Genomic DNA, 123,558 nt, shown 5'->3' with positions numbered 1-123,558 from the left:
ATCATCATTAGTTCCAACTGTTATAAACGTGAATAGAATTCTATATCTCTGAATATTAGGAAGCTTGATTCAAGACCTTTACTAATGCTTTCACTTGTGACGATATTTTAAACGCAAAAAACCCTTCTGACCACCACTGATATTTTTTTGGGAGGCAGCTAGTATTCAAAATATTATTCACACTAAACTACGCCATAATTGCATACTAAAGGCAATCAATTACAAATTCTAATATTTTCCTTTTAATAGTAAACTAAACTATGGAGACAGATAATAGCTTTAGTTAAATTCTTCAATTCAAGACCCATGAAATTGAGGAAGGAAATAGTCCAAAACATATGCCTCATTGTCAACTCGCCCCACAGAGCCGATTTTATTTTTGTTCAACCCAAGCGTGTCCAATCGCCTCCGCCGTTTGGAGATTTACTCCCATTGTGTTGTGGCTAGTGAACATGGTGAAACCTAAGTATTCATGGTATGGTATGGTTTTTCCGTCATTTACTTTGATTAATAATGCTTATAAAAGATTGCTGGTGTAAATAAATTGGATTGTATCAAAAAATGTTTTTGCTTCTTCACTGCAAGAAATTCGTAAAAACCCCAAAATTTTATGTATACGGAAATTTAAGTGCCTATAATTTAGCCCCCCCCCCCCCACTTTTTCTCGCCGGAAATGTTACTTATAATTTACCTTGAAAGTTTGAGAAGTTGGAGTAATATGCGTACTAGCCCCCCCCCCCCCCCGGATTAGGAATTTCATGATTTGGGGAAAAAAAAGTAGGGTAGGTAAATTTATTTTTTGAAGTATAGGTATACTCCCCCCCCCCCCCCCCCCCTACGGATTAGGATTTTCATGATTTTGGGAATTAGTTTTTTTCCCTCAATATTTCTGAAGATTAGTATAGCCCCCCCCCCCCCCCCCACACACACACACACTTTCAATTTGCTTCCGACGCCAGTGCACGAAATCCGTTTTCCGTCGGGGTGCTTCGCCCCCTGAACCCCTCATCAGGACTCTCGCCTTATTTGGTGCCTATACTTCATTTTATATAGTTCACTGAGCAATGCCACTGTTCACAAATGGTAAAACTACATATACACACGTATTTATCAGACAAACTATGATTGCTTTCAGCGTTAATTATAGTGACTAATAATAAGTTTGATTATAAACTTCTGAAACATACATGTTGATTATTGCGTTAAATATGGTTTACAGATATGAAATATAGATTAACGTCGTTAACTATAGAACTTCTAGAAATTACGATCTGTTTTAACTACAGTTTACAACCAATAAACCTGGTTTGTCGACTGTACAAAAACTATGCCACATGCATGTCTAGACCATTTTTGTTAATTTGACACGATATATATATATACCGGTATACATGTGTGTATATATATATATATATATATATATATATATATATATATATATATATATATATATATATATATATATATATATATATATATATATATATATATATATATATATATATATATCTGCTCTATTGATAATCAATATGTAACAGTCTCATATTTTATGATTTACATGTACATGTATATTACATATACATCATTTTATTTTGATATTTTCATCATTTTTTTAATGCATATAATTATATTGAATTATATACTTATTTAATTGATCTTAGAATACATTAGTGTGCATTCATTTTCATGACAACTTAATTTGTAGAAAGGTCCAGAGTTGCCTTTAAGGCAGTAATCATATTTTGGTCAAAGTAAGTTGTGTCTTTTAATTTCATTGGTGTTTTAGTTTGTTTCTTGTTTGTTTATTTATTGGTTGGTCGATTTCCCTCCACAAGTTCTTTGGGTTTTAGTTTAACTCTTTGTCAAGAGTTTGAAGAGACCTCGAGCATACTGTAATAAAAGTGTACAGACGTTTTTGACAAATTACATCTCTTCTTGGTAAGTTAATTCAATATCACTAATATTAATATCATTTATAATATTTCTACTAAATGTCAGATCAGTATTTAATCATATTTACAATTCTGTTGCACTTTCTCTGATTGAATGAAAAGTGAGAGAGAGACTTTTGAAGTAATAAGTTAAAGTTTAAATAGTTATAACCGAAGTCTTATGCCCATTCATATGCCTATAATATCATATTAATGTAATTATATTAACTTAAATGTAAACGCATGTAAATTGATATGAAGGAGATACTATGTAAAGTGTGGTTTACTTATATGAGTTATCTCCCTTTATAAAGTTAAATTACTTCAATATATTGATTCATTAATACTTGAAGTTTATGTGTTTTATGCCGTATATTCATATTTACGGGGTCAAACCTTTTTATATAACTGGTGACAATAAAAGCCCGTTAATCGAACCCTAACAGGAGTGTTGATTTCTTCTTTACATCAAAGGATAAACCTGTTACAATTGCAAAAGATTATTAATTACTAAATATGTAAATATCAATTACATGTATCTATCTGTTACACATCTTCGCTAGCCAAAGGGTTTTCGGTCCCCTCTGTTACCAGAGTGGACCAAAAACCCTTGGCTAGCGAAGATGTATGTTACAATGAATTATCAAATTTGTTAAAACAATTAATGATTCAAGTTATTGTAACATATTATATGTAGTGTAACATGATTGTTATCTTTTCAAAATTACCGTTTATTTCAAATTATTATTTTACCCATCTGCTCTATCAGATTTTAAATAATTTGTTATAAAATGAATTGATAACAATATAGGTATAATTGGTATACATTCGTAACTATATCGAATTTAATATTAATCATTGGAAATCGTTGGAATTCTCACGGTCGGTCTCGCTTCTCTTAGAAGCGAGACCGACCGTGGGTTTCCGACGATGTTAAAAAGCGTACATGGTGTAAAAAACCGAAAAAGGGTTTTCTATAACAATCTCATCGGGATCGACATTTGTTTAATATACACTCTACCAAGTAATGGCTCCCAGAAAGCATGGAACGCGAGGAAATCTAAAGCGAAAGTCCAAATCCATTAAACACCCACAATTATCAAAAAGAGAAAAGAAAGAAATTAAAGAATTTGGTGAACTTGATCCTCTTAGTAGTGGGTAAGTTTAATTAAAAAATAAAAGTAATCGGAAACGAAAGTGCCTGTGTGATATGAAACTTAAGGTAAAGATGTAGTAAATGATTTCAGAGTGTCTTTTTGGTGCTAGAACCATTATGATGTCATAATTGATTTGAAGAATCTTTTTCCCGTACTTTACGGCTTTAAAGGAATTATGTAGAAAATTGAACAATTTCTTGACATTTTATGTTAAATCATGGGAAAAGTAATCCCGGTGCCTATATTCAATTTGACATCATTTTAAAGAGGAGGCCAAGAGCTTGTTTAATTCCATTTTTGGAGAGACTAGGCATTCTAGATATATTTCATTTGTCCAAAATGGACAAAACTCCGGAATTTCCTCCTCATTTCCTTCATATTTCATCAAAAATGACAGTTTAAAACATGATTTTTCATTGTGTTCACCAAACATTATAGCACCGGTACACCCTGTCAAACAAAGCTATTGTTATGAAGCATCATCGAAAGAATTTATATCTTAAATCTTATGAACCTGTAGGCACCTTTCATTTACTAGATCTTGACCTTAAGTTAAAGAACGTCCTTTTTTAAGAATACCTCAATTCAAGACCCATGAAATTGAGGAAGGAAATAATCCAAAACATATGCCTCATTGTCAACTCGCCCCACAGAGCCGATTTTATTTTTGTTCAACCCAAGCGTGTCCAATCGCCTCCGCCGTTTGGAGATTTACTCCCATTGGGTTGTGGCTAGTGAACATGGTGAAACCTAAGTATTCATGGTATGGTATCCCTATTGTAACAGAGACAAATATTACCTCTACTGTGGTTTGAACCCGGGTCCTCTGGCATGCAAATCCAGCACTCTACCAATCAAGCTTAAGTTTTAACTCCTATTGGGTTGTGGGTAGTGAAACATAAGTATACATGGTACCCCTATTGTAACAGAAAAAAATACTACGCCTGCTGTGGTTTAAACTTTGAACCTGGGCATGCAAAATATACAGAATTTCAAGCAAGGTTGAGGTTTAAATTAGGAAGGGTAAGTATTATATTAGTCTGGTTTTGTTTGTAACTGGGTTGCAGAATTGCTGCACTGGGAAACTGTACTGTATTCTTGCCGATATATGAAGAAGATTGGAAAACTGAAAATCCTTGAAAAATATTTGATTTTACAGTGTCAGTGATGGCATATTCTTAACTAATTGCATCTATGTACAATATATATATCTGGGTAGTGGGTATATAGGCAAAATTTGGTGCTTGAAATATTTTTTGACAGGTTGCTTGGTAGGCATCCTTAGTTTTGAACTGTTATCTAGTGGACAGAGCAATTTACATATAATTATATTGTTATTTTTACTGGTACTTATTAGTAGAAATCACTGCAATCTTGTCCCTTTCTGTGTAAATTTTTAGGGGAAATTTGCAGTTAAAAAATTAATCAAAGTACTGTTCCAATCAAAAACAAATTATTGTAGGATTTAAGCACCAGCAATCATTGAGAAATTCAACAGTATTGTTTATATTTCTAAGAATTCATGCAATACAATATTTTTATCCAGAGTAAACCCAAAGACTCGATATACAAAAGTAGCAGACCATATTGAAAATGAAAAAGTGTTGGTAAGATTGATTTCAATGCTCTCAATTGTGAATCAGAATCAATTACTCGCTACTTTATAATGATCAGTATAGCAGCAACATATGTATCATTCTTCTATAAAGATACTATCAAAATTATTGAGTATGTACATGTACACATGTAATTAATGATGTTTTTTTTTTTTTAAATTCCCAGGAATCAGAATCATCTGATTCTTCAGAGGAGGAAGTGGATGCTTATCAGCAGCTGGTGGCGTCTGTGAATGGGAACCAGCACAACAATATAATAGGTCAGGGTTAAATCATATTGGTCTTTTTGTGGTTGTTTACTACATGTATATATTATAGTATTATGTTTAAAATTGGATAAGGAGCCAAAGTTTAGTAAGTCAAGATACTGTGGAATCCTTATTTACGCAATTACTTAATTCATATTCAATTCAACCGTTCTGCATCAAATCGCAATAATATACAATTGAAAATACCAAATTTTCATCATAATTTCATTTAGTTTACATCTACCCTAAAATTAAAAGTGAGATTATAAAATCTGCAAGATGTGCCCGATATTGATTCCTCGCATTTATTTAGTAATCAACAGTAGTACACATAATGGACTAAAATTACATATCTGGTATGAAGTAGATGCCCTTTGAGGGTGTACATACATTTAAAATATCCATATGTAAGTACTTGCCATTATAAGTTAACAGAAAAAAAGAATAATTTTATAATACGAATCATTCTAATGTTACAGAATCCGATGAAGAATCAGAGGAAGATGAGAAAACCAATGGAACACAAGACATGACAGCAAGTGAGGGCGAGGAGGATGAAATGAAAGACGAGGAAGAAGTAGTCACATCTGGTAAAGCAGATGATGAAGGAAGTGAGGAAGGTGATGATATTGATGAAGAGGATGAAACTGATGAGGAAGAGGAAGAAGAAATTTTAGAGAAAGAAGATGTTAAAGAAGATTACTTCATTAAAGAGTGTGGTATGTTGGTTTTATTTGGGTTGTTTGTAGCGGAAAAAAGGAAGTTTATATTTTTTTAACATGTATTTGCCTAATTGGGTTTTTTAAAAATTAATTCCATGTGATATTCTTTTGTAGATCCCTTTGTTGTACATTTTGAGACAGAACTCTCGGAGGACTTTGTGGAAGGTCTAAGTAAAAAAGAAAAATGGAAACGAGAAGAAATCAAGGTATCTGTCTCTTGATAGTCCAGACCATGAATTGCATTTGTCATGAGAATGAGTTTTGCGAGAACAATTATGCTACTGAACTAATTTTTGGTTTGTTTACAAGATTATGTTGGTGTGAATATTTGAATAAAATTTAATTTGTGTTGTAGGTAAAGAATGTTGGCCATGGAGTGTTAACTTGCCCAAAGGAAAAATGTCATCTAGAAAATGTTAGAGATGTTGAGGAAGAAGATGATCTGAAAAATCTATATGTAAGCAAAAATGAAGCTTAGTCAAATTGTTCTGAGAATAATAAATTAATTAACCTGCTTTAATAAGTTTCTTGATCTTTTTTAAAAGGTCATCACTTTGTTCTTTTATAGGTAAAACATAAGCTTGCTGAAGGTGTAGAAAATGCGAATCGAAAACTGTGCAAAGTTCAAAATTTGAAGAGAGGAGGTATGTATTTTCCAAAACTAAAATAATGAGTAGAAAGCCTTTGTCACATTACGATATGATTGTAACTGAATAACTGACTTTTTTTTAGCTTCCTTAACCCCGTTCCAAGCCTCACTTTTTAGAGTCCTCAATAAGTATCAGGTACGTGGAAATAAAATAGGTCAAGGACTTCCATAATGAGATTACTGTAGATTACTAATTCAATGAGAGGAATTGATATCTGCATAAAATCACTAGAAACACACCTCATGGATTTAAAAATCTCACTTTTATTTTTCGGACAGATGTAAACTAAATGAAATTATATTTTTGTGATCTGATGCAAAATGGTGGAATTGCGAAGTATGTACTCGCGTAAAATAAAGCATCAGCAGTAGTTCACATTGTGAAATTGTTCATGTTATTTGAAATCATGTGTTACAAATATTGATGTTGCTTCTGTTTTTGAATTATTGTAGGATGTGTACTATCCAGAGAGAAGTCATTTAAATGGAGAAGAAATTCGGCTTGTCTACTGTCTGCATGCATTGAATCATGTTCTAAAGTGAGTGAAATAGAAAGGTTTCAATGGCTAAATAAGTCACGGTGCAAATTTTAAATTTTTTTTTACATGTTTATGTTATTTGTTTCAAATGTTTCTAAATGAAATTGCCATACTATTTAATCATTCAAGGTAATATTTGCAATATGGCTTTGTTGGCAGATAAATGAATTTTTAAGTATCAAAACATTTTTCAAATGGTGATTTTATAAAACCATTCAACACCACACATATTCCCACTGCCAGAATAATTTGGTATAAGCATAAGGTACACCTTAATGTTCTTCTAAATGATTTTCAGGACCAGAAGTCGAGTCATCACTCACAACACCAAGATGAAGCTGAAGCAACAGAATGCAGACACAGAGTAAGAACTTTTGTAACTTCTCTCTTTTATGAAAGTTCTTTTTCTGATAAGGAGTCAATGAACCCTGGGATTTTTTAAATGGATGAAAGCACATTAGTGCATTTTAATTTTTCAACAGTTATGATATTTAAGTATATTAAATACAGTTCATAAATTCTTATAGAAGTAAAACATGTAAAAGCTCTAAAAACACCAGAAAACTCGTGGATTGTATATCTTTATTAGAGACACTCTAACAGACATTGCAAATGCAGATTATAAAAATATTGTTTTAATATTAAATTATTATTGACTCTCTTTTTTAAATTCAAAAGAAAGTATACATCAACATGGAGATGTCCCATTCCTCCTAAAATGTTGTCAATGCACATATTTTCAACTTTATTTTTGGACCATGCAATGGTGTTTCAGTGATTGAAATGCGTTTTTTAAAGGGGGCATAGTGACGATTTTGGTAAAAAAATATATTTACGTTTTTAATACCGTATTTTTCGGGGCATAGGCCGGTATTTTTTTTCTCCGATGAGCGAGCCCCAGCCTATCCCCCGGGATTGGCTATTCTTAGACTCAAAGTTAAAAAAAATTTAACAGTAAAATATAAAATCCACTGTTTTTATCCGTAGCAGTTTATTATGAGGGTTGGGTTTTTTTTCATCCGTTTGAACTATTGTTCGATAGTTGTCCCGTTGATAATTTTTGTAATGACATCGCGAGTAATAAAATGTACAGTACTGTACGAGGTATTTCTTTAAAATCCCAATCAAAAGAATTTTTTTCCCACGTTTGTGTATGAACCCTGGAAACTATTATTGCGTAGTAAAAAAGAAAACGAAACCGGGTACAATGTAATATGACGGAATTTTTGTGAATTCTTCATGTCTGCTTTCGTGGGAATCACTGGTCTTGGCCAATGGGTGTAGAATAAATCAAATGCTTTGTGTTTTTACAATTAATTTTCTGTTGGATGAAATAACGGTATTCTGGTGTCGTGTGTATATACAAAGGTGTGAAACCCGTGACTAAAACACAGCCTGGGGGCACGTAGCCTAGTGTACACCGTTACACTTCATTGCATTAACTGTGTTTTTAACATTACAACTTCTCTGCATAACGGCAAGTCGCTATTAAATTAATTAATGGAAAGAACACAAATTAAATATTTTATGTTTGGTATTTCGTTTTCTCATTCATAGCGATTACGGGGGATAACTCTATTTGAATATGAAACCATGTGTTGAGCTAATGGACGCCATACCCCGTATTTACAAGTAGCTTTCAAAGTATAACTTGATTAAATGAGATTTAGCAATAAGGTATTAATAAAATATAAAAGGTTTGGTAAAATATTATACATTGTACTTAGTTCTACCAGACAGAACCACAGAGGTTGGTGCTGCAATTAAATTTACACTATGTAAAATTACGATACATAACGATACACCGACGAATACGGAAGAGACCAAACAGCCACAAAACACAGATTTATTTTTTAAAATTGCTTAAAATATATATGTTAAGCAAATTAGATAACTTTAAATACTCTTTTGACTTCCTACATCGATATTCTGAAAGTACATACTTAATACGATGACTTCCTTATTCAGCAGTCATACTTTCACTATAGTAATCATCGATTAAAAATCGGCTTATCCCCCAATTCGGCTAGTCTAAGAATTTTTCTTGAATTTTGTCTAAAAAATAGCAATTCGGCCTATGCCCCACATCGACATATGCCCCGAAAAATACGGTACATGTATTTACAATGCTTCAGTAAGACATTTCTAATTGTCAAAGGAAATTTGAGTGTCATTCGTCATGTTATAAGCAAGATACAGAGCTCACAATTTTCTGTTATGCAATCAAAGCTTTTGTTTATGTTTTGGAGGTTGAAGTAAAAAAATACCAGTTTTAGACTTAAACTGAATGTGATAAGCTAAAAACTTTTTATGAATTCAATATTTATTTGTTTTATACGATATAAAATGGTTTGGGGCAGTTTACGCTTTATAAACCGCGAAACCGTTTATAAAAAAGCAATAACTGTTTCAAACCATTTTATATCGTATAAAACTAATAAATATTGAATTCATTGCTTATGATTTAATTTTTTTACTCTTCATTGTAGATAAAAATGATCATTTGACCTTTAAAATGACGTAGATTTGTACAAAATTCAAAAGTAACGTCAGGCATATTGATGCATTTTTGACGTTAGTCTTACTATGACGTAGGCAACATTCATTATACGATATTAAATAATTTTTTAGCCAATCAGAAAGCGCGTTACAACTAGAATTAAATTATTTATATTTAAAACGAATTAGAAGAGAGAGAAATCAGCTTGAAAAAGAACTTTTACTCGTTTATTAAACCAATGTAAACAAAAATAGGATACAAGCCTTGTTTACATGAAAAAGAATTGTGAGCTCTGTTGCTTGATTATAACTCTATGACTGATACTTAATTTTTCTTTGATTATTAGAAATGCATATCCAAAGCATTCTAAACAATAAAAATAAAAAAAAATAAAATTTGATCAAAATCGTGACCATGCCTGTTTTAGTTTCAAGTAAAGAATTCTGAACTTTGATGTTAACTAATACTTTACTACAGGGAGTACAGAGACCAAGGCTTGACTCGGCCCAAAGTTTTAATCGTTCTCCCATTCCGCGACTCCGCCCTTAAAGTTGTCAACATTATGATGCAGCTTCTGATGTCATCGGACCAGGTATATTCTTGTTGATTGATCTTTAAATGTTTAGCTTCATGTATCTGTCTAAGTGTCTTTAGACAAGAGAAGAAATCCTTTCCATTTTGAATGGAATTGGTAGGTGTTTGTTCCTATTGGTCTCAAATGAGCAGTATTTTAAAGTTTGATATGCAGTTAAGACTTATTATTAGTGTGCAGATTTTTATTTACCTTTTTTTTACCTGATCAAAATTTAGAATAATATTACAACTCTTTAACTGTGTACTTTCAACATCTTAGAGCATGGTTAGCAACAAGAAGAGATTTCAAACTGAATACGGTGACGAAGATCCTCCAAACAGAGGTGTTAACAAACCAGGTATGTGGAGAGACCTGTGGAGAAAGGTCACACATACATACACATGTTCACATATCATGTACATTTATAACCAAACCTGTAAAAACAAATTGTTATACTTCCAGTCCTGTGCTCCATGTACATGACTTTTTGTACTTACTTCAGGCAATCCATTGCCTTAATAAATATATCTTTTATTTTTATATGCTTTAAATTGAGTCTGTCTATTTGTAGAGGATTTTGAAGCCATATTTGCAGGAAACATAGATGACCATTTCAGAGTAGGTTTAGGTGTGGCCAAGAAAACTCTGAAGCTTTACACCAAATTTTATGCCTCGGACATTATTCTGACTTCACCCCTGGGACTAAGGACCATCATTGGGGTGGAGGGGTAAGTCGCTTCTTATACTAGTAATCCAGTTTAATGAAAGTTTTTCATAATTTACCTGTGTTATTCATTGATGAAACAGAACTGATGCAAATGCATGGCATTTTTTTTTTAGTTTTAAGCTTGTACCATTCAACAGTTCAAAAGTATTCTAATAGCATATATTTTTCAATTGCAGAGAGAAAGAGAGAGACTATGACTTTTTAAGTTCAATAGAACTTCTGATTTTTGACCAAGCAGACATCTTTTTGATGCAGAACTGGGAGCACATAACTGTGAGTTCTCAAGTTACATTATATTCATAACAGCTTGTTTATTACATTGTACCTTCATCATTATATTCATTGCAGCATGTTAATTACATTGTACTATCACCAATATATTCATTACAGTGTGATTATTACATTGTATTATCACAATTTTCAAATAAGGTCACTAGCAGTAAAATTGGATAATCCTTGAATGTAACCCAATACTTTAGATTAATTTGACAAACGTATGTGTATGTGTATGGTATGTGAGGTGACATGTTTAACACATAGTGTGACAATAACCTTGATTTCAGACACTGATGGCCCACCTTCACCTTCAGCCGCGGGAAGCCCACGGCACAGATTTCTCTCGGGTCAGAATGTGGACGCTGAATGGATGGTGAGGACAAAACCTTTATTCCATTATTTGTATAGGACGTCTATGGGTATAGTTATGTGAGAATATTTTGGTTGTTACAGGTCTATTACATGTAGCTAAGCTTGTTTTATTTCTCTTTTAGGTCCAAGTATTACAGACAAACGCTGATTTTCAGCTCCCTGGCTACTCCTGAACTAAACGCCCTTCATAACCGACACTGCTGCAGTATCCTTTACTGAAGACATTTGTATGCACTCTGTCTGTAATGGAGTTTACACATGATGAAGCTTTTTGTAGAAATTTTGAAAGCTTCAGAGATTAGGATCTATGAACATTCAAAACAGACCCACCTTATTTAAACTGTAGCTGCTGTTTGTTTTATTTATACAGCTTTATATTGTTTAAGTGTGTTTATATAGAGTACAATGAAACCTGCCTATTACAGTTCTGTAGTACACTGTCTATTCTGACTTAAATGTGGCTCACTACACATTGAAACATTTTCTCAAATCAGCAGAAAATTACTTGATTATGATTAATATCATAATGGATAAGAAGTATTTGAGTCAAATAGGCAAAAAATGTGCAATATTGGATGAAAAATTACATTGTTGAAAATTTAATTCAGTAAACATGAACAAAAGCTCCAGGCAGATTCGAACATATGCTTTTCGGTTCAAAAGCCCAATACTTTAACCTCTTCGCTACGACGATATACAACTGAATTGAACGATATAAACAATTCAGCAAAACATTTAAATCGCCATCTTGTGATGTAGTGTCTTAAAAAGTATAAGTCTAGATGTAGTGAGGTACCTTTATATAAGTAACACATTTAAATCTCACATTCTGGTTTAGTTCTTTACTCCCTTCCGAAGTTTGGTGTTATATATGCATGTAGATTGTACATGTACATGGTGGGATAAAAATTCCGTCTCACTTATCCTGTTAAACTGAAGGAATCTCCTTGACTTTCTAAGATTATGCCGGAAAGGTTGCTGTCAACAGGAAGGACACTAGAGGAACGATTTGTCACATAGTCACTCAACTACCTCAGGTCAGTTCATCTACAGACACACATTGAAAACAATGTCTTATGTCAGATTAGTTTTCAACTGGTATCAATATCCAAGAAATTTTTACATTGCAGTACACAAACGCATGACAAATTGTGAGAGCTTTCAAATGAAATGGATATATGCATGTTTACCATCTCACTAGTTTTCTTGAATTATGGAAATATTTATGAGCTTGAACTTATTATAAAGAGACAAATATGACTTGCAAGCATCTGTCAAAAGATTTAATTGTATTTTTCAGACATGTTAGAGAAATAAATGGATTTCCACCATAATTGTTCTGGGGATGTTTAAAAAAAGCCATTTGGTTTCTTTTTGTAGGTCTTTCATAAGCTACCAGCTTCCTCTTATGCAGAACTTGCAGATGTCAGATTTGATTTCTTCCTTAAAAAGGTATAACACATTTTGTCCACATATTAAAGCAAGGCAAGTGTCATAAGGGGCCATGTTTTGACTATGATACAGTAGATGTCCATGCCCTTTACCAAGTTCAAATAGCAGCAAGTGCATTTTCTTATGTTAATACAATTTTATTTGATAAGATTTACTTTAAAATTACAGATTCTACCAAATCATAAAGATCCTGTGATGTCACAAACACTTGTCTTCATATCTTCTTACTTTGATTATGTTCGAATTAGGAACTATTTTGTGAGGGAGGATTTAGAGTTTGCTCAGATAAATGAGTAAGTATATGATTGTTCTCTCTTCAACACTGAATTGAAGTTTTTCTTTGTTTCAGAGCTTAATTGTCAGTTATTTGCTTGTAAAGTTTTATTTAGATAAAAAGTCAATGTAATTAAAAGTTGGTTTATAGTACAATCAAAATAGGATAACTTTTATTTATTTATCTTGTTAGTAAAGAAGATAAAGTTGTTACAAGTTGAAGGTTTACATTGCATTTTCTGAATTCTGCTGTGTAGAGACAGATAAGGTAAATCAGGAATGTGAAAGCACTGATTTTAGATAGTTCATGTGGAGGTATTTGATTTATTCTAGGTATTCAAGTGACAAGACTATATCTAGATCTAGAGGGGAATTCTATCATGGAAGAGTTCACTTTTTGTTGTACACAGAGAGAATTCATTTCTACAGAAGGTAAATCAGGGTTACCATGTACTTCAACCTGCAATCAAAGCAATTTTTTTGGCAGGTTCTTTAGAATTATTTACAAGGCAAAAAATAAATTGACATGCTTTTTTTGCAAATTATAAAATTTCTTAAACATGTATTGCAAATTGCATGAATAATTTGGAAAAAAAAGATATTGATATTGTTGATTCTAGTGAAACACTTGTAAAATAAAGATTTATTTGTAAGTTACCATATCAAATTGTGTGTTTTAAAATGAAGATTTAATGAGGGGTTTTGTTTGGTTACAGATTCAAGCTGCGGGGAATACATCACATAGTGTTTTATGAACTGCCAAGGTATCCCCAATTTTACAGTGAGATCTGCAACATGCTACAGGACAATCGGAAACAGACCGACAAAGAAAACCTCACGTGTACTGTGATGTATTCAAGTTTTGATGCTCAGAGATTAGCGGACATTGTAGGCACTGACAGAGCAGCTCGCATGATAATCTCTTCAAAGAAAGTTCACATGTTTGTCACAGGGGAAAACTCCTGATATTGGTGAATGGGAACTTCTTCTTGAAGTTGGTGGATGGAAAATTATTCAAAGTCAAAACTGATATTTATGTTACGAAGTAAGGTAGGAGTGTTTGTTTAAAGGCATTAGATTGACCTGTTTTGCTTTTTGAAAGCTTCTGGGTTGCTTAGAATTGCTTTATCTCTTTGGGTTCTGAAGGTGGTTAAGTCAATGGTCAATTTTGATAACTTTATAGAACATCTGGTTTGTAATTTTGAGAATGATGACAAAAAATGTTTTAAAGCCAGATAATACAAATTTGATAATAACTCCAACATTTCTGTAGAGCTAATTTTATGTTAATTTTTTTTAAAGTGAATTATGATTAAATTACTCATTAAATATTGGCTATCTTCTGTATTTTCTAGTATGCTTAGATTGTAACAGTTTAACAAATTTCAAATTGTTTTATTCTGTAAATCCTATTTTGGTAATTTGATTGATATACAGCAAAACTCGGTTATAACGAAGTCACTGGGACTTAAGAAATTACTTCGTTTTATCCGTAATTTGTTATAACCGTATAAGAAATTCATTAAATTTACATAGCTGGGGATCCAAGATGACTTCACTATATCTGTGAATTCGCAATATCCGTGTTGGTTCTTAACGAGTTTTACTGTAGTATGTAATTTAATTCTGGTTGTAACACACTGTTTTATTGGCTAAAAAGTAATTTATTTTTTACTGGATTAGGCCTAAAAAAAAAGTTGTGATTTAGGGTAACCCGACCTAACCTACAAAAATGCCCCTATCCTACCATTTTTAGATGTCTGTTTTTATCCGATTGTGAATTTTATATTATTTCTATTAAAAAATCTGTTTTTAAATATGACACAAACAAACATACGATAAAATAAAAAAAAATCCCGACCTACCCAACCTAATTTTTTCATCAGTGTTACCCTAAACACACAATTTTTTTTTATAGGCCTTAGAAATTTGAACCTTTATTCTCCTTTTTTTAAAATGTTTTTTTTAATGGAAGATAAACCTAAAGAAGTTGAATCTGATTGCAAAGGCTTAACCGAAATTAACAGGAGAAATTAATTAAGTTGTATGATATAAATATTTTATTGTGGATAACAAATTAATAAATTCTGAGCAATAAGCAATTCAGCTGGTCAAAATGAGTAATGTTGATTGGCAGAAAAAATAAAAATTAATGATATTTGGTCTTGGTTGTTCAAACACAGACAAATATTTGATTTAATTAACCAAGGGCAACTTCAGTTTGGTTGATTCAAAGATTGGTGGAGAATCCTTGAACACAATTGTGCTCAGGTTTTCATTTAAAGACAATCTCATCCCATATAGCTACAAAACGGTCTTCATCCCTGACAATTTTTAAGTCTTTGTCCCTTGCTGTCGGTCTGAAAAAATGCCAAGGAAGTTGACAGTATGTCTGCCTTGCATTTTTTGTTACAAAAACTTTGTAAACTGTAAACTAACATCATCGGCTGTAAGAAAATGATAAAATGATAAATGATGGAATGTGCTGATCCGTGAAGTTATTGTTATGCATTTCTGATTAACTGACTTTGATTTGATATACATGTACAAAGATCTTCAATTTGGAGTTGTTTTTGTAAGAACAGCTTTTAATGTGCCCAACAACCTTTAATAAAAAATTGATTTGAAACTGCCCCTCCTTTTCTAACATCTGTACTGTGTAAATCAGTTACGGGTTCTTGTAAAGTGGGCTAAAAACTGTTCCTCCTTATCTAACATCTGTGCTGTGTAAATCAATTTATTGGCTCTTTTATTGTATTATTGTAAGAAGGACTAGAAACAGTTGCTCCCTGTCTAACATCTGTACTATGTAAATCACTTACAGGTTTGTTGGCTGTCTTATAATTAAGGTGGACTACAAACTGTCCCTCCTCATTTAACATCTACACTGTGTAAACCAGTTACAGGCTTGTGGACTATCTTCTTGTATGGTGGGCTTGAAACTGCCTCCCCCCTTTTCCAACATCTGTACTGTGTAAATAGTTACAGAATGTAGATTGTCTAATTGTAAGGTTGACTAGAAACTGCCTCTCCCTGTCTAACATCTGTACTGTTTAAATCAGTTACAGGTATTTTTGGCTGTGTAATTGTAAGGTTGACTAGAAACTGTCCCTCTTTATTTAACATCTATAGTGTGTAAACCAGTTAAAGGCTTGTGGACTATCGTCTTGTAAGGTGGGCTTGAAACTGCCCCCCCCCCCCCCTTTTCCAACATCTGTACTGTGTAACTAGTCACAGGATGCAAATTGTCTAATTGTAAGATTGACTAGAAACTGCCTCTCCCTGTCTAACATCTGTACTGTTTAAATCAGTTACAGGTATTTTTGGCTGTGTTATTGTAAGTTTGACTAGAAACTGTCCCTCCTTATTTATCATCTATAGTGTGTAAACCAGTTACAGGCTTATGGACTATCTTCTTGTAAGGTGAGCTTGAAACTGTCCCTCCTTATTTAACATCTGTACTGTGTAAATAGTTACAGAATGTAGATTGTCTAACTGTAAGGTTGACCAGAAACTGCCTCTCCCTGTCTAACATCTGTACTGTTTAAATCAGTTACAGGTATTTTTGGCTGTGTAATTGTAAGGTTGACTAGAAACTGCCTCTCCCTGTCTAACATCTGTACTGTTTAAATCAGTTACAGGTATTTTTGGCTGTGTAATTGTAAGGTTGACTACAAACTGTCCCTCCTTATTTAACATCTATACTGTGTAAATCAGTTACAGGTTTACTTGCTGTCTTATTCTAAGGTAGACTAGGAACTGTTCCTCCCTGTCATTCATCTGTACTGTGTAAATCAGTTACGGGTATTTTTGGCTGTGTAATTGTAAGGTTGACTAGAAACTGCCTCTCCCTGTCTAACATCTGTACTGTTTAAATCAGTTACAGGTATTTTTGGCTGTGTACTAGAAACTGTCCCTCTTTATTTTACATCTATAGTGTGTAAACCAGTTAAAGGCTTGTGGACTATCTTCTTGTAAGGTGGGCTTGAAACTGCCCCCCCCCCCCCCTTTTCCAACATCTGTACTGTGTAACTAGTTACAGGATGCAAATTGTCTAATTGTAAGATTGACTAGAAACTGCCTCTCCCTGTCTAACATCTGTACTGTTTAAATCAGTTACAGGTATTTTTGGCTGTGTTATTGTAAGTTTGACTAGAAACTGTCCCTCCTTATTTATCATCTGTACTGTGTAAACCAGTTACAGGCTTATGGACTATCTTCTTGTAAGGTGAGCTTGAAACTGTCCCTCCTTATTTAACATCTGTACTGTGTAAATAGTTACAGAATGTAGATTGTCTAACTGTAAGGTTGACCAGAAACTGCCTCTCCCTGTCTAACATCTGTACTGTTAAAATCAGTTACGGGTATTTTTGGCTGTGTAATTGTAAGGTTGACTAGAAACTGCCTCTCCCTGTCTAACATCTGTACTGTTTAAATCAGTTACAGGTATTTTTGGCTGTGTTATTGTAAGTTTGACTAGAAACTATCCCTCCTTATTTAACATCTATACTGTGTAAATTAGTTACAGGTTTACTTGCTGTCTTATTCTAAGGTAGACTAGGAACTGTTCCTCCCTGTCTATCATCTGTACTGTGTAAATCAGTTACGGGTATTTTTGGCTGTGTAATTGTAAGGTTGACTAGAAACTGCCTCTCCCTGTCTAACATCTGTACTGTTTAAATCAGTTACAGGTATTTTTTAGCTCACCGAGACGAAGTCAAGGAGAGCTTATGCTATACCATCGGCGTCGGCGTCGGCGGTGGCGTCCGGACCTGGTTAAAGTTTTTGTTGCAGGTCCTGTATCTAAGCTATTATTTGTCCTATCTTCACCAAACTTGCATGGATGATGCATCTGGACCTACTTATGGACTTGAAAGACTTGGATGCTGAATCTGGGTCTTAAATTTCAGATGCTGGAGGAGGTTAAGGTTGTTGGACCAGGTTAAAGTTTTTGTTGCAGGTGCCCTTTGATAGCAATATCTTAGTTACTGCTGGTCCGTACTTCACCAAACTTGTATGGATGATGCGTCTTATGATACTGATGCACCTGACAAGCTTGAATGCTGAATCTGAGCAATAGGTTTCGGATGCTGGAAGAGGTTAAGGTTTTTAGAGCTGGTTAAAGTTTTTGTTGCAGGTGCCCTCTGATGATTATATCTTAGTTACTACTGGTCCTAACTTCACCAGACTTCCATGGATGGTGTGTCTTATGATACTGATGCACCTGACAGGCTTGAATGCTGAGTCTGATTTCGGATGCTGGATAAAGTTAAGTTTTTAGGAACAGGTCACATGTTTAATAGATGATAGTACTATTTCAAACTTGCATAGTTGATTTAACTGTAATATGAATGAATCACAGAGGTAGCTTCAGATGCAGAGCTTGATCTCCATCATCAAGGATGCTAAAAAATAAATCTTAGTTATTACAGGTCCTAACTTCACCAAACTTTAATGGATGGTGTGTCTTATGATACAGATGCACCTGACAGGCATGGATGCTGAATCTGAGCCATAGGTTGCGGATGCTGGAGGAAGTTAAGGTTTTAATTGCTAGTGCCCTCTGATGATGATATCTTAGTTATTACTGGTCCAAACTTCACCAAACTTGCATGGATGATGCGTCTTATGATACCAATGCACCTGATGGGCTTGAATGCTGAATCTGAGCCATAGGTTTCGGATGCTGGATGAGGTTTAGTTTTTTGGAACAGGTCACATGTTTTATAGATGATAGCTTGCATAGTTGATTTAACTTTATTATAAATTAAATGCAGAGGTTGCTTCAGATGCAGAGCCTGATCTCCATTATCAATGATGGTAAAGAAATCTCCTACCTCACTCAAACTAGCTCGATAGATAGATGTGTTTGTTGATAAATGATATAACATGATTCCTATGATATAGTATTGTATGATATGAAACAATATTGTTTGATATGATACAATATGATATCTTATGTTATATTATAAAAAGTTATACGATAAGATATGATATTGTATCAATTTTTTTGATATTTTATATGATATTGTATCATGATATTATTATGTATAGTATTGTATATTATGAAACAATATTGTATAATATTATATTGTATTTTTAATTTATTATTTTATCACATGATACAATTACATAAAATATTGCAAAATATTATATTGTATCCTATGATACAATATTGTATATTCTATAATATTGTATAATATGATATTGGTTTCAGTAATATAGAATTATATCACATGAAATTGTATAATATGATATTGTAATATTATATTATAATAATATTGTATCATACGATATTGTATGATATGATATTGGTTTATATGATATATTATCATATCACATGAACTTGTATTATATGATATTGGAATATATATTATTGTGTCATATGATACAATATGTATAATGTAATAATGTATTTTATAATATTTTACTTTATCACATAATATTGTATCATTTGATAAGATACAATGTTGGAACCAAATTATATTGTATTATATGATATAATATCATATAATGTATCAAATATGTTTCAGTGTCATTCAATACAAATAATACTATATTATACAATATAATATCATGTTTCAATGTTATGTTGTATTATGTAATATGATATTGTAATATAATACTATATTGTATTATATTTTATGATATTGTATTATGTGATCAAATACAATAAGGTATAACACAATACAATGTCATATCATACGTTACAATATCATATCTCATTATTGTTTATTACGGTATTTTATTGTATTATATGATATATATTATAAATATGACATGATGCAATATTTCATTTTATATCATTGTATTGATTAACATATGATTATCATAAAAAAATTATCAGATGATATACGATATTTTGTCAAAACAGAATCCATGAATATCCAAGATCATAAAGTATGATTTTCGTATAAAATGATAAAGGTGGTCTTATGAAGGTGATGTCTCATAAGGGTGATGCTCCGTCTCGGTGAGCTTAGTAATCTATGATTACCTATGTTTGGCTGTGTACTAGAAACTGTCCCGCTTTATTTTACATCTATAGTGTGTAAAGCAGTTAAAGGCTTGTGGACTATCTTCTTGTAAGGTGGGCTTGAAACTGCCCCCCCCCCCCCCTTTCCCAACATCTGTACTGTGTAACTAGTTACAGGATGCAAATTGTCTAATTGTAAGATTGACTAGAAACTGCCTCTCCCTGTCTAACATCTGTACTGTTTAAATCAGTTACAGGTATTTTTGGCTGTGTTATTGTAAGTTTGACTAGAAACTGTCCCTCCTTATTTATCATCTATACTGTGTAAACCAGTTACAGGCTTATGGACTATCTTCTTGTAAGGTGAGCTTGAAACTGTCCCTCCTTATTGAACATCTGTACTGTGTAAATAGTTACAGAATGTAGATTGTCTAACTGTAAGGTTGACCAGAAACTGCCTCTCCATGTCTAACATCTGTACTGTTTAAATCAGTTACAGGTATTTTTGGTTGTGTAATTGTAAGGTTGACTACAAACTGTCCCTCCTTATTTAATATCTATACTGTGTAAATCAGTTACAGGCTTGTGGACTATCTTCTTGTAAGGTGGGATTGAAACTGCCCCTCTTTTTCCAACATCTGTACTGTGTAAATAGTTACAGGATGTAGATTGTCTAATTGTAAGGTTGACTAGAAACTGCCTCTCCCTGTCTAACATCTGTACTGTGTAAATCAGTTACAGGTATTTTTGGCTGTGTATGTACCTTGTTGTCCTCAACTAACTGTTGTCCTTCTGGTGCCCCGGTTTCATTGGCCAGCAGGATTGTGTAATGGAGGAGTGATTTCAAATTGATTGTAGACAACTCCTTTCCGGACATTTCTAAAATCTCTTCCGCCGACTCGTTAGTTAATTCTATGAATTTGGGTGCATTGGACACGAACACGGCATTGGACAATTCCTCTAATGCCGTGTTCGATTTCAATCTACACCAGTTCAATCGCTGGCCTGCGTATGTCCTCATTTTTTTTTTACTACAGGAAGGATATTTTTCCCAACTAAGGAGTGCCTCCTTTTTAATATAGCCGATGGTAGCATTCTTGGTTTATCGTTTCTAAAATTAAAATGAATAATTCTTAATAAACACGTCCACACCAGCAAACTTGATGAAATGACCGCACATAATTAATATTATAAAATAAATAATTTAACAACGTAGAACCCTTATAAAACCACTCTTTTTTTAAGCGTGGGGGGGGGGGGGTGGTTGGTTAAAGTCTGCTGCCGCTAACCTATTACTCAAGCATCAAACATGCATTTATATCTGTATCATTAACCGAGCTGATAGTAATAGTGTCAAGGCGCTGAAAGTTGACTAGAAACTGCCCATCCTTATTTAACATCTATACTGTGTAAATTAGTTACAGGTTTACTGGCTGTCTTATTCTAAGGTGAACTAGGTACTGTTCCCCCTGTCTATCATCTGTACTGTGTAAACCAGTTATGGAAATTTTTTTGGCTGCGTTATTGGAAGGTTGACTAGAAAACTGTTCCTCATTTAATACCAGTACTGTGTAAATCAGTTTCTGGTATTTTGGCTTAGAATTGAATAATAATAAATTATAGAAATGGTATGGATGTAAATAAAGATTTTTTAAGAAAGATGATATATTTAAATTAAAGCAGGATATTTAGATATTACTTGTTAATTTCTGAATTAAAAAAAAAAGGAGTTATAGATTGCTTATTGTAAGATGGACTAGAAATTGTCCCTCCCTGTCTATCATCTGTACTGTTTAAATCAGTTACAGGGTTTTTGGCTGTCTTATTGTAAGGTGGACAAGAATCTGCCCCGCCTTGTCTAAAATCTGTACTGTGTAAATCAGTTACAGGTTTTTTGGCTTTTTTATTGTAAGGTGGACTAGAAACCGTAAGATTGACTAGGAACTGTTCCTCCTTATTTATCATCTGTACTGTGTAAATCAGTTTCAGGTATTTTGGCTATCCTGTTGTAAGGTGGACCTGAAATTGTCTCTTCCTGTCTTTCATCTGTACTGTGTAAATCAGTTACGGGTGTTTTAGCTGTGTAATTGTTGAGGTTGATTAGAAACTGTTCCTCCTTAATTAACATCTGTACTGTATACATTAGTAACAGGTGTATTGGCTGTGTTATTGTAAGGTGGGCTTGAAACTGCCTCTCCATGTCTAACATTTGTACTGTGTAAATCAGTTACAGGTTTGTGTGTTTGTATATAGTAAAGTATAGCGGTTAATTAATTACCTGTAACCTGTGGTGAACATATTATGGTGTACTGTATTACTTTCCATATCGTGATGATGAAGCCTCAATACCTGTGACTCATGTCAAATGAAGATGGGATGAAGTACACAAATATGCTTCGTACAGGTCCTATGGGTTGTCTTGCAACTTACAAAATAAGGGTCAGCAGTACACCGAGTCAGGTGACAATGCCTCTATTTTTTGGTGACCGGACGCATACCAGTGAGGTCATGTCAAAAATTAGAATTAAATAAATATAAATAATAGAAAGGATATGGATGTAAATACAGATTTTTAAAAAAAGATGATGATATATTTAAATTAAAGCAGGATATTTAGATATTACTTGTTAATTTCTGAATTAAAAAAAAAAAGGAGTTATAGATTGCTTATTGTAAGATGGACTAGAAATTGTCCCTCCCTGTCTATCATCTGTACTGTTTAAATCAGTTACAGGGTTTTTGGCTGTCTTATTGTAAGGTGGACAAGAATCTGCCCCGCCTTGTCTAAAATCTGTACTGTGTAAATCAGTTACAGGTTTTTTGGCTTTTTTATTGTAAGGTGGACTAGAAACCGTAAGATTGACTAGGAACTGTTCCTCCTTATTTATCATCTGTACTGTGTAAATCAGTTTCAGGTATTTTGGCTATCCTGTTGTAAATCAGTTACAGGGTGTTTGGCTGTCTTATTGTAAGGTGGACAAGAATCTGCCCCGCCTTGTCTAAAATCTGTACTGTGTAAATCAGTTACAGGTTTTTTGGCTTTTTTATTGTAAGGTGGACTAGAAACCGTAAGATTGACTAGGAACTGTTCCTCCTTATTTATCATCTGTACTGTTTAAATCAGTTACAGGGTTTTTGGCTGTCTTATTGTAAGGTGGACAAGAATCTGCCCCGCCTTGTCTAAAATCTGTACTGTGTAAATCAGTTACAGGTTTTTTGGCTTTTTTATTGTAAGGTGGACTAGAAACCGTAAGATTGACTAGGAACTGTTCCTCCTTATTTATCATCTGTACTGTGTAAATCAGTTTCAGGTATTTTGGCTATCCTGTTGTAAATCAGTTACAGGGTTTTTGGCTGTCTTATTGTAAGGTGGACAAGAATCTGCCCCGCCTTGTCTAAAATATGTACTGTGTAAATCAGTTACAGGTTTTTTGGCTTTTTTATTGTAAGGTGGACTAGAAACCGTAAGATTGACTAGGAACTGTTCCTCCTTATTTATCATCTGTACTGTTTAAATCAGTTACAGGGTTTTTGGCTGTCTTATTGTAAGGTGGACAAGAATCTGCCCCGCCTTGTCTAAAATCTGTACTGTGTAAATCAGTTACAGGTTATTTGGCTTTTTTATTGTAAGGTGGACTAGAAACCGTAAGATTGACTAGGAACTGTTCCTCCTTATTTATCATCTGTACTGTGTAAATCAGTTTCAGGTATTTTGGCTATCCTGTTGTAAGGTGGACCTGAAATTGTCTCTTCCTGTCTTTCATCTGTACTGTGTAAATCAGTTACGGGTGTTTTAGCTGTGTAATTGTTGAGGTTGATTAGAAACTGTTCCTCCTTATTCAACATCTGTACTGTATACATTAGTAACAGGTGTATTGGCTGTGTTATTGTAAGGTGGGCTTGAAACTGCCTCTCCATGTCTAACATTTGTACTGTGTAAATCAGTTACAGGTTTGTGTGTTTGTATATAGTAAAGTATAGCGGTTAATTAATTACCTGTAACCTGTGGTGAACATATTATGGTGTACTGTATTACTTTCCATATCGTGATGATGAAGCCTCAATACCTGTGACTCATGTCAAATGAAGATGGGATGAAGTACACAAATATGCTTCGTACAGGTCCTATGGGTTGTCTTGCAACTTACAAAATAAGGGTCAGCAGTACACCGAGTCAGGTGACAATGCCTCTATTTTTTGGTGACCGGACGCATACCAGTGAGGTCATGTCAAAAATTAGAATTAAATAAATATAAATAATAGAAAGGATATGGATGTAAATACAGATTTTTAAAAAAAGATGATGATATATTTAAATTAAAGCAAGATATTTAGATATAACTTGTTAAATTCTAAATTTAAAAAATGGAGCTGTAGATTGTCTTATTGTAAGGTGGACTAGAAAATTTCCCTCCTTATTCAACATCTGTACTGTGTAAATCACGTACAAGTTTATTGGTTGTCTGATTGTAAGGTTGACTAGAAAGTGTCCCTCCATGTCTCACATCTGTACTGTGTTAATTAGTTACATGTTGTAGATTGTTTAATTGTAAGATGGGTTAGAAATTGTCCCTCTGGACTGTGTAAACCAGGTACTTCTTAATGTAATGTCTTATTGCAAGTTTGTCTATAGAAACTGTTCTTCCCGGTCTACCATCTGCATTCTGTAAATCAGTGACAAGTTCTTGTAATGTGGGCTAAAATCTGTCCCTCCCTGTCTAACATCTGTAGTCTATTATAGTCCCAACAATTATACTTTTTTGCGATTGACAAAAACAGTGCTTACTGGTCAAATCTTTCCCAAGATAATGATCAAACTCCCTCTTTCATATAATATAACTTGAATGTGAACATCGTTGGGCTACAACAATTGATATCAACCCATGTACTTTCGAGCATGGTAAATTCTACCACCTCACTCCCCCTTTCCTAAGACCTAATGTTTTTCGTACATTAGTCTTAATTATATTGATTTAAGAAGTCAACCGCCACACATTTTAAAACTGTAACTAAAATGACTTTTCTGAATATGAAAAAACCTTATATTTACACTTTTCATAATTGTCAAACGATCTAATAAAAATGATTTGCCAAAAATTCTATAAACTGGTGAAAAAAAGTAGAAAGTTAAAGTACTAATACCGATGTCTTTAAATATTGCGCTACTACTTTAATTATAGTTACCTATATTGGTCAACACCATACTCATAATCCAATTAGAGCACAATATGAATTCGGTTTCAGAAATTTTATAAAATACACAGTTAAAGTAATAATACCGGTGTTTCATAATATTGCGCTACTACATGTATATTTACTTACCTATATTGGTCAACATCATAATTATAATCCAATTAGAGCACAATATGAATTCCTTAAGAATTATAAATTACTGAAAGTTATGCATGTTAACTAATCCTATTCTGCATATCAAAAACATGTGCACCATGTGAAACCCATCTATATGACCAAAAGAGCTCGGTAAAACAAGTACCCGCTAATGCAGAATCTAAATTTTGAAATTAATATCAAATTTCATAAAAAATTATAAAATGATTATATAAAATTTAAAAATAAAATGTATTTTAAGTTAAATCTGAATATCTTTAAATAGTTTATTCATATTTGATAAAAACAAAAGGTTTGTAGTTGTAGACTTCTTATTAGAAGGTTGACTAGAAAATATCCTTACCTGTCTACCTGTCTTACCTGTCTGTGCTCTGTTAATCAGTTAATTGACCCTCCCTGTCTATCATCTTTACTGTGTAAATCAGCTACAGGTTTATTGACCGTTTTAGTGTAAGGTGAACTAGAAATTGACCCTCCCTGTCTAACATCTGTACTGTGTAAATCACTTACAGGTTTATTTACCGTTTTATTGTAAGATGAACTAGAAATTGACCCTCCCTGTCTAACATCTGTACTGTGTAAATCACTTACAGGTTTGTTGGCTGTCTTATTGTAAGGTGAACTAGAAATTGACCCTCCCTGTCTAACATCTGTACTGTGTAAATCAGTTACAGGTTTGTTTGCTGTCTTATTGTAAGGTGAACTAGAAGTTGCCCCCCCCCCCCTGTTTATCATCTTTACTGTGTAAATCAGTTACAGGTTTGTTGACCGTTTTATTGTAAGTTGAACTAGAAATTGACCCTCCCTGTCTAACATCTGTACTGTGTAAATCACTTACAGGTTTATTTACCGTTTTATTGTAAGGTGAACTAGAAATTGACCCTCCCTGTCTAACATCTTTACTGTGTAAATAATTTACAGGTTTGTTGACCGTTTAATTGTAAGTTGAACTAGAAATTGACCCTCCCTGTCTAACATCTGTACTGTGTAAATCACTTACAGGTTTATTTACCGTTTTATTGTAAGGTGAACTAGACATTGACCCTCCCTGTCTAACATCTGCACTGTGTAAATCACTTACAGGTTTGTTGGCTGTCTTATTGTAAGGTGAACTAGAAGTTGTCGTTCCCTGTGTATCATCTGTACTGTGTAAATCAGTTACAGGTATATTGACCGTTTTATTGTAAGGTGAACTAGAAATTGTCCCTCATGTCTAACATCTGTACTGTGTAAATCACTTACAGGTTTGTTGGCTGTCTTATTGTAAGATGAACTAGAAATTGACCCTCCCTGTCTAACATCTGTACTGTGTAAATCAGTTACGGGTTCTTTTGGCTGTCTTATTCTAAGCAGGACTAGAAACTACACTGCCGTCCACTATTTAGAAATTGTCCCTCCCTGTGTAACATCTGTACTGTGTAAATCACTTACAGGTTTGTTGGCTGTTTTATTGTAAGGTGAACTAGAAATTGACCCTCCTTGTCTAACATCTGTACTGTGTAAATCACTTACAGGTTTGTTGGCTGTGAACTAGAAATTGACCCTCCCTGTCTATCATCTGTATTGTGTAAATCAGCTACAGGTTAATTGACCGTTTTATTGTAAGATGAACTAGAAATTGACCCTCCCTGTCTAACATCTGTACTGTGTAAATCACAAACAGGTTTGGTGGCTGTCTTATTGTAAAGTGAACAAGAAACTGTCCCCCTGTCTATCATCTTTACTGTGTAAATAATTTACAGGTTTGTTGGCTGTCTAATTGTAAGTTGAACTAGAAATTGACCCTCCCTGTCTAACATCTGTACTGTGTAAATCACTTACAGGTTTGTTTGCTGTCTTATTGTAAGATGAACTAGAAATTGACCATCCCTGTCTAACATCTGTACTGTGTAAATCAGTTACGGGTTCTTTTGGCTGTCTTATTCTAAGCAGGACTAGAAACTACACCGCCGTCCACTATTTAACATCTGTACCGTGTAAATCAGCTACAGGTTTATTTGGGTTTTTTGCTGTCTTATTGTTAGGTTAAAAGGTATTATATGTATCCGTATTACTGGCATAAAGAACATCTACATGCTTTTATATTTCACCTATATATCATTTGAATTTTTAAATATGTTTTTCTTGAAATCAGCTTTGCACTTTAAAACTTGAAGAGATCATCTCGTAACTGTTAATATTGTTGATGATGTCTACATCAAAATCCTGTAAACATAGAATCCTACCATTACTCTTAACTACAGTAAAGACCAATTCCACAGGGCTCGATGGTCGTGGCCATTTTGAGATTGATCTCCTTTTAAAAAGAAGAATTATGAATAAAAATATAGAATAAGAACATTCTGTTATTTCTATGGATTTTGGTTATAGTTGAATATTTTGTGATTGTGATCCTGGTGTATTAGGGTAGTTCCATGGTCCTGAATGACATCTTGTGAATTGTCGAAACGGTAAAGATAGTTCCAAATGACTGTTGTTGGCCCTGAATCGTTGCTTCTTTCATAGGGCTTCTTATCTTTACTTTCTTTTCTGTGCTTACACTGTAAAAAAGATATTTATTCATTCGAGAACAGTTTTCAATACAAATTTGTGAAAAATAGTTTTTACACATTTCGCCTAAAAAAGTTCTTCATGCTTAGACATGTTTACTGAAGCATTCTTTATCTAAAACATAATAAGCCATTATGTTTAGGAGGTAAACACATAATCCCTTCCATTTTGATTTGTCTCCAACATGTTTAAAATCTCAACATCTGAAACTAATCCTTCGACTCCATTTCATTCAATGAAAATTTAAATTCTAAAGGTTACGCTTGATGTTGCTGACATGATTCTTCTGCCTATTTCCAAACTGAGATCTTGTACCACCATCAGAAATAAATGGAATTGTATGCAACAATATAAGAAAATGCAAAGATATCGAATTATTAACTGCGAGAAACTATAACAATTCACTGTAAGAATTATGTTTAGGTCCTAAACGTTTTTTTAAACGCCACAGATGTAATAAATTTTAAACGTGTTTAGAATTGTAACATGTTTTCTAGCTAAACGTATTTAGAAATGTGTTCATTTCCTAAACATGTATCAAGATGGCGTGTTTAGATTTTAAACATGCCAATCTAAATGTGTTTAGAATCTAAACACATCTTTAAACGCATTTATGGCATTGAGGACTAAATTCTCAGCAATGTGGTTTTTAAAAAATTACAAAAAGCACAGAACATTTGTGCATTCATGCCTCTCACCAGTCCTGTCATAAATTACATATCGTTGTTTACACTCTACAATTTAAAAAACAAACACATTGATTGAAATTGAAAGTAAACACTTTAATGAGTGTTTCCACTAAATGTCAATACTTGTAAAAAAAAATAATAATAAATGTTATACAGATTCACACATGCATACTAGTTATGTTTTCAAATTGTATAAACCATAATTGTAATTTAGATAAAAGATAAAAATTCCTGATTGAAAGTTCATTTAAATTGTAGGGTTATGTGTTTTGTCAATTTTACGACAAGATTTTCTTTGAAATTTAATTTTGTGCAATTGCATTGATACACATGATTAACAAAAAGTACTTCAGTAAAATCTCATAAAATTAGACCTATAAATCAGGTCCATAAACAACAGGACAAATATACAACGCAAGTAGGATCCGAAAAAGAGTTTCTATGCTGTTAAAGCTGAAAACAACTCTTGGAATGTTATCATCCTCTATAATTCTTGGTGTGTCATCTTTTTATCCAGTGTCTTTGTGAACTTTAGATAATTAGAACACATGAAGAAATCGTTGGATCGATCATTTAATATGTAGTGTTGAAGGAATCCAAGAAGCTGGTACTGCTTTGGATAAGTAAGATCCAATGTGTAGTAAGTGAACAGAAGTAGATTCAGAGCCTCTCTGGCATTCTGCCCTACTTCCATCGAAATGCCCTCTGCCTCTTAAAAGCTGTGAACTCTAATGTTTGGTTTTCATCAAATCTAACACTTTCACTCATTTAAAGGATGTCCGTATAGGTTGTACAACACATAAATGTATAGATTATTCAATCAAGTCAATAATTCTTGTGTTTTCTAAAGGAATTTTTTAAGTACGTAAAATAAATATTTTTATCTAATTTTTCTAATTTTGAAATATATACGAGCTAAACAAAAAGAAAAAATTCTCGAATTACAGAAAGAAAAATTCTCTAATTCCTACATGCATATAGGTTGACATATAATGGACGAATTTGCATGTTGGTTCTAATACTCTGTTTTGAATATATTGCACTGTCTCCTTGCGAAAAAAGTTTCAAATGCATATGAATACACAGCCTTTGGGTATAAATGTATCCACACGAAACAATATTGGTAATGGTGTCAAAGATGAATTGCATTTAACTTACCAACTTGTCCATATTACATGGACTCGAAACGTTTTCAAAACTTTAGATAATTGTCTGAAGTAATGAACTCTGTTTTTTGTCCCCCAAGACATGATGCTGAATAAATCCTAAAAGATAAAAAAAAATGGGGGTATGGCATCCCAGGCGTAATACGCACATAGCAGTTTTAAGAATCTATCTTGCAAAAGAAAAGTTTGTGTCTCAAGTTTCTGACCAGCTGCAACAACGTATATGTTTTGTAGTGCTCCTTGTGAGCTGAGCACGGCAATTAGTCTGGGAGGATCGTCTTTCTTGCTCTTCATTCCCTTCCATTCACTTGCCCATAATAAATATACAATCATTATGTGCAACACAGCTAATAACTTTAAGGTTGTTTTCATTTTTCACACTGATAAAATGTCTGTCAAAAACATACCTGCATGTAGTCTGATATTATTTATCTTAATGTTTAATAATTAAAATTATTAAGAATCATTTCTTTTTTAACTACCCAGTACTTACAAATAAACACTTCCACAAGAATGGAAATATTTTAATGACGTCATCGACTGATCCCTGGTATTTTTCTACAAATAATCTCTGCTCAAGGGTCTCTCTTTGTGCTCTTGCAATGACTGCCAAGTCCATCATTTTTGTTTGTTTTTAAACTCTTTTTCCAATACCTTTTCAGCATCCCCTATGTTTATTTTCTCTTTTAAAAAGTATAATTTTTATTGCCGATGATATTGTCAACAAAGCATTCCTTTAGAACATTTTTTGTTGTTTACATTTTGAAAAGTAATGATATTGAAATATAACATACATCTTACAAAACTTTCAAAAACATCTTTACCGTTTAAATCAGTAACAAGTTTGTGGATCATCTTACTCTTAGGTAATTGAGATAACTTAAGGTCAGACGACACGTTCCTCAAAAATCTTTTTTGTATCTCCTCGTAATAAAGAGTTCCAATAAAAAATATTAATTTTATAATTACGTTAAAAATGATCAAAATTTACTTGGTTTAGGTTATATGTCTAGATGGTCGAGTGGTGAGAACCGTGGCCGCTCACTGCCAAAAGCGTATAGGTTCTAGAGGTCGTGAGTTCAAAGCCCCGCCCCGGCGGAGATATTGAATTTCTCTGTGCTGTAGATGTATTTATTTTTATATCAGCAATTCAAGCGTATTTTCAAGAAGATTATATAGGATATTGCATACTCTAGTATTTTGCAGAAATGCCTGGTAAGGTACCCTAATTTTTTGCAAGAAAGCTTGTCAAAGTAGTAGTAAACCATTAACAAATTCCTGGAAAAAGTTATCTAAAATTGAGGAACGTGTCGTCTGACCTTAGGCTGTTTAATCAGAATATCGGTTAATAAAAAACGCGTAAACAGTACCATTTTCCATTGAATAACATAAGTAAAATTTGGGTTCATTCTTGTTGATATACTTTTCTACAAGTAAACTCAAACAGTAAGACGCATTAATTTGAATAATATTAAATCAGATTTACAAGTTTTGGACGTATTGTAAACTTTGTGTTCTTCTTAGCAAGTTATTAATGACAATTTTGATGAATATATTTTGCCAATCAAATAAAGTGTTATAACCAGAATTAGAGACTAGTATATAAATATTTAGATATAAATTTTATGTTTTACAGTATGGATTATAAAGTCTTAACTGTATGTAAACTGCCTGACACAAAAATATTTTGGTTTGTCCTCCAACTTTTGTATTAGATATTTTTGGCGTTTATCTATGGGATATTATTTAACGTTGCAAACGCAAACTTGAGAAAAGTAGCTTTTGGTGCATATAATTCCGATTTCTTTCTTTTCATAGCTGTGTATAGATATTCCTGGTATTCATATTCCCTGTTCGGCATACAATGCAACAAAGAATGCAACATTTAAAATTTTGTTGCCAAGTTCATATCAAATATATTTGTTTCATTGGAATACTTGAATTCTATACATTAGTCCAATTATAGCTTTGTTGACAGAAACTTTGTCTTACAATAATACAAATACAAGGTTTTCTTTGTCTTAACCGGTCGTAATCAGATATACATTTTCACTTTTCAACGTAACTATTTCACCATGGACATATTGCTCACACTGAAGTATTGATAGTGATGGGAAAGTATCAGTGGGATAATTGTATAATATGAAACTAAGTCATTGTAGTTATATAAGCCTATACACTATGTGATTTTCATGATGTGGATACTTTTGTTACATGTTACTTTTGCGTTCAACAGAACTTAATGTTACTTGATTTGAATTAAACCATTTTTACATGATAATTGTTCCGTGTTTTCATTTTAGTTTCGGAATAGAATAATTGCACGTTTTGTATTTTAATTATCATTAACCTATTGTTAATATTATCTTTCTCTCTTTATTTGCTAAAAACGGACATATTATGACATTATAAACAACATGTGTAAATAGATTTATACAAATGTTATAGTACAATGCAAGGTATGTAACAGAAAAGTATGTTTCAATGCACAGAACAGTTATGCAAATTGTCTATAACTGCAACAATTCCTTAAAATGAAAACTATTGAAAATACATATTACACATAATACCAAAATATAGACGTGGGATATACCGGTACATGAATGAATGTAACCATGCATCAAAATCAGTTGCTGAATATGAGAAACGAATTCAATCTGAACCTGTCATAATGTAAGGATGTCCTTTGGTATGAATGAGAGTTTCTGGATATAAAACACAGAAAATTTACCAAACGATTGCTCTACCGTTAATTTTGGTTTTTGGTTGTTCGGCAACCACTTCCAGCAAATATTCTAAGACAAAAAAACCCCACTTGATGCTGCATGAACGTAAAATAATTGACATATACTCGGTAAAGACACATGGATATTTTATTCTGTCGTGCTTGCATATGTATAACCGTGTTTTATTTAACTTATAAACATATCCAATATCTGTTTACAATGATAGCAATTTAATCAAAAGTAAATAATTATTTTTAATTTCTATCATCACCATCTGTAATAGCAATATATTATGTATTGGAAGCTATCTAGGATAACCTTTATAAATATAAAATTCAAATTTAATTGCAATTCAGGAATAATTTTTACCCGTAGAATCGTGCTTCAAAGATAGTATCTTCCCCGTGTTTGCTAACGCTGAATAAACTAAAGACCATTGCCCTTGATTCAGGGGTGACTGGTCATGTTATGGAACCAAAGATCATAGACTTGTAGGTATCTTAGTGAGATATTGCATTTGAACACAGAGTTTAGAGGATTATATTTTAATCGGTATAGACAAAAATTATTTATTTTCATTTCACATAGAATCGTCAATATGTTTTTTGAATTAGTTATTAACTTTAGTGAAGTTCAGCTTTTGTGTTTGTAAAATTTGCAAGATCATATACAAAAGATGCATAATAACCTTGACAGAGTAAGTATTGAAGCTGTTATTTTTAAATTGCAAGAAATATTAAAATTATTCAATAGCCATGTCCCTTGTTTTTTCATTGTGACATTCGTTGATTTTTAATATCTCTATGTTTATAATCAATCAACAATTGAATTCATACCTAAGGTTGTTATTTAGTCAGACGATATTTGTTAACTTATGCTGAAGAACTAAGGATATGAAATCAGCGAAAGTTATATATTGGTCGGATTGATTGATGATAATATGTCCAATTCAGGCTAATGCTTAAATGTATTTTAATTTTTTTTTTCAAAACGTACCTTAAAAATGTATATTTACTCATTACTAATATATGAACAGCAGTAATATCCATCAAGGGCACACGGCCAGCGTTTTGGTCCTCTGCTCCAAAGCACAGGCTAGGTATGGCTTAGACATGCACATCCAGCGGACCTGGAAAAGTAGAAGTGACCAGAGTAAGGATTCTGTCAGCCCACTGGAACAGGGACTCTCTGCTGTGCTAAGTTGCAGACTGGATGTTTAGCGGGTGAATCAGAAAAAAATCCGAACAATCTTAACTGCCTGCCGAACACAAGATGTCCCTAAGGCTGATTTTCTGGTTTGTTTTAGTAGTGACTCGCTGATCCTTTAAGGGATAAGCAGAACTGGTCATGCTGCTCTACTTCAGATTGTTGCTGATTATGGAATAATCGCTCAAACTTAAACAGAAATGACTTCCAGTGTTCTGTCATACGTCAGGTCCCTGTAGGTTTGCTTCTTGGCTGTTCACTCTGTATATCCCCGGGCTCGCGTGTACAGCTGTGCGAGTCATCAGGGTTGAGCAACTAGGAAACACCAATCGTGTAGGTTGGCTGCATATACTCCATCTTCCCTTCTTTCTTTTTTAAAATGGCTGACAGGAGTGCAGGCGTAGGGCAGATTTGAGGTTGTTGAACCATCGTCTTCTGTTAAAGGATACAGTTTGCACCGCTATCTGAGTACTTGCAATCGACAGGCAAGGATTTGGAGGCCAGGACATCAAGATGCCACTAACAGGGCAATGGCAACAGTACCTAACACCATACATCCATGAAAAGTGTAGACCCTTGGTAAGCCCTCAGAAACAACCATATTACTACCTTCAGGATTGCATGAAGGCCCGCCAGGCATAGAGGTCTGGAAGAGGACATCAAGAGCTTGAGGTAGGTTGATAAACAGATGCAGTCTTTATTCACGTTACCTTGGGCACCTCCCATATACACTGAATGTCCTTTATTTGTAAAAGGGGTACTACTAAAAGTCTGCACCTGCCCTAGCACAGAGCAAAAAAGTTACATGGGCTCTTGCATGACTGCTAGGTGAAACAAATTCTGACACACTGACTTGCAAGTTTTTAAAAGGGGAAAGAAATTTAGTCAAGCACATATTCAATTTATATTAATAAAGTAGTTTAATTTATTACATGTAGTCATGCTGCTTTGAAAATAAACTACATAATTAAACTTTAATGCATGTTTTAAGTTAAAGAAATTGTATTTACTGGAGGCTGATATGATGTAGAACTCTTTAAATTTAATTTAAAAAATTTTTTTGACGACATACCGTATATTCCGGTTTGGTTTCAATTACATACACAATGTACACAGTGCGCTGAATAAAACGCTAAGTTGTGCCTTTCTGTTACTCGAGTAATCGACTGAAGAAAATTAATAATGTTAAGGTTCACACGTCAATCTAAAGAATAAATACATGCATGCATAAATATTTGCATTTTATTGAAATAAATGACAGTTATTAATCTACTACTAAGTTGAAAACAGCTTCGAGTAAATCTGCTATCATTCAAAGTTGAAAACAGCCTCGAGTAAATTTTTTTTCCAAGTCAAATTCTTCGCGTACAAAATAAGTATGTTATAATTTGTAATCGGGATGATTCTCTAAGGTCAGAATTATCATGTCGAAATAACGACGGCAGACGTGGCATCTACGCTGAGATTCCTCCGTCCCCGACACTATTCTCCGTTTTTTGATTTCAACGAACATACTCCGTTTGAGGTTGGTTTGTATTTTAGTGGAAAGTTAAAGGTAAAAAAGCGGTCTCAAGTCGATATCGTTTCAATTTTTCAATTAGAACGAATATCATGATTTGATTATATACTGATGCTTTGTTGATAAAACAAACCGGAATCGATGGCGTGACGTCATATATTGAGGTTCAATGGCAGCTCCCATAGCGGCGGGAAATTCTAAATTAAGCGATCAATTTTCTTGATTTATGCATTGTTCCGAGGTTTTTTTTATGAAAATAAATACGATTTACAATTATAGTAGATAATAATTAATTTATGTACAACATATTTTTAGTTTCCTTCCCCTTTAAGCGATTTAACATTATAATTGATCATATCCTCGCTACTTGAAGTACAACTGAACGAAGCAAACTTCTTACAAAAACATCCCTCTTTCACAACGGGAACAAAAGGCACACTCCCTGCACACTCTGGGTGTGCCCTGACATAACAGTGGTAGATGACACTACAAGCGGCCCGTTCCTATCCATATGCCCGCTGGAATTGATAAGATTGTGGCCTGTAGTCGTACAACCCTCACCCAAAGTGACTGTGCTGGTACTAACTGACAATATAACTGACCAAGCAATATCTTCCGACATTGTAAACTTATGCTCATAAAAATAGCTAACAAACTACATTTTTCTGGCCAACAATAAAGGCGTCAAAACTAGCAAACCAATGCAAGTCAAAAACGAGTAAAACTGACGACTACCAACCCAGCCGTGAATCTCGTGACCCACGTTGGGTGCCAATATACTATAGTGTTTATTGCCAACCTATATACATAAACATGGGTCCATTCAGGTGGGTTCATGTTGCCTTTGTCATGCACCAAGATACATCCATACTCGACTAGGGAACCTGAGAGATGTAGTCCGTGCACTATTCGCACCTTTTGACGTCAAATCATAGTTAATTCATACATGAATAAGTTCACAAATGCCACACGTGGGTTATGTAATTTTTTTCTCTCCAATATCCAATATATGTCTTCATAATCAAATGAAATTATCAAATAAAGCATTTAATAATTGAATCTTTATGTTTTGTTTAATAAATTATTCAATTAATGTTAAAAAGTAAGTAGAATTTATTCAATTAATTTTGATGTATATCAGTTTGCTAAATAGGAGAAAAAGCAAGTTTTTCTATTTATGGAATTTGAGTCTAGCCGTTGTGTCGAGGAGTTTGTGCATTTTTAGGTTGATAATAGCTTCAATCGATCGTTAAAACTGGATCATGCAGCTTTCGGTCATGTAAGTTTCTACTGAACTCTGAATCATAATTGGTTTCCTTGAGAAACAAAGGAGAAAGTTGAGTTGATATTAATATTTAGACAATAAAGATTAATTCTCTGACTATTATTGGGCGATCATTACAGTCAAGCTGGTGATCAAATCCACATGTCCGATTTGATGACGTAATATAGATTTATGTATACCTACTTTGAATTTTCTTAAAAATTTTAACTGCTTTTGAATCCGATAATCAAAATGTTTCTACGTATATGAAGCCTGTTCTGTACTTTAAACATAAAGATTGGATAGGTAAGGGCAAATTAATACGTAGATATGTATGGCACGCCAAATTCACAAAAATGAGCTAAACATAGTTTCACTGTCGATAAACTAGGTTTATCGGCTGTTAACTATAGTTTACGGATCCTAAACTATATAGTAACCGACGTTAATCTATATTTCACATCTGTAAACTATAGTTTACAAATGCAAATCTATGTTTTTCTGTCTGGAAATACAATACACGTTAACAATAGATTTTGCTGATAAATATAGAGTCACAATTTGTGAAACTATAATTAACAACTCTTAACTATAGTGTACGATTGTAAATTATAAATAAAAAATGTGAATCTATATTTATCAGCAAAATCTATTGTATTAAATTATATTAGTCGGACAAACTCAGTTAGCATTCGATAAAGTCAATTCATGGCTAAAATAATTATCTAAAAAAAAATTTTTGTCTTAATTAGATAATTATTTGTAAACATTTTTAATTACATTGCTACCAGAAAGCACTGGATATTGACAGTCATCATAAAGTATTTATCTAATAATATTGTAGCATGCAAATACTGGCTACTGACATTCACCTTTAAACATTTTTTAACATTTTTTTATTGATAACAATGCTTTAGAAAAGATTTCTAGAGATATACTAGTACTAGAATTTGAGTGTCAGTCGTAGAATTATCAGCGAAATACAGAGCTCACAATTCTTTACTTGTCAACAAGGCGCATGCCATGTTTTAGTTTACATTGGTTTAATATGCCGGTTTTTCAAGCTGATCTCTCTCTCTCTCTCTCTCTCTCTCTCTCTCTCTCTCTCTCTCTCTCTCTCTCTCTCTCTCTCTCTCTCTCTCTCTCATGATTTGTTTTAAGCATAAAACAATTGTTCATAGCGATCAAACTGTCATTTTTATAAAAATGAGCCCACTCTTCATGAAGAAAATTGACCCCTGTAGGATAATGACCCCCTTATAGATTAGTGTTTTTCAGTACAATTTTTTTTAATATTTGTGAAATAGTCTTTACAATATTGTAATCTGTATTGCAGTTTACAGAAAGTACCGGAGAGAAGGGGGTATATCTTAGAAAAAAAATCCTTCCTTATAACAAGACACTGACGTATTGTATCGGGGTACCGGTGTGGTTGTCATCTTAACGAGAAACACATTAGAATTATTTCGAGATACAAGACACTATAAAACAAAATTCTGTTTATCGGGGATGAAAGAGTAGACTCGATATTGTTCATGAATTATACTTGCATTGACGATTTTTCCCTACTACAAACTATTTAATATGAAATAACATCACCCAGAATAAATGATGAAACCAAAATTATGAAAAGTTTACTCCATTGTTAGGCATTACAACCATCCTGACGTAGTCATCATCGTTGTTGTCGTCGTTGTTAACTGTTCGAATTTACTTCTTCTCCTACAGAATCACTAGGTCTAATTCAATCAAATTGGCACAGATCACCTTTGGGCAAGGAAATTCAAGTGTGTACGAAAGAAGGATTACACCCTATTTCAAGTGAGATAAATAGGAATTGATGAAACTTTATATGCATTGTTGTATTAACATTACGTTATATCACGACCCTTGGGGTAGGTTGGGGTCACAGAGATGGGGGAGGTGGTCAAACTGTTACATAGTAGTATATCGTGAAAATCGTTTAAAATATTTTTACCAAGAACCGGTTGAAACTTATGTGTAAAGATCTCTATGTAGTTTTGATTCTAGTGTGTTCAAATCTTGACAACCCAGAGGTAGGATGGGGCCACAACGTGGGAACAATATTTTACATATTTGTAAAGTGTTGCTCCGCTGAGCGATGTGACCCCTGTGCCTCTTATTTCATGATCTTGGTGGTGTTTGAAAAACGGTCAAAGCTGTTGAAAAGGGTTGGTTTCTAATATAAAATGTTTTTGATAAATCAATTTTGTGCCGGAAAAATTTCTTTATCAGTTGGTCAAAAAAAAACCACGCATAAATAAATAAAAATTATGAAGATTAAATAAAACAGACTATATCTTTATCATGCATAGATTCATTCTAAAAGTTCATCAAACCCCCTGACATTGATTAAGAAAATAAAAACAAGATACGCGTGGACCACATCGCATACCTAAGTTCATAAAGCACTGGCAAGTTTCATTTTTGCAAAGAAATTGGTATTAAATGTAAACAGTTTATATATTCCTATCCATAATGATGATTTCTACCAAATTTAAGGATATGCAAGACACTGATCACGTGGATATCATTGTTTTGCTGCTTTGATTTGCTAATTCTGTTTTACATAACTGCATATTTTTACATAATTACATAACTGATTTGATTTCATGATGCTTTGATGTATTTTATCTATGACATCAAACATTTTTATTTGTTAGACCCCCCCCCCCCCGTACTTTACGGCTCTTAAGAAGTCATTGTCATAAATACTGCTTAAAAGTGACTGCAGGAATCTGGATTTATTTTATTTTTTGTAACAGAGAGACATTTAAAAAATAATTCTAAAAAGAGGATAGTTGCACTGCTTATTACAGTATCCCCAATTAAATGATAAGAAAGAGGTCGTGAAGCTAAAGAACACACCCTCGCAGTAAAAAACAAGAGGCCCATGGGCCACATCGCTCACCTGAACAGCAGTTCCTTGTAACATTACATTTCGTAGCATATGTTTTTTCTATTTTAAACATTGAACCCCTTTCTGGGGACCCAGTAATGGTCCGAGGTTTATGGTTGGCTTGAACAACATAAATAGTAACATAGGAATGAAAATGTGTAGCACTGCGGTGGGACCGCACGTACACAACCTGAAAAACTGAACGAAGAAGAGTTCCACTTCAAGAGGAATAACTCTCAGACTGTACAGAACATTAAGAAAGATAACTCTTGGTCACTACATTAGAGTTTACACAATTTGAGGATCCTTGCATAGTAATCTCACAAACTGTAGCATTATAGTTCTCGAGAAGAACTTTTTAAAAACATTTTCAATATATCTTTCTATGTTAAACTTTGAACCCCTTTTGGGGCCACAGTATTAGTCCAGTGCTAAAGTTTTAATTATTTGGAATCTACATTATTTAAGGATGCTTGCATAGTTATCTCACAAGCTGAAGCATTATAGTTCCCTAGAAAAAGATTTTTCAACATTTTCCCTCTATATTTCTATGCTAAACTTTGAACACCTCTTGGGGCCCCAGTATTAGATTGAGGTCACGGCTTTTATAATTTCGAATCTACACTATTTGAGGGTGCTTACGTAGTTATCTGACAAATTGATGCATTGTAGTTCTCGAAAAGAAGATTTTTAAACATTTTCCATATATACCGGTACTTCTACATTTAACTTTAAACCCATCTTGGGTCCCTAGTATTAGTCCAGGGGTCACTATTTTAAAACTGTCGAACCTTTATTATCCAAGGTTGTATGCATGATAGTAATCTCACAAATTGAAGCATTGTAGTTCTCGAGAAGAAGATTTTTTAACCTGTTACCTTTATATTTCTATAATAAACTTTGACCCCATCTTGGGGCCCCATTATTGGTCGGGGGGTCACGATTTTACGAATTAGGAATCTACATAAGCGAAGGATGCATGCATAGATATTCCACTAACTAAAACATTGTAGTTCTTGAGAAAAAATTTTTAAACTTTTCCTTTGTTTTTTAAAATGTTTAGATTTTGAACCCCTCTTGGTGCCCATCAATTGTCCGGGAGTTACAATTTTTTGAATCTACATTATTTAAGGATGTACATGTATGCATAGTAATATCCCAAACAGTTGCACGATGGTTCTTGAGAAGATTTTAAAACATTTTCCTATATATGTTAAAATTTAAACCCCTCCTGGGGCCCCACTTTTGTTCGGGGGTCACGATTTTTACAATCTTCACTATATATACAACCTTTTGTGTATGTATTGGCATTTTTGGTGAAGTGGTTCTTGAGAAGAAAATTTTTAAACATTTTTCATATGTAGTTCTATGTTAAATTTTGATCCCCGCCTGGGGCCCCAGTTTTGGTCCGAGGGTCACGATTTTTACAATTTAGAATCTTCATTATACATACAAGCTTTTGTGTAAATATTGGCATTTCTGGTGCAGTGGTTCTTGAGAAGAAGATTTTTTAAACATTTTCCTATGTATTTCTATGTTAAACTTTGAACCCCGCCTGGGGCCCCAGTTTTGGTCCGAGGGTCACGATTTTTACAATTTAGAATCTTCACTATATATACAAGCTTTTGTGTAAATATTGGCATTTCTGGTGCAGTGGTTCTTGAGAAGAAGATTTTTTAAACATTTTCCTATGTATTTCTATATATGTTAAACTTTGAACCCCGCCTGGGGCCCCAGTTTTGGTCCGAGGGTCACGATTTTTACAATTTAGAATCTTCACTATATATACAAGCTTTTGTGTAAATATTGGCATTTCTGGTGCAGTGGTTCTTGAGAAAAAGATTTTTTAAACATTTTCCTATGTATTTCTATGTTAAACTTTGAACCCCGCCTGGGGCCCCAGTTTTGGTCCGAGGGTCACGATTTTTACAATTTAGAATCTTCACTATATATACAAGCTTTTGTGTAAATATTGGCATTTCTGGTGCAGTGGTTCTTGAGAAGAAGATTTTTAAAGACATGCACCCTATACTCACTGTTTCGCAATTATCTCCCTTTTGAAAAGGGCTGTGCCCTTTATTTTAACAATTTATAATCCCCTTTCCATAAGGATGCTTTGTACCAAATTTGGTTAAATTTGGCCCAGTGGTTTTTGAGAAGAAGTTGAAAATGTGAAAAGTTTACAGACGGACGGACAGACGGACGGACGGACGGACGACGGACAACGGGTGATCAGAAAAGCTCACTTGAACCTTCGGTTCAGGTGAGCTAAAAATAGTTATTGTTTTTATTTTGCATTTTTATGATTTTAAGAGTCTAAAGCGGTAATTTTGAAGAATGTGTTTTAATGAATTTTTTGGATAGGCATGATACGAAACGCGGACCTTCAAATAGATAGAGATAGGATCAGATGCCTAGGAGGAGTAAGCATCCTCTGCTGAATGATCACGCCCGCCGTGTGCTCTTTGTCGTAATCGGGGGGAAAAACGGAAAAGTCCAGAGACAAATAGGTGATTAATTATGGTCTAACAATTAGTATGAAAAACGTCAGTCAGCATGCGACCCACTGGAAGATTGTATTTGCTGACAAGGGCGTTGTATCCACCATAGAACGTACGAAAAGATGACTGCAAACGAGACTCTTAATAGTCCTGTTTTATACCGATTACGACAAAGAGCGCACGGCGGGTATGGCCGGTCAGCAGAGGATGCTCACTCCTCCTAGGCACCTGATCCTACCTCCAGTGTAATGGAGGTCCGTGTTGTCTCAAGGTTTGTATTTTGATTATCACAAACAAACCAAATCATCAACGTTTCGTTTTTTCCCTATTATGATATTTTCCCAATTTTGACATTTACCTCGATTACGACATGCCCAATTGTGACAAGGAGCACGCGACGAGTGTAACCGGTCAGCAGAGGATGCTCAATCCTACTAGGCACCTGATCCTACCTTTATCTATTTGGAGGTCCGTGTTGCTCTGCTTTGAATTTGTATTTCGTTTAATGGATTTTTGAGACGGTTCACGGTTTGTTATTGTCATTTTTTGACTAAAGGGTTTTAGGTATATTAGATGGATAATTTGTTGACTATCCAGCCTCCTAAAACTATTATAAGAATACAAAATCCAAAATTATGTCAGCAAACGCAAAGGTAAATAAATTTTATACCATTTATTCAATTTCCAGACAGTTTCTCTGAATTGCACAATTCAGATTGGGTCAGGACAAACTGAAACAGAAAACAATTATTGAAAAATTGATCCTAATTGCATTTTTGTAAAAACCATTTGTGCATTGAATATAAGTTTAATTATTTTTACAAGACAAAAGCAAATTGTATAAGACGAAAAATGGAGAACAATATAATAAGTATTAATTCAAATTGTCCTTTAACCTGAAAGGTCTGTCAGTTTGAGTCCGTGTATGCCAAGATTTTTCAGACCATCCGATATCTTCTGTTGATCTTCCTCTGATGGGTTCCGAGTCTGGGTCAACACTACGTGAAAGGAACCGGATGCGGAAATACATTCGTTTGATGTTGGATTGAAGGTGTTTAGGACAGTCACATTGTCGATTTTATAAGGTTCCTCGTTAGTTTCATTATGTAATATGACTATGCGTAGTTGTTTACCTACATATTCAAAAGTGATGTAATTGGTAAAACATTTCTAAATAGCATAGCTTTAGTTCGCTCTATCTAAAACACGTTAAAGCATAAATACAGCATATTTAATTATAATGAATCTTAAAATGTTACATAATCTACAAAATAAATTGAGTGTGAATGGGTGAAAAATGCACAAATAAGACCTGAAAGAATAATTTCATTAAGAAGTTTTAGTTATTAATTTCTTTTATCAAATTTTCGCTTTACCCACTATTGCACATAATGACAATCACAAAATTAGACAAACGACAAACCCAAAAATGTTTCAATTGCTGCATAAACATACACTGTAGATTCTGATATTATATGACACAAGGAGAATTCGAAACGTGGGTAGTATTTTGCAAACTAAAAGTGTTTATTGGAATGATATATGATGTTTTAATCATATGTAATTCATACCAACTCTAGTTTATCTCCAAAGTTTCAAGAAAATCGACAGTCTGGTTCTCTTAAGGGGCATCTCAAAATACAGGTACATTTAAATTGGAATATATAGGAAATTGTCATTTTCCGCAATAGAATGCAGATTTAAAAAATACTACAATAGCTTTTTTTCTTCTTCTCAAATTGAATTGTGATTAGTTATATCATTTTATCTACCTTGCATGTAAACAAATATTAAATCCTACGCTCGGTTTTCAGTGTGACCATCTTAAAATATTAAAATGCACCAATTTGTACTCTACGTTTCGATTATAACAAATTTAGATTAGAATACATGTAATGGATTCATTCAAAAATGAGAAAAATATCCCCGAGGATAGCAATATTCTGTGGATAGATTTTCATCAGCTTACGATTTTTAAATTTTTTTTTATGTAAGTTCTTACAAAGTTTCATAGTTCATAACGTTATAAAAGCACACTAGCGACGCTCACCTATTGTGCAAAAGAAAAATCGTTAAAAAAAAAAAATTCCTCAAAATATCATTTTTTTATCTGTATTTTATTAATAATATCGTAAAAAAAAATGATAAGAAGTATACTTGCACTGTATTTTCTTAGAATGCAGAAAAACACGCACAATGTAAAATAAAACTGGTCCTTAAATCAATTCGAAAAGATTTTAAAATGTGCAAAAAAAACCCTCACAGTTATTCATCGATTTCTCCAAAGTAAAATTTGGTTCTCCGTCTACCACTTTCATAGAATATTTATCATCTGTGTAACACTGCGACCTGTCAAAAAACGACTAACATTAAGTGATGAATATGTCTATTGACATTTATTTGTTTAAATCATATTTTGGTCCTAAAATCGAATATTTATGCCAGAAAATAAAACGAAAAAGTTATATTTTAATTGCAACTTGAAATTTGATAACAATTCAAATAATCAACTACATGTAATTAAGGTTTGTGTTCTTACAGCGACATTTCTATCCTTTTGCATATATATATATATATATATATATATATATATATATATATATATATATATATATATATATATATATATATATATATATATATATATATAGTTTTACCCGTTATATAATTTTTCAAACATGCTAATTCCTTCATCTTCAACTTTGAAGTAATGGAAGATAACATGATCTTGGTGTAATGGTTGACTAGTCATGTAATGGTACCAGATGAAAGAAGCGCAGGAAATCTGCAAACAACAATGGTCGTTTTGAAAAAACTTTATCAGGTCGGTACAATAGTAATCAATAGCGAGGAAGCAATATATGGATTTGCGAGAGGCTTGTTTTTATTTTCGTATGTCCCTCACCCCATAAGTACAAAAAGTATATTCTAATGAAAGTAAAGTCATACTGTTCGTGGCCTCAGTTCACACATCAAAAAACAACAGAATGAAATAAGTTGTAAAAGATGTATGATTAATCAATATATAACTTTAGCTTTAAACTAAAATCGGCTTAATTTCTAAGATAAAAAAATTATTTGAAAATTTTATATAAGAAGAGATCCTTGAAGGAGAACAAAAGCAAAGCGAAAAAGGCTTTGTCATCGCTGAACAGTAAGGAGTAGGTTTTCTTATTTCGGAAAGTCTGATATTAGCAATGGTCAGAAGAGGCATATATTTTACAAAATGGTCTTACATTGAAAGTTTTTTTGTATCGATGTTATCTGAATTATAAAAAGAAAACGTTTTGTGCAAAAGTTATGTGAATTCCGGGAAGTATGATTTGTAAAACAACATAAAACCCAACAAACATATTAGTTAAATCTTACTTGTTTGAACGCTCCGAGGAAAGTAATCAAAGGTAGAACAACTTTTAAGACGACCATTTCGGTTAGATAACTATAATGATTTAAGATTTTATCCTGATCCACATTTATATTTATAGGCAACACATGTCACATCTTTAAATATTAATTTGTCAGAGAACGTATTTAACCAATGAAAATCCATTTCCGTTTTAGCTTTGCTTATCAAAAGGCCCGAATACCCTTTCCTTATCCAATTGGTTTTGTCGTTTTTGCTGTCGTCATCAATTGCGTTGTCCTTCAAATTTTGTTTACTCTGTAACCGCTGAACTAAATCCAAACAACTTCATTTTCATTTACTTCTAAGAGTTTTCCGAGTTATAGGGACATTGTTTAAAACTTTCACATCTGCTCTCTGAATAATATAATATTACATCATAGTAAAGATGGTAAATAAAAAAGTATTTTATGAATAGATTGATTTTGATGTAAATAGCCTTCTGCAAGAAAAATAAAAATATAGAAGAAACAAAACAAACTAAAGAAATACGTGTAAAAAGGAAGTTTTAATAGATGTTTTATTATTTTTACCCCCTGAAAAATTATAATATGTGAAATTTTTCGCACAAGATAAAACAACTAATAACAGAATTTAATAAGTAAGGTTATGCTGTACATTTGTATATTTAATATTTTTTATATTTAAATGAAAAATATGTTAAAATATAAATACTCATAATATAATACTAATTATGTACCTGTATGGGTGTAAGTCGTGAAATTTCAATATTTCAATACCTTAAAAAATTATAAGGCCGTTTGATATTTTTAAAAAGGCGATCACCGAAATCTTTGGACAACTTTTACGGCACGAACATATTCAGTTGCAATTTAATCATAAGTTTACCAACCGGCGTTGAAAAATTGTTTGTGTTAAAGCTTGAAATTCCACATCTTTGAAAAGAAACAGCGTATTACTCAAATTGTACTTATGTTTGATGTGTCTACACCACAAAATACCTCAAATACGGATATTTGATTTTTAAAACATACTTCTTTTTCGTAAAAATAAACATAGTAAACCACAGTTTTTAACAATTACCTTTAGTAAAGTAGCATCACTGATGGTTTTCAAATGTATAGCTACACCAATTTAATCTACTTTAAAATTACAAATGTTTTATTGATTTTTAAAGCTGTATATTAGATGTAAAAACACAAACCCAAGCAATAAAAGTCCAGCTGAGACCATAGCCTTATAGTATTACTTTCTTTAAATAGTTCTAATAGGTTTTTATGAGTCATATATTAATAAATTTTGAATAAACGTCGTGGTTTACGTACAAAATTAGAAACTTTGAGCACATATGTTAAATATTCATATCATAAGTAAATTAATAAAAAGAAACCACAAGCAATAAGAGTCCAGCTGTGATCAAAGTTTTTATTCTCTCATTTTAGACGGAGTCACGTGACCCCGTCTATTAGTCTACTGTCAGCCGAAGTCTCAATCCGGAAGGCACGCGTAAAACACATGAATTGAGTCTACGCGTAAGAAAATAATGCAGGAACTTTTCATGCACTTCTGTAAATATGTATTATAAAAACATGCATTAAATCGTTTAAGTCCTCTATGTATAAACCAAATTCTATAAAGAAAATAAACAAATAGCTTTATTGATCAAAATATTCTTGCTCGGGTTCAATAGTTGTAGTGTTTTGTGGAATGAGTTACGTAACTGAATGCACAACACCGTCGACGATTCAGTTGGTGGACGAGCTCATTAATCAATAGAAGAGGTTGAAGGTTAAATCGAAAGTAAAGTTCCCAAACGCAATGTGCCATTTTTGAAAAGTTGTGAATTTTATTTTAACAATTTATCACCGGAAAAATACCAAACTTCATGCGCGAGCCGAGGTTAAAATCTGGCCGGGTTATACACAGATGTCCTACATATTAAATAAGTGTTCCATTGGCTTCCAGTCTATTTGCGGTATGACTGCTGTTCATCTATAAAGGAATTCTGTACATAGAAAATAAAAACAAGTCTGAATTTGCCTTCTCGTTCATTGACTCTTTAGTTAATTAAACTGAATTTAAATTTTGAACAATGCATTGTAACGAAAATCTAAATAGATTATACATTTTGGGTGACCAATAGATCAATTAATATATACAATCTTATCGATTGAAAAACCTAGTTAGATGTTAATGTTCATGTTGTCTGGCTTAGTTGAAATATACAATCATGTAATATTTTTTAAATGTTATGAGACATAAGTTTACACTTTTTTTCTATGCTTTATAACGGACAAAACCAGCCATATTCATGATTTAAAGAATTCTTCATCAATATCTTAGTGTCTCTCATCAGAAACTCGGCTGATCTTTCTCCCATCGATAAATATCTTGCACCAATATTAGACCTATGAATTCAGAGATAATGCATGCTTGTTATGTTTTTAATTTTTAATTTACCGTGTGGTAGTACATGTAAATAAATAGGACTTATCTCAATTTAAAGAAGATAACTACAAGTTTTTATCGTAGTTTTAAAATCTGATTTACAAATCCTTTATTGTAGCTCTTCGAAAAAATTGAAATTAAATCGCTTTCGAAATTAAGTTTATTTTTCCAAGACACACATGAAATTGTGCGCTTAATAAACGAGAGTGTATTGAAAGGACACAGATCCCTGAAATGACAATGTCCTACAACATTTGTTAAATTTTGCTGTTAACTTTGCATATTTCAGAAATTTTAAAATCAAATAATTCTGAATTTATAGCTAAAATCAACAATTTACAATTATCATATTTAACAACTAATCAGGAAAGGTCTACCTCAAAAAATGACGTGATTCATTCACTTTTGGTCTCCATTTTCTAGTTTTATCGATTTGAAAAGCAGTTGACTGAATCCTGAGAATGGTTTTTTCATGAAATTTCAGAAGGGCTGTATCGTAATTCGTGTAGATGATGCATGAGTTTACACAAAAAAGTAGTAAATGGCGAACGAATTTATTTTTACCTAGTAATTTTATATTAATCGCTGCAAGAAAATCGTGACAGGTAAGACGGTCTAAAAATCAAAATGGCTGCTGCGACGAACTTTTTTAACTCACCTGAAGTGAGCTTTTCTGATCGCTTTTTGTCCAGCGTCCGTCTGTCTGTAAACTTTTTACATTTTCGACTTTTTCTCCTGAACCACTTGGCCAATTTCAACCAAACTTGGCACAAAGCATCATTAGGTAAAGGGGATTCAAGTTTATGAAAATAAAGGGACATGCCCTATTTTAAGGAAAAATAATTACGATTTATTGAAAATTTGGTGATATTTTTTAAAAAATCTTCTTCTCAAAATCCATTTGGCCAGAAAAGCTGATACCTGTGTGAAAGCATCCTCAGAGAGTGTAGATTGAGGTTTGTTCAAATCATGGTCCTAGGGGGTAAGGTGGGGCCACAATGGGGGTCAAACTTTTACAATGGAATATAAAGAGAAATTTTATTTTTAAATCTTCTCCTCAGAACACGACTTGCCAGAAAAGCTGTAACTTATGTGAAGTATCATCATGTAGGGTAGATTCAAGTTTGGTCAAATTATGATCTTCGGGGGTAGGGTAGGGGACCAATGGGGACCGGTTAAATCTTTACAAAGGAATATATTGAAAAAAATCTTTTTCTTAAACCCCCCCCCCCCCCCCCCCACATTTTCTTAGAAAAGGTGCAACATTAGTGAAAGCAACCTTAGATAGTGTAGATTTAAATTTGTCAAAATCATATTATTCAGGAGTAGGATGGAGCCCCATGGGGTGGGGGGTCCAATTTTACTTAAGAAAACAGTTTAAATTCACCAAAATTAAAATGTTATAATATATGGTTTAACTTATATGCCAGCATTTTGACATATTTTTGATTCTTTAAAATTGTTTAGACTTTGGCCTCTGGACAATTCTTAGGCAGAAACTAGTTTGATGTAGGTTTACATGTGTATCCCATTTGATTTTGATCTTCTTGAGAACTGTAATGCTCAATATGTGAAATGACTATACTGTGACAAAAAGGGATCAATGATAAACAGAATATCCTGGGAAAAATTGAATTTTTGATATACAGGATCTGTTAGATTTCATCGTCCATATTTTTTCTTTGGTATATTACTCCGTAAAGCTGATTTTATAATATCTATTGTTGCTCAGGTGAGCAATGTGGCCCTTGGGCCTCTTGCTTATTGTTAAAGTACTTGGAATAATCTTATTGTAAAAAGAATTATTTCTAACGTCAGGTGCCTGTGTTTGTTATCGGTATACAAATGTTAACTTTGCTCGGTAATTCAGCAGTTTGAGAGTTTTCGGAGTTTTCATAAACCTTGTATAACAGATACCGTCCGACTTGTAGATTTTCCATTGGATCACAAAATTAATAAATCTAATGATTTAAATTATCTACATAAATATAGTTGTTTTGGTTTTCGCGGTTGTAGTTTTTAAAAAAATTTCTTGGGTTCTTATTTACTTAAAATACCGTTGTGTCAATTTTCTACAATTATGAAGAACAGTCCCGGCCGGGATTTCGAAAAATTATGACAAAGTATCAGGTAATTGCACAAAGCCGAATTTTAACATACTAGATTGAAACAACTAATTCAAACTCATAATTTTTGGAACATAATCGAGGAAAACGTGGACAATTACAAAATCAAACTTTCAAGACCCCGTCTTTCAGTACTCTCAGTACTTTGATTTGAATAGTACTTAATAGTCTTTTTATCATGAGCCATATATTTATAAGAATTTCAATAAATGATGTGGTTGACATACAGAATTAGAAACTTTCAGCACCTATATTAAACATTCAGGTAATAGGTACTTTTTTGAAAAGGAATGTTGCTGTTCCTTTTTATTGAAATCTTACTAAAACCAACTTTTCTTTGCATGATGCTTTTCTGATCCATTTAACACAATATGTAACATACTAAACGTGGATGTAAAAATATGTAGAAAGAGACAAAAAAAAATGGACCATATCATGCAATATTCGACCATAAAAGTATACTTCTCTTGGTAATGCTGAATAAAATCAATCAGATAAATATTTTTTGTTGTTAATGATTAAGAAATCAAAATTTTGAGTCCATTTCTGCAAATGAAAAATGACATTATAAAACGGTCAACCATATGAAAAATCCATATAGAGAAATACAATTTCAGAGCACAGCAAGCACATAAGCACCTGATCCCACTTCTAAAAAGATAGCAGCTGTTTGAATTTTGGTGAGAAAAAAAGTGAGGAAGACTACTGTTAAACGTAACTTTGACCAATGAAAGCTTCATGACCCAGTATATTTATCCTAGACAACCAAACAATGTACACACACATTATTTTATCGTAGGTCTGTATATTCATCACTAGTAGACGGATGCTTAAACTTTCTTCCTGCAGGTTGATTTACCATCAAATCTAATTAAAATTAACACTTGTAAATCCGCTCATCTGCCATACGCTTTACAGTGATCGTACGTGAGCGGATCTTAGATCTAATATTAATTTACCATTTACCTAATTGGAGGTATAAATGGAATATATGGGGGTGTAACTAGATTGTGTATGGAACCTAATTACACATGTGGTTATTAGTGAGATAGGTTAACTGTTGTAACCATGAAGTTGCTGTTGTTAGCTCACCTGTGCTGAAAGCTCAAGTGAGCTTTTCTGATCACATTTTGTCTGTCGTCCGTCTGTCCGTCTGTATGTCTGTCTGTCCGTCTGTCTGTAAACTTTTCACATTTTCAACATCTTCTCACGAACTACTGGGCCAATGTCAACCAAACTTAGCAAAAATTATCCTTAGGCAAAGGGAATTCAAAGTTGTGAAAATTAAGAGTCCCACTCTTTTTCAAGGGGAGATAATTAGAAATTAATGAACAATTTTGAGAAATTTTCAAAATCTTCTTCTCAAGAACCATTAGGCCAGGAAGCTGAAACTTGTGTGAAAGCATCCTCAGGTAGTGTAGATTCAAAGTTGTGAAAATCATGACCCCCGGGGGTAAGGTGGAGCCACAATGGGGGATCTACAGATAGCAGTTGATTTCTAATCCGTGGAGTTGGGGGAGGGAGTTCTAACTATAGACCAATTATTTTAATCTTAAATGTCTTAATTTACTACGTTTGTAAGATTGGTGGGGGCAGTACCTTCAAAATTCAATTTTCTTTATGTAAATTTGAGAAAAATGTTTGATGAGAGAAAAAATGGGGAGCTCATCTTCTTTCCGCTGCTCTCTGATGCTTTGTGTCTGTGTACATCACACATTTTATTTACTAAACAAGTATCTATAAATGTGTTGTGATCCGAATGAATAATCCTCGGGGTAGTTTAATGTCGGGCAACTGCTTTGGTGCAGTTATTAGTCAATGAGTAATACATTGCAATATATTTTAAGGAATAACATAGATACCAAGCTCTTATACAGTATTTGTATTTATTAAGCTGAGGATAAAAAAATTACAATAACAAACTGTCAACCATCTCAAAACGAAATACAAATTCAAAGCAGAGCAACACAGACCTCTAAAAGATTAAGGTATGTTCAGGTGCCTAGGAGGAGTGAGCATCCTCTGCTGACCGGTCACACCCGCTGTGTGCTCTTTGTCGTAATCTGGAAAAAACGGAAAAGTCCGAAGACAATTAGATGGTTAATTAATGTCAAATAAATAGGTCATTAATTATTGCATAACACGTCAGTTAACGTGCGACCCAGTGGAAGATCGTATTTGCTGAAAAGGTCGTTGTATCGACCATAGAATTTACGAACAGATGACTTCAGTCGAGACTGCTGATAGTCCTGTTATATCAACTTGTTTGTCTGTAGTTTGCCTCGCCATACAATCTAATTAAAAATTAGATCTGCTCACTACGATCGCCACACTAAGTGTAGTGTAGTGTAGCGATCGTAGTGAGCGGATCTAAGATCTAATTTTAATTAGATTGCATCGCCATAGAAACTGTTAATAGCATTTATTGAAATAAACAACATTACCCTTACTAGCATGTACAAAATTGGTGTAGATGATGAAACATATAAACCAACGTTAGTTTTATTGCATATTTGTGTCAAAAGGAATAAGGTCAAAAAATGAAGGTCCCCATTCTTCCTTCAGCAACTACGTTTTTCCTTGCGCACCTTTTCCCAGTTTTACTAATATAGTTTTCCACCTCCATTGTTTTCCTTTCATTTTCTTGTAAACGAAGAGAAAACTTTTTTGTTATAAACTGATGCAAGAATCTAGCTACATGATTTGTACGGCCTTGCTAACACCTTAATTACCTTTTGACTTAGAAGTCATTGAATTTTTATTTTCATAAATACTCCATTGTTTATTCTAATTATGCAATCGTATAATATATATATTATATATAATATGTACATGTCAGGGAAGGAAAGACAGGAAACAGTATTTTTTTAAGAATCAACAAATTTTTACTTTTTGGTCAATTTGGCCTTTCCGCTTTCACTTACATCATTTAATCTATAGTAATAAGGAATTTATCAAAATGGCATATACATTATTTATTGGTGGTGTATCATGAAATGTTGTGTAACTATCATGCAATCCATTGATTCATATGACGAGACATTCGGCGAGAAAAAACCTTTCAAATTAATAAGAAGTAAAAAAGAGAAAAAGACGGAACTGAAACCTCACAATGTCTAATACATTCGGATTTTGTTTGTTTAATGTTTGCATAGTACCGAATTGATTGAATATCATCATACTCATTGGTTAAAGTATCAGGCTTGTGCTCCGCTAATCTTGAGTTTAGATCTGGGTTTTGTTTTATGTTTACTGAATTTCTCCCAGTGCAATTTGCAATTTGATGTGAATATATATGTGATTTATTTGATTTCAAAAAAGTGTCCTTGTATTGCACAATTACATGTAGGATTCGGTCAGGACATTATATTAGATTTAATGATCGAATCGTTTTCAGCTAATTTAATTTGATAAAGCTATTTCAGGGTATATTGAGCCACCATGAGGCTCAAGAAAACATCCAACATTTTTGAAGAAGATCTAAAGGTAAATTTGTTGACACTCCAACATCCTTTACTGTTGTCTCTCGCATAAACTTTGTTTCTTATATACTCGGTAAAAATCATGTTTCTTAAAAATGAGTGGAAAACCTTGGAAATGATTACGGATTGGCCTATTTCAATGGGTAGATGATGTTTGTTGTTTGAGTTTTTGAATAATAAAGACAGTCTTTCAATTCTGCTCAAAAGTATTTTCTTTTGTTACGCATGGAAATTGATTAAGAGAACTATGTTTCTAAAGTGAATATATTGCCAATTTTATTTGCATTACTTTTGTTTCATGTCATTAAATCTAATTAAGAGAGTTCGATAGCCGTGGCCGATTTTAGACTATATAATGGATATTTCGGATGGCGAAGTGACCTACATACTAACTCTTACAATTCACTTTACCTTGTTTCACTACTTTATGCCCCTTTGATGCACCACCTTTTTTTCTGTATTTTAGTTTTTGATTTTTTTTTCTGTTTGTTTAACATTATAATTGGCTGGGATACTTTGTGTCACGGGACCTTTTGAATCAACTAGTCAACTCGTGTAGTCTGAGTTCAAATTATGTTTTAGCCCAGCCAATTTATTTCGATGAATTATCATGTAATGTATATTTGTTGATGTTTCTAGTCATTCATATGTAAATAAATGACCAGTACACACACTAATTACATGTGTCATCATTCTGTATGATACTAGCAAGAACAAGCTACAAATAGCAAGAATTTGGTTTCTCTATTGATAAAGATTTTGGGATATTAAACTTCTCGTGAAAAAGAGTTCCATATGAGTATAAAAGAATATGTTTAAATTGTTCAGCAAGATTATTATATTTTTTATCAACTTATCAACTTAATTTATGAAATTATCATATCTAAATTTTGAAGGTATTTTATGACATCTGATAGATAATTTGTTAACCATCTAGACTCCTTAAGCTGTTGAATATAAAATAAAAAGTAATTAAGCAAACGCAATAGAATATAAGTATTATGTAATTTATTTGATATTCAGACAGTTTCTTTTGAATTTCACAATTCAGACTGGGTCAGGACAAACTGAAACAGAAAACAATTATTGTAAAAGTGATCCTTCATACATTTTTGTATTGAATAATAATTTTAGCTAATTTTACAAGGAAAAAACAAAATGTATATGTTGGAAAATAGAAATAAACATTATAAGTATTAATTCAAATTGGCCTTTAACCTGAAAGGTCTGTAAGTTGGAGTCCGTCTATGCCAAGCTTTTTCAGATCATCCGATATTTTCCGTTGATTTTCCTCTGATGGGTTCCGAGTCTGGGTCAGCACCACGGGATAGGAAACGGAAGCGGAAATACATTCGTTTGATTTTAGATTGAAGGTGTTTGAGAGATTCACATTGAGGATTACATAAGGTCCCGTGTTGTTTTCATCATGGAGTATGATGATGCGATACAATGTACCTAAAATTTCAGAAGTGAAGTAATAAGTAAAATATTAGTATAGCTTTTGCTCGTTTTGTTTCCAATACATTAGAACATAAACAAAGCTTATCAATTGTAACACATCTTAGAATGATGCATAATCTTCAAATTAAATTAGGTGTGAATGGGTTAAAAAAACAAATAAGATCTAAAATGAAAAAAAAACTGATTTCAACTGCAAGTAGTGAATTTCCTTGATCACATTATCTTATACCACAATATTGCGTATAATGAAAATTAAAAAATAACCAAGCCATTAATGCATTAATCTTGTATAAACATACATTGAAGATTCTTCTATCATATGACACATAGATACTTCGATATATGGGCGTATTTTGAAAAGGAGAAGTGTATATCAAATTGATAAATCGGATGCCTTCTCATCAATGCATGGATATGCTTATATTTCTGTAAGTTTTCTATTAGTTTCTTATGACACTGGTAATAATATTGTTTCCTTCACGAATAGACCGTATATTTCAAACGACAACGTTGGTGACTTGGATCATTTCTAATAGAGTTGAAAATATTTAAAAAAAAACAAAAAAACAACTCACAGTTATTCATCGATTTCTCCATAGTTAAATTTGGTTCTCTATCTACCACTTTCAACGAATAATTAGCATCCGTGAGACACTGCGATCTGTCAAAAAAGACGAACGTTAACTAATGAATATGTCTAAGGACATTTCTTTGTTAAATAAAAACCATTTCTTTTTATTTTCGTGCAAAAATCAAATCTTAAAATACCACGAAAAGCTACACAAAAAATATTATTTCATTGCAACTTTGAAATATAGCTGATAAATATTTGTGTTCTTACAATGACATTTCTATCCTTTTATATATAGAACGTTTTACCCGTCATATGTTTTTTCCAACATGCGGATTCCCCCGTCATCTCCAACTTCGAAGTAATGTAAGATTACATGATCTTGGTCTAATGGTTGACCAGTCATGTAATGGTACCAAATGACAGAAGTACCAGAAATCTGCAAACAACAATGGCCATTTTGAAGAGACTTGATTAAGATGGAAGTCTTAAAGCGAGGAAGCAATGTATGGATTTGTGAAAGGCTTGTATTAATTTTGGTATGCTATTTTGGTAAGACACGTAACGGCTTAATTCAAGTCTGTTGAACTAAATATCAATAAAAACTACAGAGAATTGAATTGTAAAAGATGTTTGATATGTCAGCATAAACGTTAAATTGTTTGAAATTAGATCGTTTTATAACACTAAAAAATTTGAAGTCACACCTATTTCATACTTTATTAATGGTTGTTTAGGTACCTGTTTTGGTAAACACCAAGAAAAAAAACTAAAACAAATTATAAACAATGCTTCCGTTCACCCCGAACTGTAATCTTTGAGCTATTTTGTTTTTTGATTAGAAAATTAATTTATTCCGATCATGATTGTTTTTTTCAAACTCTAAAAGACATTTAGGTCAAGGTTACAATGTCTTGTAGACAAATTGACAAAACAGTAAAATGAAAAATGACAATAACAAACTGTCAACCATCTCAAAATTCCATAAAACTAAAAACAAATTTAAAGCAGAGCAACACGGATCTCTAAAAAGATAGAGTAAGATCAGGTTCCTAGAAGGAGTGAGCATCAGCTGCTGACCGCTCACACCCGCCGTGTGTTCTTTGTCGTAATCGGGAAAAAACGGGAAAGTCCGTAGACAATTAGATGGTTAATTAATGTCCATTAATTAGTATGAAAAAACGTCATTTAGCATGCGACCCAATGCAAGTATATAAATACATGCGAAAGACAGATTTCTTCAACATGTCTATATAAAGAAATAAGACTATCAAATAAAAGTTATATCCAAAAGAGATCATAGGACACCAAAAACTAAATGACAAGGCCCTGCCATTGCTGAACACAGGAAATATATTTTGAAAAGTTAGAACTTATCAATGGTTACTGTGGAATCATTAGATTTAGTGGTGGCTCAATTTTCGTGGAATTCGTGGGTACCTCTCATCCACGAATTAACATCCTACACGAATTGATAAATTGTGTAAAAAATATCATATTTCCTTTTGAAGGTATAAGAAAATACACAAAATTACCTCCCCACGAACCTGTAAAATCTAAGCAATCCACGAAAATTGGCCCCACTAATTTTAATGATTCCACAGTAAGTGATTGTATAACCAGTGACATATGTTTCTAAGAAATAGTCTTACATTGAAAAGTCTTATGGCATTGTTTAAATCTAAATTTTAAGAAAGTTTCGTGTTGATATTATCTAAATTTAGTTACATAGGATTTGTAAAACAACATAAAACCCCAAAAATATTATAATTATATCTTACTAGATTGAATGCTCCAAGGACAGTAACCAAAGGTAGAACAACTTTTAGGACGACCATTTCGGTTGGGTTACTGTGAGGATTTAATATTTTATCCTTATCCCCATTTGTATTTATATGCATGTAACACGTTTCACAAGAAACAAACAGCAACTTTAAATATTGATTTGTCAGAGAGAGTAATAAACCAATCGAAATTCTTTTCCGTTTAAGCTTAACCTATCAAATGGCCCAAAAAGCCTTTCCTTTTCGAATTGGTCCAGTTGTTTGTTTGTCGTCATCAGTGGCATTTCACTTCATAATTTCGTCTACTCTGAAACCGCTGAAACAAATCCAAACGATGTAGTATTACATTTGTCACTAAATAATAGTGGTTAATTAACGATGAAAGTTGAAAGGAACAGGAGAAGTGAGTAACTCATGATGGCTTTTAAATTTTTTAAATGCCCACAGGAAGAGCTTCTGTCTGCCTCTGGGGTTGGGGGATGGGAGGTTGTTTAAGATAAAAAATGTATACTAGCCACCTTGCTTTAGTGTATTCATGAAAACATATACACATAAATCCTATCCTGAAAGTTAACAAACTACTTACTCTTAACTGGTAAGCTGAAAAACATATTAACTTGAACAAGACTGTTTTGATCAAAATAAAGGGATTAAAATGCTTTATCTTGCAAACTCATAAACGTTTGGACTAGAAGCAATTTAACCACTTTCTGAGTCCAAAATCAAACACTCTGCAATTCATATATTATGGATGCAAAAATAATGATATTATTTTTATATGTTTGGTTTGACTTCAATACTTCCTTATGAAAGTCAGAAATCTCCTAAAAAAAGAAAAATCCGGAAATTCATCAGTCTTGAAAATTCTACACCGTGTGATAGAGGATTAGATGATGCGTACTACCTATAAACCAAAATACAATTTTCTGTATGTAAATTTGAGAAAGATTTTTGCTGTGAAAAAAGTGATAGCCAGACCCCAGCTACACCCGGTGTACATAAAAAATGTTTATGCATCTAACTGTGCTGTGATGAGAATGAATAACACTACTGTAGATTCGTAATTAAACGCGAGGAAAGGATGAAATATTGTAAAATTGCAAGACGCACTTGCGCGGATTTTGAAATCTCGCAATTATTTTCTGACAATTTATGAGACTTTAGATTTATAAGGAATAAGGGTTTTGGGGTTTTTATATCATTGCAAATTGACATAATACAGAAGAATCGCGGAATTAAGTTCTCGTGTAATATAAAGAACATACAGTATCATAAGGAATTTATCAAACCATTTCATGCATTATTTAATCGTTGAGTATCATAAAATATCCTGCAACTATCTTGCAATCCATTGACATCGAGTATATTTTTTTTCTGCTGATTTGATAAATTATTTTAAGGTATACTGATCCACAGAAAAGCTCAAGAAAACACCAATAAATATTAAGGGAGATCTGAGGGTTAAATTGTTGACAACCCAACATCGTTTACAGTTGACTCTCGCGACAACATTTATACCATTTAAATAAAAGGGTTTGATAGCCGTCGCCATTTTAGTCTGTATTAATTTTCTCATGAATGTGAGTTCTGTATGAATATATAAGAATGCATTTAATTTTTTAAGCCAGTTGTTTTAAACATTTTCTTTACTAAATGACAATGTATGGCAAAAACATCTTATCTTATTAGTTTCTTTGAATTTTACAATTCAAACTGCGTCACGACAAACGGAAACAAAAACAAAATTATTCAAAAATTGACGTGTGACAACTTTATCTATCCACATTGCATTAATTTTGTTTGAAAAAAAAAACAAATTATCATAGGCTGAAACGAATTATATATGATGAACATTTAAAACATCTTCTGGACGGCCGACGGCAAGAAAGAGAAGGGGCAGGCCAAAAACAAAATGGCAAAGAACAGTAGAGAGCGAGTTAAAAAAGATAGAGTTATCGTGGAAAACAGTGGTGGCAAAAATAAAAGATCGGACTGGGTGAAAAGATTGTGTGGCTGTCCTATGTGCAACCTAGCTTGAAAAGGCCCAAGTTTTAAAAGATGATGATACAGTATGCTAGCAAAGGGAGATCCCTTATCTATAACGTGAAAGTAATACTTATGTACATACCGGTGTCTCATAATATTGTGCTACTATAATACTCACTATCCATGTATTATGCTAACCTATATTGGTCAACATCATAACGATAATCCAATTAGAGTACAATATGAATCATTTAGCTGATTATCACAAAAGAAATGTTTATGCATGTTAAATAATCCTTTTCTGCATATGGAAAATACATACATGTATGTATACACCACATGAAACCCATCTAATCGAAGCGCTTGGTAAAACTAGTACCCGCTATTGAGACCTGTAGACCTGTGTTGTGTACGTAACTTCAGACAAAGATCAGTTATTTGTAACGTGCATGTTTTTATGACCTATTCTTCAAAACCACTTGCACTATTTTATCAGGTAAATAACAGCTTTAAGGTGGTGCATGACACCTGCATATTGTGAGGTATACTTCCTATTGAAATAAACAATACAATATAAATATAATATTTTCCCCCAAAATAATGTTACCTAACATTGAAGCGCAATGGGTTAGAGCAATTACATATCTGTAAGGTCATTGGCGTCCGAGGTGTATTTTTGGTAATTTTACTATTGATATAAATGAATTTTCATGGGAGGGGGGGGGGTCTGGAATCCTTACTCCCACCCCTTCTCTAAGCCGTGCACACGATTATGTACATTTAGGCACAGAGAAGCAAATCTAAAGCTGGCAACCGCCGCGGAGAGGGGGCATAATTCAATTTTGTTTGTAATAATTATATAGACCATTATACTTTCTATGACATGAAATGTTAAGATTATTGATTAACTTAAAATTCACATGCAAACAGTTCAACCCAAAACTGCACATAAAGTGCTGCTCATGTGTATTATCATATGGGAAGGGATCTCATCCTTCAGTTATGAAAATTATAATTTTTAAATGTATTACGGGAACTTGCATGTGGCCTTCATTTTTAATTAAACTGGTACAAAACAGTGTTATTTTAGGGCAAACATTTGGTGCGGGTGTTACTGTCTATTGACAGCATCTAGTATTATTTTATTTGCAAAATGGATTCATTTTCTGATTTCTGAATTGTTACCAATATCGTGAAAAATAATATTTTCCAGATTTAATTTTGTTCAGCACTTCCGAGAAAAGTACACATCTATAATCGCATATTGAATGATATGGTCCATGATTTTTGTTGTCTCTTTCTACGTATTTTTAAATCCAAATTTAGAGCAATGTTACATATTGCGTTAAATGGATCAGAAAAGAATCATTCAAAGAAAAAGTTGATTCTTAGTAAGACTGACATGAAAGGAAAACAGCAGCTGTTTTCTTTTTATATATTAACTTAGATGAAGGTTTAACACATGTGCTAAAAGTTTCTAATTTTATACGTCAACTACATCGTGTTTTGCAATTCTTATTAAAATATGATTCATTAAAAAACTTTTTAAAATGATAGATTAAAAGACTCTGGTCTCAACTTGACTTTTATTGTTTGCGTTAGTGTTTTAAACATCTCATATACTGGTATGGAAAATCATTAAGAACATTTGTAATTTTATAATAGATCAATTTGATGTTTGAAAACCATCCCTGATGCTACATTACTAAAAGTAACTGTTACAAACTGGGGGTCACCACTGTTTCTATTTATAAAAAAGAAGTATGTTGTTAAATTCGAATGTCGGTATTTATGGTATACTGTGATGTACATTTAAATCAAACAATAAGTACATTTTTAATAATACGCTGTTTCTTTTACAAAGATATGGAATTTCAAGCTTCAACACAAACAATTGTTCAACGCCTGTACGTAAATTCATGATTAAATTGCTAGTAATTTTCTTCGTGCTGATAAATTGTCCAAAGATTGCAGGTTTGTTTACGTTTGGGTTGCGGTGATCGCCTTTTTAAAAAAAATATTAAATAGCCTTTTAATTGTTTAAAGAATTGAAATATTTCACGATTTACACCCATATAGTTTTAACATTTGCAGTATATTTTGAGTTTAATATCTTTATGTATTTTTTAATTCCACTTTTTAAAATATTAAAATAAACATCATATTAGATAAAATATCAAACTGAAACTTTCCTACATATATTTTCTTGTGAAACATGTCCAAATAAAACATCCATAAAAACGCCATTATTTACACATTTTCTTTGTTAAGTTTTTTTTTGTTGGTTGTTTTTTTTTTAATTTGCATAAGGCTTTACATCAAAATTAATCTTATTAATACATTTTTATTAACCATTTTACTATGCAGTGACAAATGTTTTACTACATTGCTTCTGAGAGCATTTGTGAATGTTTTAAACACTATCTCACTACGAAAATTCTTAGAAGTAAATAAAAGGAGGCTGTTTGGATTTGGTTCAGCGGTTCCAGAGTTAACGAAATGTAAAGGACATCGCAATTGATGATGACAACAAAAACGACTGAACCAATTGGATAAGGAAAGGGTATGTGGACCTTTTGATAAGTAGCGCTAAAATAGAAAATGGATTTTCATTGGTTTAATACGTCCTCTGACAAATCAAGATTTAAATATGTTACATGGGTTGCTTATAGATATAAATGTGGATCAGGATGAAATATCAAATTATTACAGTTTACTAGCCGAAATGGTCGTCCTAAAAGTTCTTCTACCTTTGATTGCTCTCCTCGGAACATTCAAACAAGTAAGATATAAATATATATTTGTGGGGTTTTATATTGTTTTACAAATCATACTTTGCAAAATTCAGATCACTTTGGACAAAAAGTTTTTTTTTTATTCAGATAACATCGATACAAAAAACCAAACTTTCAATGTAAGACAATTTTGTAAAAATACCTGTCACTGGTTGTACAATCAGCTAACCACTGATAAGTTCATATTTTCCAAAAAAGAAAACATGCTCCTTACTGTTAAGTATTGGCAGAGCCTTTTCACTTATCTTTTGTAGTCCTTCTAGGACCTCCTCTTGAATGAAACTTCTAAATATTGTTTTTGGTCTTATAAATCAAGCACATTTTAATATAAAAAGATAAATTCTATAACGGAATCACGAACAGTAAGACTTAACTTTTATTGATTAGAATATAGTTTTGGAACTTTAGAACTGATTCCTTTATTAATGACCTTTATCTTGATCAAGTCTCTTAAAAACGACAATTGTTGTTTTTAGATTTCTGGCGCTTCAATCATTTGGTACCATTACATGACTGGTCAACCATTAGACCAAGATCATGTAATCTTACATTACACCGAAGTTGGATTGGAAGGGGGAATCCGCATGTTTGAAAAAACATATGACGGGTAAAAAGTTCTTTATCTCTACATCGTATATATTTATATATCTTTAAATTCCATTTTTGGATTAACGTTAGCCGTTTTTGACAGGTCGCAGTGTTACACCGATGCTAATTATTCGTTGAAAGTGGTAGATGGTGAACCAAATTACACTTTGGAAAAATCGATGAACAACTGTGAGTGTTTCAACATTGTTCAATATATTTGAACTGATTTAAATTACCAACGTTTGTTTGTTTGAAATATATGTATAACTGTTAAGGAAACATTACCAGTGTCAAAACAGACTTAACAAATAACTAAACAGATTATTTTTTAAAATATGAACATATCTATGTATTGATGAGCAGACGCCTGTTATAGCATTTCAATATACACTTGTACTTTTAAAAATACCCACATGTATCGAAATTTCTATGTGTAATATAATATCATAAGATACAATGTATGTTTTATGTTTATGCAACAATTGATACATTTATGTGATTGTCGTTTTTCTAATTTTGTGATTTTAAGCAATGTTGTGTGATAAGATATAATATGATAAAAGAAATTAACAACTAAAACTTCTTCATTTGAAATCAGTTTTTAATGAAATTATCATTGCATATCTTCTTTGTGCATTTTGAACCCATTCACATTTTTTTATTTGTAGAGTATGCAACATTTTAAGATTTATTACAACTAAGTATGCTCCAATTATGTTCTAATGTATTTAAGATAGAACGAGCTAAACTATGTTACTTTGAAATGTTGTAACTATATCTGCACTTTTGAATTGTAGGTAAACTATATCGCATAGTCGTATTACATAATGAAACTAACGAGGAACCTTATAAAATCGTCAATGTGATTGTCTCAAACACCTTCAATCTTAAATCGAACGAATGTATTTCCGGTTCCGGTACCTATCACGTGGTGATGACCAAGACTCGGAACCCATCTGTTGAAGATCAACAGAATATATCGGAAGATCTGGAAAATCTTGGCATAAACGGACTCAAACTGACAGACCTTTCAGGTTGAAGGACAATTTGATTAAATACTTCTTATGTCACATATATCATCACATACATTTTGTTTTTAACTTGTAAAAAAATTAAAATTATTATTCAATGCACAAATGGTGTTTTACAAAAATGCAAAAAGGATCAATTTTTCTAATAATTGTTTTCTGTTTCAGTTTGTCCTGACCCAGTCTGAATTGAGAAATCCAAAGAAACTGTCTGTAAATTAAATAAAACTTTCCAAAAAAAAGTACAACAATGTAGCAAGTATTTGGTTATCATTATCAATAAATATGACACTACCTTTGACAAGACAACACTTTTTTATTATCATAAAGTGAAAAACAGAAGAAAATTCACCTGAGGAATTGAAAAAAAAAACGATTAAAGCTTGGCGGAATGGAATAGTACACCTTCTGTTGAAGTCGCAGAGCGGTTGGAAATTTGAAAACAAAGCGATTGAAAGTTGAGTTAGAGTCTACTTTGACAAATTGCGATTGTAATTTTCAAGAACGCCTCGTTACGATGTCAATCCATAAACATTATTCTGTTTACAGGCATATTTAACATGAATTATTTTATAGTTTATCCCCCGCAATCAATGTTACATTTAATTAAGAAAATGAATGTATAAAACTTCGTATCATAAAATACAGATGCGTTAATTTTTTTATGCCAAAATTATCTTTTCATTACGACATCTAAGTTGCTCTCTCTCTCTGTCTCTCTGTCTCTCTCTCTCTCTCTCTCTCTCTCTCTCTCTCTCTCTCTCTCTCTCTCTCTCTTATGTTCATGCGGTTATTAAACAAAAAATGAACGAATAATACATGATTTAATTTAATAAACGGTTTCAGATATGTATTTTTTTCAATTTAAATTATTTTAGGTCTAATTCTAGATCTGCTAGATACATGTTAAAGATGACAAGACTCTTAACTGCCTTTGCTATATCGGGCGGGATATTACTGCTTTGTTTGTCTAGACCAAGTTTTGTTCGTTTGTGTATACTATAGAATCTAATTAGAGTGTATTGTTTGTCCAAGAGTATACAAGATATACACAACAGGTGTGTCGTGTACCCAGGTGCACGTCAGGGTTTCTAAAGGCGTTGGTATGTTCGTGTATACGATAAGTCCAGTGAATGAAAGTTAATTAACATTTGTAATTCATTCTCAAAGTATTATTTCCTAACTCTGGGTTTTAAAAATGTTATCGCTACAAATTAAAGACACATATATACAAGAGTAAAATCTAGAGGCTAATTAATTATTGTAACGGTGATCATAAATGGGGGTTAATTATTTAAATATGTGTATAAGGGTAAATATGTCACATACCCGGCCGGGTACATCATAAAATTGTTAATGCTTGAATGGTGCCGTGATCACGGAAACCGGAGAACTAATACCCTAATAGTTTCAATGCATTTTAAAAAATAGTTTCATCTTCTTCCTTGCATTTCATTTAGTTATGAAAAAGGCGAACGTACCCGGTTTAAATTTATTAGTTAAGTACTAGTAAGCCTAACAGTTTTCATTCAGATATGATATATTTTTTTCACTGAAGACCAAGTACCGTATTTCATTTTAATTACATGCATGCATGTAATTTATAAATTAGATATAATTGATTGTTACAAACTGAATGGAAGTCAAAATGTTTTCAAGTAAAAAATACACACTCATTACAATGATTCAATAGCCACCAATTTATAGGACATAAAAACCATTTAAGATTAAAGATATAAGTAGCCGTGGCGCAGATGGAGTGAGCTGATGCTTGTAAACGAAGGGATCCGGGTTCAATCCTCGTCTTGGGCGTTTTGAATTTTTTTTCATTTTTTATCTATAGCGAAACCCGTTTTAAAAACCTTTTTTATCTTGGAATTATTGAAACTTGCGACATAGTATACATCATTTACTTATCTACCATACATGTTTATGCATAATCAATTTCTCTTGTTAAAAACACTGCGTTGTGTGTCTAGACATGCTTTTTTTTCTTTGTGTATATCTAATTAAAATCTATTGTTTGATGAACCTCAGAAAAAATCTGAAACTAACACAGAATAAATAGGATATACACAACAGGTGTGGGTTTTTTTGTCCAGACGCAAGGCCATGCTTTTTTAGAATAAAGAGATTGAATATATTTGTACACAGCTGATTAAATTGTCATAAATGTAATACATTTTATTGGTAAATTAAGCACAATATTGAATTAGAAGATTTTTGTAATGGCTTAAAGATGGCTTAATGAAGTTTGGACATTAAGGATCTATAAGTTGTCCTTAAAGGTGGATTAAAGGTGGCTTAAAGATAGTCTTTAAGCTGCCTTTAAGCACCTTTTAACCACCTTTACGATATATGCTAGAAAACTTACCATCATTTCTAAAAGACAAAGCAGATTATCTTAACGAAACACCATCTTCAATTAAAATCTAGTAGGCGAAACAATTCTTAAATTAAATTAAAAATATATTTTATATCAAATCTTCTAGAAAATAACACAACAATTAAATGTTCCTGAAACACTTTAAAATTGGCAAAATACGGGGGCCAAATTTGACTAATTTCATATACAGCTGCTGTATCGCCTTGCTATCAATTATAGCCAGGGTAAATATAGGTATGTGATAAATCATTACACAGAACTACGAATAGAATTACTGTTAAATTATCATAAATCTAGAAGATGCAAGGGGTGTTCTCCACTGAGGCACCTAATCCCATTCTTATATGTTTTCGAGGTCCATGCTTGCTGTGCTTTGAATTTGTTTTTCGCTATATAGTTTTTTCATGTGGTTGACTGTTTGTTATTGTTATACCCGCAGTTTCTAAAGAAAGTTCCGGTATATTGTTGTTGTCCTGTTCCGTCGGTCCGTCCGTCAGTCTGTCACGTTTTACTTTCTCGAACTGCTCTTACATCTTATAAACCAGCAAACTGAACTCTTGAAGTTTGATTTGGGGTGTCATGTTGTTTCAAAACTCTCTGGTAGTCCTTGGGGTCAAATATTTGGTAAAAAATGACGTTTTTTCACAAAAAACCTTCCTCGGACTCCTCCTACATTTTCAACAGTAGACAAATAATTTCTTGGATTATGTTTTAGGGTGTTCTAAAGGTGCGCAATAGGGTTTCGGAAATTTCAATTTTATCCTGGGGGTCATTAAATTGCTGAAAAATGACGGTTTTGGGGTTTGTTTGTTTTTTACATAAAAATTGGTTTCAAAAACGTAATTTTTTTGCAGTAGCCAAAGGATCTTCTAGAATATGATTGGGATGTCATATTGAAGTGTGATCAGGTTCCCGAATGTTTTTTTATTAAGGAGATTAGTTGGCAACAAAAATGACCCAAAATAGTTTGGTTCCCAGAACTCCTCTTACAACTTTTAGAGTAGCTACATCATCTCTTGGGATATAAATGTGGCTGTCCTATAGAATGATGTGCAAAAAGGTTTTGAAAAATTAAATTTCATCCAGGGAGTCAATTAGAAGCAGAGAATTGACGTTTACCACTAAAAAAAAACCCCAAAAAACATAGATCATAGAACTCATCTTATGATTTAATGGATAGACACATCATATCTTGGGATATAATAGGGGCTGTTCTGTAGATGTCCATGCAGTACGGTTTTGAAAAATTAAATCTAACCTTGGGGCCCATTACCTACATACCGTTTGATGCCCTTTAAGGATCAAGAATATATATGGTTAAGGGGTAGAGATCTTAACCGTTTTCGAGATATTTGTGCACCATCTTTTCGAGAAATATATATATATATATATATATATATATATATATATATATATATATATATATATATATATACATATATATATATATATATATACATATATATATATATATATATATATATATATATATATATATATATATATATATATATATATATATATATATATATATATATATATATATATATATATATATATATATATGTATATATGTATATATATGTATATATGTATATATATATATATATATATATATATATATATATATATATATATATATATATATATATTTATTTATTTATTTATTTATTTATATTCATATATAATAGGCACAAACATTGCAATAACTCTCAAATTGACATATACCTGCCTGTAGTGAATGATATAGATATATATAAAGCACAGAGAAATTCACTTTGTTGGACCTCCACCTTCCGCCCCGACCGAGGCTTGAACTCACGACCTCTGGAACCCATTCTCCTAGCAGTTAGCGTCCACCGCGCTCCCCACTCGGTCATCTAGGCAAGACAAAAATCTTGCTTTCGATGACGAACGGAACCTAGCGCGCTGGCTGCGCACTACACAGTCGCTTGAGATACAGGTGGAATACAGTCAAACGACAATTTGAGAGGATCGGAACGATACACATTGCATAGATACACACATATAATAAGCACAAATATTGCAATAACTCTCAAATTGACATATACCTGCCCATAGTGAATGATATAGATATATGTAAAGCACAGAGAAATTCACTTTTGTTGGAGCTCCACCTTCCGCCCATGACGAACGGAACCTATATCTATATCATTCACTATGGGCAGGTATATGTCAATTTGAGAGCTATTGCAATGTTTGTGCTTATTATATAAGTGTATCGTTCCGATCCTCTCAAATTGTCGTTTAACTGTATTCCACCTGTTCCTTGCAAGATTGTGAAATGATCTTCAAGAATAAATTATATGGATAAGGGATGAGGATCTCAAAAGTTATCAAAATATACAGTGTATCCTAATTTTCTATTTCATAGGAGTGGAGGGGGTTAAATACAAACCCTTGGGATCATGTAATTTACACCATTTGATGCATCATAATTACATAAGAAGATATTTTGTATTTTCCTGTTTCATGGGGTCAGAACAATCCCATAGGGTCATGGCCTACATTGTATTTGATGCATTATAATACATTAAGAAAGAAAGACCCCTTCCTTCCTATTATAACTCATATAAAAATGATACATCTCTACACTTACTTTTACATGTAATACACAAATTTAATACGAAATTATTACAGGGTCAAAATGGGGTCAACTCAATAGTGCAAGTCTGACAAATAAAAAAATAACTTTTCCAATTAAAATGACAGAACCTTTACAAATGCGATAGGATAGGTAACGATGATAAGCGTATTTAAATATTAAAGATGATGATGCAGTATGCTAGCAAAGGGAGATCCCTTATCTAGAAAGTGAAAGTAATACTTATGTACTTATAACAGTGTGCTACTACAATACTCACTATACATGTATTATGCTAACCTATATAGGTCAACATCAAAACGATAATCCAATTAGAGCACAATATGAATCCTTTAGCTGATTATCACAAAAGAAATGTTTATGCATGTTAAATAATCCTTTTCTGCATATGGAAAATACATACATGTATGTATACACCACTTGAAACCCATCTAATCGAAGTGCTTGGTAAAACTAGTACCCGCTATTGAGACTTGTAGACCTGTGTTGTGTACGTAACTTCAGACAAAGATCAGTTACTTGTAACGTGCATGTTTTTATGACCTATTCTTCAAAAACCCTTGCACTATTTTATCAGGTAAATAACAGCTTTAAGGTGGTGCAGGACACCTGCATATTGTGAGGTATACTTCCTATTGAAATAAACAATACAATATAAATATAATATTTTCCCCCCAAAATAATGTTACCTAACATTGAAGCGCAATGGGTTAGAGCAATTACATATCTGTAAGGTCATTGGCGTCCGAGGTGTATTTTTGGTAATTTTACTATTGATATAAATGAATTTTCATGGGAGGGGGGTCTGGAATCCTTACTTCCGACCCTTCTCTAAGCCGTGCACACGATTATGTACATGTAGGCACAGAGAAGCAAATCTAAAGCTGGCAACCGCCGCGGAGAGGGGGCATAATTCAATTTTGTTTGTAATAATTATATAGACCATTATACTTTCTATGACATGAAATGTTAAGATTATTGATTAACTTAAAATTCACATGCAAACAGTTCAACCCAAAATTGCACATAAAGTGCTGCTCATGTGTATTATCATATGGGAAGGGATCTCATCCTTCAGTTATGAAAATTATAATTTTTAAATGCATTACGGGAACTTGCATGTGGCCTTCATTTTTAATTAAACTGGTACAAGACAGTGTTATTTTAGGGCAAACACTTGGTGCGGGTGTTACTGTCTATTGACAGCATCTAGTATTATTTTATTTGCAAAATGGATTCATTTTCTGATTTCTGAATTGTTACCAATATCGTGAAAAATAATATTTCCCAGATTTAATTTTTTTCAGCACTTCCGAGAAAAGTACACATCTATAATCGCATATTGAATGATATGGTCCATGATTTTTGTTGTCTCTTTCTACGTATTTTTAAATCCAAATTTAGAGCAATGTTACATATTGCGTTAAATGGATCAGAAAAGAATCATTCAAAGAAAAAGTTGATTCTTAGTAAGACTGACATGAAAGGGAAACAGCAGCTGTTTCCTTTTTATGAATTAATTTAGATGAAGGTTTAACACATGTGCTAAAAGTTTCTAATTTTATACGTCAACTATATCGTTTTTTGCAATTCTTATTAAAATATGATTCATTAAAAAACTTTTTAAAATGATAGATTAAAAGACTCTGGTCTCAACTTGACTTTTATTGTTTGCGTTAGTGTTTTAAACATCTCATATACTGGTATGGAAAATCATTAAGAACATTTGTAATTTTAAAATAGATCAATTTGATGTTTGAAAACCATCCCTGATGCTACATTACTAAAAGTAACTGTTACAAACTGGGGGTCACCACTGTTTCTATTTATAAAAAAGAAGTATGTTGTTAAATTCGAATGTCGGTATTTATGGTATAATGTGATGTACATTTGAATCAAACAATAAGTACATTTTTAATAATACGCTGTTTCTTTTACAAAGATGTGGAATTTCAAGCTTCAACACAAACAATTGTTCAACGCCTGTACGTAAATTCATGATTAAATTGCTAGTAATTTTCTTCGTGCCGATAGATTGTCCAAAGATTGCATGTTTGTTTACGTTTGGGTTGCGGTGATCGCCTTTTTAAAAAAAATATTAAATAGCCTTTTAATTGTTTAAAGAATTGAAATATTTCACGATTTACACCCATATAGGTTTAACATTTGCAGTATATTTTGAGTTTAATATCTTTATGTATTTTTATTCCACTTTTTAAAATATTAAAATAAACATCTTATTAGATAAAATATCAAACTGAAACTTTCCTACATAAATTTTGTAGTGAAACATGTCCAAATAAAACATCCATAAAAATGCCATTATTTACACATTTTCTTTGTTAAGTTTTTTTTTGTTGGTTGTTTTTTTTTTAATTTGCATAAGGCTTGACATCAAAATTAATCTTATTAATACATTTTTATTAACCATTTTTACTATGCAGTGACAAATGTTAAACTACATTTTTTCTGAGAGCATTTGTGAATGTTTTAAACACTATCTCACTACGAAAACTCTTAGAAGTAAATAAAAGGAGGCTGTTTGGATTTGGTTCAGCGGTTCCAGAGTTAACGAAATGTAAAGGACATCGCAATTGATGATGACAACAAAAACTGAACCAATTGGATAAGGAAAGGGTATGTGGACCTTTTGATAAGTAACGCTAAAATAGAAAATGGATTTTCATTGGTTTAATACGTCCTCTGACAAATCAAGATTTAAATATGTTACATGGGTTGCTTATAGATATAAATGTGGATCAGGATGAAATATCAAATTATTACAGTTTACTAGCCGAAATGGTCGTCCTAAAAGTTCTTCTACCTTTGATTGCTCTCCTCGGAACATTCAAACAAGTAAGATATAAATATATATTTGTGGGGTTTCATATTGTTTTACAAATCATACTTTGCAAAATTCAGATCACTTTGGACAAAAAGGTTTTTTTAAATTCAGATAACATCGATACAAAAAACAAACTTTCAATGTAAGACAATTTTGTAAAAATACCTGTCACTGGTTGTACAATCAGCTAACCATTGATAAGTTCATATTTTCCAAAAAAGAAAACATGCTCCTTACTGTTAAGTATTGGCAGAGCCTTTTCACTTATCTTTTGTAGTCCTTCTAGGACCTCTTCTTGAATGAAACTTCTAAATATTGTTTTTGGTCTTATAAATCAAGCACATTTTAAAATAAAAAGATAAATTCTATAACGGAATCACGAACAGTAAGACTTAACTTTTATTGATTAGAATATAGTTTTGGAACTTTAGAACTGATTCCTTTATTAATGACCTTTATCTTGATCAAGTCTCTTAAAAACGACAATTGTTGTTTTTAGATTTCTGGCGCTTCAATCATTTGGTACCATTACATGACTGGTCAACCATTAGACCAAGATCATGTAATCTTACATTACACCGAAGTTGGATTGGAAGGGGGAATCCGCATGTTTGAAAAAACATATGACGGGTAAAAAGTTCTTTATCTCTACATCGTATATATTTATATATCTTTAAATTCCATTTTTGGATTAACGTTAGCCGTTTTTGACAGGTCGCAGTGTTTCACCGATTCTAATTATTCGTTGAAAGTGGTAGATGGTGAACCAAATTACACTTTGGAAAAATCGATGAACAACTGTGAGTGTTTCAACATTTTTCAATATATTTGAATTGATTTAAATTACCAACGTTTGTTTGTTTGAAATATATGTATAACTGTTAAGGAAACAATATTACAAGTGTCATAACAGACTTGATAAATAACTTCACAGATTAATTTTTTTAAATCGAACATATCTATGTATTGATGAGCAGACGCCTGTTATAGCATTTCAATATACACTTGTACTTTTAAAAATACCCACATGTATCGAAATTTCTATGTGTAATATAATATCAGAAGATACAATGTATGTTTTATGTTTATGCAACAATTGATACATTTATGTGTTTGTCTAATATTGTGATTTTAAGCAATGGTGTGTGATAAGATATAATATGATAAAAGAAATTAACAACTAAAACTTCTTCATTTGAAATCAGTTTTTAATGAAATTATTATTGCAGATCTTATTTGTGCATTTTGAACCCATTCACACTTTTTTATTTGTAGATTATGCAACATTTTAAGATTTATTACAACTAAGTATGCTCCAATTATGTTCTAATGTATTTAAGATAGAACGAGCTAAAACTATGCTACTTTGAAATGTTGTACCTATATCTTCACTTTTGAATTGTAGGTAAACTATATCGCATAGTCGTATTTCATAATGAAACCAACGAGGAACCTTATAAAATCGTCAATGTGAATGTCTCAAACACCTTCAATTTTAAATCGAACGAATGTATTTCCGCTTCCGGTACCTATCACGTGGTGATGACCAAGACTCGGAACCCATCTGTTGAAGATCAACAGAAAATATCGGAAGATCTGGAAAATCTTGGCGTAAACGAACTCAAACTGACAGACCTTTCAGGTTGAAGGACAATTTGACTAAATACCTATTATGTTGTTCTCCATTTATCATCATACATATTTTGTTTTTAACTTGTAAAAATAACTAAAATAATTATTCAATGCATAAATGGTGTTTTTTTTTTTTTACAAAAATGCAATAAGGATCAATTTTTCTAATAAGTGTTTTCTGTTTCAGTTTGTCCTGACCCAGTCTGAATTGAGCAATCCAAAGAAACTGTCTGTAAATTGAATAAAATTACCAAAAAATTGTACAACAATGTTGCAAGTATTTGGTTATCATCATAAATAAATATGACACTACCTTTGACAAGACAACACTTTTTTATTATCATAAAGTGAAACAGAGAAGAAAATTCACTTGTGCAATTAAAAAAAAAACAACGATTAAAGCTTGGCGGAATAGAATGGTACACCTTATGTTGAAGTTACAGAGCGGTTGGAAATTTGAAAACAAAGCGATTAAAAGTTGAGTTAGAGTCTACTTTGACAAATTGCGATTGTAATTTTCAAGAACGCCTCGTTTCGATGTCGATCCATAAACATTATTCTGCTTACAGACATATTTAACATGAATCTTTTTATAGTTTATCCCCCACAATTAATGTTATATTTTATTAAGAAAATGAATGTATAAAACTTCGTATCATAAAATACAGATGGGCTAATTTTTTTATGCCAAAATTAAGTTTTCATTTCGATATCTAAGTTGCGTGTTTCAGCACAAATCGATTAGTTTGAGCACATAGAAAAATAAGTGATCTAGATTATTTAGATTATTCATGCACTACTTTGACCTCTTGACCGATAGTGATGTTCACAGGGCAAAAAACAAGCTTTAAGCAAGTTCTTAACGGTTACCTGAGGGTGGCGTAAAGGTTGCTTAAATGATATACAATCTTAAAGCCACCTTTAAGTCACGTTTATGCTGAGCTTATTTAATAAACTCATAATAATTTTGGTCGGGGCATGATCAAATCCAATAAAGCCCGAAGGGCTTTATGATAGATTTGATCACGCTCGGACCGAAATTATCACTTCATAATATTCAAAGAATGATTCCTTATTTCTTATATTTATATAATTTTATGCCATTGTACGATTAAATATTTAAATATAAATAAGCAAACCCCGCTGGCGTCTCAATTATGCGTCATTTGAAGTTATGGGTTTTATAGTACAAAATCGATACGTAGTGTTATCACAGACAAAGACACTGGGAAATGTAAATATAGGTCTGTAATGTCCAAACTTCTTTAAGCCTTAAGCCACCTTTAAGTGCCTTTAAGTGGCATTTACTGTCCCTTTAAGTTGTCTTTACACCATCTTTAAGTTCCTTTTAAGTCAAGTTAAATCAAGCTGAACAGATTCATCTTGAATACATAAATTAAATACAAAAGTCATTATATAGGGATGGGAGGGAGTGATCCGAGTGATTTATAATTTCCAAGGAAGGAGGGGGGTGTTCCAGGCGACTTTAATTGTCGCTCCATTATAACTATAACCACTATAAAATTCTTTTTTATTTCTTTTTTGTTTTTTGGTTTCAAAATTATTGTAGGCGCGAGCGCAGTCTCTGTATCTAAATCTGCGCATGAAATTATATTAAGGACGTTGTTTACTCAGGGTTTGAGTTCTCAAATTCGGATTGCTATAAAGTTCAATGCCATGATTAAAATTTGTTCTAAACAGTAACGATATTTATTATAAATGGATTATTATTGATAAAACATTCGATATTTTTACTATTTTATGGAAGTAGGCTCAAAATTGGACTTTTAGCCAAACAGAGGAAATTCGGACTAAAATTTTCAGATTTTGTTTTTCACTGAAATATTTTTGGTAGTACTGTAATATTCAAAGTTATGATTTATTTGTTAGTGAACACAATTTTGCACATTTTCTGTTGGTTTTATCTCATTTTTTCGTTCATATATTCGAATGGCACACACTACAAAAATATCGAAAAATGCTTAAAAGCGAAAAAAGACACCATATCTCAAAATCTTGATCATCGACCTCACATAACTTTTATGCCAGCAGAGTAAGGTCAATATGCCTACTTTAATGCTATAAATGTTTTAGTATTATCATTATTCAATTTTTTGTAAAATTGAATCAAAAAAGGGTAGGAATTTGAAAACTGATAGAGGAAATTCGGACTGGAATATTCATAAAATTTGTGAATGAAAACTTGCTTTGTGTTTATTAAGTGTCACTGCCATTCATAATCTGTATTTCATTTTAAAAGAGTATAGCAATTTGTATTATTTTCACAATCAAGGAAATTTCAATCATAGTGTAAAATTCTAGGGACTTTTCTTAAATTTTTCAAAAAATATTCAGTGGCCATAATCTCAAACACAGGTCATTGACCTACTTTTATGGAAGTGAAAAATAGCACTACAATGATAGGTCTATAATACACAATAGATGGATTTTCTTTATCATCAGTGGAATTTTTTTCCATTCTGAGTAAACGTTTACCTTAAAGTATGTTTGTTTCCTATTATAAATTAAGCAGTGAAATCTCTCTCTCTCTCTCTCGTTCATCCGGTTATTAAAAATTATTTCTAGGTCTAATTCTAGATCTGCTAGATACATGTTAGAGATGAAGAGACTCTCAATTGCCTTTGTTATATAGGGCGGGATATTACTGCTTTTTTGTCTAGACAGAGTTTTGTTCGTGTGTGTATAATATAGTATCTAATTAGAATATATTGTTTGTCCAACTTAAGAAAACCCCTCGAACTAACACAGAATATACAAGATATGCACAACAAGTGTGTCGTGTGCCCCGGTGTACGTCAGGGTTTCTAAAGGCGTTATCATGTTCGTGTATACGATAAGTCCAGTGAATGAGAGTTTATCTACATTTGTAATTCATTCTCAAAGTATTATTTCCTAACTTTGGGTTTTAAAAATATGAATGTATATAAGAGTAAAATATAGAGACTAATTAATTAGTGTTCGGTGATCATAAATGGTAGTTAATTATTTAAATATATGTATAAGGGTAAATATGTCACATACCCGGCCGGGTACATCATACAATTGTTAATGCTGGAATGGTGCCGTTATCGCGAAAACCGGGAGATTGCGTAGAACTAATACCCTAATAGTTTCAATGCATTTAAAAAATAGTTTCATCTTCTTCCTTGCGTTTCATTTACATGTAGTTATGAAATAGGTGAACGTACCCGGTTTAAATTTATTAACTAAGTACTAGTAAGCCTAACAGTTTCCATTCAGGTATAATATATTTTTTTCACTGAAGACCAAGTACCGTATTTCATTCTAAATACATGCATGCATATAATTTATAAAGGACTATATATGATATGGGCCTAAAATGGCCCCCTTAAATGAACATCATCATTTTACTGTAATTATTTGTTTTCTTTATACAGATATATATGTGATGTTTTTACATTATGTTCATTTTGATTCAAGTGTCCACAATTTAGAAATATGATATCATAGAGACAACCTTTTCCCGCCATTTTGCAATTTTAGCATAAAACGGCTTGTTTTCAAGCAGTTTTTCTTTCAGAAAACATAGAGCACATGCTTGAACAAACAAAATATTTTAGTTAGAGATGTAACTACCCAAGACTAATAACTGACAAACAAATTTTCCTTGTTCAAGCATGCGCTCTATATTTCCCATTCGTTAAAAGATGGGGAAAATGTCAATTTTTGACTGAATTTGATTGAATTATAGAAATAGCGTCACTTCTGACGTCATATACTGCAAGTGAGTGCAAATAATTCAAACAAATAGGCGAAAAATATATTTCATATCAACTCTTCTAAAAATTAACATAACATTTTATAGTTCCCGAAACACTTTAAAAAATGGCGAATTATGGGGGCCAAATTCAACTCATATCATATATAGTTCTTAGATATAATTGATTGTTACAAACTGAATGGAAGTCAAAATCTTTTCAAGTAAAAAATACACACTCATTACATTGAATCAATAGCCACCAATTTATAGGACATAAAAACCATTTAAGATTAAAGATATAAGTAGCTGTGGCGCAGATGGAGTGAGTTGATACTTGTAAACGAAGGGCTCTGGGTTCAATCCTCGTCTTGGGCGTTTTGAATTTTTTTTCATTTTTTTTTTCTATTGCAAAACCCGTTTTAAAAACCTTTTCTATCTTGCAATTTTTGAAACTTGCGACTTAATATACATTATTTACTTATCTACCATACATGTTCATGTATAATCGATTTCTCTTGTTAAAATCGCTGCGTTGTGTGTCTAGACATGCTTTTTTTCTTAGTGTTTATCTAATTAATATCTGGGGGGTTTTTCCAGACGCAAGGCCATGCTTTTTTAGAATAAAGACTTCGCATATCGGTTGAATATATTTGTACATTGAACACAGCTGATTAAATTGTCATAAATGTAGTACATTTTGTTGGTAAATTAAGCACAATATTGAATTAAAAGATTTTTTAATGGCATAAAGGTGGCTTAATGAAGTTTGGACATTAAGGATCTAAAAGTTGTCCTTAAAGGTGGCTTAAAGATAGTCTTTAAGCTGCCTTTAAGCACCTTTTAACCATCTTTACGCTTTCTTTAAGCCCCCTTTAAGCCACCTTGAACCACCTTTAATAGCTTAAAGGTGGCTTAAAGATCGTCTTTAAGCTACCTTTAAGCACCTTTAACCTATTTAAAAGGAGAACTTAAAGATGGTCAGTCATCAGTATTGGATTATCATAGGCTGAAACAAATTATATATGATGAAAATTAAAAACATCTTCTGGACGGCCGTCGGCAGAAGGAAAAGGGGCAAGCCAAACTCAATATGGCAAAGAACAGTAGAGAAGTGATCTAAAAAAAGATACTTCTGGACGGCCGTCGGCAGAAGGAAAAGGGGCAAGCCAAAATCAATATTGCAAAGAACAGTAGAGAAGTGATCTAAAAAAAGATAAAGTTCTCGTGGAAAACAGTGATGGCAAAAACAAAAGATCGGACTGGGTGAAAAGATTGTGTGGCTGTCCTATTTGCCATCTGGCATGAGGAGGCCGAAGTATGATTGTAAGTAATAAAGTATAATTATATACATCATGCAAGCATGCGCTTGATGTTTTTCAGCCAAAAAACCATTAAAAACACATATTTTTGCATGTTATAACTATAAAATGACGTTAATAGGTTAACACCTTTTACATACGTATTTTAACTATAATTACCAATAACTTCAATCATATTTTTAAAGCTTTTTATCAAGCATAAATTTTGGGGGAAGGATATGCATATTACTGCATGTAATCCTTTGCATTTGTACACCATTGTGACTTTTCAAAAGACGACAAACGTTTAATAATGAATATGTCAAAAGACATACACTTGTTTCATGCTAAACTATAATAAAACAATAAGTCCCAATTAAGAGGTGTTTGATTCGATTGGTCGATAAATGACTTTTGTTATTTCCGGCTTCATGACTTTTTTCAAGCAGTTTTGTTCGGAAAGATACCAGTTTCCAAATAAGATAATACAAGACATTGGCGGCCAACGAACAGTCTAAAACGAAACGCAAAATCTAAAACAGGAGCAGTTCTAACACCAACATAGAGGTAGGATCATGTGCCATGGAGCCATGGAGGAGTAAGCATCCTTTGTTGACCGGTCACATCTGCCGCGTGCTCTTATGCTTTGCTTTGCCTTGGTCGGAAAACGAGGAAAACGGGAACAATTAGGTGATTATATTGTGGTCTGACAATAAGTATGAAAAACGCCAGTCAGCATGCGACCCAGCGGAAGATAGTTCTATCATATAATTGTGAAAAAATGAGAATGTATTAACATATCCAAAGTTGGAAATCTGTCTCCGTAAAAAACTAAAGCACCTTGTTCCAGACGCTTTGTATGGAAAGCATTTCCAACTATAGACGAAAAGAATTAAACGTTGAGGTTTGTAGTGTACTCAACGTTTCTAGCGTATCTCTACAAACTAAACAAAGAAGAAATATCAGCGTAATAACCCATATAGAACGAGGAGGACATCGTCCTGAAAAAAGCATATGAAGGTTCGATAATAGTATTGATGAATAAAAACAAATACCTTGCTGAATCATACAGACAATTATCAGATGAACGTTTTTACCAAAAGCTTGACCCTGATCCTACAGATAACATCTCAGATACTATTACCAAAACACTACATACTATGTTTAAAATTAATGAAATTGGTAATAATGTATATTGAAAACTTCTTTCTACTAAATGTAAGACCAGCCAATTTCATGTGATTCCGAGAATTCACACATAAGGATTGCCAGGACGTCCCAAAGTAAGTGCCATTAGATATTTCACTGAAAAAACCCCAGAATTCATTGACCTCGACCTCCGTCCACATGTTGAAAACTTACCATCACGTCTAAAAGTCAAAGCAGATTATCTTAACAAAACACCATCTTCAATTAAAATCTAGTATGCGAAACAATTCTTATAACAATGGATGTTACATCTCTGAACACTAACATCCCGCATGACGAAGGTATTGAAACCTGTATTGCAATCTGTAAAGGAGTATAGTTCAATTCAATTTCTCATCAAGCTCCAAGGACATGTCCTGAAATTCAAAAATTTTATGTTAAATGGAGAACATTATCTTCAAATCAATCGCAATGCTATTGGCACCAAAATACACCATCCTATGTTAATACCGGTATATTCATGAGTAATCTAGAGCACGACCTACTAACAAAGTCACCTTTGAAACCTCCTAGTTGTATGACATTGAAACGAAGTGGCAAACTCGATTTCAATCTTCATACCAAACCTACATTAATCAAAATGTTTTATTAAAATAACGTTAACCATGTTGTCGAACTTGCTAGTTCAGCATAAGTAGCACGGCAATGTTTATTATTCATCGGCGCTCGGTTTAGTTAATATCGAATAAAAATAACAGCAACTGCATGGCTCACAACAGTTAACCAAGGTAAAAGGTAAATCAATCTAATAAAGATTAGATATTAGATCCGCTCACGTACGATCGCCACATATGTGTAGCGTATCACAGAGAAAAGGATTTATACGTGTTAGTTTTAATTAGGTAGAAGGTAAATCAACCTGCAGGGAGAAAGTTCAACCATCCGTCTGGTAGTGATGAATATACAGACTATAAACTAATTTGCGTGCACATTGTTGGTTGTCTAGGGTAACTATTCGGGCTCATGGAGCTTTCATTTGTCAAAGTGACATTTAACAGTAGTCTTCCTAACTGTTTTTCTCTCGCCATTTTCTCATTTTTAGCTTAAAATGGGTCGTTTTTAAGCCGTTTTTCTTTAAGATAACACTGAGCGATTACTTGAACAAACACAATATTTTCACCAAAGATGTATCTATTCAGTACTTATAAGCGACGAAAAGTTTGTTCTTGTTCAAAGCGTCGCTCTATATTTCTCATTCTAAAAAAGATAAGAAAAATGTCAATAAATGAATGATTCTGATTGATTTATAAAAAAGCGTCACTTCTGACGTCATATACGGCCAATAAGTGCAAAAACTCAAATAATTAAGTGAAAAATATATTTTATATCAAATCTTCTAGAAAATAACAAAACAATTAAACGTTCCTGAAACGCTTTAAAAATTTGCGAAATACGGGGGCCAAATTTGACTTATTTCATATACAGCTGCTGTATCGCCTTGCTATCAATTATAGCCAGGGTAAATATAGTTATGTGATAAATCATTACACAGAACTACGAATAGAATTATTGTTAAATTATCAGATTTACAAAATCATATATCTATAAAATGCAAGGGGGTGTGTACTCCACTTAGGCACCTAATCCCATTCTTATATTTTTTCGAGGTCCATGCTTGCTGTGCTTTGAATTTGTTTTTCGCTATATAGTTTTTTCATATGGTTGACTGTTTGTTATTGTTATACTCGCACTTTCTAAAGAAAGTTACGGTATATTGTTGTTATCCTGTTCCGTCGGTCCGTCCGTCTGTCATGTTATACTTTCTCAAACGGCTCTTACATCTTATAAACCAGCAAACTGAACTCTTGAAGTTTGATTTGGGGTGTCACGTTGTTTTGTAAAAAGGTTTCAAAAATTCTCTGTTAGTCCTGGGGGCCAAATAATTGGTAAAAAATGACGTTTTCTCACAAAAAACCTTCTTTCTCGAACTCCTCCTACATTTTCAACAGTAGACAAATCATCTCTTGGAATATGTTTTAGGGTATCCTATAGATGCGCAATAAGGTTTCGGAAATTTCAATTTTGTCCTGGGGGTCATTTAATGGCTGAAAAATGAAGTTGGTTTTTTTTGGGGTTTTTTTACAGAAAAACTGGTTTAAAAAACGTAATTTTTTTTGGCAGTAGCTTAATGATCTTCTAGAATATGATTGGGGGTGTCATATTGAAGTGTGATCAAGTTTCAGATTTTTTTTTCATAAGAGGATCAGTGGGCAACAAAAAATTACGGTTTTTTGGCCAAAAAAGTATGGTTCCCATAACTCCTCTTACAACTTTTGGAGTAGCTACGTCCTCTCTTGGTATATAATTGGGGCTGTCCTATAGATGTGCAATAGGGTTTTAAAAATTTAAATTTCATCCAGGGAGTCAAATAGTAGCAGAAAATTGACGTTAATCGCTAAAAAAAAAAACCCATAGATTCAAGAGTTTCTCTTATGATTAAATGGATATACACATCATATCTTGGGATATAATAGAGACTATTCTATAGATGTGCAGTAAGGTTTTAAGAATTTAAATTTCATCCAGGGAGTCATAAAGTAGCAGAATATTGACGTTTTTCACTTCAAAAAAAACATAGATCCTAGAACTCCTTTCATGATTTAATGGATAAACACATCATATCTTAGGATATGATAGGAACTGTCCCATAGATGTGTGTTTTGAAAAATTAAATTTAACCCTGAGGCCCATTACCTGCATACCTTTTGGTGCCCCTTAAGGATCAATAATATATATGGTTAAGGGGTGAGGATCTCAACCGTTTTCGAGATATTCGTGCACTTCCTGTTCGAGGGGCCCTTGACCTACATACTGTTTGTTGCCTCTTGACCCAACGAACAAGAATATATATATGGTTTGAGGGTTGGGATCTTAACTGTTTTGAAGATATTAAGGGGCCTGCTGTTTGAGGGGGTCAGGACCACCCACAAGGTCTATAACCTACATAACATCAGAAACATGAATATATATGGTTTAGTGGTCATGATTATATATGGTAATTTCAAATTCCTGGGTGGTGGAGATGACCCCCGGGGTCAGATCTAATAAACCCTATATATTGCCAGTAACAGTCAATATATGGTTATTAAAAACCCTATATTGTTATCTTTGTCCGTTTTCAAGTTACCATTTACAATAGAGTCTACGATTCTTCCTACAAAGTTCAATGTTAGACCTCACACTCTTCCCCCCCCCCTCCCCGAAAAGTGGTTGTCTAACCCAAAAGGAGAAAAATCAAACCAAGGTGCACAACTAGATATGCAGGCCTATCATATCTTAGAGTTTTGTACAATTCTGTTCAGCCATCTCTGGGAAACAAGTTAAATTCAGAGCGGGAAAGAAGAAAAAGAAGTAGAAGAATAATACATGTATTAAGAACCGTACAAAAACAATAAGTCTCCAAATTTCATTTGAGAGACTTAATGATAAAGATTAAATAGAGATAGGATCATCAAACATCAATAATTTAAAGATAATTGACAATTTCTGATTCTAAGGGGGTCAGGATGACCCCTTAGGGTCATGACTTACATGTCATAATGATCTGATGCGCCATGAGCTAAGGAGGAATAATATCTTTGGATTAAGGTGGGGATTACAATGGTTTTTATGATATTTGATAATTTCAGGAAGAGCACTTGGGATCATGACATACATACCATCTGAAATGCCTTGAACAAAGAAACAATTATATAATATGTACATGATATATGATTTAATTTAAGAACCCAGATATAGATCAATCACCTATGTTTTGTAATACTTCCTATGTATATATACATGTATTAGTTTGTGTTTTGTTCTATACTATTCATGTTCATGACTGTAGTATGGCTTAGTCTTATTTTAAATTACATTAAAAAAATTGTCAAATATATGACTTGGAACCCCCATCCCCAAACAAACTCAAATATAAACTGTTCTCCCCTCCCCCTTAATTGTCGAATGATCTATTAAAATCAAAATATAATTTGGGTGTCTAAAAACTTTTATTAACTGGAAAAAATGTTATTCTTAAAAACAATTACATTACACCTTGCAAAATTGACAAATGATCTATTGAGATATGATCAGAGGGGGTTAAACACAACACCTGGGGGTCATTAATGTACTTAGCACACTTTGATGCATGATAATGACATTAGAAGATATTTTGTATTTTCTTGTTTCGTGGGGCCAGAACAGTCCCATAAGGTCATGACCTACATTGTATTTGATGCATTGTAATACATTAAGAAAGCAATACTCCTTTCTTCCTATTATAACTCATATAAAAATGATAAGTGTCTACACTTACTTACATGTAATACACAAATTTAATACGAAATTGTTTATACAGGGTCAAGATGGGGTCAACTCAAGAGAGTAAGTCTAACAAATGAATGAAAAAAATAACTTTTGCAATTAAAATGACAGAAACTTTACAAATGCGATAGGATAGGTAACGATGATACGATACTTTAAATATTAAAAGATGATGATACAGTATGCTGTCAAAGGGAGATCACATTCAGAAAGTGAAAGTAAAACTTATGTATGCTGGCATCTCATTATACTGTGCTACTGCTACTACATGTATTATGCTCACCTATATTGGTCAACATCATAATGATAATCCAATAAAAACACAATAATGAATTCCTTTATCTTAACTAATCCTTTTCTGCATATGGAAAACCCATACATGTATGTATACACGTGAAACCATCTAATCGAAGAGCTGGGTAAAACTAGTACCCGCTATTGAGACCTGCAGACCTGTGTTGTGTACGTAACTTCAGACAAAGAAAAGTTATTAGTAAAATGAATGTATTTTTATGACCTATTCTTCAAATCTACTTGCACTATTTTATTAGGTTAATAACAGCTTTAAGGTGGTGCAGGACACCTTCATATTGTGATGTATACTTCCTATTGAGATAAACAATAAAGTATCAATATTAATTAAATATTTACCCCCCAAATAATGTTACCTAACATTGAAGTGCAATGGGTCAAAGCGATTACATGTCTGTAAGAGCATTGGGGTCCAAGGTGTATTTTTGGTTATTTTACTATTGATATAAATGAATTTTAATGGGGAGGGGGGGGTCTGGACCCCTCACTCCCACCCCTTTTCTAAATCTGTGCACACAATGATGTACATGTAGGCACACAGAAGCAAATCTAAAACCGGCAATCGCCACATGGAGGGGGCATAATTTAATTTTTAATTTTGTTTATAATAATCATATAGACCATTATACTTTCTATAACATGAACTGTTAAGATTATTGATTAACTTTAAATTCACTGCAAACAGTTCAACCCGAAATTGCACATAAAGTGCTGCTCGTGTATATTATCATATGGGAAGGGATCTCATCCTTCAGGTATGAAAATTATAATTTTTAAATGTATTACCAGAGCTTGCATGTAGCCTTCATTTTTAATTAAACTGGTACAATACAGTGTTATTCAGAGGCAAACACTTGGTGCGGGTATTACTGTCTATTGACAGCATCTAGTTATATTTTATTTGCAAAATGGATTCATTTTCTGATTTTTATTTGTTACCAACATCGTAAAATATAATATTTTCCAGATTCGATTTTTTAGCACTACCGAGAAAAGCACACATCTATGGTCGCATATTGCATGATATGGTCCATGATTTTTGTTGTCTATTTCTACGTATTTTAAAACCCAAATTTAGTGCAATGTTACATATTGAGTTAAATGGATCAGAAAAGAATCATTCAAAGAAAAAGTTGATTCTTAGTAGGCTGACATGAAAGGGAAACAGCTGTTTTCTTTTTATAGATTAACTTCGAAGAAAGTTTAACACATGTGCTGAAAGTTTCTAATTTTATACGTCAACTACATCGTTTTTTTGCAATTCTTTTTATAATATGAATCATCAAAATCTTTTAAAAATAATAGACTAAAAGACTCTGGTCTAAGCTTGACTTTTATTGCTTGCGTCGGTGTTTTTAACAGCTCATATACTGGTATGGAAAATCAATAAGAACATTTGTAATTTTAAAATAGATTAATTTGATATTTGAAAAGCATAAGTGATGTTATATTACTAAAAGAAGCTGTTAACAACTGTGGTTTACTACTGTTTCTATCTATAAAAAAGAAGTCTGTTGTAAAATTCGAATGTCGGTTTTTATGGTATAATGTAATGTAGATTTACATCAAACAACAAGTACAATTTTAATAATACGCTGTTTCTTTTCTGTAATTTCAAGCTTCAACACAAACAATTTTTCAACGCCTGTACATAAATTCATGATTAAATTGCAACTTATTTTGTTCGTGCCGTACAAAGTGTCGAAAGATTGCATGTTTGTTTACGTTTAGGTTGCAGTGATCGCCTTTTTTAAATATTAAATAGCCTTATAATTGTTTAAAAAATTGAAATATTTCACGACTTACACCCATATAGGTTTAACATTTGCTGTATATTTTGAGTTTAATACTTTAATGTATTTTTCATTCCATTTTTTAAAATATTAAAATAAACAGCATATTAGAAGAAATATCAGACTGAAACTTTTCTAGTGAAACGTCAAAATAAAACATCCATAAAAACGCCATTATTTTCACATTTTCCTTTGTTTAGGTTTGGGTTTTTTTATTTTGCATAAGGCTTTACATCAAAATTAATCTAATTAATTAATACATTTTTATTAACCATTTTTACTACGCAGTGACAAATGTTATACTGCATTGTTTCTGAGAGCATTTGTTAATGTTTTAAACACTTTCTCACTACGAAAATTCTTAGAAGTAAATAAAAGGAGGCTGTTTGGATTTGGTGCAGCGGTTCCAGAGTAAACGAAATTTAAAGGACATCGCAATTGATGACGACAACAAAAACGACTGAAGCAATTGGTTAAGGAAAGGGTATGTGGGCCTTTTGATAAGTAAAGCTAAAATAGAAAATGGATTTTCATTGGTTTAATACGGTCTCTGACAAATCAAGATTTAAATATGTTACATGGGTTGCCTATAGATATAAATGTGGATCAGGATGAAATATCAAATTATAACAGTTTACTAGCCGAAATGGTCGTCCTAAAAGTTCTTCTACCTTTGATTGCTGTCCTTGGAGCATTCAAACAAGTAAGATATAAATATATATTTGTGGGGTTTTATATTGTTTTACAGATCATACTTTGCAAAATTCAGATCACTTTGGACAAAGTTTTTTTTTTTTGAATTAAGATAACATCAATACAAATAAAAACTTTTAATGTAAGACAATTTTGTAAAAATACCTGTCACTGGTTGTACAATCAACTAAACATTGATAAGTTCATATTTTCCAAATAAGAAAACATGTTCCTTACTTTTAAGTAATGGCAGAGCTTTTTCACTTATCTTTTGTAGTCCTTTTAGCATCTCTACTTGAATGAAACTTCTAAATATTGTTTTTGGTCTTATAAATCAAGCACATTTTATTATAAAAAGATAAATTCTATAATGGAATCACGAACAGTAGGACTTTACTTTTATTTATAAGAATATAGTTTTGGTACTTTAGAACTGATTCCTTTATTAACGACCTATATCTTGATCAAGTCTCTTAAAAACGACAATTGTTGTTTTTAGATTTCTGGCGCTTCAATCATTTGGTACCATTACATGACTGGTCAACCATTAGACCAAGATCATGTAATCTTACATTACACCGAAGTTGGATTGGAAGGGGGAATCCGCATGTTTGAAAAAACATATGACGGGTAAAAAGTTCTTTATCTCTACATCGTATATATTTATATATCTTTAAATTCCATTTTTGGATTAACGTTAGCCGTTTTTGACAGGTCGCAGTGTTACACCGATGCTAATTATTCGTTGAAAGTAGTAGATGGTGAACCAAATTACACTTTGGAAAAATCGATGAACAACTGTGAGTGTTTCAACATTTTTCAATATATTTGAATTGATTTAAATTACCAACGTTGCGGTTTAAAATATATGTATAACTGTTAAGGAAACAATATTACCAGTGTCATAACAGACTTAACAAATAACTAAACAGATTATTTCTTAAAATGTGAACATATCTATGTAATGATGGGGAGACGCCTGTTATAGCATTTCAATATACACTTGTACTTTAGTAAATACTCCCATTTATCGAAGGTTTTATGTGTAATATCATATCAAAAGATACAATGTATGTTTATGCAATAATTGTTACATTTATGGGTTTGTTGTTTGTCTAATTTTGTGATTTCCATTTTATGCAATAGTGTGTGATAAGATATATTGTTATAAAAGAAATTAACAAGTAACACTTCTGCATTTGAAATCAAGTTTTAATGAAATTATCAATGCAGATCTTTTTTGTGCACTTTGAACCCATTCACACATTTTGTTTGTAGATTATGCACCATTTTAAGATTCATTACAACTAAGTTACTCCAATTATGTTCTAATGCATTTAATATAGAACGAGCTAAAACTATGCTACTTAGAAATGTTGTCCCTATATCTTCACGTTTGAATTGTAGGTAAACTATATCGCATAGTCGTATTACATAATGAAACCAACGAAGAACCTTATAAAATCGTCAATGTGATTCTCTCAAATACCTTCAATCTTAAATCGAACGAATGTATTACCACTTCCGGTACCTATCACGTGGTGATGACCAAGACTCGGAACCCATCTGTTGAAGATCAACAGAAAATATCGGAAGATCTGGAAAATCTTGGCATAAACGGACTCAAACTGACAGACCTTTCAGGTTGAAGGACAATTTGATTAAATACTTATTATGTTGTTATTTATTTATCATCACATAAATTTTGTTTTTAACTTGTAAAAATAACTAAAATTATTATTCAATGCACAAATGGTTTTTTAAATAAAAATTGCAATTAGGATCAATTTTTCTAATAAGTGTTTTCTGTTTCAGTTTGTCCTGACCCAGTCTGAATTGAGCAATCCAGAGAAACTGTCTGTAAATTAAATAAATCTTACCGAAAAATAGTACAAGAATGTTGCAAGTATTTTGTTATTATCATAAATAAATATGACACTACCTTTGACAAGACAACACTTTTTTATTATCATAACGTGATACAGAGAAGAAATTTCACTTGTACAATTGAAAACAAAAACCCATTAAAGCTTGGCGGAATGGAATAGTACGCCTTCTGTTGAAGTAGCAAAGCGGTTGGAAATTTAAAAAAAACATTGGAAGTTGAGCTAGAGTCTACTTTGACAATTGCGATTGTATTTTTCAAGAACTCCTCGTTACTATGTCGATCCATAAACATTATTTTGTTTACAGGATATTATTATGAATTATTTTATAGTTTATCCCCCGCAATTAATGTTATGTTTTATTAAGAAAATCAATGTACAAAACTTTTGTTAAAACTAATGTTTTACATTACGATATCTAAGTTGCGTGTTTCAGCACAAGTCGATTTGTTTGAGCACATAGAAAAATTAGTGATCTAGATTATTCATGCACTACTTTGACCTCTTGACCCATTATGATGTTATGCAGGAATATTAGTGGGTTGCGCAAACAGTGTGTATAAGGGAAAACAATTGCAAGTCTAAATATACCTAGATCTCGTTACGAGTAAAGACTAGGTCTTCCGTCCGATTTGTTGTATGTGATACGATGAAATATCGATACTCTCTGCCAAATCTGAGATCCTGTTGAAACTAGTGGCGCCATTCTTAAGTATTACGTTTACTCAGGGTTTGAGATTTAAAAAAAATCTGAAGTCCAAAGTTGTTTTAAAAAACAAAATAACAACGTTATTAACAAATCTCGATTTTGATATCCATGATTTGTTTATTTGAGGAAGATATGCTTCGACAAAGGTAGATTAAAATTGAAACAGAGGAAATTCGGACTAATAATTTAATTTTCTTATTTTCTCTTAAAAACTTTCTGTTGCAGTGTAATTGCAAAAGTTAAGTTTTTATACGTTTTTTCATATCATTTTACATATTTTATGGTTGTATTTACTCGTCTTTAAATTCATATTATTGGCTGGCACGCAATTGGAAAAATCTTTAAAATTCATAAAATCGATTCAAGATAAAATATCTCGAAATTTTGAACATTGACCTTATATAATGTTAAAGACAACATAATACAGACAATAAAAACAGTATTAGGCAATCAATGGTTTGGAGCTCCTATGAGTCAGTTTTTTGTAAAACTCGACCAAAAAATGGGTATAATTTTGGAAATTGATAGAGGAAATTCGGACTAAATAAAATTAAAATATGAGCTTAAAACGATTGATTTAAATATGAAATTAGTAAAGATATTCGTATTTTATCATTTCCGAACCTACAAATTGTTTTATTATTTTTAATGATTAAAAAATAAAGAAAACCTTGAAAATGGTGGACAATTTTAACAATTTTTTCAAAAAAAACATTTAGAGGTCACTAGCAGAAAAATTAAGTCATTGACCTAGTTATTTGAAAGTGAAAAATACCACCACAATGGTGGAGCTACAATGAACAATAAGTAGTTTTTCGTTCCTATTAGAGGATTTTTTTTCGCCCCTGAGTAAACGTAATCCTTAAGGGCTCACTATGGCTCGAAAGTTGGGTACAAATTTTGTCCCCTTTTTTTACACACGGTTTCTCTGAGAGGACTCGATAGATTTTCTTGAAATTTTCCGGAGTGATAGAAATATCATATCTCGAGTATTCATTTTTCATTTTTTCAAAGTTCATTTCCTGTCGTCCGTTTCCTGTCCCGCGACAAAAAGCTTGTGACATTGAGATTTCAAAAATGATGAGGATTTGAACATTCACACTTCATAGGATTATAGACCTATACTTGTAGATGTCTTTAAACTATTTTGTTTTGTCCGTCATAACTTCTGGTCGTCACCGAAAGCACTTCAAAAAAATTTTTTTTGCATTTAATTTGTTTCATATAGAAATGAAATATAAGTAATAATCCTTATATATGTCATGTATCCGATGTTAAATAAAAACAAAAAATTCTACTTCCGGTGAAATATTTAAAATATTTGAGAAAGCGTTTTTTGAATAAATGTTTTACCCACAAGATCTCAGAAAGTCAAGTGATCAATACACGAAACTGATATAGATAATAGACATTCAATAGAAAATGCGTATAATCGCTTTCATTTTGTCAACCTTCATTTCCGGTCCTCACCGGAATGGTCCAAACAAATCAAGCTGTTTGAAGGTTTAACTGTTTTTCTTTGATAATTTTAGTAAAATTGATAAACAATAAAGCACAAGTGTCTTATGTTCAAGAAATATTAATTTTTTTTGTCTTCACTGAGCATTTCCGTTTGTCCGTTTCCTCTCAAGAGACAAAAAAAAAACAATGACTCCACGAGATCTCAAAAAATGTGATGACTTGAACAACCAAACCAACCTAGCCCTTAGTATGTATCCGTGTTTACATTATTTTGTTTGAATCGTCGTCACTTCCGGCCGTCACCGGAAGCACTTAAAATTGTTTCCTTAATTTATTTTTACATGGAATGAATACCGGTATATCATTACACGATCTTATATATGTTAAATAAGCAAACATATTCTACTTCCAGTGAGTTATATCATATATCTTAGGTACCTATCCTTTTTACAAACTTGATACCCGCGAGATTTTAGTCACTGTAAGTGATTGAAACACAAACTTTTATGAATGATGACAATTGATTGAAGATGTAAATAACGGGTTTTATTTTGTCAACCGACACTTCCGGTACTCACCAGAAGAGTTCAAACAATTCATGTTTTTAACAAATTTAATCGATTGACTTTTGTGTTTCATCTAGCACGATAAACAGTGATGTAAACTAGGAAAATGTATATTTAAAAAAACCTTTATTTTCATCAATCACTTTCATTCGTCCGTTTCCAGTCTCGAGACAAAAAACCTAGTTTCACCAGGATCTCAGATTTGGCAGAGAGTATTGATATTTCATTGTATCATATAGAACAAATCGGACAGAAGATCTACTCGTTACTCGTAACGAGATCTAGTTTTGTGTATTATTCCCTTGACTTTCTGAGATCTTGTGGGTAAAACATTTATTTAAAAAGACTATCTAAGATATTTGAAACATATCACCCGAAAAGATTTTTTTTTTAATTTATTTAACATCGGATAAATGCTATATGTAAGGATTAATACTTTAATTCAATTCTTTACAAAACAAATCTTATGCAAAAAAAAATATTTTTGAAGTGTTTCCGGTGACGACCGGAAGTTATGACGAACAAAACAAAATAGTTTAAGGTATACGTTTACTCAGAATGAAAAAAAAATCCACTTATGATAGTGAAAAATCATATATTGTGTGTTAAAGTCCTATAATGGTAGTGCTATTTTTCACTTTCAAAAAAGTAGGTCAATGACCTACTTTCTGAGATAATGGCCATTGAATATTTTTTCAAAATTCAAGAAAAGTCCCTAAGAATTTTACACTATGATTGAGATTTTCTTAATTGTGAAAATAATACAAATTGCTAAACTCTTTTGTAAATGAAATACAGTTTATGAATGGCAGTGACACTAAACGGACATAAAACATTAAGTTTTCATTCACAATTTTTATAAATATTCCACTCCGAATTTCCTCTGTTAGTTTTCAAATTCCTACCCTTTATTGATTCAATTTAACAAAAAACTGAATGATGATAATACTTAAAGCTATACACGCTATAATTTGCGTCAATTTTGAATAAAGGGGAAAATGTATGTGTTTGATTACTTATAAAAGTTACCTTTATTCTGTTAATTATAATGCTCAATTCGATCACGTAACAAATATATCAAGTATTAAACAATAAAAAATATTTATTTTCCTGCCAGGAAAGTAATGCCTCCTCGTGAATATCAATCTATCACGTGATATCGACAGCTAAATTTAGCCTATCATACCAAAACTGGTGAAGGGTCAACATCTTCATAATTGTAATAGTTTCACAAAGGAAAGGATATTTTCAGTAAAGCATAAATTTGTCCGATATACGAGTACAAACAAAAGAAAAAAATACAAGCCTGTGAGTAGATATGAATACTTCCTTTAAAAAAATGACGTAGACCTAAGTTTTTCCCCTATGTGCTATTTATAGATCCTATAAGTGTTAATGCAGAAGTAAGGGTATCGTGAATGACAAGCGTATTTTACTCATTATACATGTATGTATTTCAATTTAACAACTGTTAAGCATATTAAAAATCAAGTTGGATATTTAATAAGGCAAACAATAACGACCACCTAGTTCTCCGCGGACATACGCAATCAGGTCGGTTTGCTCTTCCTTCATCAATATTCATGAAAAGGTATATTTTCCTGGCAGGAAAATAAACAATTAAAAATCTATATCTTTGTAACGAGATGGAATTCACCCTTGTAATTTACAGATTAAGGATAACTTTTATAAGTAGACAAACACATGCGTTTTCACTGTCATTCAAAATTGACGCAAATTATAGCGTGTATAGCTTTAAAGATTTTTTGCATTAAACTAGGTATATTGACCTTACTCTGCAGGCATAAAACTTATATGAGGTCAATGATCAAAATTTTGAGATATGGCGTCTTTTATCGTTTTTAAGCATTTTTCAACGTTTTTGTAATGCTTGTAATTCGATTATCTAAACGAAAAAATGAGATAAAACCAACAGAAATATGCACAATTATGTTGACTACAGAGTTGGTGTCAATTAATTTGAAAAGTGATTAATTACTTTCAAATAAATTGACAATTTTATCAATTACTTGCAATTACATGTACAATTACATTGATTTTTCAAAATGTAATTAATTACTCTCAATTACTTTGATAAATGTAATTAATTACATTTCAAATACTTTAGTTTTATTTTTTTTAATCTTGAGAACATATACATATATTAACAGCATTAAGATATACAGAGTTTTATATACGGTTATGTTTTTAAAGGTTGTATAGTTCAGTACAGATCAGATTTCTTAAAAATTTCTAGAAAAATGTTCTTTAACATTAAATTCATTAAGTACCATTGAGTTCATTTTTGGTTCTAAATAAAATTTTCTCTATAGTGAATTAATTTTTATTCACATATTAAAACTATGTTTATTCAGAAAGTACAACTTTCGGCAGTACAGCATATCAGTATATAGATAATAATGGCTATAATTCACAAGAATGAGACATTTTGACTCCCTTAAGTCTAAAATCAATGGAGATTCTTGGGTATTAGAGGAGTTCACACCTCCACAAAATTAGATCTTTACCTATTGCACTGGGCAGTTTGTTATGCTGTATAAACATATGAAACATTATGGGACATTTAATTATTGTATAAACAAAAGTCCATGCCAAACCTGTATAAAATCTATTTATCATTATAAGACACCTTTTTTATATTTTAAACTTGGAAAAAAAGTACTTGAGATGTAATTGAAAATACACAATATTTTTGGAATGTATTTAAATACATTCAATTACTTGTAATTGAAGACAGACTCAATTACAAATGACTTTCAATTACTTTGAAAAATGTGATTAATTACATTCAATTACAAATACTTTTTTCAATTACCCCATCCCTGGTTGACTAACAAATAAATTCTTAACTTTGAATATTACAGTACTACCAAAAATATTTCAGTGAAAAACAAAATCTAAAATTTCAATCCGAATTTCCTCTGTTTTGCTAAAAGTCCAACTTTGTTTGAGCCTAATTCCGTAATATAGTAAAAATATCGAATGGTTTGTCAATAAATTTTTACTTCATGAATACTTTTAGTGTTTAGAACAAATTTTACTCATGACATTGAACTTTATAAGAATCCGAATTTGAGAACTCAAACCCTTAGTAAACAACGTCCTTAAAGACAACAACAACTATAGATCTAAAATCCTACAAAGTCTGAATACTCAAGTCATTATTGAGATCTCAATGTCACAAGCTTTTTGTCGCGGGATAGGAAACGGGCGACAGGAAAGGAAATGCACCTTGGAAAAAATGAAATAAATTTCTGAGGATATAGTTTTGTTCTATCACTCCTGCAAATTTCAAGAAATCTATCAAGCCATCTCTGAGAAATCTTGTGGACAAAAAAGGGGGGATAATTCATACCCAATTTTCGAGCCGATGTGAGCTCTTAAGAATGGCGCCACTGGTGTAAAACCAAAACAATAGGCTCAACTTCAGAATATGGTCTACCTATCCTGAAAATGTCATATCCATGTTTCTGATAGTTTCAGAGTTTAAGTGTGCACAAAATAGGTCGTAAAAATAAACGCCAATAATTCGGTACCGGAAGTAACGACAAAAAAATTAACAAAAATGTATTAAGTTCATATCAAGTGTAATCATCTGTGAAAAAATTGTGTAAATCGGTTAGGTAGTTTCATAGAAATTGCGTGCACAAAATTTGTGGAAAAAAATAACTAGATTCTCGTTACGAGTAACAAGTAGGTCTTCCGTCCGATTCGTTTTATGCATTACAATGAAATATCGACACTCTCTGCCAAATCTTATATCTTGTTGAAACTAGTTTTTTTTTGTCTCGGTACCGGAAACGGACGAACGGAAGTGAATAATGGAAATAAAAGCATTTCTTGTACGTTTGCTTAGTGTATATCACTGTTTATCACGATTGATAAAACACCCAAGAAAGTCTATTAAATTTGTTAAAAACATGAATTGTTTGAACCTTTCTGATGAGTACCAGAAGTAAGGGTTGACAAATTATATACTCATTAAACATATCTTCAATCAATTGTCTATCATTCAGAAAAGTTTTGTGTCTCAACCACTTACAGTGACTAAAATCTCGCGGGTATCAAATTTGTAAAAAGGAGAGTCACCTAAGAAATTTGATATATCTTACCGGTAGTAGAATATGATTGCTTATTAAACATTGTATAGTTTACATATATAAGATTTTATACTGATATAAACATTCCAAAAATAAATAAAATAAGAAATTTTTTTTAAAATGCTTCCGGTGACGAGCGGAAGTGATGACGAATAAAACAAAATAATGTCAACACGTATACATACATAGGGCTAGAATCCCAGAAAATTTGCTTGTTCAAGTCATCACCGTTTTTGAGATCTCATGGAGTCAATGTTTTTTTATAATTGACAGGAAACAGACAAAACGGAAATGCTTAATGCAAATTAACGTTTGTATTTTTTGAACATTAGACAGCTGTACATTTTTTTATTAATTTTGATAAAAATTTCTAATTAAAACAGTTAATTTTTCAAACAACTTAATTAGCTTAAACCCTTCCTGTGAGGACTGGAAGTGACGGTTGACAAAATGAGACCAGTCAAACGAATTTTTTATTTAATATCTATCATCCATTTTAGTTTTGTGTCTTGATCACATGCACTTTCTGAGATCTCGCGGGTAAAACATTTGTTTAAAAAATGCTACCTGAGATAATTGAGATCTCACCGGAAGCAGAACTTTTTGATTTAGTCAACATCGCATAAATGACATATGTAAAGATTTATACTAGTATATTCATTCAAGGTTTTTTTGTCGTGGGATAGGAAACGGACAACTGGAAATGATTTTTTTTATTGACAAAAAAGGCTGGGAGAAATAATCAGAATCTATTCTCACTCAAACTTTCAGGCAATTCTATGCAGTTATCTCGGAGTTATTCTGCCGACAAAAAAGCGGGGGGAAAAGAAAAACACAATTCGTACCCAAATTTCGTGCCTCGTTGAGCTCCATGGAATAACGCCACTGGCATAAAACTTAATAGTGCTTAACTTCAATCTATCATCTACATATCCTGAGAATTTAAACGTCATGTCTTAAATAGTTTCTGAGATCACCGCTGCACAAAATAGGACGTAAAAATTACAAAATCAGCCGTAAATTGGTACCGGAAGTGACGACGTCAAAAATTTATCAAAATCATATAAATTTCAGGTCACGTTTCATCATCTGTCAAAAAATTGTTGAAATCGGTGGAATAGGTTTTGAGAAATCGCGTGCACAAAACTTGGAAAATAATAATAACTAGATACGATCTCGTTAAGAGTAACGAGTAGGTCTTCCGTTCAATTTTTTAAACTATACGATTAAAATATTAATGAAATTCCCCCTCAACTACTCCCTTTCAGATAATGTATAAGTTTAAGTACTTTGTCCCCTAATCTACGGGACCAGTCCCTTTTTCTTGATTTCCTTGAAAAGCTCTTATGAATACTAACATTTTTGTTCTTATACCCATCTATAATTGTTTCACATTTTTGAGATACAAATAATTGAATATTTTAGGGGCCAGCCCTGTAGATCCTTAATGGGGACAGACGTTGATGTTTTGATTTGTGGAGTCGATTAGAATCATCAATGCAAACATTTTCTCTTTTACAATGCTTAACAGAATATGCCTCCTTCTCTAGATATTTTGCGTCAAAGTACTGTGGCCCCTAAAATCCCTAATTACGTCATAAATGGGCGTGGCAGTCATTTTTCCTGATAAACATTGTTACGATCAACAACCTTGCTTCTATAATGCATTACAAAATCTTTATCATTTTTAAGTAATTTGTAAAATAGTTTACGAGTGCCTTAGCCCCTTTTTCTTAATTTCGTTGTAAAGAACTTTTGATTATCTACCACTTTTGTTATATATTTTTAACAAAATATTAACTGATAAAAAGATACAGATCAAAACGTATGAAAAGAACTTAATATGATATGAGGTGAATTTGGCCAGTATATTTTGGCATTTTTTAAAGTGTTTCGGGAACAATAAAATGTAATGTTATTTTTTAGAAAAGTTGATATGAAATATACCGTTCACCCCTTTATTTGATTTATTTGTACTCACCTGCAGTATATGACGTAACAGGTGACGCTATTTCTATAATTAAATCAAAATCAATCAAAAATTGACTTTTTTTTTATCTTTTAACGAATGGGAAACATAGAGCGCATGCTTGAACAAGGAAACTTTTTGGTCGGTTATTAGTCTTGGCTAGTTACATCTCTGATTAGAATATTTTGTTTGTTCAAGCTTGCGCTCAATGTTTTCTGAAAGAAAAACTGCTTGAAAACAAGCTGTTTTATGCTAAAACTGCAAAAAATTGCGGGAAAAGGTTGTCTTTATGATATCATATTTCTAAATTGTGGGCACTTGAATCAAAATGAACATAATGTAAAAACATCAAATATATATCTGTACAAAGAAAACATAGAATTAAAGTAAAATGATAGTGTTCATTTTAGGGGGTCATTTTAGGCCCATGTCATATATAGTCCTTTTGAATGAAAATTCGTACCCAAATTTTGAGCTCCATGGAATACAGACACTAGCATAAAACTTTATAGGGCCTAACTTCAAGCTATACTCGACATATCCTGAAAGTTTCAAAGTCATTTCTGTGATAATTTCTGCGATCATCTCTGCACAAAATAGGTCGTAAAAATTACAAAATTGGCCGTAAATCGGTACCAGAAGTGACGACGTCAAAAATTTCAAAATCATATAAAATTCAAGTCACGTGCCATCATCTGTGGAAAAATTGTTGAAATTGGTTGAATAGTTTGCGAGAAATCGCGTGCACAAAATTTGTAAAAAAAAAAAAAATAATAATAATAATAATAACTAGATACGATCTCGTTACGAGTAACGAGTAGGTCTTCCATTCAATTTTTAAACGATACCATTAAATATCAATGAAATTACAGAATTCCTCCCCCACCCCTCAACGACTCCCTTTTAGATAATGTATACGATTATCAATATCCTTTAAAGTGCTTAACAAAGAGTTTTGCTTTTTCACATAAAGCACATTAAAGATTAAAGATTTTAGTCCCCTAAAATACCTTATTACGTCATCAATGGGTGGTGCAATCAGTTTAGTTTACAAACTGATATTGTTACGATCGTAACTTTGTTCCTATAATGCATTACAGAATCTTTGCAGTTTGTGTAATAGAATTTACGAGTGTCTTGGACCCTAATTTAAGGGGCTAGCCCTTTTTTTTCCCTAATTACGTAATAAATGGGAGTGGCAATGATTTTTTTCTGATAGATATTGTAACGATCAACAACTTTGCTTCTATAATGCATTACAATATCTTGATCGTTTTTAAGTTATCTGTAATAGAGTTTACGGGAGTATTGGCCCCTAATTTAAGGGGCCAGCCCTTTTTTTTTAGTTCATTCGAAAAGTCGTACAAATACTGATATTTTTTGTTCTTACACCCATCTAAAATTGTTGATCATTTTTGAGATACAAATGATTGAATATTTTAAGGGCCAGCTCTTTAGATCCTTTATGGGGACAGACATTTGTGTTTTGATTAATGGAATCGATTAGAATCATCAATGCAAACTTTTTTTCTTCTACATTGCCTAACAAAACATGTCTCCTTCTCTAGATATAATGCGTCAAAGTTTAAGTACTTTGGCAACAAAAACTCCCTAATTAAGTAATAAATGGGCGTGGCAATGATTATACCTGCTAGATATTGTAACAATCAACAACTTTGCTTCTATAATGCATAACAAAATCTTTATCGTTTTTAAGTTATTTGTAATAGAGTTTACGAGTGTCTTGGCCCCTAAATAAAGGGGTCAGCCCCTTTTTCTTTATTTTGTTAGAACGGTCTTAAGAATACAAATATTTTTTTGTTTTTCAACCTATCAAAAATTGTTGTTCATTTTTGAGATACAAATGATTGAATATTTAAGGGGCCAGCCCTCTAGATCCACAATGGAGACAAACATTGGTCTTTTGATTAATGGAATCGATTAGAATCATCAATGCAAACATTTTCTCTCCTACAATATTTAAGGTTAGCAAAATATGTCTCCTTCTCTAGATAAATTGCGTCAAAGTTTAAGTTCTTTCGCCCCTAAAACTCTAATTACGTAATAAATGGGAGTGAAAATGATTTTTCCTGATTTATATTGTTACAATTAACAACTTTGCTTCTACAATGCAGTTTAAAATCCTTATCATTTTTAAGTTATTTGTAATAGAGTTTACGAGTGTCTTGGTCCCTAAATAAAGGGGCCAGCCCCTTTTTCTTGATTTTGTTGGAAAGAACTTCTGATTATCTACCACTTATGTTATATACGTTTTAACAAAATATCAACTGATAAAAAGATACAGATCAAAACGGATGAAAATTTTAATTAAAAATGTTTACCCAATTTTCGTGCTTAGGCGAGCTCCAAGAAATGGCGCCATTGGCGTAAAACAACATAATAGTGCACAACTTCAAACTATAGACTACCTATCCTGAAAATTTCTTAGTCATGTTTCTGATGGTTTCTGAGATCAGCTCTGCACAAAATATGTCGTAAAAATGTGCAAAATGGCCGATAAATCGGTACCAGAAGTGATATTTTAAATAAGATATTTTTAGTTACATAAGTATATAAAAATTATAATAGATGTAATCTAGCTTAAACATTTTAATGCATTATTAAATGCTCACAAAGAACTCTTCTTAACAAGAAGATCAATATCGTCTCAAAATGGCCACGACTATCTTAACTAAATGTCACGGCATAAAACAAGATTATCGCAAGAATAAGGTGACGTGGCATTCCTTAAAGAAACATACAGTGTAGCTCTGTTGAAGCATTTCCACGTGTGGCATGCAAAAAAAGGTTATTACTTTAAATTTGAGTAAGATTAAAAGAACACAAGTGGCGTATATTTATGAGCAGCGGAAAGGGCAAAAACTACATTTTTACAAAATGAATGGTTATTTAAATTCAACAATGCAAATTGTTATCATCAATGATCATAAATGCAAAAACAACTGTCTTCTTTGCAACATAAATATACATAAAATCAACCAAAGGTGTCTTTATGCAAATTAAACAAACAAAAAGTAAAACCAACATACATAAATGCAAAACGAACAGAGATAAACATGATACAAGCGGACGCACAAAAACAAACGCCAGGTGGCGTTTTGGAGTATCAATATGCGCGGTGTCCAGTCAAGTCGCACACAGACCATCTTGTACATGGTTCATGTCGAATACAAAAAGTCAACTCGTATACAAAACCAAGAAGTCAAGTCATATACAAAAATATACTCGTATGCACGGCTTACAAATGTTTTATGTATTATGGGAAGTTTGTATGCAAAACAGAAAGTATACTTTAAGATAAATTAATTACTTTCTTTTACTGTAATTTACAGTTGGATTAAATAATTGATATTTTAATAGAAAAAAAATGTGATTTTCAGTTAAGATTTCAAAGATACATGTATAGGAATTAATCACAAAAATATCCGTTTTAAATTAGTTAATTATTGTTAAACATCGTAAAATCAATTCAGATATTCCTTTTTATGATTAACTTTTTCGTAATTGAAATATTGTGGAATCAAAGAAATAAAGTTATAGTATTTCGTGTAGAACTACTTAATTATGGAAATCGTGTAATTGTCGTGTTTAGAAAACGAAACACTTTCAATTGTCATAGGGAAAACTGTTATGATTTTCGTTCCGCTGTAAATAATATTTTAGAAAAATAATGCAGTGTGCAGAGGTTGATTTCATGTTTTAAATGTATACTTCATGATTTGTTTTAGATATTAAAAAAACACACACATTTAGTTCAAAGTTAGCTATTAAACTCTAACCCCTTACACGCGATTCAAAAGCTTATAAATGTGTGCACTTAAAGAAACCAGTTTTCCGCTCTCTTAGCTATATTCCTAGTTTCCTGTGTAAAGTTCTTTAAAAAATCTTTTATTCTTCTAAAATCCAGTGATAGGCAGCATCATCTGTAAAACTCGTACACTTCATGTAAATCCGCTCTATTTTCATAAAATGTTTCTATGTGAAGCGAAAGCCTTGGCGATTACAAGGTTCAAATTCATTCCGGTTCAAATTTTGGATTTTGCTGATAATTAATTATTTACTTAATTAACACTAATAATTTTATTCAGTAGTATAGATATATCTGTTTTATTGAGGAATTTTAAAGCAAATTCATTAGATCATCGGAATGTTCAACTGCATATACTAGAACATGTTTAAGCCATTTGTGTAAAACATGATTCAATCTACAAGAAAAGTTGTGTAAGATTGAAACTTCCTTCTCTGTTTTGTATACGAGTTGATTTTTGTATAGGAGATGACCTGTGTACGAGATGGTCTGTGTAAGACTTGATTGGACACCGCGCGTGTTGCTTCCCTAACACGCCACCTGGCGTTTATTTTTGTGCGTCCGCTTGTTTTATGTTGATGTCTGTTCGTTTTGCATTTATGTATGTTGGTTTTACATTTTCATTGTTGATATGTATAAAGACACACTTGGTTGATTTTATGTATATTCATATTGCAAAGAAGACAGTTGTTTTTGCATTTAGGGTCATTGATGATATTATTTTTTATTGTTAAATATAAATTACCATTGATTTTGTAAAAATGTATTTTTTGCCCTTTCCACTGCCCATATATATTCCATATAGGCTAAAAGGCTGCAGCCTACACAACATTTTATCTAGGGTATGTATTTATAAATATATCTGATAATTAGAAAAAATAAACAGTAAAGTCATGATAAAATTTATTTGAAAATAAGTCTTGCCTATTCATTTTATTTCATTTGACGTCAAATGTCCAAAAAAGTTGTCATAGCAAACAGCTTTTTACTTAATCTTACCATCTTTTTATAACCGAAAAATTGATTCTGATACATTGGTCGCCATTCAAGGTGAAATTTTAATACTTACCTTGAAGTCTGTAACAGAATATTTTTTAAAAATCAGTAACTAAGGAACAGGGCAAGAAACATAAGAGAAATTCAAAGGTAGTTAGATCATGCAATAATACAAAGTGTTTTGCATGAGCCAGTGTACATATTATCAATTTTTGGGTACTAACGATTGATTAAAGTTGCGTTTTTCTTAGAAAACTCCTATCTTAATATAAAGTAATGAAACAAACAGAAAGATCTTCTTTTAAATTTTGGTTATCCGAATCATCAACAATCAATATTGAGCCATATATATCTTCAAATAAATTATTACATGTATTTGAATTTGGAATAATTATCAGGAGGGAAGCATTCACAACAATTTGGACTGATTTTTATGGAGGAAAGTTTCTGTCTTGTAGCTACTAAAATGTTCAAATGTATGCTGTTATCATTTGTTGATTTTGTCAAATGGTACGACGAATTTGATTTCTTAATCATGATAATCTAAAATATAATAACGTTATTTTTTCATAATCACTGGGCAAATAACAATAAGGATGTCTTCAAATTCGCATAATGAAAAATCTAAATTTTCCTAGGAGACGATTTTTCCTTTTCCTTTTTTGTGGCACAACAACAAGAATTTATTTACATGTACACTGTCCTTGTATATAATTTCTAACAGACTAATTTTCAATCTTGATATCATAAAATCGCGTGATTTTGTGTTAAATTTTCGTTGTTTTCGGGGGAAGGGGGGCTAGAACCTCCTAAACGGGAGGGAGCAACCCCACCCCGTACCTGCCCCCTTTCGGTGCTTCATGTACGCGCCTCATGCAGGTGAATCTAACTTTGATTCACATTAGCCTGCACATGAACAGAAGGAAATATACTGATCACCTTTCTTATTCGAATAATCAGTCTATTAAAAGTCAACTAACCATTGAAATAGACCAATCTGTAATCATTTCAATTGCTTTTCACTTATTACATATACCTGAATTTTATTGAGTATCTAAGAATTAAAGTTTACGCGAAGGTCAAAAGTCAATGATGTTAGGTTGTCAAAAAATTAAGCATCACATCCACCATAATATTTTCGGGTGTTTTCTTAAACCTTAAGTGGCTCACTATACCATGAAATAGTTGATCAAGTCAGCAAATAACGATTCAATGTTAATTAATTACAAGATAGTTGCACAATATTTCATGATACTCCACCATTAAATTATATGTCTGCAATTTTGATGAATTTCTTAAGAAAATATAATTGAAATGATGAATTGAAGTTATGAAAAGGCCGTATTGATCTAAGAGGAAAAATTTGTTGATTCTTTGAAAATACTGTTTTCTTTCTTTCTTCCTCGACAAATAACAGACAAAACGATTGCATGATTAGAATGAACACCGAAGTCTCTATGAAAATTAAAATCCATGACTTCAAAAATGTCAAAATGTGAGATGTTAGCAAGGCCGTACAAATTATGAAGCTAAAATGCAGTTTTTATAAAACGTTTGACTTCGCTTTAAAAGAAAATGAAACGAAAACATTCTATATGGAAACGATTTTCGTTCAGCATGATAAAAGCAACAAACGTTTCAAAAATTTATTAACAGCCTCTTGAATAGATCGTTCCCTCCTAGCAAATTTGTTTTTACAGTTTTAGTAACAGAATTATGCTGAACAAAAAATCGTGGACCTTCATACTGTGATTTTTTTTCAATTTTGACACAATAAAACTAAATGATATTTTACATGTTTCATCTTCAACACTGAATAAGTCCAGCATGTTAACTTAGCTTGTTTTAGAGGTTCTGATGATTTGTTGGAAACGTGAACAGTTGCATCGTGATATGTACCAAAATACAAAGCCTTTTTTACATGGTAATTTGGGTGATGTTGATTTCTTGTCCTTATAGCCAAATAAATACTACATGAGAGCTTGGCAAACATTAACATCAATGTTATTTTTTTCAAACCTATTGCAACGTATCACTTATTGACAGCATAGTTGCACTAAATCAGTTGGCTGACATTATTCAATCACATCACACACATTTATAGACAAATAATCTTATTTTGAAGACTGACGATTTTTTATTCTTTTTAGGAATAGTCTTCCCGCTCCCCAACAATCAGGATTTTGTGATTTCATTCTGAAAATGATTAATAAAACCATGATGCACAAGTAGTATATAGGTCAAACAAACAGGTGGAAGATCAATAAGGTGTCATTATTATTGCAGATTGTTTCATTCTTGGGTACCAAAAGAGGTTAAATTGCTTCCTTACAAAACCAAACAGTTTTGCGTTTGCAAGATAAAGCATTTCAATCTCAGTACATTGTTTAAAATGGTTTTGTTCAAGTATGTTGTTGAATTTGCCAGTTCAGAGTTAGTAATAGTTCATTTCAACTGTTCATTAGCACTCGGTCTTGTTGATTTGAATGATTTCAAACAGCACCTGCATGACTCATCTGTTTCATGTTTTGATATTTTACTGGAGTTGGACATTGATGGTAGTCTAACAACGAAATTTATAATAAACATGATGACTTCAATTTTTCTAGAGTCAACTTGTCATACTTATATAGCAATATACCTTCATTGCTTGAATATGAAGTTTTTGTTTCTCAGTTAATTCGATACGCAACGGCGTGGTCTTCGTATGAGCAGTTTTTAAGGCAAGGCAAGCTACTGACAAAAAAGGTTGATAAAACAAGACTATCAACAGTCTCGATTGAAATCATCTTTTCGTAAGATCAATGGTCGATACAACGACCTTCTCAGCAAATACAATCTTCCACTGGGTCGTATTATGTTCACTCTGTTTCATATTAATTTCTAGATCATGATTAATGAATAGATTTTCTACGGACTTTTCCGTTTTGGGTCGTATTCTGAGTGACGATTTCATATTAATTTCTAGATCATGATTGATGAATGATTTTCTACGGACTTTTCCGTTTTTTCCGATTATGACAAAGACCACACGGCTGGTGTGACTTGCAGCAGAGGATGCTCACTCCCCCATGACACCTGATCCTACCTCTATTTTCTTAGAGGTCCGTGTTTGCTCTGCTCCTGTTTTGTGTTGTTCCTTTGGTCTTTTGAATTTGAACACTGTTATCACCACGTGTCATTTACACAGTTTATCTAGCTCACAAATAACCACAGGTTATTAGGTTCCATACACAATCTAATTACATCTCCATATATTCCACTTATACCTCCAAATGGGTAAATGGTAAACCAATCTGCAGGGAGGTTTAAACAGCCGTCTGCTAGTGATGATGAATAACCTCAGTAAACATTAGTTGCGTGTACATTTTTTGGTTGTCTAGGATAAATATACTGGATCATGGAGCTATCAGTGGTCAAAGTTACATTTAACAGTGGTCTTCCTCACTTTATGTTTCACTCTATTTCAAAACATGTCTGTTTCACCTTGTTATTAATTCTTAACAGGATATGTATAGCTATGTCATAAACTATTACACACAACTACTAAGAGAAAAAATCACTTCTAAAATGATCAGCTTAACAAAACTACATACCTTTATTATGCTACGCAAATTGAATACATTTTCTGATTTCTGAATGGTTAACAACAATAGAAACAAAGAATATTTACCAGATTGAATTTATTTAGCACTATTAAGTAAAAAGGAACTTCTATGGTCGTATAATGAATGATATGGTCCAAGATTTCTGTTGTCTCTTTCTACGTATTTCTAAATCAAAATTTAATACAATGTTATACATTTTGCGTTAAATTGACCAGAAAAGTCAAACAGAAATGATTGATTTTTTATGAGACTAATAACAAATGGAGCCACATTCATTTTTCCTAGAAATGTTCAATTCAATATAAAAGTGATATGAAAGGAAAACAGAAGCCTTTTTTGTATAAATAGACTCATCACAAGAGGGTTTAATAGAATGATAGCCTAAAACGCTCTGGTATCAGCTAGACTCTTATTGCTTGCGTTTTCTTTTTATAGAATTACTTAATGCCAGAATGTTTAACATATGTGCTGAAAGTTTCTAAATTTGTACGTCAACCAAAAAAGAAACCAAACTAAGGACTATTTAAAGTATGATAGATTATAAGGCTCTGGTCTCAGCTGGACTCTTATTGCTTGTGTTTGTCTTTTAACATTTCATATACAACACTAAAATCAACATAACATTTGTAGTTTTAAAATAGATCAAAGTTGTGTAGCTATACATTTGAAAACAATCAGTGATGCTACATTACTAACAGTAATGGTTAAAAACTGTGGTTTACTACTGTTTTTATTTACGAATAAGAAGTTTGTTGTAAAAATCGAATGTCGGTATTCATGGTATAATATGATGTAGATTTACATCAAACAATAAGTACAGTTTGAATAATACGTTGTTTCTTTTACAAAGATGTGGAATTTCAATCTTAAACACGAACAATTTTTTAAACTCATGATTAAATTGCAATTGATTATGTTCGTGCCATACAAAGTGTCCAGAGATTTCATGTTAGTATACAGTTAAGTCGCGGTGATCGCCTTTTTTAAAATATTAAACGATCTTATAATATTTCAAAGAATTGAAATATTGAAATTTCACGACACACACCATATTTTTACAGAATTTGTATTATATTATGAGTATATATATATTTAATGTATGTTTTATTCCACTTTTTATAACATTAAAAGTACAGCAAAGAGAAAATATTAGACTAAAAATTTACTACTTAAATTTGTTAAAACATATCAAAACAATTCAAATATTATGATTTAATTTTTCAGGAGGTAAAAATGATAAAACATTTATTAAAAACGTCTTTATTTACACGTTTTTGTTTTATAATTTTTTTTTTTTTTGGTTTTGCATAAGGCATCAAAATTTATATATTCAAATAATACATTTTATAAACCGTCTTAACAATGATGTGGCAAATGTAATACAACATTGTTTAAGAGAGCATAATTATGTGAAAGTTTTAAACAATGTTCCTATCAGTCTGAAAATTGAATTCTTAAAAATAAAATTAAAATGAGGCTGGTTTGACTTGTTTCAGTGGTTCCAGAGTAAACAAAACTGTGAAGGACAGCGCAATAGATGACGATAACAAAAATGACTAAACCAATTAGATAAGGAAAGGATATTCGGGCCTTTTGATGAGTAAAGCTAAAACAGAAATAAATTTTTATTGGTTTAATTCGTTCTCTGACAAATCAATATTTAAAGATGTTACATGTGTTGCCTTTAAATATAAATGTAGATAGGATAAAATCTCAAATCATTACAGTTAACTATCCGAAATGGTCGTCTTAAAAGTTGTTCTACCTTTGATTGCTGTCCTCGGAGCAATTAAACAAGTACGATAGAACTTATATATCTGTGGGTTTTTAAGTTGTTTTAGAAATCATACTTCTCAGAATTTAGATAACTTTTGCTCAAAACTTTCTTTTCAATTCATATGAAAACGATACCAAAAAACTTTTCAATGTAAGAACATTTTGTTAAAAATATATGCCACTGTTTGTACAATCACTTGACCATTGATAAGTTCATACCTTCCGAAATAAGGAAACCTGCGCCTTACTGTTCAGCAAAGACAGAACCTTTTAACTTAGCTATTGGTGTCCTTCTAGGATTTCTTTTTGGATAAAAATTTTCATTTTCGTTTTTTGTTTTTTTTTAAATCAAGCGCATCTTATTTTTAAAGTAAACAATATATACTGATTTATCAAACATTTTTTACCCTTCATTTCTCAAAGTCACAAAAGGTATGACTTTACTTTCATTAGAATATATTTTTTGGTATTTTGGGGTGGGTGACAAACGAAAATTATTATAAGCCTCTCACGAATCCAAACAATGCTTCTTCACCATCATTTTACTAACCTTCATCTATATCAAATCTCTTATTCACAGATTGTTGTTTGCAGATTTCTGGCACTTTCATCATTTGGCACCATGACATGACTGGTCAACCATTAGACCAAAATCATGTACTCTAACATTACACCAAAGTTGGATCAGAAGGTGAAATCCGCATGATTGAAAAAGCATATGACGGGTAATATATATATATATATAGAGGATATCTATATTGTGTGATTTTATATTTGCTTTATCCAACGAGTTGAAATAGTGTATATATTCGCGAGGCTTGCCGAGCGAATATAACCATTTCAACGAGTTGGATAAAGCAAATATAAAATCACACAATTATAGATGTTCTATTTATCTCATACAATTTGATTTATATTATGAAGCCTTTGAGACAGTCCCTTATATGACCCGAATTTATTTTTTTTCAAAGATTAAAAACGATGATGCAACGTTGTGTTATCCGGTTATTGTGACCTTGCGCAATACAATTTAGTACGTCATTTCTGAGATAAATCTAACTGTTTTAATGTAAAGTATCACTGAAATAAACCTTGAAATGATTTTTTAGCTCTAAATAATTTTTCTTAGGGCTTATTCATTTGATTAAATGGAAATACTGATCAGGAGACCTGATATTATCAAGTTTGTTGACATACACAAAGTTGCGAATGCACTTTAGTTTGAATTGACTCAACAAGGAACAGTTGTTGATGTTTTATAACACAAACACCAGCCTAATGATTAGGGATTGAAATTATTGAATAAGGATGCTTACTGGTGGTGGAATCAAAGTCTTATGAAACATTATTTCGGTAAGGTCTTGTATATAAACACAATTTGCACAACCAGTACGCTCTGTTTCCATCGCGTCGTCAGGATGAACTTGTTGATAGTTAACGTAAGTTGCAGTTTTATAAACTACACAAAGCAAATTGAAAGTTTGAATGGGGCTAAACTTATCAAAAATCTTGACAAACAAGGAAAAAAGGTCTTTTGGTTACAGTTATGTATAACTTTGTAAAAAAGAGTTGGGTGGGGGGGGGGGGGAGGGCTAAGCCCCCCCCCCCCCCAATAGCCCGGGTTCCGATGCCTATGCTACGCAGTTATGTGTTTTCCTTCATATTTGTAAGTAATTGAAGTCTTTGACAAAATCCATTTTATATAACTTATTGTAGTTGATATAGTAATGTTGAAAGTACTAGCAAATCTTCGAAAATAGGTCACTGAAGCGTTGAAGCGAGGGGCTGTGTCAAAAGTAGTTCCGACCGGAAGTATTTGATATAGCATTACCCGTGTGATATAGCAAAGGTTTATCACACGGGTAATATACACCACACGTATGAGATATATCTATATATATATATATATATATATATATATATATATATATATATATATATATATATATATATATATATATATATATATATACACCATTTTTTCTATTTTTTATTTTTCTATTTAATAAAGCATTGTTTCTTCAAGGTTGAAAATTTCAGGTACGGAAGCCTTGTTGCTTGGGATTGGGAAATAAAATTTCGATAAATTGTGTGCATAATCCTAGTGTGAATGATTTTTTTCAAATACATAAAGTAAAGTCGATAGTAATGAAAAACATGTCGATAGCAATCCGGAGATGTTTTTGGTTTTTTCCAACCTTTATATAATTGGACAGTAAAACCCTGTTTCCAAACAAAGGAAACCCGGCCTAGATTAAACAACTATTAGACAAAACACATAAATATTTAGATAAAATATTTTCTATATGCAGTAGGTGTTCTGACTGAATTTTAACTGCTCTTGGAGGTTTTTTTTGGATTTAAATAGTGCAAAAGTATTGTGAATTCTTGTCTTGTGAATTGATGTAACATAATTTTTTTATGCAATAATTGGTCTCTTCATAATCTGCATGATTTATCAAAGAAAGCCTTTTATTGTAAGCTAAAAAACCTCAGCCAAGTCGTATCCATTGGGAATTTTAATCCAACATCATCTTAATTAAACGTGATTTTCTGCAGTCGCTGAAGGTTTGGACTAATTTATAAACGGGGTGTATAGATTTCAGTCATATCAGTTTCCGCTCAGTTTCATTTGCTGTAGATTTCGACCAATTATTAAACATGGCGTGTAGATTTCAGTTTTATTTGATTCAAAAGAGGTATACCTATAAGTTTTCGTAAGAAATAGAGGAAATCATACTCGATAGATGTTAATATACTGTAAATAAATGTAAAATACAGTAACCTGTAAACTTTAACACGTAGATATGTGATCTCTTCTACACAGTTAAACATATTTTCATCCAAAACGTATTACCTTGATTCAGCATTTAACCTTGATATGTTTTATATCTAAAGATGCATCGTCGATCTGTATCAAAAAGTGACTGCAGGTGTAGATGTTGCAGTCACAGGGCATCTGTTCGATAAAAATGACCTGCTCTAAAAAACACTCCACCTCCTCCAGATTCTCATTCCTATAACGCAAATTCAGAATCGAAGCTAGTCAAGTGCATTTATACATAACATGGACCATATAGACAAATTAAGTTATTGTTGATCATATAGTAAGTTTAAAGTAGCTATCAAGAGATATATGCTTAACAATACCCTGCTAAGCTCACCCCAGCATCTGAAATCTTTAAGTAACTATTTAAGATGAAAACCCCTCAAGCTATTTAGTAGCATTTATACATGTTTAGTAAAGTTGGTATTAAATTTAATAGAAAAAACCTATTTAGCTGGTGAAAATTATCATTTATGTTATAAATCTCCATTAGGCAAACTCAAAAGGGGAAAACATCCCAAAAAATTGGTGTTCATGTCAAATGTGTTAGATTTTATTGAAATGACACTTCTTGTATTAGCCAAAATATTTTACATCGAATTAAAACCTGGCTCATGTTTCATCGTTCAGAACTGATCCTGGTCATTATTTTACAGGAGTCAGTATTCTTCTTTGAATATGTCGTCCATATTTTAAACCTCCAAAACAATTTTGCTGACAAATAGGAATAAAATTATCGGTGAAAGTAGAAACATGTTAAAATTTTAAAGTGTTTTGTGTTTAGGCAAATTTTCTCTATGCTACTCTTTCTCTGTTACTTATAACAACGCTCATATTTTAAAGTCACTATCAGAGTTGTTATTTTCGGATAGGCAATAAAAAAACAGACATCAACAAAAAATTTTAAGGACGTTGTTTACTCAGGGTTTGAGTTCTCAAATTCCGATTGTTATAAAGTTCAATGTCATGAGCAAAATTTGTTCTAAACACAAAATATTTATGAAATGAATTATTATTGACAAACTATTCGATATTTTTACTATATTATGGAATTAGGCTCAAACAAAGTTGGACTTTAAGCATAACAGAGGAAATTCGGACTAAAATTTTCAGATTTTGTTTTTCACTGAAATATTTTTGGTAGTACTGTAGTATTCAAGTTAAGATTCTATTTGTTAGTTAACATAATTTGCATATTTTATGTTGTTTTTTTCTCACTTTTTCGTTTAGATATTCGAATGGCACCCACTTCAAAAATATTGAAAAATGCTAAAAAAAAAAAAAACGATAAAAGACACCATATCTCAAAATTTTGATCATTAACCTCATATCACTTTTATGCCTGCAGAGTAAGGTCAATTTTCCTAGTTTAATGCTATAAATGTTTAAGTATTATCGTCATTCAGTTTTTTGTAAAATTGAATCAAAAAAGGGTAGGAATTTGAAAAATAATAGAGGAAATTCGGACTGGAATATTCATATAAATTGTGAATGAAAACTTAATGCTTTGTGTCTGTTTAGTGTCATTGCCATTCATTAACTGTATTTAATTTTTAAAAGAGTTTAGCAATTTGTATTATTTTCTCAGTTAAGAAAATTTCAGTCATAGTGTAAAATTTTTAGTGACTTTTCTTAAATTTTCAAAAAATATTCAATGGCCATCATCTCAAAAAGTAGGTCACTGACCTACTTTTTTGAAAGTGAAAAATAGCACTACCATGATTGGTCTTTAACACACAATAGATGGTTTTTCATTATCATCAGTGGATTTTTTTTTCATTCTGAGTAAATGTATACCTTAATACAATTGAATAAAGTTATTGAGTTAATAATTTTGAAATTTTGCAATTCAGAACAAATTTAGCTCACAACTTAATCAATATATTTTATTTTGGTAACATATAAGATTCAAACTGGGTCAGGACAAACTGAAAAAGAAAAAAATCAGTGTATTCATAATTTTCGATTGTTATATGCATGTAAGTATATGTTAAACTTGGATAAAAATGACATAAATGAAATTGTTATAAGTTGTTTTCATTAACCGATACATGTGAATCGGTTAAAAATGACAAGCACCACACACTTTGCCTACTTAAATACACAATAAAGGTAAAAGTAATAACCAGACTTATTGTAGTATTACCTGAAAGATTTGTCAGGTAAAGTCCACTAATGCCCAGTGTTTTCAAATCATGCGATATTTTCCGTTTTTCTTGTTTTGAAGGAGTCCGCGTCTTGGTCAAAACTACGTGATATGACCCAGAGGTGGAAACACATTCTTCAGTTTTTCTATTAAAGTTGTTTGAAACAATAACTTTGACGATCCTGTACGGTTCAATGGCGGTTTCATTGTGCAGTCTGACAACACGATACAATTTACCTATAGATGCAACATGAAAGTTAAATAATTAGCGTCTAGCTAATGACAGATAAGATATCACATTTTCCAACCATACAAACATTAGAATATTCATAATTTGTGGAGTAAATTTTAATAGAAAATAATTTCTTTCATCGATTCATCAAAGCTTAGCTCATCATGGAAGTGATTTACATGTAGTTGCTCAATTCTTTTTCCTTGTCCTTTAACATAAGCCCGAGAATTATGCATATGAAAAATCTAGAGATGTCAATTATACCCGGAGAGATTAGTCTAATAATGAAACGTTACATATTTGAAACATTGTCCTTTTCATATTAAATAAATATCAAATAAAGTGCTACTGTCACATACACAGTATGTTTCACTCAAAAGCATTTAAAAACTAAAAATTAAAAGTAACTGATGTCTTCGATTTTAAAAAACTGATTATATTATGTAAATATCCGATAGCAGACATCCTGGCTTTTTTCACTTTTGACGCGTACACATAGATGTAATGGAGCTACATGTCATCTAAGACAAACTAAACGTGCCTTGTTTCATGCTAAGGCATTGTCCCGTGCGTAATCAACGATTAAAGTTGAATACTATGTGTGTTTATCTTACATTACACAAGTTACTTTGATTTTGCATGCATATATATATACTTTTCATTTTTTTTCCATATCTAGGTTTTTATCCAGAAAGCTATATGTACAAACATCCTGCTAGGAAATAGGTTACATTATATTTTTTTTTACTTTTCCTAATGTGGTTAGAATCTTATAATAATTCATAATACAATTTCATAAAAATGAAATATAAAGCATCAGAAAACTTACAATCACCGAGCGACTTGTCCAAAGTCAAATCTGGTTCCCCATCAACCACTCTTAAGGTAAAGTTGGTAATGGTGTAACACTCAGTGCTGTTAATAGGTGATCAACTTTCATAAACCAATTCAACGGGCTTTCATAAATAAAATCAAAATTGTAATTCTCAAATCTATCTCTTCTTTTATATTGTGAGAAATATAGACCAAACGCCAATTAAAATGCAGAACCAAAGAAAATTAAAGGGGTTAAAAGGACACCATATAAATGCGGGGTTTTTTTCAGGTAGGGGTCTTCTAATTCTTCTTGCTACATAATGCATAATTTTTCATAGGCAAACAGACTAGTATTAAAAATCTCGCAGTAAAGTCAGGTCAAGGTTATTGTCTCTTCTTCAACTTGAATGATGTTATATTGAATAAATATTATTTGGCCATCACATCTACTATACGGTATTAAGTTTCTTACAATCAATAAAGTGATAAATACACAAAATGTGTAAATACTGCTCAATTGAGATAAATATTTGAGTTAAAATTGATACTGCTTAGCCCGCATTTCCTCTAGTTTTCATAGGTATTGAATATATTTGGGGTTTTTTCAATGCTTCTTGAAAGACTTATACACAGATATAAATTGATAGAAAGAGTAACGTATTGACCATATGTTTAAAGAGAATATTCAGTTTTAATGAGTTTTTGTACACAAAACTATTTATAAAAAGAACACTTAAAAATTAACAAAATTTTCATTCACTTGAAAATTCCTATTTTGAAATCGCATTCTGAAAACCCAAGTTTCTTATTATTAGGTCACACCGACATGATTTCTTGTTCGTAAAAAAAAGTACGAGTGGGCGAGCGATTAAATAATAAAATTATTATTTTTTGTAGGAAAAATGTCTACTTGTTTCTAATCTATGAATCAAAACTATTCAAAATACAAGAAAAAGAGCAAAAAAAAAACCCCCAGAAAACAGCGCAAAATTGTCTGGATGCGGGAAATTAATTAAAAAAAATATTCATATACTTTTATTTAAATATGAGTGCACGGGGTCCGACAAACAAGAAATTATTCATGTGTTGCCTTATTTCACATTGCATGAACAATCACGTATTATTGGTTCACAAATCTTCGGCAATTTTGAGTAAAAAGCAGTATTTGTATACTTTATAATGAAACAAATGTAGGTTTTACCCATCATATCTTGCTTCATAAGAGCTGACTACCATTCCATCTTCAAAGTCGAAATAATGAAAGACCTTATAATCTTGACCTTTCGGTTGGCTAGTCTGAAAATGGTACCAAATAACAGAAGAGCCTGCAATCTACAAAGCAAACAACACTAAAAATAAATTGTGAGATTTGAATGTTGATGATTATTTTATTCAAGAACAGGTAACATACTTGTAGTTATTTTATATATTTACACTTGCAAATGTTTCCCTTATATAACACTGTTTGAGCAATCCGCTGTTATTCCTGCATAACATCATTATGGGTCAAGAGGTCAAAGTAGCGCATAAATAATTTAGGTCACTACTGTTTCTGTGTGTTCAAACTAACCGACTTGTGCTGAAACACGCCTATTAGATATCGTAATGAAAACATAATTTAGGTATAAAGAAAAACGTTTCTGTATTTTGTTATACGAAATTTTATTCATTCATTTTCTTAAAAAATATAACATTAATTGCGGGGGATAAATGAATGGACAACACGTGTTAGGTCTGTAAACAGAATGTTTATGAATCGACATCATAACGAGGCGTTCTTGAAAATTACAATCGCAATTTGCCAAAGGAGTTAATTCAGTTAAAATTCATTTCTGATTTATTAAAAGCCTCGATCAAAATTGCAAACGCAATATCACAGATCTTTCGTGTTTAGTCCATTCACGGATCACGGTCAAATTTAACTCCTTGTGCTTTTCTGTCCGTTTCGTTTCGTAAAAAGAACTTAAAATTAAAATTGCTTTCCTCTATAATGTCGGAGGATATCATTATGCTCTTGAATCTGATTCTGCAATAGAGTTTTCTCTGAAAATGCCTAAGTAGACCCTAACTCAACTTTCCATCGCTTTGTTTTCAAATTTCTAACCGCTCTGCGACTTCAACAGAAGTGGTACTATTACGCCAAGCTTAAATCGTTTTTTTTTCAATTGTACAATTGTACAAGTGAATTTTCCTTTCTGTTTCCCTTTCTAATAATAAAAAGTGTTGTCTTGTCAAAAGTGGTGTCATATTTATTTATCATGATAATCAAATGCTTGCAACATTGTTGTACTATTTTTTGTTACGCCATCTTAATCGTAGCGGCTTTCTAGGTCATCACAGTTGAGAAAGTATGGAGCATTGTTATTGTCATAATTTGCAACAAATGTAAATTTAAGAAATAAGGTATCATTTTTGGATGTATATCGGGATATAAATACGGGTTGGTACGTGATCAAATGATTTGATCAATACTAATCGTAGTAAGTGCTACAAAGGCAACGTAACCTCATTGCCATATTCAATATGAATATATATAAAAAATAATCAACAATTATCATAAAAATTGATCATCCAGATCAGTTTTATATTAAATTCCATTGAAATGCATTTACCAAAACGCATTGCGAAAGATAGATCATCAAATATTAATTTAAGTGAGCGAATTCCAGATAAATGAAATAATGATGTTATAAAAGAGTAACGCAGAAAATAAAACATAAGTAGTATCCCTTTTCGAGCTATAAAAAATTAATATAACAACAAACATTTAAGTCGTTTTTGTCGACGATAGTTTATCAAGCCTGAAGGGAGAGTGTTTCTAAAAAGTTATTCTTGCATTTTCAAAAATATCAACCAACTTTTTTTTACATTGATAACCAGTAAGGAAAATCGTATGATTTTCACTGATTCATTCAAAATGCCTTGATATACAAATTAAAAACAGTTTCAAATATTCGTTAATGTCTGCTATTTTACCACATTATTTACTTTATATTTTCTTGTTACACGGCAATGGTTTAGGTAAAACTACCTTAAAGTAAAACGTAAAAGGAAACAATACTCTCCTTTATAATGGATACCATATAAATGGCTAAGTACCAAGTGCAGTACCAATAAATGGGTACATATTATATTTATTTCGTGTATACATCCAAATATGGCGACTCTTAACTATTTATAAAAAAGAGATGAACTGTTGAACACAGGCTAAACACACAAAACCTTCAGTTGAATTTACATCATGATGTCTCTTTCAAAACAAGATTTGAAAACGTGGTCTAATGGATGACCTCCTATATTAAAAATGATAAAGTTGCATAGTGCAATTAATTATTGATGTCTTATAAAAAGAAAACCGTTAATATATCTAAATACTCAAATCAACTCGTAATAACTTACCAGCTTAAAAACTCCAATGACAGCATTCAAAGAAAGAAGAACTTTAAGGTTGACCATTTCGTTTGCCAGGTTGTTGATGTCTAAAGCGAGATCTCATAGAACATCATTATATATTCTCCTGTTAAAAGAAAAAAAACAACGCCTTCTAATATCAATATTTCTAATTTATAAAAATCTTACCTATCTAAATCCCATTCCGATGGAAATAGTGATGTAAATTACATTACTTTGCCGAAGGCTTTTCGTATCCAAATGGCACAGCTTACTAAGTAATCGATGAAATGGTTTCATCCAAATCTGAGGGGAAAATTACAGAAGTTATTTTTAAACCAGTCTCATTATGTTTTTGCGAGTATTAAAATGATGCATTCGGCAAACATGTTTACACATTGTACAGTATTTATTGTGATATGCAAACATATACAGCTATTAAGCTATTATCATCAAGCTCGAGCTTTTCTTGCATGCACAAGAAATTCATTCGGAAGTTCATTTCTCCAAAGTAAAAATTCTTATTCCAGAAAAAAATAATGCATTTAATATTGAAGAACACGAACAGTCTTTAATATGTCTATATATAGAGTCTTTAAATCTAAATAGCATATTTGATTTTAGTTGAGGTCGTTTAATCGATACGAGACAATGTAATACAAATTTTAATCTCAAAACAATCATGTAATCTGGTATACCTTTGATCATCAAACGTAACCAATGATGGTATATGTAACAGAAATAGGTTAACCTAAAGGTACAATCTCAAAGAACATCTCAAATGTTCAACAAAGTTGCGGCACCCCCCCCCCCCTTCACCAAACAAGAACAAAGAACAGGGACCATAAAAATATTTAAAATCATCATACAAATTGTTTACTTATTTGGGCTTAAGTCGTCGAATTTTCATATTTTCATTCGAAATAAAATTATTAAGCGGTATTAAAAGTAAGAAAAAGACAATCACTGCAACCCAATAACATCGCTGCACAAGTAATCTTCGGAAACTTTCTAAGGCACAAATATAATCAGTTGCAATTTATTCATGAGTTTTTCCGGAGACGTTGATGAATTATATTTGTTGAAGCTTAAATCTCCATATCTTTGTAAACGAAGCGGTGTTTTATTTAAATTGTACCTTTTGTTTAATATTAATCCGCATCACATTATACCATTACTACGGACATTGATAAATTATCACATTATACCATTACTACGGACATTCGATTTCATACTCCTATACTGTAAATAGGAGCAGTTGTAAATCACATTTTTAACAATTATTGCGTGTATTGTAGAAAAACTGGTGTTTTTTTTAATGTAAAACAGATGACGCCGATTTGATCTATTTTTAAATTAAATGTTAATAACATAATCACAAGCACTTAGAGACCGGCTGTGACCAAAGCTTTTAAGCCTATTATTTTGTAAGTTTTATTTTCATGAGTCATATTTTATTCAGAATTGCTATTAATGATGTGGTTGACGTAATGAACTACAAACTTTCTGCACATATGTTTAACCCTCTGACGATATGTAAATTTATACAAAGATAATTAATACTTTTATACTTTCATCTCATTTTTTTTTATAAATTGAACATTTATTTTTTTAAGTAAATATAAATGTCGCTTCATTCGCTATCAGTCTTACCAAAAATCCACCTTTCTTTGAATTTGACTTTTCTGATGCATTTGACTCAATATGTAACATTGTTATAAATTTCAATTCAATAATTGGATACATATTTCTTTGAATTAGACTTTTCTGATCCATGTAACACAATATGTAACATTGTACTAAATTTTGAGAAAACATAGAAAGAGACAACAGAAATCATGGACTCTATATCACGCATTAATCGACCATAGAAGTTAAAATTTATTGTGCTGAATAGATTTAATCCGGTAAATATTATTTGTGTACGTTCAATTCATAAATAAAAATAAGATCAAAAGTGATTCTATCCCTGGAGTTTTAAGATAACCAAACAAACTGAGCTAAACTGTCGTGTAAAGAAAAATAATGACCCCTACAGAGTAATGACCAGGGGTCATTTCTCGACGTAGATTAATGACACCCCCATCTGTTGAATAATTGAATTATTTCGAAGGAAAAAGACCTAAGGGTCATTTTTCCTCATGTTAAACGTAAGGGGAAATGATTCCTGTAGGAAAATGACCCCTGTAGTAAACAAGACTGGATATCCAAGTTATCCAACTTCTAAATTAGGTTAATAATTAGTTAAGGTGTATTTCACCTTATATATTTTATTTTTTTGCGTATAGAAAGTTTCGATTGCAATTTTATGTAAAAGTAAATACAATGCATCTGCGGTAATTGCATAGAAACGGAAGTATAGTTTTACATCACACATAGTTCTTAAGGAGGCTGAGTGTCTAACAAATTAACCATAGGGTCTACATTAAACTTTAATAAGATATTTTTGTCCATATACTTACATTTAATCAAGAAAAAATTCAAAATTTTAGCACTGAAATTTATTATTTCCTTTTATCTATGAGAGCCATTCTCCTTAAAAGATTTAAATAGTCTAAAAACAACCATCGAACCATCTTAGTATTCAGGTTTAAGGCTCTTCGACACACATTAATATTTTATTTGATGGATCAATGAAAAATCTTTCTTAAATAGGATTTTGCAACATCAATACCAATATCGGTTTTGATTTATTTTAAGTAAAATTTTATGTCAGTTTCTAGTTATATTACGAAAGGATTTTTTCTAAAATATATCCCTTCTTTTACTGTAAGTAAAACTGAACATCAATTATAGCGAGCGAAGCGAGCTCTTACAACCAGAGCGCGCGAAAAAGATCGAGCTTAACCTACATATTCATCAAGAAATTTTTTTTTGCAGCGTACCTAAATGCTTTCTAATAGAGTTTAGTTTCCAAAATGCTATGGCTGACATTTAATTCTTAATTTATGGTACCTTGAGGATTTAAGACACGTTTTAAGTCTCGCACAAGCTTTGGTGAGAATTTTTACACGCTTACAATCCTTCATATTAAGTCGAAATACGTAAACAAATGAGGATGATCAAAGATCTGTAATGTGTGTACAAACTTTTAAAGTATAAACTGCAATAGTTGTCTCAGATGATTAGTATTAATTTGTTATGGCTTTAATGGAGAGATTATATATAATATACTTTTCCGGATAATTATTCGAGTCCCAAGGTGGTATTTTTTTCCTGTTTCAGCTGCATGTATCGAAAAATTCAAACATGTCATATGATAGAACATTGTTAAAAGAGTTTATAACCAAGTTAATAAGAGTTTTTGGTGCAAAAATGCCATTTTTTGGCACTTGCATATTTATCCGGCACAGTGCTACATATACAAGCAAAATCCATTTTTTATTTAACGTCATATTGATCCAATTTGAAGCTAATTTTCCATGCATGTACAAAAAGTACGGAGGACAATTTTAAAAATATACTGCTATTAAAGTTCCAGCCTCGTCATTTTGCACTAAATAGATAGGAATAAAGATAAAAAAAACAGTTAAAAATCTACCAGGGTTGATTCAAAAGTAATGTTATACTAAGCACCGTGCTTCTCACTGGTGCTGTATTGTATAAGAATAATTTTTTTTTATCAAAATTCAAATTCAAATTCAAATTTTGATGAAATTTCGTTTAACACTTAACAAGATATTGATGTTTATAGCATGATATATACGTGACATTACGTCTTTTTTAAGTTTGAATTTATGAATAAATTACATGCCTCAAAATTTGAAGAAAAAACTCTAACAACCGATATTATAAAACAGATATATTATAATTTTTTCTAAACGTTACAGTCCATTTCGGATATCTACGCAATGCCTTTTGTCTCTAGGTCAAGGGGTAAAAAAGCTGACATGCGAATAGTGATACAATGCATTTTTCGCTTCGATGGATTGATATCACTAGAAAATGTAGTGGAATTGATATATCAACCTTAAATTGAGAGCCAGTGAACAGGGTACCCTTAACGTGCTCCAATACCTAATAAAAGCATATATTACGTTAATAGATAAATTAGATAGATAGAAGACATACGCATTAAAGGAAAGTTAAAACTGGGTTCTTACGTCAATGGCTATATTATAAAGCTACGTTCGTGACTTCTAGAAGAGACCTCGACAAACTGATCGCACATTAAATGATCCAATATACTACTCAATCGATTACAAAAGGATTAATTAGTTACTTTTTGAAAAAAAAATGAAAATTACGTCGCTAGCGTGCGGCGACTATCCTTACCTCACGCTCTACAAAATATATTATCTTCAGAAATATTTATAATTTTGCATTAAAATTTTCAGGTCTGAATGATGTGAAGAAAAATTTTGTGTACTGTCATGAGGAGACAAGGATTTAGTACATTTCTATAAATGAACATCAGATAATTATTTATGATTTGTACAAAAAATGAATAGATAAATTAATTTGTGAAATATAAGACCATCGCATTCCAGATGTTTGTACGGAGATGTGGCAGTCAGTGTTTACATAAATAAAATGCTGTTTTTAGATTTCAATTTAAATTAATATAAAATTGTTATTTCATTTTCTTTGAGGGGTTTCTTACCGTTACTTTTTATTTAAATGCCCTGGAAATTTTACTGATTTGTTGGTTTTTTTTTACATAAGATCTTGATGATATGTACGCCGGTTCTGTTTATGCTGTCAGAAGAATAACATGACTAAGACACTTTTTAAAAGTCAGGATGCTGTGCAATGCACCTTGTGTGCTCATTTATGTAGCACACATAATGTTCAAACTCATAAACAAGAAATTCCCGAGTGCAAGAAAAAATAGGTCACAATGACACTGATCCACGGACATTCCATTCTAGTTGCATGTCACATTAACTGCTGGTGGGAATGCATCATTCTGAGATCCAAAATCTTCCTCCATAAACACTGTTTAAAATGACAACTCTTTACATTCCTTTCAAGTTTCCATTCACATTTTGAAGATGGCATTTTATCTCTGTTACTAAACGTGTGTAAAAATGCAATGTGTCTCACTGACGGCAGCATCAGTGCTGCCCTCTCTTAGATGCTTAGAGATAACCAAGCAGGGAGGTAATGATTTTAACAATATGGCAGCGCTCATGGATTGCAAGAATTAGTTATTCTAAGTGGTATATCTTTTTACTGAGGAAAGCTCTGTCAAACGGTTTTCAGATATCATTATACACATCAAACAGACAAATTTGAGCCCTTGATAATTTTTTCATGTTCACTTCCTTTAAACTAATGTATTTAAATTAAAATTGATACAGCTAGGTAGCATTAGCAGTGGAAGCCCAGATTTCCAAGCCAAATAAGGTAACGACAGAATCTTGAAAAAGAGCATGCTTCCATATTACCACACGTATATGTGTATCACTGTGGACATCTAATGTATGTGTAAATATGCATATGGTTGTTGTTTATAATTTGTATTGTATATAAAAAAGTAAAAAAGCAATGTAACTACTAACATTTTGTTTTAAAGAGTTAAATATATATATAATACATTCATCAGAAATATAATTCAGATTCAAACATTATCATAAGCACTACTAACCTTATTCCTACATTTTAGCATACTTGTATTTTATAATTTTTCTTCGTGATTTGTATTAATTAGAAAACTAGACCCAAACTATTTGAGACCAAGTAAAATCAAGAAAGACAACTCTTAAACAGGATTGTTGAATACTGTGGCTATTACTAGTAACAATTGCATGCAATAAAAATCTCCTACACGAGATCCCCCTTAAAAGGAATAGTAACAACGCCTTCTAATATGATATTTTTAATTAATAAAAATCTACCCTATCAAAATCCATTTCCGATTGAAATATTGATGTAATATTTAATACTTTGCGAAGGCTTGAATTAGATTTGCGTATCCAAATGGCAATGTGACAGCTTATTAAGTAATTGATAATATTTTGTATGTAACATTTAAATGCTTTATTTACTCCATCTCATGGACTTGGTTTATCCGAATTAGAGGGATAATTATAGAAGTTATTTTTAAACCAACCTAATCATGCTTTTAGGAATATAAAAATGATGCATTCGGCAAACTTATTTACACATTAAACATTTCATTATACAAGGTTTATTTTAGATTTACAACTTTGTAAAATATCAAAGTACATGCTGTATTCTAGGGAACATCATTTGATGCATTAATTTTGATATGCAAAATATACAGCTATTAAGCTATTATTATCAAGCTCGAGTTTTTTCTTACATGCACAAGAAATTCGTTCGGAAGTGCATTACTCCCATGTAAAAAATTTTAATCCAGATAAAAATAACGCATCCAATATTGAAGAACACAGCCAATCTTTAGTATGTCTATGTATAGAGTCTAAACTTTCAGAAAATTTAATTAAAATAGCATATTTGATCTTAGTTGAAGTCGATATGAGACAATGTAATACAAATTGTCATGATAAAATAATCATGTAGTCTGGTATACCTTTGATTATCAAACATAACTAGTGATAGTATATGAAACAGAAATAGGATTAACCTAAAGGCACAAACTCAAAGAGCATTGCAAATGTTCAACAGTGCGTCCCTCTCCCACACCCGCACCCCCCCCCCCCCCCCATTTCACCAAACAAGAACAAATTAAAGAATAAGACCATAGAAATATTAAACTCATAATGCGAATTGTTTACCTATTTGGGCTAAAGTCATGGAAATTCAATATTTTTGATTCTAAATAAAATTATGAAGCGGTATTAAAAGGAAGAAAAAGGCAATCACCACAATCAAGTAACATCATTGAACTAGTAATATAAGGAAGATTTCTAAGGCACAAATA

General features: G+C 32.1%; 5 protein-coding genes and 2 long non-coding RNA genes across 8 annotated transcripts; 4 read left to right on the top strand and 3 right to left on the bottom strand.

Annotated features, from left to right (window-relative positions):
• The first annotated feature begins 2,951 nt into the window (after positions 1-2,951).
• LOC105321488 (U3 small nucleolar RNA-associated protein 25 homolog) lies at positions 2,952-14,367 on the top strand. The gene is made up of 21 exons (XM_011419764.4): positions 2,952-3,089; positions 4,635-4,695; positions 4,871-4,964; positions 5,432-5,671; positions 5,789-5,880; positions 6,030-6,131; positions 6,243-6,318; positions 6,407-6,459; positions 6,777-6,862; positions 7,161-7,226; positions 9,840-9,954; positions 10,216-10,294; positions 10,508-10,664; positions 10,840-10,936; positions 11,227-11,312; positions 11,434-11,516; positions 12,272-12,348; positions 12,692-12,763; positions 12,932-13,056; positions 13,370-13,468; positions 13,753-14,367. The coding sequence occupies exons 1-21, from the start codon at positions 2,959-2,961 to the stop codon at positions 14,000-14,002; spliced, it is 2,241 nt and encodes a 746-aa protein (XP_011418066.3). The 5' UTR covers positions 2,952-2,958; the 3' UTR covers positions 14,003-14,367.
• Positions 14,368-21,266: 6,899 nt separating this feature from the next.
• Positions 21,267-30,280, top strand: LOC136276074 (uncharacterized). The gene is made up of 2 exons (XR_010714551.1): positions 21,267-26,549; positions 26,819-30,280. It is a non-coding gene; the product is annotated as an uncharacterized lncRNA (long non-coding RNA).
• Positions 30,281-42,560: 12,280 nt separating this feature from the next.
• LOC105321581 (uncharacterized) lies at positions 42,561-46,365 on the bottom strand. The gene is made up of 6 exons (XM_034467487.2): positions 46,350-46,365; positions 45,272-45,662; positions 44,560-44,687; positions 44,166-44,251; positions 42,799-43,035; positions 42,561-42,633 (listed from the first exon to the last, which is right to left on the bottom strand). The coding sequence occupies exons 2-6, from the start codon at positions 45,326-45,328 to the stop codon at positions 42,614-42,616; spliced, it is 528 nt and encodes a 175-aa protein (XP_034323378.1). The 5' UTR covers positions 45,329-45,662; positions 46,350-46,365; the 3' UTR covers positions 42,561-42,613.
• Positions 46,366-54,316: 7,951 nt separating this feature from the next.
• On the bottom strand, positions 54,317-57,651 carry LOC105321477 (uncharacterized). The gene is made up of 5 exons (XM_011419756.4): positions 57,136-57,651; positions 55,663-55,793; positions 55,359-55,444; positions 54,541-54,777; positions 54,317-54,389 (listed from the first exon to the last, which is right to left on the bottom strand). The coding sequence occupies exons 1-5, from the start codon at positions 57,253-57,255 to the stop codon at positions 54,370-54,372; spliced, it is 594 nt and encodes a 197-aa protein (XP_011418058.4). The 5' UTR covers positions 57,256-57,651; the 3' UTR covers positions 54,317-54,369.
• A 4,144-nt stretch (positions 57,652-61,795) lies between these two features.
• LOC109617744 (uncharacterized) lies at positions 61,796-62,697 on the top strand. The gene is made up of 3 exons (XR_010714586.1): positions 61,796-61,906; positions 62,396-62,526; positions 62,611-62,697. It is a non-coding gene; the product is annotated as an uncharacterized lncRNA (long non-coding RNA).
• A 23,584-nt stretch (positions 62,698-86,281) lies between these two features.
• LOC136276181 (uncharacterized) lies at positions 86,282-88,302 on the top strand. The gene is made up of 5 exons (XM_066087421.1): positions 86,282-86,386; positions 86,876-87,006; positions 87,091-87,176; positions 87,784-88,020; positions 88,192-88,302. Exons 1-5 carry the CDS (start codon positions 86,330-86,332, stop codon positions 88,209-88,211), a joined length of 531 nt encoding a protein of 176 aa, XP_065943493.1. The 5' UTR covers positions 86,282-86,329; the 3' UTR covers positions 88,212-88,302.
• A 23,694-nt stretch (positions 88,303-111,996) lies between these two features.
• On the bottom strand, positions 111,997-117,001 carry LOC105321570 (uncharacterized). Of its 2 annotated transcripts, none has more exons than XM_020064405.3 (6): positions 116,945-117,001; positions 116,718-116,835; positions 114,520-114,650; positions 113,332-113,417; positions 112,271-112,507; positions 111,997-112,052 (listed from the first exon to the last, which is right to left on the bottom strand). In XM_020064405.3, exons 2-6 carry the CDS (start codon positions 116,772-116,774, stop codon positions 112,033-112,035), a joined length of 531 nt encoding a protein of 176 aa, XP_019919964.2. In that variant the 5' UTR covers positions 116,775-116,835; positions 116,945-117,001; the 3' UTR covers positions 111,997-112,032. The 2 variants fall into 2 exon arrangements, with proteins under 2 accessions (XP_019919964.2, XP_034323379.2); XM_034467488.2 differs by having other exon boundaries at positions 116,718-116,797; positions 116,898-116,969.
• Between the last annotated feature and the right edge of the window lie 6,557 nt (positions 117,002-123,558).

This window comes from Magallana gigas, chromosome 6, assembly GCF_963853765.1.
Source record: "Magallana gigas chromosome 6, xbMagGiga1.1, whole genome shotgun sequence".
Classification (NCBI taxonomy): domain Eukaryota; kingdom Metazoa; phylum Mollusca; class Bivalvia; order Ostreida; family Ostreidae; genus Magallana; species Magallana gigas.
Note: the sequence above shows the minus strand (reverse complement) of the source record. Positions and strands in the feature narration are given on the sequence as shown.

What these genes read in the sequence shown, in the direction of transcription:
- LOC105321488 (XM_011419764.4), top strand. Translation starts at nt 2,959, where the DNA reads ATGGCTCCCAGAAAGCATGGAACGCGAGGAAATCTAAAGCGAAAGTCC. An exon ending in ATGATCTGAAAAATCTATAT is followed by an intron (nt 6,132 to 6,242) that starts GTAAGCAAAAAT and finishes GTTCTTTTATAG; the next exon opens with GTAAAACATAAGCTTGCTGA. An exon ending in TCATAACCGACACTGCTGCA is followed by an intron (nt 11,517 to 12,271) that starts GTATCCTTTACT and finishes TGACTTTCTAAG; the next exon opens with ATTATGCCGGAAAGGTTGCT.
- LOC105321581 (XM_034467487.2), bottom strand. Translation starts at nt 45,328, where the DNA reads ATGGTCGTCTTAAAAGTTGTTCTACCTTTGATTACTTTCCTCGGAGCG. An exon ending in TCCTCGGAGCGTTCAAACAA is followed by an intron (nt 44,688 to 45,271) that starts GTAAGATTTAAC and finishes TGTTGTTTGCAG; the next exon opens with ATTTCCTGCGCTTCTTTCAT. An exon ending in GGAGAAATCGATGAATAACT is followed by an intron (nt 43,036 to 44,165) that starts GTGAGGGTTTTT and finishes TTGAATATGTAG; the next exon opens with GTAAACAACTACGCATAGTC.
- LOC105321477 (XM_011419756.4), bottom strand. Translation starts at nt 57,255, where the DNA reads ATGCATATAAATACAAATGGGGATAAGGATAAAATATTAAATCCTCAC. An exon ending in TCCTTGGAGCATTCAATCTA is followed by an intron (nt 55,794 to 57,135) that starts GTAAGATATAAT and finishes TGTTGTTTGCAG; the next exon opens with ATTTCTGGTACTTCTGTCAT. An exon ending in TTGGAAAAAACATATGACGG is followed by an intron (nt 55,445 to 55,662) that starts GTAAAACGTTCT and finishes CTTTTTTGACAG; the next exon opens with ATCGCAGTGTCTCACGGATG.
- LOC136276181 (XM_066087421.1), top strand. Translation starts at nt 86,330, where the DNA reads ATGGTCGTCCTAAAAGTTCTTCTACCTTTGATTGCTGTCCTTGGAGCA. An exon ending in TTTGAAAAAACATATGACGG is followed by an intron (nt 87,007 to 87,090) that starts GTAAAAAGTTCT and finishes CGTTTTTGACAG; the next exon opens with GTCGCAGTGTTACACCGATG. An exon ending in CAAACTGACAGACCTTTCAG is followed by an intron (nt 88,021 to 88,191) that starts GTTGAAGGACAA and finishes TTTCTGTTTCAG; the next exon opens with TTTGTCCTGACCCAGTCTGA.
- LOC105321570 (XM_020064405.3), bottom strand. Translation starts at nt 116,774, where the DNA reads ATGGTCAACCTTAAAGTTCTTCTTTCTTTGAATGCTGTCATTGGAGTT. An exon ending in TCATTGGAGTTTTTAAGCTG is followed by an intron (nt 114,651 to 116,717) that starts GTAAGTTATTAC and finishes TTTGCTTTGTAG; the next exon opens with ATTGCAGGCTCTTCTGTTAT. An exon ending in GGACAAGTCGCTCGGTGATT is followed by an intron (nt 112,508 to 113,331) that starts GTAAGTTTTCTG and finishes TTGCATCTATAG; the next exon opens with GTAAATTGTATCGTGTTGTC.